The following is a 112,526-nucleotide window of genomic DNA, read 5'->3' as shown; positions in this document are numbered from 1 at the left end:
AGTTGTCTATAATATTCCTACAGAGATCATTTAATGTTTTTAATTAATTTTTTAAACTTACTTCTTCCTCTTCTTTTTTCTTCTTTTTCTTGAATATCATTAACATTTTGCATAATTTTTTTGAAATATCTCCTTATTCAGATTGCATCATCCTCCTCTCATCAATCCAATATCAGCAGCTCTGACGAGGATTGTCCACATCGAGAATTACGGCTACCGCCGAGCAGCTCCAGACATCATCCATACTCGAATCCAGGCAGGCTCACTGCTTTTTTAAGGCTAACTTCGAGTAAACAATAACCGAAATCACCTTCAGTATCTTAAGCGTCATGCTGCCGCTGTTCCTTTGTGGATAACTACTGCTATCATAGGCATATTGATTAGCACGGATCTTCTCTAATAGGCACTTACACTAATCAAGATGATGTCTTTGAGTGGTTCTGAAGTGTGGACTGTTGCCGCCGCCGGTCTGGCTATAGATCTGCGGATTTGCATAATTCTTGGGCTAGCTTTGGATCATCATTGGTTATGCAGGAGACCATTTCTCGTCCTTGTCCATCTCCACTAGGAAAACGTTCCTCAGAATCGAAATATTAGCGAAATCAACGGAATCATGTCTTGCTTTCATCACCTTGAGGCTTTTGCTTATTGAGGACCGCGCTAAGCGAAAATCCATGAGGTGACTGAGCGCTTACGAAATCGAGAAACTCAATTTTTATGTCAAAAATGATTCAAATCAGTCCAATTTATCAGGCCATATTATAGAGTTCGAAGCAAAAATGTACTTTATAAGCGCCTAGTTCTCCTTGCTTCTCCTATTTTTAGCTTCAACGTCCATCCTGATCTTTTTTTTTCCGGAACGACATTCTTATCCCAACCTCAGTTTAGTAAACTTTGAGGTTAGGTAACCACATTTCAGTAATATTTTAACTACTAATCTATCGATGCCAGTGGAAAGGGTTCCGTTTTTCTCTCTCATCAGCTTCGATCTGCTCATTCAACCTCTTGGAATTTTATTTGTTCACACACACGTAAAGATAGAAATTTATTTTAAAAAGATAACTAAAAGCATTTAGAACTAAACTGATGAAAAAAATTCCAGCCGCTCCAGTTTTGTCACTCCCATCGAGACCTTCACTTCGGCAAGGCAGTTATCGATATTTACATGTTGGTATCTTGAGATTTCGTCCATATCCTCTTTAGAATTCACTCATTTCCAGATACCATTAGTCACTTTTCGCTCTTCCTTAAAAAATCGCATGCTAGTGAAATAAATAATAGACCATTTCACCAAGTCGGTTATTGTTACTCTACTGGTGCGGTAGATTTTAGGATAGTAGAAATTCCTAGGATTACTCTTGCTTCCTTCAGTTCCAAGGTTTTCGAGAACTTCTAGTGTATTTATCTACAAATTTTACTTTTCAAAAGATTAGTAGTAAAAAGTCTTTTTGCCTTCTGAAATATTGTATATTACTAAATTTCATCCATACTTAGGGATTGCCCTACGATAGTATGATTTAACATTTCTCTTTCTCCAGAAGAAATGGAAACCTTACAAAAAGAGGAAAACGAAATTAAATGACAACCGTGGTCTTGCCACGATTCTGGTCGTTCTCCTTATACCATCGAACCTTTGTTGATCTCTTTTTTAAATTATATTTTCTACTCTTCATTTAAAAAAATCATGAGAAGTTGGGAAAATGTCGTGCATATCGTATCTATGACTTTCATTTCTGCAAAAAAAAAACATAATTTCTAAAGAAATATCTTTAAGCTCCAGAGACGTAAAACGTAGAAAACCTGAATTATATGAGATTGATCACTTTTGAACTCATAAACTCGACATTCTCGGGATTATTTGTTGCATTCTGCGCATCTCGTCTCATTGTTTTCTCCCCTGTCCACCTCCAGCTCGAACGCGTCCGCTCCCCTGCTCTAAGACGTGTGTCGTTTTGACAAACGATCGTGTATGCGATGTCGAGCTTAATTGCTCGATGCTTCGCTTCCATACATTATGGTCCCTTCGAAATAGCCCATCACAACCGACATACTGTGATTAATGAGCTAATCAACACAGATTTACATACACTTAATTGTCTCCACAATCGAAAAAAAAAACGGTTCTCGTCGTGTTACCTCATCTGTTACCTTCTCAAATGACTCGAATTTAGTGAATATGAGGTTTTTCTTTTCAAAGCGTAGATTTGATTGAATGAAAGTGAGAAATTTATGGTTCACAATTTACACAGCGATTTCCAACGAAAGAAGAAAAATGCGTACTTAAGCAAAGATTCAGAACGATTACATTACATTTTCGTTTTTAAATTTTATAAAAATTTCAATTTATTGACAATATATGTTTTATAAATGTGGTTAAATATAGAATAAGTCGTTTCGGAGTTGTTTTGCAATTTCGTGGATTTTCCATGCTATTCAAACCAAGGATATCTTTTTGAGATGTTTTTTTTTTCCGACAAAAACCTCTTAAAAGTTTTTCTTAAAGAAAATTTTTCCTTATAAAGAATCTACATCTTTTTAATCTTTTTGATAGTTTCTTTCAAATGTCGTCTAAATTCAGGAAATTTTCGATCTAATTATCTTACTTTGTTAACGTGTTTAGTTCACTTCATCATCTTGCTCCTTCAAAACTGATTTCTTCTAGCTGAATTTTTTGAAATTGACTGAATGGCCTTGATCGTACTGAACAAACCATTGTTTAGAGTATAGGAGTTGTAAAAAAATACATAAGAATAAAAATTTTTAATGCACGATAAATAAAAAAAAATAAAATAAAGATTGAATTTTTGAAAAGATAGTCGACTATCATAGGAAAACAAGTATTTTTGTCCGACAAAAAAATTAGGAGAGTATCGACAGGGAACATCTGCGAGTAGTTCACTGAGTACGAGGCAATGCAAGGCCAAATCTTTCGTTTTGCTCGAAATCTACAGTTGCTGAAAACATTGTTTTCAGCTTTCGCTCACATGCAGACGTAAATAACAGCGACATTTGAGTAGAAGCTAGGTGGGAATCTTGTTTGTGGTGTCCACTTTTGCGTTCTGAGCGCAAACAAGCAAGTTTTTTTTAAATTTAAATTCCAACAGTTTAACAAAAGAAGAACTCAAAATAAAAGAGAAGTTAATTTTGAGGATCAACGTATTTTTTTTAGTTTTTAGTTCCGATTGAGGACTTTTCTTGATTTTTTTTGAAGGACAGTAGCGACCATAACTCTCTTCCGTTAGCTTTTGCTTTCTCTGCTTAATTATTTCACATAACACATACATATGATAGCACGCTATCCACAAATATTTTCAAAACTAGGTTGTGCTCATAAAATCAGGAAAAAAGAACCATTGTTCGAAAATGTATCAAACTCTGAGCCCGGGACTACTTCCTTCCATACTTCCTTCTATAAACTAATACTATTACTTAATCTCTCATTTATGTATATAAGTTAAAGTTAATTGTAGCTGTTGGCTATTTGTACTAATTTCTTAAGCAAAATCTTTTTCTTTGTGATACCATCCTTGCTCACCTGTTTCCAATGTTTTTTTTCCCTTATAAAACGGTTCAATGTTTGGGATTGAAAGCAGTTCACAAAAATCTTCCCTTATCAACCAATTATAAATCGGCACTGGAAAAACTCGACATTGACCGGAATGCGCTCACAATCACGCTTTCCCATCGCTGAAGCAATTTTCGTGTCATAAAACTGATCTCACAAAACGTGTGATTGTGCGATTATGTTGTAAAGAGAGTGTTGAGAGTGGAAGTTTAGTTCTCTCGTCGTCGCCGGTCGGATTACGGTAACACGTCATCACTTCTAACCGAAGGTAAATCGTGCCGATGTCGCTGATCGTGCTGCGCGGTGCGCCTTTATTAAGCGCTGTAAACGGACGTGGTTGTAAAATCGTCGCGCACGCGAATCTAGCTGTCGCCGTGTACAGCAAACACGCTCTTTTGAGCGCGCGCGCGTGCGGATATCGCGGCACCGCGCGATGATTGTTCGCTGATGGTCGTGCGAGTACGGTAACAGAAGTTTTTTCGGTGATCCCAGCTGGGAACTGTCGCCCCTCTATTATTTGTGTGAAATAAGTATCATTCTCCAAGAAAAAAACGTCCAAATCTGATGAAACCTCTTGGTAAACCAAGGTATGGATCGTGAACGTTGAGGTAGGAAAACAAATGTCGCCGCTGGCAAAGAGCACCGCCTTTTAATGACACTGAGTGTCATTTTATTGCTCCTTTCTAACATATGCACTTGAGTATCGAATATTGAAGGTCCCTTCAGGAGATTGTAAAAATAAGATTACAAATAAGTGCATATGTTTACAAATATGTCTTAAAAATCAAGAAAAATAAGTGAATTAGAACAAATTAATCAAATCAAGTCGGTTAATCTATTCTATTATCCTTTTTACTCGAGAAAATGTCATCTACGCTGGAAAAAGAATTCTCAAGCATTAATTTTTACATGAAATCCCGTGTTATAAAATAGTGGACTTCAAACCCGGTGCTAAAAGCAAGAAAAATTGAAACCTCTCAGAATTTTTAAATTTTTTTCTTAAGCGTCTGAAAGCGATGATCATTTTAACATTGACCTTGTAGAGCTAATAATTTTTTTCTGCTAAATGTTCATTTTTCGTTCAGCGAATAAAACGTACGCAGGAAATATATATTTTTTATCTTTCATACTTTTCCTGAAAGGTTTTTTTTAAAGTAACAGCTTTTATGATCTGTCGCATATCGCATGCAGAAAAAAATATGCTTTCTCTTCAAACATTTTAATTTTTGTCTTACTTTTTACATAATCCAAAAACAGCAAGGAACATATGCAGATAAAGAAATTAAGTTAAAAACAGAATAACTTTTTTCTGCTGTTCTTTTCAGCACTGTGAAAAACATTTTTCAGAACTGTAAAGATATTGGCTCCTATTTTTTTCTTTATGGATGCTCTAATATTTCCTATTCGCTATACTTTTCATATCCCGAAAAATTCATATGACTAAAAATTGTCATATTTTCTTAGATATAAAAGACAAAGGTATTCTTGACTCTGGATATAGATTTTCCCGTGAATCTATAGAATTCCAAAAAATTTTGCTTTGTATTGCCAACTGTCCACGTACTGCTCATCCACGATTAGTTATTTGACCTATTCAGCTTGATGGGTGGACTTTTCTCCGGGAAAAGTCCAGTATACAGATTATATGGAACGTAAGTATAGGTAGCACAATGGTGAGAGGTTCCGCCGTTGCTTTGCACAGCCAAAAGTTCGGAACTGCCTCAAGCCAACCAATTCTTCAAAAAATCTGAAGGATCAAGAAAATAAGAGCGACTGATCTGATGGATCGATTGGCGCCTGAACAAGTCTCCGTAGAGGATGTATACGCGTCCCATAAACATCCACGATTCAGATCTTGATGTGGAACTCGTTGGTGGATCCCAAGCGGATTGATCAACACTGATCACTTTATTATTTATCCTTTTTATCTAGGATTATGCGAAATTTTACTATATAGCATAGTATAACAATTTTTTCTATATAACACAACATAACATATTATTTTCTATATAACATAAAATATACTTATAAAATATAAATATATAAAATATACATATAAAATATTTTTACTATTGATCATTCATAATAGCGCTTAAAATTCTTGACAAATTCATATTTTTATTATAAGCTTTTTTTTCCGTCACAATAGCCTACAGTAGCTCTATATTTTTTGCCATGGGACATCGGCCACTAATCGCTCAATAATGCGGCAGCAATTAAAATGTCATTTCGTGCACGTGCAATGCACGCTCTTGTGGATAATTTGTGCCTATTAATTAGTCACAAACTGGTAATAAGAAGAAGTAATTGAGACATATACTCAACACACCGTATACCCAACCCGTCGTAAATGTGCACAACACGCTGTGCCGCCGCTGCCGCCGCCGCTGCTGCTGCTGCTGTTGTAGTCACGATAAGCGCTCAGCTCAGCCAGCATCAGTGTTAATTGGGCGCCATTTTCACGATTAAATGTTTTTCCGTTTCGCCTCTCTATGATCGTCAACGAACACACACACACCCACCCACATGTTATGCGTGTTCCGAAATCGAAAATAGCCGATAAGAGCTGAGAGATGGTTTCTTGTAGCGTTTATGAGGTATCGAGCACATCACAGCCACTAATACGGTACGTGGTCATGGTCAACAAATTGCTGGATAGGGATTCAATTACTGATTGTATAAGCTAAGAAAAAACGACTGGTAATACGGTAATCATGAGCGAATTGCTGAAAAAAAAGCTTTATTGAGATTTTAAATCTTTTGGAATCGTTATCCATGTGCCTTAGGCCAGCCGATAGAGGCCGTAGAGCTCTTCGTCCATAGAGCCAGTGCAAAAAAAAAAATAAAATCTTGCTTGTCCTTGACTTTTCAACACGACTTTGAACTCTAAAAGAAAGGAGACTTTCTTGCCTTTTTGATCTAAAATAATTAATTCAATTAATAATAGCCATTATAACTACAAGAATATTCTTACAACAATTACTACAAGGAAAAAAAGAGGAGAATATAAGACGAAAACAATTACACTTACTACAAGAATTTATTATGAATAAATAAATGAAGGCGTGTTTTAATTCACTGCCCATACATTGAATATATTTATTTATTTATTTATTTATTTATTTATTTATTTATTTTATTTTATTTATTTAGATCCCCGTGATGACAGTCAAATTCGACGATATCGCACCGCTTTCTCCCGAGAACAAATTGGACGACTCGAACGTGAATTTGCAAAAGAGAACTACGTCTCACGAAAAACCAGAGGGGAACTGGCGGCGGAATTGAATCTTCCCGAAGGAACCATTAAAGTAGGTGACCATTCTTAGGTTGATTACTTCCTATTCGTACTAACTTATCAAATAAGTTTTTTTGATTCTTAAGAGTAAAAATGTAGAGAAAGAAAGGAAGAATTGAGAGAAAATATACTTCTAGTTAATCTGATAGGACGTAGGATTTTACAGAGGAATTTTCCGTTCACATTTATCTTCACTCAAATTACAATCCACAAGAAAGGACTGCGATTTTCGCAAAAATGTACCCCTTTTCCTTCTCACGAAGCTAAAAAGGGAAATTCTTCTTCTCTTCTTCTCTGTCAGCTCTGAAGAAGACGACGACGCCGAAACATTAGCCGGAATAAAAATCGATAACAATCTTTGTTCGTGCTCCAAAAAAAGTGCTGTCATGCTATGTTGATAGATTTTGAGAAACCTTGCTATACTCAAAAATATAGCCAATCAAAATTTACGTTTAAAATTGCTTTCAGAATGGATCACACTAGTTTTTGTTTCGAGTACTCGAAGCACTTTTTATTTTTCCTAAACATGCTCATCCCGTTTTCTTCGAGTTCTCTAACGCCTTCGTCCTCAAACTTTTTATTCACCTACCGTACCACATTATCTATAATCAGCTACCGTAATCGTCGGCGACGTTGCTGCGGCTGCAGCAGCACGACGTGTGATGGGTGTGTATGTGAGAGAGGGGTGTTGGGGGAAAACTCTTAAGGCGTAATTCATACATCCCCGGGGATCGAGGATTTGACTGCATAAAGCTATATGAAGAGATGTGTTATGCTCGCGGAGATGATTGATGGCATGAGAGGCGGCTTCTGAAGCCATCAGAGACACGAACAGCAGAAGCTACCCGTCATCAGTATTCTGCTGAACATATTTCGAACAAAAAAGAATACAGTACTTTCAAGTGGGATTTTTTTGCGAGGGGAAGAACGGAAATAAATCTCTTCTGCTGTTGTTTTTAGCCCCACAGCAAAAGAAAAAATTACCTTTTTTCAAAGAACAATAGTGATAGGCGGATAACAAATAGAAGCTTCTGTCTTTAGCGAAATATTGGTGATAATATTCTCAAGAAAAAAGAAACCTCTAAGGTTTTCCTCCCACTACTGACACATTTTCTTTAGGTTTGGTTTCAAAATCGACGAATGAAGGACAAACGACAAAAAGTAGGCGGAATCGCATGGCCGTTAATTCCACCACAACTCGCCTACCTTATGCATCCATTCAGTTACGATATGTGGGCGAAAACAGCGTTCACATATCCACCAAGGTAAAATTTAGCTCTTCTCTGAAAATCCATGAAAGGTTGAAATGAAATGATGTGAAAAATTGCCCATGTTCGACTATCTTTGAAGCTCGGCATGTTGGAACGTATGTAGTTTTTATTTGATTTTCTTGAGCTGTAGCCAAGATGATGTGAAAAATGTTTTCTTACATAATACAGTGATGCTCATGTTCACACCACAGAAATATATGTAATACTGTAAAAGTGTACCGTATATCAAGTAATAAGAGTTTTACAAGAAGATTTAGCTCTCCTACTCGTGTAATTAATGTTTTTACTTAGATAAATGTACAACGTGCATACTTGAACAGTTATATGTACAGTGAAAAAAAAACAAAAGCTGCTCAAGTACATTGATTCCGAATTAGAAATTGTTTCACAGAGTGGTTTTGATTTTTTCCAATTGAAAAAGTAACTAAGTCATTCACGTTAATAAGTCCCTCAAACCCTGTACTTATTTTAAGTTATAGAATTGATTTAGCTCAATTACTGACATTGTAGTACTTAAGAGTATTAGTAAGTGTTAGTTTATATTATTATCAATCGTTATTAGAGAATCTGACTTCATCGTTGTAGTTCCATCTTCAAATAATAATTTAACACCAATATACGGAGACAACGGAGGAAAAATCCAGTGATTTACGGTGCGGAAAAATATTTCTTTTTATTACTCCATTCACGCGGTTCACTGGAGTGAAAAAAAAAACGGAAAAGGGCGAGTAAAATAGAATTTGTAAACAAATGAAGTTTTTTGACTTTTTAATTTTGTAATTTTTAGTTAATATTTTGGATGTGTTCATTGTATTTTGAGTAATATTACCATTGCGATTATTGATATATAAGTCAATCGATCGCAAATCTTCCACCAGTTTTGGCTGAATTTTCTAAGTGGAAGTTAACTTTTTCTAAATAAAACTAAAAATAAAATTCGCTTAGATTTAACCAGCAGTTTAGATGTTATTTGCTTTCTGGAACATTATACCTTTTCAACAACATCTTCTCATATCGACATACAGTAGTTTACTATAGGTAACTACAGTACAGTAGTTCATACAGTAAGGAGCTAAATTTACTAAATTTATTTAAATTCGAATTAAACTTGCAAAGAAATGGACAGCACCCAACAAAAAAATCTCCTTTATTCCGTACAAGCAGAATGATAGGTGTTGCGTACAGTATATATGATTTTCTCAGAGTTATTTACCGATGAAAAACTTTCTAGGATAACTTACTGATGAAGAAAATATTTGTAGAATACAGCCTTATTTTGAAAGTGCAACTTTTTCCATTTTGGCTTATTGAAAGAAAAAATTCTGTAATAATTAACTTAGTGGTAATCCGAAAATTGCAAAACAATTAGTTTCTTACTTAACTCAGAAGATAACAAACAAATCATTCACCTGAACTTCCGATACCGTAACCATTCCCACCACATGTGGTGTGTTTGTGTGTGCTTATCGTCGGCTATCGTTGTCAGATTAGAGGTTTTATTAGAAAAATCACCGACGGTGTTAAATCATCAACGAATTTTGACAGATTTACAGCGTACATGCCGACTACGCTACTGGCACACACCACGATAACAACAGTACGCAACAATACGCGTTTGATCGGTGCCGCGTAGCTGAGGTCACGATCCTAAACGTTTGTGTGAAAACAAGATGAACACCCTTAGAGAACTTATGCAACACCTTAATCCTACATAAGCGATATTATAACTAGCGATAACGAGAAATTGTAATATTTAAGTTTATTACGTATTTATTGTTTATTTAGTAATAATTTATTGCGTCCACATACTCATCTTCTATTTAATTTATGATTTTTATTTTGTATATATGTGTGGACGTTGATGTAACGCAATGGTAGAGGGTTCCACTGCAACCGTACGGTCAAAGGTTTGAAATTTCCCTCGGCCAACCAAGTTTTTCATCCCTCCAAGCTCCGAGAAATGGATTCCTTATTTTTCTAAAAAAAAACTATGTTTTTCCTTTACTATTGCCTATCCAAGTTGATCAATTCACTTTTCTAACCAATGTTGAAGAGAGAAACCTTGAAAGATTTTAGTGTATCCCATTCAAGCGGCAGGATAATTTGAAAAAAAAAAGATTTTCTGAATTCGTATTTTTCTAACTGGTTCTAATATGTCTGAATTTATTTATAGAGAGGAAAACTGAGAGAAGAGAATAAAGAATTCACATTTAGGATCTTTACTCTTTCTTTTCTTTCCCAGTTAGAAAAAACTCTAGGTTCTTCCCTCTTATAGGAATTCTCAATTATAAAAAGAAAACCACAAATTTCTGCAAAACGTCTTCACAGCTGCATTGTTTAGCTTTTTTAAACAATTTATCTACAGCTTACAAAGGGGATTTTTATTTTAAAATCGCTAAAAAAATGGAATCATCCTGAAAACATGAATCTGGATCACAACAACGTGCGATAAAACTCTGGAGAAAGCCACAAATTAGCAATGAACACATCTAACGAAACACAGGAGAGCAAAAGTCCAAACAAAGACTTGTTTTGTTCTTTTTTTTTGTTTTCTTTCCTTCTTTCTCCTTTTGCTGCACACCTTTTTTCTTTCTTCTCTAGATTCTCAAATAATTTTGCTTTCATGTTGGAAATGTAGGAAATGTTGAAGGATCTCATTCCACAATTGTAATTAATTGATATTTTTTTCGACTGATAAAATTTTTTCTGCTTTCAGCCCGATGATGCCGCAACGAGTCCCTACAATCCCATTCCCGATCCCAAACGAAGCGTTGAAAACTTCTACGGAAGAGAAATGCGATGAGGTGAAGCCAATAACAATCGCCACCGCTCTCGAGCTGACCACTTCCGCCAACGCATCAACGGAAACAGCATAATACATGTACATATAGCGATAATTCTGCGACTATAAATTGTCATTTAAAAATCCTTCCAAGGAATTATTCAAGTGTGCAATTACAGAAACTTGTCTGACGCTTTCTTCATAGGAGAAAACCGCTTTCTGACCGTATTTAGTGGTGTTGGTATTGTTGTTTTCTCTTATTTTTCTTATCTCTTTGAAAAAAAAAGAACTTTTTCCGAACGTATTTTCTTCGTTCACTGAGGTTCACCTAGGGTATATAGTCTCATTTTCTTTCCAGTGAGAAATTGATGAGTAGTTATTGTGGATTTTCCCATTATTTCTGGAAAAATAATGTGCCATTAGCTCTTTTTCTTTGTTTTTCTCTTCTCGCCTAGTGTTGATGTCTATGCTTTTTTTCTCTGTTTTACTTCAAAATTGTTGCAAATTCTTAGCTTTTGTAACTTGCTTTGCTAAGAAACACTTTTCCAAATGAGTATACTTGTGAAATATTTTAAATTTAATTTTGCTACCATTTCCTAGTTAATATTATCTAGGTTTCTAAGATTATACATTTGAAATTTTCCTTCTTTGCTCTCCCATCCTTCACAATTCATGTGGAATTTTCATGATACATAAACATGGATTTTATTCACATATTTTATAACTTATTGAGTTAGCAGACACGAGTCCATAGTTCAACTTAAAAGAAAAGCAGTAAATAAAACTGCTAAAAAAAAGGTTTTTTCTTCGCAAAAGAAAAATCGTCGCCGCATCTCATATCGATCGCTGCAAACGACTGTGGGATAACCTCTACCATATTTTAAAAAGAGAATTTTGTGATTAATACGAATATTTTGTTACTATCGTACTACTATGAACCTCAAACCATCGTCTGCGATGTCGTTATCTTTTTAGTAGATATTGATCGATAGATCGCACGGCAGCAGCGAACACCTATCAATAAGAGATAAAAAAGATAAAGTTTCTGGCGCCCCCGCTTTCACTCCAATCCAGAATCGTTTGAGGTTCACGAACGTGTATCTGGCCTATACAATGACCTGCGGTGGCTAGCCGATGTGTCAAGTCAGTGCTTTTATCCTCCCAGACAAGTCTGGTACCAATTTATCGACCCCGAGGGATGAAAGGCATTGAAAGCACTAGCGCGGATTCGAACCTCCAATCGATCGTGCAGGAAGCGGAACCTCTTACCGACTCGGCTACACCCGCCCCAACAAAAATCTATCAAAAGTTGGTGGTCCATTTTTATTTTAAACTAACAGCTTAACTTTCACCCTAAAGCTGCCATTACAAAACCAGCCAGAAACATAGCCTTTGCCAATATTTATTTCGTCAGAATTTGACCACCCTCCCCTGAGAATGTCTCGATTTTTGAAACTGCCTTTTAAGTTTAAACTTGTAAGCACCCTAAGCCTCCAACTTCGGGAACTTCCTTGCACATTTCATCGATAGCCCGCTTATTCCTTGACGAAGACGTGCGCAATAACTTTAAACATACCGAAAGCGTGTAACGAGAATCTCATGGATTCTGTCATTCTCTGACTTCCCCCTTCCTCCCCTCCCTCCCCCCGCTACTGGTAAAAATCGGTTTTATCTGAACCGCATTGAAATTTTGTTGCATATCATGAATTTTTTTCAAATAAACTTTTCCTGTTACGTAAACGAAGATATGTTTACATAGGAAATTCACGTCTGCTGCCACTGAGAATCTCTCGGACAGTTCGTGAGAAAGATCACCCAACTATCAGCACTGCAATATAGCGCACGTGTTCAAACTTTTTACTTGTGGCTAAAAAACCTTCGCATTGGTAGTTGTATTCAACAAAATCCAATAATAAACCAAAAAATCATATTAAAGGTAACCCAATCCATCAGAGGAACTCAACCTTGTGAATTTTCATGGATTTGAATCAGTTAAATCGTTTTCTAATGTCGGAACGTGAAATAAGCTTAATTTTGTTGGAAAACTGACAATATGGTAACTCAGCGGACGAGTTTAGAGTTTCTTTACATCGCAAAATAATTTTTTTTTCACATGTATATGCTATATCTATTCTATTAACGTGTAAAAGTGGTGAAGGCAGGGCACCGTGAACTCGTCCACATTAATCGAAATCGAAAGAGAGAGGAAACCCATCTGAACCTTACCTTCAGAATTTTATGCAAAGATGCTGTTCCAACACCTTATTATTTTATTTCGATACATTCTGTATGGAAACCTATTCATGTGAACATTTTTTTATTTATTTTTATTTTATATTCTTATTTAACATTCTGTTCATTGAGATCCATCGAAAGCACTTGCTTTATCTGGAAAACAACAAATTTGCACCCATTGTAAGAAAATGTCTACTTAGTAGTTCTTTTCGTTCATTAACAAATTGTTACTCAGGTTACAAGGAAGCGAATGAGTGGCCAAGAATCGATTTTATACAGATGGCTAGGATTGTTGTCCGGGAAAATATTTCGAAATAACAACACAAAGTTTGGAAGTAAAATAGTATAATAAGGGTATAAATGTTAGTGAATGAATAAATAAACAAATAAATAATAAATAATAGTAAATAAATAGCGGAATCGTATGGTATCCCATAACAAGTACGAAGGGCAAAACAGCGCGAGTTGGTGGTCTATTTCTATTTTGAGCTGAAAACTTAAATTTTACCTTAAAGCCGCCCATTCTGAACTCAGCCAGAAGCGCACCTTCGCTATTATTTATTTCACCTCGGCTCGAACCTGGCATTTCCTGAAAGTGTCACGATTTCTTGATGAATCTGTAGTCAGCATTTATTCCGACCTATTTCAGCTTATCGCAATCCTTAAATTCCTCGGACTGCTTGTTCTTGAGGCTGTTGCCTCTGAAAAGTTATACTAGTTAGCTATGCCTGCTAGAACCTATCCGTTAAGAAATTATGGATTTGAAAGGTTTCTTGGGTAACAGACTTTGTTGCCCGACTTTTGAACTTTATGAAATCGTAGCTAATAGAACATTCTAAACGTTCTGGATAACGATCAATCCTTGAAAAAATTCCAATAGTCCCAAAAAATGCGCGGAGAGGAAGAGTGCATCGTCGAGCGTGATCAACGGGGTGACGATGATGTACCTTGACAACCTTTGAGAAAATTGATAAACGGGATAAGCTGCGATTCAGAAATATTCTTATTGCTAACAAAACAATTCCGCTACATCACGATCCGCTATCATCCCGGTCATACGACTATTAAGGTAATGTTAACAATTTCACAGTTCTCTGCTCGGATTCGCTCAGTCTACGCTCCTGTAGCAATCGAAAATTTTGCTGTGGTGTGAGGTGCTTGGAAGGGTTGCATTACAAATGCCTTCGACTTTCTGGACATTAAAAAAAACACACACATATAAAAAGGATTACATGGAAAAGTTAGCCGAAATAAAGTGTCATTAATAGTTCTACTGCGATTCCGATGCTCCAAATAAGACTAAAAATCAGCCGCGCTATATACTGAGTACTGAATTACCTACGGTGGATTCGTACCTGGAACTGTAACCTGTTCAAACTGTTATATCCCTTTTTTCTTTTCATATATTCACTGCATTTGTTTTTTATTTGTCTTCCTCACATCCCTTTCAGCACGTCAGTGAGCGTAATAAATAAATGAATAAATAATACAGTACTTATCTTCAACATGAAACGGCTTATTCCGGGCCTAAATACCTCACATCGGACTGCAGAAACGGATGATTTGTCAACCTATATGAAATGACGAAGTCATGAAGAACACTAACGTGTTGGTTTCTCCAGATTATCCACGAAAGAACCACCGTGGGCTTCGACGATGATCTACAGGACCATCTACAGACGCCTGACTACGACTTCTACTCGGCTCAAACCATAGCGCGATTGAACAATATCCGATCAAATTGAAAAATTGATCCGACGATTGAACTAAAACGGGACACGAAAGCTCCACGACAGCAATCCGTAGCCCTCTCGAGACAGCTCATTTCCGAACAGGCATGGACGAATAGGTGATGTGTTTTCTGGTTAGAAGACCTCCGATGAAACGGCTTACTCCGGGCCTGATTACCTCACAACGGAGTGCAGAAAAGAATGATCTCTCAACCTATAAAACATGACAAAGTCGTGAAGCACGCTAGCGTGTTGGTTTCTCCAGATTATCCGCGAAGGAACCACCGTAACTTTCGACGATGATCTACAGGACCATCTACAAACGCCTGATTACGACTTCTACTCGGCTCAAACCGTAGCGCGATTGGAGTATTCCCCGCCAAAATGGGACCCAAAGGCTCGGTGAAAGCAATCCGTAGTCGTCCTCGAGACAGCTCAGTCCCGAACACGAATAGCTGACATGGTTTGTGGTTAGAAGACCTCCGATGACATTTGTGTGGATAAAATCAGTGTATGATGTCGGATATGTCCTGTCATTTCGTATAAGGTGATAAATGGTGTAGTCGACGTTAGCGCTCTTTTATTATGCTTCATGAATAAATTTGCATTCGAACACGCTATAACAGCGCCTCACAATTCGCCTAATTGAACGTTTTACGAGTTCGATAATAGGGAAAGCGCTCCAAATAAACATGCGCGATGAAGTCGTTCACCTCTAACAACGGTCTATTGGTCGGATGAAAAAAAATTGGAGGATAGATCTAGTAGGGATTTTGCACGATTGTACGTGATTCAAAAAAAATCTCATTCAAATTATTGAAACAAGTAAGAATTTTTCGTTCTACAAAAATGAAGGATTTTTTCCGATAAGAGATCTGTGTTGGAGTAGTAATTTTTTTTCCTTTTTTTTATTATCACTAAACAAAGATAATTCTCATGGATTTTCAGAGAAATTTAGCTAATGTCAACATGTGGCTCAAAAAAAAAACATAGTTATTTATTTAGAACGAATCATTCTTTGAATTTTATGGAATAATGTAGCTTTGAAATAAATTCAAAGTGAGTGTCTGGATAAGGTTTGATCATAAATTTTCCACAAGAGCTTCTAGCGGTATCAAAAATATCCTTTCTTCCATCGGGTATATGTAACTTAGTGATAACCGATTCCACCGAATCTGCACGATCGATAGATCAAAAGTAGGCATAGGCAGATCAAGCCTTTCATCCCTACAAAATCGATAACTTAGAGTTTGACGTGTTCGCTAGGATAAAAACACTGGTTTGATATAACGTTCAACCCCAACAAATCCAGTTTTCCACGTACATAAATTAACCTTTAGGATTCTAAACTGAACTCGAATAATTTCCCGCATTAAATCCATTAGTATCAAAGATTTTTTATGCTTACCTTTCAGAAATAAATGATCCCTATTGTAAATAATGGTAAAAATTATAGCAGTGCTGTTAGGCTTATTTACATCATCGTTATGAAGTGTTGGTGAAGATTATGAACACTTTCACTTGTCACACTTTTCACATTCACTATACATTACTACTTACCTTACATAGTTTTTTTTTGTGTTTTGTTTTTCTTTTACCACAATTTCCAAAATAAGAGTGTCGTCTTGGACCAAAATCGTTTCATTTCAATTCAAAGTTAACGCCAATAAACCACAATCTAACACCGTTAAAAAGCTCACAATTCAAAACCTCAAAAACTCAAACCGAGCGTCGTTTCTGCCTCAGAAGACTGGACTGTAACCAAACGATCAACTTCACATTGTTTTGCTGAAAAAGTGCCGCTGAAAAAGCACCACAAAATGTAAAAAATACCGAGAAATTTATTGATTTTAGGCTCTTTTCACCAGTACATAAGTGATCAGTTCTGGATTTAGTTTTTGGCTATTACAGCGAAAATACAAAACAAAAACACCACCAAAAAATTTTTGAGATGAGTTGTCATCAACACGAGAAGTGTCAATCTAATCAACGACGCGACTCTTTACACCTATCAAATTCACGAATCGCATTCATTCAGATTGGAGGTTACTGGTGAAATTAAGTAGTAGTCAATAACACAACTCTAATCATTTGGTCGGTAACGAAACTCAATTTACAAATTTCACTTCAATTCGTCAATTCGATGGATGCAAAAACTTGTATCGTTGGATGAAATCGTACCCTTTTCGGTTTCGTGGCGGATTTTTCTTGTTTTCGCTCTGACAATTTCAAACTACGTCCTGAAAAGTAGTCAGCTGAGAAGAATCCCGCGAGTATCGGAAATTTTTTCGAAACTTTTTTTTTAGATGAGTAGTTTCAGGTATTTGTCTTTTCACACAGCTAGGATAAAGGACAAAGTGTGTGGAGTCAATCTGCTTGGGATGTGCCCCCACATTCACTTCAATTCAGAATCGTTTGAGGTTCACGAACCTGTAACTGGCCTGTACAATGACTTGCGGGGGCTAGCCGATGGTCAAGTCAGTTTATTTATCCTCCCAGACAAGTCTGGAACCAATCTATCAACCCCGGAGGGATGAAAGGCTTGGTGAGCACTAGGGCGGATTCGAACCTCCGATCGATCGTGCAGGAAGCGGAACCTCTTACCGACGGCGCTACACCCGTCCTGTACACAGCCACATTCAAAAAACAGATACGAAGTTAACAAAGTTTTTTTTAGATGAAAGAACAACTTTAGGAAGATGATAACACATTGTCAACGAATTCTCTAGAAATAATTGACTAAGAAAAAAATTTCACTGTTACAACAAATATTATTATTCGAACTCGTTCCAGAACCGGAGTTCCGAAGAAGTCCCCATGGATTCATGCGTTGTGATCGTTCCAATCCGTTACGATATCACTTTCATATCAATCTCAATGTTGCAAATCAATCTATGCGATCTCTTCGGCATCGGCGCAATTTTCGCGCTCGTTGGGATATTTCACATTTTCCATCGGATCCCCGATCATTTATTTCGTAGAGGGGTGAATTTACGGGAGCGCTGAATACGGTAGGATCGAATATTTCCATGAACTTCCGTTTGATAAATACCACTGCAGAATTCGATGGACACATCTTATATTTTTTTATTCTGGCGATCTTTGACCCGCCTCTATGTACTCTTTAAGGTGGTTGTATCCAGTTTCATCCACCAAAGATTGGGTGAGAAGTTGTGCTTAACCATTTCACAAATGAAGTAGTTTTCTCATCCATAAATTTGTTCGTACGTTGAAGTTAATCCACTCACAGTGGATACTAAAATCTTGTAGCTGTTGTAATTTTCAATTTGTTTCCTCCTATTACCTCCGCTCCCAACGATTCCTTCATAAATTCGTTTTCATTGACTTCCAAAGTTTGTAAGCAAGTATTCTCGACTGCCGTCTGGTCTAGATCGTGGTGCATAAGTTGTTTAAAGATAACGAAGGTAGCGAACCCTCTTGTTCAAGGTCTAGGTTATTTAGGTACTACCATACGTTCAAAGCGCGATTTTCTCCCCCCTGGGATAAATTGGTCATCCAAGCTGGGGGTACACAGATTGACTAACAAAAAACGTTTTGGATAAGAGAACGTTTTAGCTTCTGTAAGTGAATAAGGACCTGTTCAACGGCCACAAAAAGGACTACGCCATTTTCAGAAAAAAAACATAAAGAGTGGAATCTTTTCTTTTAACTCGATCAAAATATGGTGTCCTTTTTCTGGAGCACCATGGGCGTATATGAACAAATAAGCAAATCATGTTAATAAATATATAAAAGATAAATAAGAATAAATAATAAGGAAATCTTCCAAAAGATTGAGAAAAGTAGGATAATCGAGGATGAGGGGGAATTTTCAAAGATTTTTCAAAAGTTTCAATTATTTTACTTTCGAAAAATGAGGGATCGTGTATAGAACACCAATTTATTCAGGATAACCAAATAAATCCCTTCAATATCCCGTAAGTCTTCGTTTTTATTGTACAGGTATATACTTACTAATTGTTTTGAACAATAAACAAAACAAGAACGCCAGTAAACAGGTCTTTATCCTTAATTCGGACATTAGTGTCGGAAGTGTTTATTTGGTACATATTTTAACGTACTAACAGAACATAAAAGAAACAGAACAGAACAAAACGTATTGTGCCAGTTTTCCCTTATGTGAGAATCCTAGGAAGAGGAATCGAGGCAACAGCGACCAAGTGAAACTCGTTTCCTCAGCTACAATGAGATAAGCCGATGAAAAATGAGAGCCATTAGCTCTAATGGAACACGAGAACGTGGTTGCTGGGGGAAGGAAATCATTCATTTCATCATATCATCATCCACAGCTACATCCTATCATCCTATCAATGTCCGGCTATCGAGGTCATCCAACAACGAAGCCGAACAACGGCGGACGCGTAACCGCAGCAGCGTCATGCATTAATCAGTCGACGCTCATGTTTTTCCTACTTACCATAAGGATTAGATGACTTTCGACTGTCCAAGCAACCCGTCCACCATTCCTCAACTGGTTCTAACCTCGTCGTCGACCCGCTTTTTTCTTTTTTGATGGGATCGTCGGCTGCTTGCTTCTGTTACTGTTTATGACTCGTCTTCTTACCAGATTACAATTACATCAACATCCTCTTTCTGTCGTGTTTCCACGCTAATCGCTAAGTTTCTTAATGCGCTAACGCTAATTTGGAGAAGTTCAGCCGTGGATTACACTTTAAATCCACTCTTTTCACCTCTCACAAACTCACTACAACACTTTCTTTTTTCTCACCGATTGAATGAATAAATAGATTCAAGTCTCTGAGATCTACATAAATATCTACATTGTTGTCTCCTCCCTCCCTGAACAATTCCAGAAATTCACACTCTCATTCCTTCTGCGCTCATCCCTTCAGAACTTTGACCTATTTCATGTAGGTCATAAGGACCAAGAAAGGGCACAATTCCTACATGGAGTTTTGCTTTCTTGAGCAATCCTCGATTTCTCTCCTTCAGTCTCTTCCACTTCCACAAGATCCATCCAGAGATCCTGGTCGTTCAACTCCTAAAATGCAGCTAATCATATTCGATCAGTTCCATTTACGTACGTATGTTCCCCCTTCACCACACCGGTTCTCCGGCGTCAACCTTTATCGCTGAATGAACTTCATCATTGATTTATATCATACGGATATGTATATCTGTAGTCTCGTCTACGCTTCCAAAAACTACTTAACGAAATTCCAAAAATTCTCATAAATTCACAACAACACTTTTTCTTGTTCACCTATTGGACAAATAAGTAGATTCAAATCTTTATGATCTACATAAATATCCACATTGTCATCTTCCTATGTGCAGAATTCCAGAAACTTTCACTCTCATTTCTGCGCTATGTACTTAAAAACTTTGACCTACTTCAGGTGCAGGTCATTAAGGGGAAGAAAGCACGATTCTTACATGAAGTTTTGCTTCCACAATCACAAAGTTTCGATCCTTTTTGTTTTGGTTTTGTCTCCCTTAATGATTTCATTGGGGCGAGGTGAAAAGAAAAGAGAGGATTTCTTTATTCCGTTGATTTTATTATTTTTCTCTTCTACCTCTACCCGGAAAACAAAAGTTAAAGACATTTGAGATATGGTGATCCTTGTCCTTTCATATGTATTTTTACTGATTACTGTCAAAAACAAGCGACGTATTCATAGATCAACACCAATTTCTCTCGCTGCGATGCGTTCTGGATATTTGACATAGAAGTCGTATGAAGGTTGACGCCGAATAAGTGAAATTACATCCGTTCTAATTAACAGCCGATAATAACAGTTACAGTCTATCAGAAGTTCTATTCTCAACGTTCTTTTTTTTTGGAAAAAAATCAGAAGGTGTGATTAGGAAAGAACGAACATATTTTTTTGAAAAAAAAAGAAATTAGAAGCTGTTATTAGGAAAGAACAAAATTATATGTATCATTATTGTATTATCATTTTGTGGTAGCGATCATAAGTAATGTGAAAGGTAAACGAGACTATCTTTGGCGGATTCATTTCCTCTAGAATAAAAGAAATAGGGAAATTTGCTGTGTTCAGACCTTTTCACCTAGCAGCTGAGAGCTAGGACAGGATAGTTTACAATACCGTATCACAGTGGAACTTTTCCCACAACTTCCCAGGTATTTGAAACATCAGAAGCCCTCAAAAGTCACTAGTTCACTGAACATCCACGAAAAGCTCATCCGTCGAAATGATTTGCACAAAATGAGAACTTGCATCGGTGTTAAAGCAGCGAGAAATCTTTTCCTAAGCTGAGCGATGCTGTTTTAAGATGTGTTGTTGCAATGTTATTATGGTTGAGAGGGAAGGTGCAGAGACCAATGAATAAAATATGTATGTTAATTTTTTTTTCAAAAACCTCCAACGTATAAAATATATCCTCCCTCTGTTCTGCTTTCATTTTACTTCAGACAATCAAAATCACTACATTTTGTTACTGTTTTTTCTGATCTTATTTAAACTCGATTATTTCATTATTGAACAGGAAAAGTTGCTCCACAATGATCTCGCCTTTAGTCCAAATATAATAATAAAAAGATTTAGTTTAGTACTAAATACAAAACGATTTTTATTCGCAGTTAACCATGGATCTCTAATTTAATTTATAAGTTTTATTAATTTAATTTAAATAAAATCTAATTTCAAGTTCTAGATTTCAAACCCCACATACATAAGAACAACGGTAAGTAAGATGAGTAAAAGCACGATTTCATATATGAAAGCCGCAGTTATTCCCTTAGCTCTGAAAAAAAAAAACCCCAAGAAAGGGTTCCTTCTGTTTATTTCTTTTCAATAAATTGCAGTGGAATTATCGAATGCCAGCTCCTTTTAATCTTAGAAAATTTGAGGTTACCTTGTCTTTGTATGATCGTTGAATGACCTAGCTCCAGTGCTGACCTGTGACCCCACCATTCCGCTTTAAACATTTGTTGGTAATTTTTTGAGTGATCAATTAGAAAGTGAAGGTATTGTAGTCTATGGTAGTCATATTTCTCACTAGCGGAAATTTTTCAGTTCCCGCTAGAGGGTTTTATTTAAAGTTTTCGCTTGGGTTCGCTTATTAATTGCAGTCGTATGGCTGCAAACGGGTATTATGTATTTGGATTAAAAAATTAGAGTAAGGCGCTTGACGTCGGCTAATCCTCTAGGGATAGGAGATCCACCTAATCTCTGAAATTTAACTTCAATTCGTTATCGTTTTTTTATCAGATTTATGAGCGGTTATACATTCTGTGCAATAACCTCCGACTCCGAACTATCCGAACAGGAAAAACCTTGGTTGGCCTACGGCGGTTCCGAACCTTCCACGAGACAGTCGCAGTTGAACCTCTTATCACTGCGCTATGACCATTTAACTTTTTTTGCGATGTGAGATGACAGAAAATTCACTGATCGATGTATCCTATCAAGGTGCATTTACATAATAGCTGCAAGATATACCCGTAGATGGATAATTGATATCCAGTTGATTAGTATCCGGCTATGGCTTTGCGAATATCCGCATTTTTCAAAGATAATCATTTTGTCAATTACGACTCCAGGAAATATGACACAGTGAAGAAATTTAAAAAGATCTACGATCTGTTGTTTTCGATTATCATATAAGCCAATTAATCGTGCAGAACATAAGTACTTTGGAAACTGCTGGAAGTTTTTAAATTCATCAATTTCTGCAATGTCAGTCTCTCCTTCCGTGTGGAATGTCTATCTTCGGATCACGTTGAACGTACTTCTTTTCTGGAACCCTAACTTCAAGCAAAGAAGAACTGGGAGGTTGTCGGAATCTCGAGTACGACCTCCCGTACAGCTCTAGATTTTCGAATATCCAGGGGCCATACTGACGTGAATGTCTGTAACGTTACACAAATCTAGGGGGGTTTATTATCAAGCATTATTGAGTGCCAACTCATTAAAAAGCGTTAAAATTCCGAAGAATGTGGGTTGTTGTAGGGTTGAAGCGGAGATTTCCTAACCTTTTGAAACTTACAACTGCAAGTAGGAACGTCAAACGTGGTCCTGCAAGGATTTTTAACAGCTCTACTTTGAGCAAAATCTTTTCAATTCTTTCCTTTTGCATCGCTATGTTTTGAATAATTTTTTTTGGAAAAATCTAGAAAAAAAGTATCTATGTAGTTGTTCTGGAATATTTTCCTTAGAGGCAGCATATCACGAAATTGGCAATAAAATGGGATCTCTCCAAGAAAAGGTAGAGTTACGGTTGTAAATCATGAGTATCAGCGCCATCACGCTCAATTCTCCTTAATTGTCCTGAGAAAAGGAACAATCAACATGTGCTGCTGACGGCATCTCTCCCGCACGGTGGCAGGTGCGGCGCGTATGTATGTGCTCGCATACGTGGCACGTTACTAGGTGCCTCGTAGGAAAATTCGATGGACGAGAACGCTATTCAATGGCCGGAAGTTTTTCAAGGCGATTCGAAGGAATTGTATGTGACGGTGCTTATATTCGTGATCTACAGCTCTAACATTACAGTTTCGTGGAAAATTTTATGATTTTTTTCTTGACATTTTCTGATTTTTTTTTGGGGTGCTGCTTTTAAAGGAGTGACCAGTTCCCTTTCATAACGAATTCGTTCTACTTTTCCGCAAATTTGATCCAATTGACGTAGAATCAGGATCCTTCGGTAAAAAAATCACTACGGATAGTTGCCTGACGTGTTTCATGTGGTTGTTCCACAATCATTTCGATGAGAAATGACGGACAGAAAGGAAAATTGGAATCGCGAAAGAATTTTGCATTAGAATTGTGGCGATTTTTGCCTATTTTACGATTTTTGATAACTTTTCACCAGGGGTTTTTCGGTTTCCAGTTGTTGTCGTAACCTCTGAGCCAATATAATAGAACAGCCTACAGGGCTGAAAAATAAATAAATAAATAGATGAATAACTTTCAAGAACTTATCCAGAGTTGAGCTGCTCTCTTCAAATCGTGTACGCATTTTAAAACATTTTTTCCTCAGCGAAGTTAACTGACCTCACGCAAATCTCCGTGTTTCTTCATTTTTGCTCAAAATCCCTCATATTTCCTCCTTTCCCAAATATGCAGTTCGATGTTCTTTAATGTTCTTCTACTTATTTTTTTCATATCTATTTTTTTTCAGCGATCAACACCTTTTAATTGATTTGTGAACTGTACGGGATCCACAATGAGAAGGTCATGAGCTAGGCTCCACTTCTTGTCACGGTCACGTATGCAGTATCCAAGAAATGCAATGGTTCGCAGACATCATATTGTGGTATGTTTATTTTTTCGAGATTTTTGAGTTGTTTTCGCATTTTTCTGTAGAGATTTTTTTTTGCTGCGGATGTGGATTTTTTATTTCCTTAAATTCTCATAGTTATGCTTTTTTTAGAGCATTGTATGGTTTTTGTACCTACTGCTCGCCTCATCATCCCATCCTATAGATAACGGATTGGTCGACTCAGAGCTGATACACGGTGAGTGGGACGAAATTATGGAATTATATTAGGTTATCTCTTAAATAGTGATACCATCATCATAAAAAATAATAAATCATAATAATGGATCATAATAAGATTTCTTGCGGTACTAGGGGAGTGCCTTTCGTCAAGGTTACCATTTACTTTTTTCATTTTTTTCAAATTCACAAGTAAATTTTCGAAGATGGGCTCTAGAAATCTATTATGAGGATGAAAGGAGATTGCAGAAAATGAATAATAATATATCCACGACGAGAAAGAAAATCTCCTGTTTATTTTAATTTTAAAAAGTAAATAAATGGGTAAAAATTGCACTATTTATTTATTTATTTATTTGACCCAATATTCTGCGATAACTCACTGGTTACCTGACGGTCATATGTTTTTAGAGTGCATTACTAATAAATCTGTTGATCTCCTACTTATCCTCGATGGTTCTGGATCCATTGGTGACGATACTTTTCGCAATCAGGTTTGAGTCCTTCTTTTACGAATTGTTGGAAGTTTTCCGTTAAAGAATGGAAAAAATGACAATTCTATTGTCCATGAATTCTTTTCTAATGGAAAAATGCTGCGTTTCCATGATCCTATGTGTTACAGATTGCGTTCGCGATGCATCTTGCTCAACGACTAAACGTTTCGAATGAGGGTAGTCGTATGGCGATAATGCAATTTGCTGAAACTCCTCAGCTGGAGTTCACCCTCAATCAATACACTCATCCAACTCAGGTACAGTTGTTTTCTACGTATGAAGGTACTTAATACGGTGATCAGAATGTGAGACCGTGAGACTTTTCAATCTAAAACTCCCAGCTTTAGCCAAATCCATGATTTTTTCTCTTATTTTGGCACAACCTTCACTGACGTCTGTGTCAAATTTCATGACAGGACCGTCAGATGTTAATGAGCTACGATTGTTGACGTTTACCTTCAGAAGTTCATTTTCTGATTTTCAGCATGGGGAAAAAATTCGGCAAAGGAGCTGCATTAGTTTTTGTTTTAAAAAATAAATTAAAAGCGTACCCTGCGTGAAACAATACGCTGTAAGAGGCCACTTTTTTTGGGCAAACAACTCTTCGTTTTGTCATCGCCGTCATCGCGATAACGCGCAATCTCACAGGTCTTCGGTTGTTCGCGACTTTCTCGTCAAAAATTCCACTCACTCGTTCCAAAATCCCCCTATTCACCTGATTTGCCTCCGTCTGATATCTGTCTGCTCCCAGAACTCAAAAAAATCACTTCATAGTCATCATTCTCACTCAACTGAGGAAATAAAAGCGGCTTTGAAGAGGACGCTGAAGGTCATCCCGGACATCAAGTATAACAAATGTTTCGAAGATTGGAAGGAGCGTTGGTATAGATGTATTGCTACCGAAGGAAATCACTCTGAAGGAGATAAAACAAATTTTTGCAATGTACTGTTTTTGTTTCATTTGAAAAGTCTTACTAATTTTTGATCACAGTACATAGTATATACATCGATGGTGACTGCAATGTGCATTCCTCTTCCACCTGCTTTTTGCCGGTCCCAGACATGAAACTACTTCTCCGCTTCACCGCTAACAAAACTATGAAAACTGTTTCAAATTGTGTTCGTTCTAACAGAGAGGGAGCAAGAAGCTGCGAGACAGAGAGAAGTTACATGAGCGATCGCCTAAGCCAAAAAAAAAATGAATTTTTTAGCAGGCAGCGAAGACTGATTAGCAGTTTTTGCTGAATAGCAGTGAAATAAATATTTTGGCTTAGAACGAATTTAGTGAAGAGCTATGAACCCACTTTGTTAAATTACAGTACTTACAGACTGCCATCTCTGAGAACAGACTTTTACATCCTTAAAAATAGCAAACAGAAATCTTAGTTTTTTTTTCATTGTATCTTCATTACATCATTACAAATTATTGTAGATGCTATTTCAGCTTGAATGGGCAATTCAACGAATAAATTTCCTCTCTGGAGCGACAAACACTGGTTTAGCGCTAAAGTTAGCATTACAACGGGGATTCGAGGGTGCCCGAGGTGGAGACGTACCACGTGTTGCCGTAGTGGTTACCGATGGACAAAGTCAAGTAGGTTCTTTTCTTTGTAAGGAAGAAGAGTTATAGTTAGAAAATTGTTCTCATCAAATTTCGATAGATTTTTATTCTTCACAATAGTCGAATAACCATGGGTGCAGCTGCACAGTTGACAGGAAAAGGGAGGTTATATGGTTCTTTTCTTTTGTAAGCAATTTGAAAAGTTCTTGAAGATTTTTATTGCCCATAATAATCGAATAACCATAGGTGCAATTGAACAGTTGAGAGTAAAAAAGAGGTTGTACGCTTCTCTTCGACTAGGGACAGCATTAACCAAAATTTCGATTTTGAGTCCTTTACAAACAATCATAATTTCCACGGTGCAGTTTCTAGAATAAATGGAAAAACGCGGGATATTTACCTTGTGTCTATCCAGGAACCAGATGCGACAGAAACACCCGGAGGTTTCAGTTTACCCGACGATACAACTCTTTACGCCGATAAGAACTGTGAAATGAAAGCTCGTAATCGTGTTTTCATCGTTCAGGTTGCAGAGTTGCATCGCACAATGGCTGAGACTTCTACTTTCTGGATCTGCATGTGGCCTTTCTCTCTTCTTTTTTGCCATCATTTTTTCAAAACTGGATCTCTGAGCCCATATCCGGTGTCAGGGATCCAGTTTTGAAAAACCTTTCCCGAAAGATAAGTATGATGCAAACGAAACCATTGATGAAAAGTTTTTCGTATTGTGCTACACAATATTATTTAATTATTTTGCGGAGCCAAACTCGGAGCACTTCGTTGCGGGACCTAGCCGTTTTTTTTTTTGGAAGAAATATTTTCAATGTTTAATCGAGTAGTAATATAAATGTGGGATAAGTTTGTCCACGGACAAATTTTTATTGTACAGAAATTTATCCAAACAAGGTACATTTTTTTCTCCAAACCACGTTTATCCAATTGAAATTCGTTTTTGGATATGGGCTCTGGTCACTGCCTATTAATGGGAAGAACTGAACATCACAGAAAATTTCGTGGATCCTTTCCTTAATGTTTTCGTCCGAACAACTCCGGATGTTCATTGTGGTAAACCAGAAGTAGTTTTAACATCGAAAATGAATGTTTCCCGATTAACCTACATGATTAAATGGGTGAATCGTTTTTGGGAGAGTAAAAAAACTAGTAATGGCCTTGTCACTCTCATTATCCGTAGAATAAACTAACTTTTTGTAGAATTTCAGACACGGTTCTTGCATTGTAGGACCTACAAAAGAATTTTGAATTGTTGAATACGGAGTGGCCACTCTTAGAAGTTTTTTTCCGAAAATTTTTAGCATCGACAGACTGGAAATTATTTATCTGTTGTAGTTTTCTTTCTCAATGAGTTCCATTTGAGAAATATATTCTCATTTTCTTTCCGGAGAAAGAGGATTTTGAGCGTTTATTGAGAATTTCCCTGTTATTTCTGTATCACAGCAATCATAGATGTCAGCTATTTTTTCCAGGACGATGTTTCGGAACCAGCACAATTACTACGGGATGCTCACGTAATGCTATACGCTATTGGTGTTACAAATCTCGTTAATGTACATCAACTTCACCAGGTATCATATCATATCGAGTTTCATCAAGAATTCTTCATGGGACCATCCATATTTACTTGCTTTGTACTGAACTCATGGGCGAATTAAAAAAAGTTTTGGCTTTGTTCTTAAAGGCATCACCCCACGAATCTGAGGTGGTACGGATTTCAGGTGGAGTATTCCTATACGGGATCGTAGATTATGGAGAGCGGTGTGGTTCCGTCCATTTCTTTCTAATTTCCGTAAAAAACGGCCAGGAAGATACGTCTTCGGGCTTCCGGCGCACTATTTTCTACAAGGAGTTCGACTGGAGCGCGCCAGCCTTCTGCACGCGCCGCATCTCCCGGGCCGTTTTTTACGGCAATTAGGAAGAAATGGACGGAATCACCCTTCTCCCTACAATCTACTATGCCGTATACGAATACTCCACCTGAGATCCGTACCACCTCAGATTCGTGGGGTGATGCCTTTAAAAAAACCATTGGTTAAATTCATTTTTCCAATTAAGTGCTTCAATGGTTCACAAAAAAAATGGAGATTATATTAAGCGCCAGTAATATGATTAATATATCATTATAGTGAGTCAAAACAAATTTTCTTCTCTTTTACTGACAATAAAAATTTGTCCGGTGCTCCTCACGACGAGTAAACCAGGTCATTCTCGTCATTCTCCTCTTCCATTACACAAAAATGACATTTAGACAGAATGACATGAAGAATTCAATTTTTTTAGTACTATATAAAAATATAAAAAGCAAAGTATAAAATAATTGATCTATCCACTTGGAATGTGCATGCGTTCGACGTTTTGTGATATTGACGAGGCGATAACATTAGAAAATAAGAAAATAACCTTTATGTGGGTGGTGCAGTCGGTAAGAGGTTCCGCTGTGACTGCACAATCAATCGTTGGTTCGAAATCGCCCTCGTGCCAACTGAGCTTTTCCTCCCTCTGGGGTCGATTGGTACCGGGATTGTCTGAAACTATAAAAAAAAACACTAATTGATACATCGGCTCTCCCCCTCCCTTCACCCAAGTGACTTTATAGGCTAAACACACGTTTGTAAACCCCAACCGATTCTGAATTGAAGTGAACGCGTTGGCGCGTCCCAAGCGGAGTGATTTACTCCAGACACATTGTGGATTTCTACTTTGTCCGCTCTCTTACTAATTTGATCGTATTTCCGATCACCGGCAACCCTGTAAGAGTTTTCACGGTCGAATCGTTCGAACAACTTGACAAAGCGCTGGCGGATTCGCTCACATGGGATATGTGCAGGACAGAATTCCGTAAGTTTTATTTGTTCCAAAAACTCCTTTAATTGCGGAAAATGCACTTTTCTCCTTACCTATAACCTTATTTTATTGTTTTTGGTAACTGGAAGTTTTCAGGTCCCGGAACACCGGACATTATTTGCGGCCCGGATAAAATTGGTGTCCGAGCATCGACAAAGAAACCATTCGACGGCTACGTGTTCGTCATGGACCATTTCCATGAAGAAGAATGTCGAGCCGGACCGGAAAAGTTTCCGGATTCGAAAAGCATAGGAATTGCTGTACCCTTTAATGCGTGCAATGTGCTTAGATATCGATCGGTCAGCGGATTTTTTTCCTGCGCTCCATTCCAGAAATTTCCTCCTGAGATCTTCCTTTTTCAGCTGAATCCACGAGGGATATTTGTAGAAATGACCGTAGTGTTCATGTTTCATACATTGTAGGTTTTTCTCGTTTGATCTTCGCCCGTCAATCAATCGATAACCACGGTTCAATTGTAGATTCATGACAAAAGTTGATCAAATGGTTAAAATTCAATGTTTCTACATGGAAGCGGATAAAAGAGTGACTGTGCCGCTTTCAGTCAGGTACGCACGCGTCCGTAAACTCACTATTATAGTTTAGTACCTATGAAAAATCTGTGTTTTCTCTGTTACAGTATGATCACCACTCAATTCCGTGAAAAGATGTATCAAATGCCACAATGCTCCTATACATTACGAAAAGGTGGTCCTGATGGGGAGATTGTTCGTTATGCAACGTTAGGAGAAAGTGTGTACCACCGGTGGGTGCCCCTTACCTCATACTGTAATATTCACCAATTCATATACGGTAATAGTTATAGTTTCTGGATGGGAAGCAAAAAAATTGAAGAATTTAAGTAACGTGTTGAAAAAGGTGGATCAAAATATCCTGTGGATAAAATATATGAAAATAAAATAATATTATGAAAAGAATAATAAAATAAGATAATGAATAATAATAAAATAAATAATAATGGCTAAAACATAATAAATAATAAGAAACAATAATATAAATAAATAACAAAATAATAATATAAGTAAATAACAGTAAATACAGTAATAATAATAAATAATATGGAATATAAACTGAATAATAAGTTCAAAATGTCTCGAATCACAAAGAAAAAACGAAAAGAACACGAATTTTGGGTAGTTTTTTTGTGGGTATTTCCTTGTGAACAAATTCCGTGTTTACTGAATACCACTAAATTATAAAAAACAATCTTCTATTATTGTAAGTGTTTGTTGGTTGGTGGTCAACACACGTATTTCTTCGTTTTCCTTGCAAATTCCTTCTATTTCCATGGTTTATAGACTGAGAATTTTTTTAATAGTTCCAAATAATCTTCGAGTCCTTTCTTTTTGAAATCTCAGGATTGGGAAGTGTATTAATTTTTCCTGGTTATCGTAATGGGGTTTGGTGGAACTTTATTATTGGTCTAACGTTTGGAAAAAAATCGTCTTTATCAAAGGCTAAATTCACCGACTAGCGGAGGACCAACAATAAAGTTTTATGTAAACCTCATTTACATAACAAGAAAACATAAAAACACTTCTAAGTAATGCCAAATTAAGTCACTTGATGGGAATTGACTACCCAGATTAAATTTTGCAGTTGGGAATGCGTGGAAGTCGAGCAGAAGGACACATTCGGCATGCTGGTTCATTCATGTTACGTCGACAATGGGCATGGCGATCGAGTGGATATTCTTAGCGAAAAAGGGTGAGCTTCCTAAAATAACATTTATTCCATCGCGGAAAATCGCTGTATTTTTCTTAGTTCCACTAACTAGCCACAATTACTAGAATCTATACTCCGGGAAAAAACGACAACGGAACGGAAGGAAACCACCTAAGATACTAGAACTTCGTTGCGGAAAGTAAGCATGGGGTCTACAAGTTTTTCGCCTAAACATAACGCAGTCATATCAGGCGGAAGCGATTTGCGCAGCCGGTCCTGAGCAGAACCACATGGGTACTGAACATAGCCGTAGCCTCTTTTCCGTTCTCCAGGTTAAAAACTGAAATTCGATAGAATTCCATACGTGGCTTCGCCCGTGCAGGGAAGTGGGTCCGTCTGGCAGTTACAAGATCCTGCACGGACCAGTGAGGTCCCGCCTCGGCTGCTAGATCCACCGCGCAAAGCTTCAAGTCGTTCTGATCGGACTACGCCAGCAAAAGTACTTACCCTGAGATTCTGCATCACCTTTGCCAATAAGGGCTACCGTAAACCATTTTTCATTCCTATATTTTTCTCTAAACACTTTATAAAGACTCAAACTCAACGAAACAATTTATAGCTTTCGATTTACCGTTCGTGCAGAAGTACGTACGCAAAAACGTTCAAAATGGGTACACACTCTTTTCTCATTGATATCGTTCGCCACAGGTTTGAGTTTGCTCTGCCTCTTCCCTGTCTTGCTTCGCAAAACGCAAAAAAAGATTTTCTTGAAAACTTACGTGAGGACTTTTTTCATCCAGTACGGAAGTGGCTAATACGCTGCTATGTCCTCAAAGATTTGCCGGAAAGAAATCCTGAAATCCTGCATCTTGAAAAATTTCTCGCTACACAAATGAGTCAAGAAAGGCCACAAATAGGCGGAAAAAAAGTCGACCACGTCCATCATTAGAAGAATGAAATCTTCAGCAATTTGATGAGGAAGTTCCGAGATCGACGATTCCTGGCTGAATCTCGAAAACGATCGTAGGGATATGACCACCACAATTCTCTCTGAATCGTGTAAAAACTCTGCTAAGATCAGCGCTACTTCACAAATCACCTGCTAAGGCAGACATTTTTAGTTGTGGCCTGGATGCAGTTCTCTTATCCACACCGGATTATGACAGCTCACTTCGATTAGCAACAAAACCGTACCATGTCTTTAAATATGCTGATCGCCCTGTTCTACAATTTCAATGTCAGGTGAGATCATCTCAGCCAATCATCGCAGTGGTTCTCAGGAAAACGAGAACAATTTTAGGTAACGTTGTGCCTAAAATACGATGGTGGCTGTGATGGAATTACTCCACCGAAGAACTGTCCATCGTTACCGGGCGAAGATGGTCATCATCACCATCATCATGGAAGACGAAGAAAAGTGAGTCATTCGTGCAAGGGAATTTTAAAACTATTAGGTTTTTCTGATTATTTTTGATCATTTGGGTTTTTATTTTTTTTACGGCGCACATTTTTTTAGGCTAGAGAGGCCGATGGTATCGGCACTATTGATCTTTTCACGGATTCGTTAACGATTGTGGACCAGTTGCCTTCATGTCCTACCTCGGTAATATCTAATCCACTTTAGATGATAGCAAGTAAACACGCTATGTGGATCTTATGCTATACAGTACACTGGGTAAGCAGTCACTGCCAAGCCTGTTCAACCGGGCGAGAAAGGGCGTGCGTCGCGGTAGCGTCGCGTGCTCGCTCGATTGAACACGGCGGTGACTAAACGTCTTACTCAACTTTATATACAATACCTGTACATCTTCATACATTGTAGATTTTTCTCATTTGATCGTCAATCAATCGATAAGGACGGTTCAGGAATGTTCTGAAAAATGTCTGATAATAAGATCCAAATTTCTTTAAAGGCGAACAAAAGCAACGTAGTCGATAAAGGAAGGAAATAAAAAATCGTAAGAGAAATTGATAGAGCTGAATCCTTGGAACGCTCCCAAATATTAGGCCCGGTTCAGAATTTCGAAAAAACTAATGAAAACAAAAACGTTCAAAAAACCAATGGAAGTCTCGACGAACAATATTCTTTTCCCAGGTTTTTTGTTTGGTTGTTTAGTTTCAGTAGGTTTGTATAGTTTAATTTTTTTTCTATTTTTCAAACTCATATTCAATTGTCGGTGTCTTTCGAGGGTCAAGGTTCCTAGAAACAGCACATTGCTCCAATAAACTCACTTTACCTGACAAAATCGTTTATTGTTTTTTTTTTGTTTGCACCCATCTCATCATCACAATTTATTTATTAGTTATATTTCTATAATGTGTATATTTTCAGATACCTCCGATCAATTCTCTCATCATCCTTGCGTTCACAATCGGTAACATAATCATCTCAATTCTTACCATTCTAATTTGGATCTTTGTCCTCAAAAATCGTCAAAAATGATTCTGTATGGCTGATAACATACGTGTAAAAATTAATAATTACTTACTTACAGAAAATGATTATAGTTGTGATTCTAACATAACTGTATGTATTAAAATTCGCTTAGAAGCGTAATTAGAAATATGGAGCGTAGCTCATTAATCTCCATTACTGTAGTTTATTACATTACTGTAGCTCATGTGAATTCGGAAATATTCTTTCCAAAAATCACTATGTTTCCTTCACTTCTTTCACTGCCACTGGTACCATCATCGTTTTCTTCAGTATTTTTGTGCAATTTGTTGACGCTTTCTGCCTCATAATCGTTTGATTCGGTAAACAGTTCATCTTTTTTCTTTTTCCTGCTTTATATGAATATTCTAGAATTCATTCAACAGAATATAGTTTTTTTTATGAAAGAATAAATGTTTCTTCTCTTTGTAGGTTATAAATTCAAAAAATTCTATCCTACACTACCATCTCCATCGAAAATCAATGAAGAATAAATATTTGGTGCCCCGTAAATATCCCTTCTTTCCGGAGTGACTCTTTTAATGCGACCGGTATTAGCATAACTTTTGAAACAACTGAATTTTGGAAAATAAAGTAAAAGAGGGTGAATCTATGCGAAAAAGGGAGTAGGTCTAAACCCCAATCACTATTCTTTGGTTCGAATAAAAATAGAAATGACCATCCTCCCCGGCTACTGATGGGAGATCCTCATATGGACAGATCCTTCTATTCTATTCTTGTTGATGGATTTTCCGTTGTTTATTTGTATTCATCCTTGCCACATTCTTCTGGCACACCACTGAGCATAATAAATGAACAAATAAACAAATAAACAAATAAATATGAAACTTTATATTCTAGAAATTCATTTGTAGCCAATTTAAAGACATCATTCGTGGATTTATTTAGATGGAAAGGATCCGGTAGCTCTAATTTTTGTGACGGGAGCACATCTCTGATTTTTCCACAAAACCTTTTACATTCTCAGGATTCACCTACAGGAGTGGAATGCGTAAAAATTGGAACAATGTTGAAATCGTTGGAAGAAGCGATTTTTGTAAATTATTTGTGATAAAATCTATTTCACGAGCTTTTAATTCGTTACTAAGATGGGTGGAAAAAGCTGCCTATTCGAACAAACTGACGGAAGCCTCTGATTTCTGGACTTGTAGATGATGTTTGCTCATTTGTTTTTGCTCATATTTCGCGTTTTCGCCGTCATCCATAAAAAGTACATTACAATATCTATGAACTAGGGAAAGTGCACAACGCTGAGAATCTTCCAGATCGCTGTCTTTAACATATTGACGACAATACCACGGATATTTTGATGTATGCGAAAAAGCGTAGTCACGCACCTAATAATAAGTTATATCTACAAGAAAAAAAAGGATATAGAACTATTTAAAAAAGGAAAAGAGCTGGTGCGAAAATTCTACCATTGAGACAAGACAACACAAGTGGAATGCAAGAGGTCGAAAGTAAAAGGCCTAGGAGTCAAAAAATAAAAATCTCTTCCAATGTCTAACGAAAATTTTGGATAATCGCGCAGGATCTAATATGTAAAGTGAATTATGGGCTCATAAATAAACGAAACGATGTTAAACAAGTGTTCGAGGCAACTTTTCAAGGTTTCGAACTTCTGATAACAACTGAATCCTGACTTTTCCATGGTCCCCACGGACATCGATAATCCCCACCCACCAACCTTCGAACTCCTTTACCCAGCGGGAACATCTGTGATTCCAGCCGGCCTGGTCTCACACATCAACCCGCCTATGCTGCCCCGTGCGCCTCGCCTCATAAATTCCATCGGAAACGGCAATTTTTTCCCGGAAACGATTTTCTCCACAATAAAATCACAAAAATCAAAATAAAATTTATTCTTTTATCTGAAAACGAAACTATGGACGGAGAAACTCCTGTGGATTTAACTATAAAAATCGATTTTTATCAAAAAAAAACCACATCCTATGCTACATATACTACGATGAAGCTCTAAATAAATTCAACGTATGTTTTAAATAATAGTTACAAATTCACAATACAATACAATATACACTGGACATAAAGCTAGCGATAAAATAATCAGATCAATCAATACGAGAGCGAGAGATTGATCGACATATCGATATCGATATCGATATCGATTTCGACGGAAATGGAAGTGAAAGCAATGGACGCACTTTGCTTTTAGAAATAATAGTATTTTCACACGAGTTTACTCTACTGTGTGTGATTAATTTCTCATTGCATTTTAAAACTGAAACATGCTGGAAATAAAATTTTTCGAAAAAAAAATTCCCTCTATCGTTAACTAAAGAGATCAAAAAGATCAAAATTTCTCTATAACATCACATCGGATGAATGTCGTCGTCCGATGGGAACATATTCATGCTGCGATGGTCGCCTTCGATACGGCATCACCACTCGTCGAAATTTCTGGAAAAGCTGGGATTAGATTAGGCTCTGCGCTAATCTACAAGACTAGCTGGACAATCGCTGATCTAAGACGACAAAGAAAATTTGATAATTTTCTCCTTGAAAAATCAATAAATGCATATGAGATTCGTAGGTCCCAGTCGTAAATTCGTTGTTATATAAAAGTGTGAAAATCAACTCTTAGCTAATAAACATTTTTCCGGGACCGCCCAACCTTTCGAATGAATGGCAGGGTCAAAACGACATGAAGCACGATGCAGTTGCACAAACGGCTGCGCTCGAAGCGGTGCGGTGGAGCGTAGCAGTCAGAACCAAGAATGGACCATTGCTGTCACCTGACATCATTTCTCACGGTAGTTCGCGATGGTCCCACCACGATTCCGATTCCGTTAACTCCTTCGCGCCGTGATTCATGTCGTTTTGACCCTACTACATCATTCTTTAATTAGATCGGCGAACAGAAACTAACAGGACTTTTTTTTAGAAACCTTTGAAATTTTGAGATTGTTTACTTATTTACTCTTTGTTTGTTTACTTGTCTTTATTGCTCTAAACACTGCCATTAGGCAAACATCGATTTGTGTCAACCATACATACATGGAACCACTATCTACAAACCACTTTCTCTTCAGTTTTACAGGAATTTTCAACAAAGAATTTTCTCTTTGTAAACAAAACTGCAAATGAAGGGTCAGGTAGTTCTGTGAGATTTTGTAAAAGAAACAAAAATTTCCCTTTTTCAATTGTTTCCCTGAGCTTTTCAACCTTGAACGATAAATTTTATGGCTGTTCCTCCGCAACTACAAAATAAAACAATGAAATTCTCTTACCTCTCGTATGGTACTACCTTTGGCTGTGTAGAATTTGTAAAGACCAACAATAGGTATAGCAGATGCAGCGGATAAGGCAAAAAATATGCCAAGAATGTTAGCAAGCGGTGAAAATTTGTAATCTTGGTACGTTAACGGTTGGTAATGAATAAATGACGATAGGATCATCATCTAAATCCGCTCATAAACCAGCAGAAAAACTTTTTGTCCAACGTAAATCGAAAAAGATAAGAAAAATTTGTTACTAGTAAAAATACTGGCGCCAAAAACATCCAACATATCCTCCAATAGATTCCCGGCTCAAATCCAAGCATTTCTTTCAAATCGCGTACAAATTGACTGATTCCTGAAAAATTACGGTACGGAACCTTGTCTACAGTATGGCTACAGTTTTTTTCTATTCCTCACCGTATATATAGGCGACGACCATAGCTTCGCAAAATACTGCGATTAATATACTCCATGTTACACCATACACGATCAACCATTCCATAATAAGTATGCCGCCCTATGGAAATTTTTAGAAAAAAAAATAACATTCAGGCTAAAATAAATTAAATATAAGAACTTACATTCGTACATATAAAAAACCCGACGAGCATATAAAATGAAAAGAGGCACGCTATGAAGATTTCACGATTGCGTTTGATTGTAGGAAATTCGTCTGATAACGCTGTGATGATCGCCTCTGATCCACCAAACTGGAATTATTTCAATTATGAGAAAAAAATCGCGATATTATGGATTTTCCACTATTCTTCTCAGTGTTGTGCTCTTATCCGATTGGGGTTCAAAAATGGATATGACACTATAACTTTAAGAAGAAGGGATCGCAATACTTTCCTCAATTGTCCACAGTACATGCTAATTCAACGAAAAAAGAAGAGTTAAAAGCTGGGTTCGGATAATTTTCCAATATTCCAATTTCCACTGATGGGTTATAGACTTAGTTTTCAGGATTCGCTCGCGGACAGGGTAGGTGAACACCAGATAATTATCAAACTTAGGGATCCGCGCAAAGAAACTCAGCACCCAGTACGTCTTAGAGGTGTGCAAATCCAGAAATAAGAGGCATCAGCAGCACTGATTGTATCTGTTCACCCGACGATGCAACTCTTTACACCCATAACTGACGAGATCGAGCACTACATAATCTCGTACGAGTGGTGGAATTTTCTTTAAATGGTCACATTTCGTCACTTGCACAGATGTACAGAGTTGTCTCGTTGGATGAACTGATGCTTCTGATCCTCCAGATACTTTCAAATCCTGGATTTGTATTGTGTTGTTCCCAATTCATAAGTATTGCAACGAAAATGCGTATTTCCGCATTTTCGTTGCAATACTTATGAATTGGGTCCTATCCAGTGAAGAAAAATCTAATATCGGAAATTTCCCTGAACATTGCTATCACGAACATGCTTCAATGCCACTAGCATCCAGCAGGCGTAATTATTTCGCATTTTCTTTCCTTGTTGTCCTTTCTCTTACCAGGAAAACAACAAAACATTTAGGAGCAACAAAATGTGTAAATATTGGCAAAAAACAGTTTCTCAAGGTGTTCGTGGCGGAGTTATTTCGTGCTTCTCAAAGGAATGCCAGCTTCTCGTCCACCGCGTTCCACAAAAGCAGGACTATGCACATATACAATGCAATAGTAATACAGTATAACTCACAGAACTGTCGAGTCCCAACGTCATTAGCATGAGGAAGAATAGTACCGACCATCCTGGTGCCCATGGCATAGTAGCCAACGCTTCCGGATACACCACAAACACGAGACCTGGTCCTTCTTGAGCGACTGAATCGATTGGCTTACCGCTTTTGCAGGACATGTAGCCAAGGACCTCAAAATGAGGAGAATCTCTCATCATAAGTATTTTTCAAAGATACGTTCGCTATCTACGATGCATTTGAGGTCAGTGATACCGAAAAGATGACGAATCCTGAGAGGAAACTTGTTGCACAGTTGATTGCACTCGTGATGAGAGCATCACTGAAATTTCCTTATCAAAATACAATCAACAACTAATCTTTCCCTATAGCTATAGTAAATATCTACAGGTAAACGTTGTTGTTGAAATTGTTGTACGAAGAATAGGCCATAAGAACACCAAATCCAGGACCAAGAGAGAAGAAAACTTGTGTGGCAGCATCCTGCCAAACAGATGGTTTCTGCAACGAAGAAGTGATCAGAAATAGTATTCGGACGTATCGATTGATCAAACATATTAGTTTGAGTGATTGGCAGCAAACTTACTAGCGTTTAAAGGCATCACCCCACGAATCTGGCGTTGGAGTATTCCTATATTGGGTCGTGGATTATGAATACAGGGATGATTCCGTTCATCCCTCCCTGTAAACAGACAGCTTCGGAATACGGTTCCTTACGACGTCCTCTATTGCAACGCGCCACCCTTGCGTCCCACCCCCGCCTACAATTCGTCGAATTAAATGAAGGAGCCTATCGAGGCGTCCGAATAAATTTTCGACGAATCGCGGGCTGGGGCGGGACGCGAGGGTGGCGCATTGTAATAGAGGACGTCGTAGAGCATCGCATTCTGAAACCGTCTGTTATTAGTGAGGGAGGGAGGGATGAGCGGAACCATCCCTCTATGCATAATCTACGATCCTACATAGGTATAGTCCAACGAAAATCCATACCACACCAAATTCGTGGGGTGATGCCTTTAAAGTGGAATCGGCAGATCAAAACTATTAAATAGGCACTATAGAAAAAATACCACAACAAATATTTATAATAAATATACACACATAATACAACAATATTATATTTTCTATTAGTGAGGTTACAAACTCTTGAAGTAAAATTTTCATTAGCCTGAGTTTTTTTTCTTCAAGAAACTTTGTATACTCCATACCAAGATTATTGACCTGTTTTTCAGAGCAGCGATCCGAATAAAACGGGGTAGATAGTAATTTGGAGAATGAGAATGAATGTTATAAAAATACAGTGAATGTGTATTTGAAGTAAATAATAAATAAAATAAACTGAGAATAAATTAATCAGAATGGTTTTCTTTTTCGAATTGCTTAGAATTCTGAATGGCTTCTCTGACTTACAAAATGGAGGTCTTCGCTAGAATTGCTTACGTTGTAACGTGAAGTCTTTAAAGGAAAATTTGAAAATATAGCCAAACCTTGAGCATTTCTATTTTAGGCCTAAGATAGTAGTCAATTCCCATTTCCGATCCAGGCAAAGTTATACCACGAATGAATAGAACGCCAAGCACAACATACGGAAAAAGAGCTGTGAACCATACAACCTGTAATTACAACTTGTAGCAAATAACTCCTTTGATTAAAAAATGATAATAAATAACTTAATAAGTTTACTTAATAATGCTCATTTCCATTGCATACCAACAAAGAGAACCACCCACAAAAAAATATTAGTAAAGAAAATTTCTATAATTCTTCTCCACCCTTTTCAATGCGAATAGATCGTCATCCTAGCAATTTATTCAATTTTAAAGATATGACCCACTTACCTTTCCACTCATTCCAATCCCTTTCCAGAGCGAAAAATAGCAAATCAAGTAGACAACCGCCAAACAGATCTGTAGAAGGAAAATCGATGAGTATTACAAAGGATAAAAGTGCCAAACCTTTTCGAATGCCTTCATTTTTTGAACAAATTCTTATAGGAAGACTCTAAAAACCTTTCTCTCAGCTCTGAAACGGTCGAATTTCAAGTTATTGTATGATCAGTAAACCTCTAAATAACTAATCGTCTTTTTAATTGATTTCCTTGAGCTGTAGCCAAGATTGGTACTGATCGTCTTTATTAAACAATGGCTAACGTTTCGGCGTTATCGCCTTCGTCAGAGCCTGGAAAATTCAAAGCCATTAGTGATTTATCCCCTCAAGCGCCTCCTCACCCTACAGAATGCGTCCAAACGGTAGGCAAACTCAATTAAAAATTCATTCAATCGATTAAACACTACGTTTCAACATGCCGAGATTCAAAGACAGTCGAACATGGACAACTAATCGTCTATTATCGTTGCGTTCTTTATTGATAATGTGCAATGACCTCTCTACTACAAAACACATATTTATAGGTATATTTTGGGACATGCACATATTTGCTTTTGACGTAAAGCACTCGTGCCGTAGCCTAAATGAAGTGAAACCAACGTGATCCGAAAAACCAAAGAAATCAATCGAATAAGAAATTTTGAAGGCTCTGGCAAATCAATCCATTTAGGGTGTGCCGGCGTAATTCCTAATCGTTGAAGGTTTTGAACGCGGGTTGGCCTATACAATGACATGCGGAAGCAAGCCGATGATCAAGTCAGTGTTCTTCTCCTCGCAGCAAGCCTGGCAGCAACTTATCGACCCCGAAGGGATGAAAGGGTTGGTTGGCATTAGAGCGGTCTCAAATCCTCGACGACCGTTTCTCTGTCAATTCTTTTTTACAATTATATCGGTTCACGCTCAATCATTTCATATCAATAACAATTTGGCAGAGAATTACTTCTGTTGTGTAGTTAATTGACTAATTAACGTGATCACTTCATTGTTATTAGTACCTTCTATATATGCACAATCATATTCTCATGGAATTTAATTTGAACAATTTGTGAAGAAAGCGGTCGTGGAAGCCTTGGACAACCAAGGCGTCCCTACTCAGTATATAAAGGTACTTCGAGAGTTGTACAGTAACTTCACGACCGGAATTTCGCCATTCTACAAGAACATCATCATTGACGTGAAGAGGGGGGTCCGACAGGGTGATACAATCTCACCAAAAATATTCACAGCCACCGTCGAGAAAGTAAAGGGAAAGTTTGAATGGGACCACATGGGAGTGAAGTTTGATGGTCGGCAGCTACACCACTTGCGCTTTGCTGATGACATCGTACTGTTAACACCTAGCATCAGCCAAGCGGAACGAATGCTCACCGAATTCGACGAAACATGTGGATGCATCGGTCTTCAGCTGAATCTGCAAAAGACGATGTTCATGCGCAACGGATGGGTCTCGGATGCCCCAACTACGCTCAACGGAACGAACATGTCTGAATGCACCAGCTACGTTTATCTGGGTCGGGAATTGAACATGATGGACGATCTGATCCCCGAGCTGGGCAGGAGGAGACGAGCGGATCGGAAAGCGTACAAAAGCATCGAGGATGTAGTGAAGAAGACCAGGAACATCCGGCTCCGTGCGCACCTCTTCAACACCACCGTGCTTCCTGTTTCTTACTGTGCTTCGGAAACACGGGCATTTCGCAAGCAGGAAGAAAACGCGGTGAAGTAGGAGTACCCCGCTTCACGCAAATTAGGGATTCGGAGATCTCTCCTACGTCAACGATCGAAGATTAGAGACGCCGCGGCGTTTGTCAATGAAAGTAAAATAAGGTGCACCGGACACGTGATGCGCCTTAACGACAGCCGTTGGATCAGTACCGTGAGCGACTGGGTTCCTCGCGATATTAAGCGCACTACAAGAAGACAGCCGACCCGATGGTCAGATTTCTTCACGAAGTCCTTCAAAGAAAATTATGATGCTCTTCGTATCCCACTGGGCGCAAGGTGATCAAGGTGATTTGAAGCAAAATTCCCGTCCTTCTATGTAAGTAGGTCATCACTTACTGCTATATGCCAGTTCATATCACCCAAGTCATCGAGACCTCTAGCGACGTGGGATGTGGTGTCGCCGGGAGCATGTAGGCCAAGAAAACCTTTGCTGAAAAAGTAATCAATATTACTCCGTACAACAAAAAATTAAAGAATAGGAAAGCATATAACAAAAACGAAGCATTTCTACTCACTAGAAATATTCTTCTGCTGCAGAAATTCTTGATGATTCATCCTGAACTGGTGGCCGACAATGTGATGATCCATCACTCCAACTGAAAAAATGATTTTTTTCAGTTAAAGTTTTGGTTAAATTTAACTGAAAAATGATTTTTTCAGTTAATTTCAACCAATGAAGTAGGTTCCAATATATGGGGAAATGCGATAAAAGGTCCCCGTCATTTCAAATTCTACGGTTATTCATCTGCCTACCGGTAGGAAAAGATATCAAAAAAGTTAGCACGAGACCTAAAATATATATATAAGATATGTTAGAAAGCCAATGTCACCAATACCGGAACCATAAATATTGGCTATAATTTATTTTAACGCCTCAATTTCAAGAGCGCGATTTTTTAAAGTGGAAGCCCAGCAATTTCTCAGCGTTCAACTTTAATTAATCAAAACACATACTGACAGTTTGAGAAATTCCGTGATTTCTAAGAGAAAAAAAGCTCATACAGAATCGCAGTCACGTCTGAGGCTTTATTTTACAAACATAAACAGATTCCTCTAAAATCTTACTGTGGTTCATAGCATGCAGGGCTGTTATAGGAGTTATTGCAACTGGCCCACGGTAAATTAGTTGTAAACGACGCGTACAAATAGTGTAATCCCCATGCGATGACGACATTGTAGAAGAAATCCGTGTAGAAAGCGATCATAATCACACAGTAGCCAATTCCTTCAAATAAAAACAAAACCAATAAAATGGATAGTTTATGTATAAGATGGACGCAGAGATCTAGAACGTCATGTGTATGAAAAAAAAGGAAAAGTGAAGAAAAATTGAGGAGGTGGTAGAGGAAATAGTGCAAAAAGTCTTGTTTTTGGCTTCCATTTTCACAAGGATTATTCTGTTATTAAAAAAAGCCTTTTAAAATCATGTCGTCCACGATTTCTGTTCAAAACTGGCCACTCCAAGCGAAAACACACATTTCACTCTTTTAGTACGGTAAAAAAACCGTGTAAAATAACTCATGAAGAGTTAATTGGAATTATGCAAGGTTAACTATTTAAGCTGAACAATCCAGGGCCACCACTGGCCGCCACCAAATGTCTAATATTTATTTTAGATTTTAAAAAAATCACAACTCTTTTTGTGATTTTACTAATCTAAACTAAACAATTTTCGTTGTTTATTATTTATTTCCCTAACGAAATTGAAACGTACCTTTAAATAGTGGACAAATACGTCCCCATGTAGTTATTGCTCCTTTACGATAGTATTGTCCTAATGAGAGTTCCATATAGAAAAGTGGAATGCCCGCTAATAACACCATTAATGTGTATGGTATTAAAAATACACCTGAAATCGTCTGAAATAGATCATACGGGGGTGATTTACTTTTTTTCTCTGGAAATGCATTTTTAGGAAAAACTAATTTTATTCCACTTATTTTCCTGTTTTCGTCCATAACTTTTCATTTTATTCCAGAAATTCAATTCCAATGAGTAATAAATATTTTCTGTTATGGATTTTTGGATGGTGAAACATGGAGGAAGTAAAAATCCACTGGAAAAGAGATGGATGAGGACTATAGAAAATAAAGAAGAGTACGTAGATTAGAAACTTAGAAGAAACTTTTTTAATTTCAATTTTTAGAAGTGGAAAAAGTTTAGGATACACGACCACAACTTATTATTCAATCAAATTTTCATAAATTTCCAATTCTAATATTTTAATTTTAATTTTAATTTTTTTCTAAATTGTTTTATGTATAATAATCCGAATTATACAGTATAATTGTTTATGTGATGAGCGAATAAATGTACATAACTGCATTGCAGTCTAAATTACTGATAAATAATGTTTTAAATAATTATTTAACTGATGACGTGGCTAGAAAGAAGTTTGTTTTTACCCTCAAGAAAACACATTATTTAGAGGAAATTTGTAAATATCTTTATAGGGTTCATAACTCGGATAGATTCCATGAATACGGCCCAGTTAATATCCATTACGGCTCGGACTTTCTGTCTTAGATGAATAGATGGTGTTGTTTCAAACTATTCTAGATATTTTTTTTTTAAAAAAGAACGCATTGTTTTCAGAAAGTTTTTAAATATCTTCGTAGAGATCATAAGTTAAGTGGATTCCGTGATTACGACCCAGTTAGTTATTGTACAGCTCCTAACAGTAATAGACCTCATACCTCCACCGTTTTTGAAGCATAAATATGGAAATCGCCATATATTCGCCAGATCAACTGCGAAACCAATCACAGAGAGAAGGAAATCGACCTGAAATGATAAAGATAAACAGACTTTTCATCCAAAATTGCAGAAAACTTGGCAAAAAAAAGTTGTATGCGAAAGGGATTGAATCCACGTTGATCTATCGAGAATCCGTGTTGATCTAATCCATTGAGTTCACCTTTGTCGACCAAGTTTCTCTTTCATCCGCTTTTATAATTGGAACGTTCTCGACGACTGTATCTTTTGCCATTCCATTCGAACGTACATCATCATCCAAATCATCTGAAATTGGAAATTTAAGGAATATAGTTATTATATAAATTATTTCATACATAAATAATAAAATATGTGATCATAATCCTTCAGCTATTCATCCTGCTGCTCATCATATCATACATATTTTCTAGTGCTAAAACCGTACGCACATTCTATTGTCAATTTTTTTTTTGATTTAAGGGCGAATTTGCTTGCATGATTCTCGGTTCTTCACGTTTTTGCAGAGTATTTGACTTTTTTGAATTTTTCAAACTCAAATTATTGATTAATATTGTGTCACAGTTCTTCTCTTTAAGCAATAATTCCTTCAATTCCTCTCCTCCCAAATGTGTTGTTTATTGATAAACAGTTGAGGCTCTACTATGTGCGTAATTCCTTACAGGACCTTGTATGTTGACGCTGAACTAGGTAATTCGGTAACCTGGTAACAGCACCTCTTAGACATAAATGCATCTTATTATTATTATTATTATTATTATTATTATTATTATTATTATTATTATTATTATTATTATTATTATTATTATTATTATTATTATTTATTACTCAATAACATCCCATATTTTTGTTGTTCCATTCTCCACATATCGGAATTCCCTTTTTTGGCCAAAATCCTAGGTTTCTTTTTTGTTTATCTGTTTCCATTGCTCTCGGACAATATGCGTTGAATTCCCTTCACATTGAATAATTCAAACACCGTTACTGTTCTAGGTTGGCATGACGAACTCAATGCATTGAAATTTGCTGCCTTTCTTTTCATCATAGAGTTATTGTAAATTATACAAATTACCACCTTATTTATTGATTGATTCCGGACCAATTACAAAAAAGTTCAAACCTGCAATTTAACAGTTCAAATTTCTAAAGAGCCAGATTCAGAACGATGAAAAACGTTGAAAAATTATGCACCGACCCAACATAATGGTTTGGAAGTTGTACTCTTTAGATTTGACCTAATACTAGAGCGATTACACCGAGAAAAAAAAACCGTGACGTAGGTATACAAATAGCGGATGTCGCGCTGGAACAAGACATGTTTCACAAGCAACTTTAGGGCGTATTTTGTTAAGAAAAAAATCGATATCGCTATGAAGTACTACTTTTTCATTAGTAGAACTCTGAACAGAACTTCATGACAATACAACTATCTTATCCCTCAGTTTTTTTTTTCGTCTGAAAAAAATTCTGAAATTAAACTGTGTATTAGTTGGAACTACCTTTCTTTAAAAAAAATAAGATTGTGACAAAAAGGATCCTTTTAGTCGGAAAATCAATTCTACAACATAAACATAAAATAATTGTATTATCCTTATTTCCTTCACCAATAAACAGCTTTGTGCAAAAATCCTCTATTCCAATTCTGTTCAATTTCTATTGACCAAAATCCCCTTACACATTATGAGGATGTAGTCCAAATGAACGCAAGAGCACTATTCATCGCTCTGATTTTTTTTTTCGTTTCAAAGCCTTTTTATAACAAGCCCATCAACATAGGATTAGTGAACGTTGACCTCCAGTCATAGTCTTAACTAAAGAGGGTGATCGAAATTCAATTCCAGAAAATTATAAAACAAAATGCTATGTGTTAGCAATATCGAAGATATGTCTTTTTCCGCTATTCTTCGAGCTGTTATCTACCGGTACCGATCATATTCGTGAGGACGTGTGTAGCACAGCCGGCAAGAGATTCTGCCGTCTGCACGATCGATCGGAGGTTCGAGTCCGCCCCAGTGTTCATCAAGCCTTTCATCGACCTCCGGAGTCGATAAATTGGTACCAGACGTGTCTGGGAGGATAAAAACACTGGCTTGACACATCGGCTAGCTCGAGCAAGTCATTGTATAGGCCAGTTACACGTTCGTAAACCTCAAACGATTCTGAATTGAAGTGAACGTGGTGGCGCGGGTCCCGAGCGGATTGATTAACGCCAGCCACTTTGTCCTTTATCCTTTTGTCAAACACATTCGATAATTGATGTTTTATTGTGAATAGTAGAGAAAATTTTCAAGAATCTCCCTATCTACCCTTCTAAAGGGAAGGACACCACACCGCCCTCCCCTCCCCTCAAAAAAACTTATTCTTTTTTTTTTACTTGCTTGACCCGCAGCCAAGATCTTGGCTCCTTACCTATTGTTATTTATCCTACTATTCGTGTTTAGTATTCAAATGCTAAGAATTGATCATTCGATGTTCCAAATGCCTCTCTAAAAGTTCTGACTGGTATCCACACCGTGAAGGGAACAGTTTTTTAGCCATGTCCGACTATTCCTGAATCTTGGCATGTTGAATATATAGCACTTTATTGATTTTTCGGAGCTGTAGCCAAGATGTTAACTGTGGATTTTTTTTTTGAAGGGGGCGGTTGACCTTCTTATTTACATTCGGTCCCGAATACGTTCAACCGCCTGAGAGGGTCGCGTGTGCTGCAACGAACGCATGCTTCTGCGCTGTTTGACACACTCACACTCCCTCCTGGAGCTATTACCGTATTCATCGCTTCGGATTTGAATATTCCAAAAAAGGACTTTTATCAAAGAAATCACTTATTAATGATCGTTAACAGAGCCACCCAAAGCAAATTCAGCGGGAGAAGGCCGCAGGGTTTGCTACCTATACCGCGACTGTATGAAACTGTCGTTTTTCTGTACATAACAGTTCAATTAAAGTACCAGTATAGGAAACAGGTTCCCAAATGGCTCATAACTCGACAATTTTCCACTAGAAGAACACTTCATTCATCACATTTTGACTCAAATTACAATTTTATTGAAACCCACCATTGCTAATGATATTCAAAATTGCTGGAGTTAGCTATTCTATTTTTCTTCCTTACAGACACTTATTTTTGTGATCTATCACCTTCTGAGTGACATACTCTCGTCAAAACGTTTCTTTTCTTTTCTGCCAAGGAAACATCCTCTAGAATCAGGTATGAGCTTAGGCAGACATGATTCCGTAGCTATGTATGGAATCATGTCTCCCTAAGCTCATACCTGATTCTAGAGCATGTATTCTGAGAGATCATTTCTGGACAAACTAATGAGTCTTATTGTAGCCTGCGAACTATTGCCCTCTTAACCCTTTTGGACATTCGCCATGCAACCATACAAGATATATAACATGGATTTCTCACGGTCACATATCAACTGAAACGTTTGTGCCCTCAAAATATTTAAAACATCGGTAATTCTTTACGCATAGATTAAAAATGCAAAGTCACTCTTCTCAAGATTCTTTGACTGGCGCTTAGAAACAAATACATAATAAAATATAAAGAATAATAGAATATATATGAATATAGTAAGAAGAGAAGGAAAGTAATAAAATATAAATGTAGGAAAATGTTCCACTATATTACTAATATTTTTATACATACAACACAACCATACACAATACTCAATAAAAATCCCAAGGAACAAACCCAATAACTATTCAAACCCGTTTTGCCGTCTCACTATTCCCCAACAGATATGTCGTCTTCCCCAAACTTCCCATAAATCATTTCATACCTGCAAAAACCCAAACAGTTTGCCTCAACGCGCGTTATCGTTCTTGACACGTCCGAAAAAAAAAAAAAAGAAAAAAAAAAAAAAACACCCCCCCCCCCCACAAAAAAAAAAAAAAAAAAAAAAAAAAAAAAAAAAATGGTAAATAAAATAAAAAAACCCCCCCTTTTTTTTTTTTTTTTTTTTTTTTTTTTTTTTTTTTGTTTTTCTTCTTCGACCACCCCCTTTAGAAAAAACCCCCCCCCGGTTTTTTTTTCCCCCTTCCCCCTTTTTTTCCGGGTTAAATTTTTCAAATCCCCCCCCTTTTTTTTTTTTTTTGGGGGTGGGGGGTTAAAAAATTAAAGTTTTTTTTTTATAAAGTTTTAAAAAATTTTAAAAACCCCCCCTTTTAATGGGGAATTTTTTAAAACCCGGGGGGGGGGGGGGAGGAGGGGCCGGGAAAAAGCCAGTTTGCTCAACGCGCATTATTTCTTCGCGATGTTTAGTATGACGGTCTAGGATAATCCCCTCCTAAACCTTGTACGGATAATTTCTTGTGGAGAGAAATTGTGACAACGTGTCTCCACTAGTCAGGTATCCTTTCGTCGGTCCATAATGAACGGATGATCTTCGCTAGTTCACAAATCCACATATAGAAAAAGATTTCGGCACTTGAGCACTAATTCCGTCGTCTCCACCAGACTTTCCACTATTCAATTTTTGAACATAGAGCAGAACCTCCGACTCCGTCGATCCATGACGGTCGCTAGACATGCTCAAGCTCAAGAGGTGATGGCATTTGCCGGTTCTGCAAAGTGTTAAAGTGATCACTCCAAATTGGAAGCAATTCCGACAGCAACTTCATCAGCAGTGATGAGGAGTGAAGAGCGTCGTTACATTTTGCTGGTGTAATCTCTATGTGCACCATAAGCTTTCTTCGGGTTCATGTCCTGCCATGTCCTTTCAAACTTCTTTGCTCTTAATATCAATTCGTTTTTGCAGTCTTGCTGCTGACGACGTTTCTCCTGGTTGAAATCACCAGTACTGCGGTTGGCACATGTAGAATTATCTGTGGATTTTGTTTCCGCACAAACAAAAGCGAACTTCTTCCTCGACTCTAGAAACGAGAGTTTTTTCCCTTGTCTTCAACACAGTTTGTGAAGAAGTCTGCATGGTAAGGTTTCTTGGTCCGTACTCCAACATTAATAGACACAAGTTGGCGGAATCTCCTTTTGCACTTTTCATCTTTCAGGACTGCTGTGTCCATCCTCGGTCAAAGAAGAACTCTCTGGTTTCTTCTTTGGAACCGTATTCTGAAGCTGAGAAAAACTGACCAGAATCGAAAGCGAAGTTCCAAGCAGCTCTAGATTTCCAAATATCCAACTGAGGAATGTTCCTCTTCAAGGCGTAGTCGAGCTGTAGTTTGACAGCTCCAAAACGAGGAAAGTTTATGAGGTCCGTCTGCTCCTATAAGTCGACCAGAAGGTTATCGTTATCCAACTTTGAACTTACACTGAATAATACCAATTTCCTACTACATAACATCGTTGCCACAGTCCCATCTTCGCGTTTGCGTCGGTTTCGACAATTACCACTTGCTGCCTGGGTATTTCAGATATCAACGCGTTGGCTTTATAACAGAAAGCGTCCCTTTTGTTCTCTTCAGCGGTTCCCGTAGGTGCGTGGGCACTTACGATCCGGAGTTTACATTCTCTGCGATCCCGCAGTCGTACGAAAATGCATCTGGACGACGCTGAGCCAAATCCCTCCACAGGGTTGTTGTAGTCGTTCCTCACATTTATCGCGCAGCCATTTCTTTTCATCAGCATCGCCGCAGTAGATAGTGTAGTCCCTGACACCGATGGCGGGTCGATCTCTAATGCGCGTTTTCTGAAGCGCAGCAGACTCACACAGAGATATCCCAGAAGTTTAGACAGGGCGGCTTGCTGAAGTTCGTTCAGTTGAAGAATGAACCACAGTTCAGCGTTACGAAACGAATGATTGTTGCCAAAGATTCCATGCTCTTTCAGGCAGTTGACCTTTCACGGCTTCGGCGATGTGCTGGATGACAGCAACATTTTGCAATGTACGGGAATCTTTCGCAACATATCAGTGCGGGTTATATAGCTCGTACGATCACATCACGTACACTCGAATGCCTGATTGCGTTTAGTGAAAGCAGGCTCACCACGTGCAGGTAGCAATCAGACTTGTACACGCGGTCCCCTTAAATCCGATATTCCACCTAACTCTAGATGAGGCACGGTACGTTAATTCGTACTAAAGAAGCTAAGCATCTTTGAGAAAAAGTTTTTGACAATGGAATTGGTCACTTACAAATACTTAGTTATTTTGAGAAAATACAAATGTTTACAATAGCGGACACATAATTGATTAATGAAAAACTTTAATTGCTACCGTCTGAGATAATTTCGTGCATTCAGTAGAATGTAGGATCCAATACAGTAAATACAGGAACTTTGCACAATAGCGATGTAGTGGTGTGTCAAGCGTTGTGAATGATGGTTGGTATCATCTTTCGCTTCAAAGCACGTACACAGTTTGCTAGTTCCAAAAAAAAGCAACTCAACGACGGCATTCTATGTATGTTTGTTCTATAGGATGCTGACTCAGGAATGGGCAGCAAGAAGCATTTACAAAAGTGCGAAACGACGTCTGGAAACTATTCCTCCATGAGAAATGAACATGGAAAGTTTCAACACCAACATTATATTGTTATTATTATTATACATTACTTTATATTTATATGTCATTATTGTTTATTTTATTCATACTATTTAATATAGCATTGAGGGAAGTAAAATTCAAATAATTTAAAATGAAGAAAAAGACTATTAGATAAAAAAGCATCGAAAGGCATTTTTCTGTTGGTAAACATGATATTTTTAGACTCACCCAATTTTCATATTTTGACTTACGAGGACTTCTCCATTGCGCCTTTAGTATCCAAAAAGGGAACTTCCGAAAATTTTTAGAAAGTATACTTATGTGGACTTATTCGAGTATATTTGGATGTTATCGTTTCGGTCCGACTGTTGGTTCAACCCAAAAAAAAAACCAAAATACTAGTCATCAACTCTACAACTCCAAGCTACCAAGGTCGAACATGGAACATATATAAATGTGGACGCCTAAGCAATTGAAGCCAGTGCATGCGTATTCAGCAATTTTTCAAAGCTGTAAAATTCCGATTGTTTCATATGAAAGATGTTCTTATAGGAGACGTTTCTTCAGCTTATTGTTAAGGTAACAGTGAGAAAGATTTCCTTAAAAGCATCACCCCACGAATCTGGGGTGGTACGGATTTCAGGTGGAGTATTCTTATACGGGATAGTAGATTATGGAGCGCGGGGTGATTCCGTCCATTCCTCCCTAATTGCCGTAAAAAACGGCACGGAAGATGCGGCGCGTGCACAAGGCTGACGCGCTCCAATCGAATTCGTTGTAGAAGATAGCGCGCCGGATCCCTCGAAGCCATATCGTTCCGGCCGTTTTTTATGGAAGTTAGGAAGAGATAGACGGAAACACCCTTCTCTCAATAATCTACTATCCCGTATACGAATACTCCACCTGAAATTCGTACCACCTCAGATTCGAGGGGTGATGCCTTTAAATCAAATAAAAACCCCTTAATAGCATCGATAATCGCACCACATGAGCTACCGTTTGAAACGCAAACATAAAACCATCATTCACGCGTTGTTCACCAAAACGAACGAATATTTCGGTTTAAATCACATTCTGTGATTGAATTAGGCTGAGTCGAAAATAATCTATTGTAATTAATTACCATATGCTGTAATTACGCATCCCCTCTCCAAAAGAAAACGATAGTGACCCAGAATAACTGAATAGTAAAATCTTATACAAATTTACAACCTATAAGAAACAAATCTCCTTAGGATGCGTCAACGCGTTTTTATTACAATTCGTAATCGTTGCGGTTTTGGAATGCGTGCTGTTGGAACGTTTGGAACCCATACAGTGGCTTGCGCCGTCCAGCTGAAGATGTACTTAGTGTTTTCATCCTCCCAGACGAGTCTTGCACCATTGTATCGAAGCCGGAGAGATGAAGGGCTTGGTTAGCACTAGTGCGAATCCGAACCATTGACCGTGCGCCCACAGCAGAACTCTTACCGACTGCGTTTCACCCGCTATTTTTTTTTAGGTGGTGACGAATAATCTATTCCTATCACCAGTTGATGTGACGATTCATCTAACAATTCATTTTCCCTCTGCTGCATGTGTATAGAAACATATTTCCATCGTTACAACGACTACAATAAAAAAAAAAACGTAGCGGAGACACTTACACATTCTTCATGAAATTTTTTCACTGGATATCACAACATGTTGCCCTTTGAACATCGCCTAGCCATCAAAAGAAAAATCTATCAAACTCTTTTAAGTGAGTAAGAAGTTGCTTTTCCAAAATAAAAAGAAAGTATATAAGACTCTGTCACACGAATGAAAAAATGTAGCGCAGTCGGTAAGAGATCCGGCTGTGGCTGCACTACCGATCGATGGTTCAAAACCGCCATGGTGCCAACCAAGCTTTCCATCCTCTTGGTGTCGATAAATTGGTTCCAGATTTGTTAAGGAGGACAAAAACAATGATTTGACACATAAGCTATCTCTCATAGGTCACTGTTATACTGGCTAGATACGCGTTCCTAAACCTCAAACGATTCTGAATTGTGGTGAAACGCGTAGGCGGATCTCCACTGGGAATGATCAAAGCCGTACAGTTTATTCTCTTAGTTTACAGCTAAAAGATGATCTATAGCACCTTAGCTAAAATCAAACCAATTTCTGAAGGTATCGATTGTTATTTTTATTGTTTTCCTTAAGATTTTATATTCACAGTTTTGCATTTTTCTATTTCGATCGCAATACAAACTACTGTAACATGATGTAGAGTGATGAAGGTTTTTTTGGGAGGGTGGATAGGAAAAATGTGAAAATTCTACGGGAAAATTATACGAAGGATCATTATCATTCACATCTTCTTTCAGGTAACATTTTGATCTTCTTTCATTCGTAAAAAAGCATTAAATTTCACATCTGAGAGAAATCAGGTAAAAATAAAATTTTCAAAAAAAAAGTGGAATTCAGAAAGGATTGTGCCGTGAACCAATATTTTCTGACTAGATGATCATCTAGGACTTAGAGATGTAAAGTCAATATTTTAATGTGCAATCGGGATGCGCTTAACATAATTATTTGCAACTCTCCTAAAATCCCACAACTCTAAGGAAACACATACTCTGTTATTTTTATGTAATACATTTCAATAGTATAACTAATTATAAGTTATTCTGTACTCGTAATCCGCGCGCCAGATCCGCAAAGCAAATGACTTATATGTAGGTCAATTTTCTCCCGTCACACGATGGTGAAAAATTTGAGCTTATTTGAGCAATACTCCAGTAATAGTTAGCCTTGCGATTTTCCAGAAAAAAAAACAAGTTGCACTTTGTATCAATCAAAAGAACCTACTAAGAAAAAACACCGAATCTTAGAGGAAGAAGAAGAAGAAATCAAGAATGTTGGGTATCTGGAAAGGTCATTGCTAGTTCTCAGTGTCGAACCAATAAAAGTAACGGGGAAAGAAGTGATGGACATAAAATTGCCGTGTGAAGATTGAAATGAGAAGCTGAGAAAGAAAAAGATCATGGAGCTGTTGTGAGAATATAAAGTAGTAGGATACTGTAATAGCGCTTTAACAAACAAACTTTTGGTCCCTAATAATTTCTTCTTCGTTCCTTTTTTTTTTCGTTCCTCTTCTTGTTCTAGCATTTATATTATAATGCAGTTATTTAGTTTTTATTGCAATCGCGAGAAATTGCGAGTAAAAATGGCACTGTAACCTTACTGATCACAATTATGAGATTAAACGCGATTACGAATGAATTATGGACGAAAACAAATAGTTCTCAAGAGAAAAATTTTTCTTATCAGGGGTTCCAATGCTTTTCGTTTGCTGAACTAGCAATAGGATCTAAAACTCCTTCCTTACATGTTTCCAAGCAATTTCCCGGCTAAATAAGTACCTTTCAAGTGGCATGTTCATTCAATCTTTCCTGGTGAACTTCAAGAAAAAAAAAACCCAAAAATTTTGGAAATTATAAGCCACAAAATTTCTTGCTACATCTAAATACTCGCTGCAAATTTTATACAGTATAAATCCTATAAATATATGGATATATATATATATATATATATATACATGCCAAATATACTCGATGATAATCGAAAATTATTTTAAAATTATAGAAAATTCAAGGACAACAGAACAAGGATTATCAGTGATACTAACGCTGGGTAGAAAGAAATGATCTCCCAGTAAAAAAGGGGCTAGAAAAGCGAAATTTTGCAAAAATTTCATGTAATTGTCGCAACTAAACCAATTTAAAGCAACCATAACTTTGATTTCAATTTTTCTCTGCAAGATTTGCTTATCAGGTTTTGATCAATTGCAAATAAGTTGTATTCGAATAATATATATATATACAAGTAAATTTATTAGAATCATGTAGTGTATTTGAAAAAAAAAACGTCTCACCTGGTCCCGTCGGCATCTCTAGGATAATGTTCGTGGGGCAATGTATGAATATGCTTAGGCAAATCACCGGAAAACTATTATATGGAGACAGCGATACGCAGGCATTAGCCGGCTACTTCAGCAGTAGCAGAAGTATGTGGGGTTTATCAACACATACATAGCTACTTCCAAGAGGGAACGCGAAAACATTTCGCGTTGCACACACATGGCAGCAGTTTCTTCGGAAACTGCCTAAATTAACAAAGGATTTCCCACACTCAGAAAAACTCCTCAAGCCTTTGACATTTCGATTTCGATGAACGCATTTCCTTCGTCTTTATTTTCTTTTGAAAAAAAAATATTTTATTAAAGTGATTTTACTGTCTTAAAAACATTCAATACTTTATTTATCAAAATACTAATCCCATATCTTATCCTTATAGTAGTTTTGAATTGAACTTTTCGAACTTGAAATTTCTATTTTGTTTTCGATTGCAGAGCTTCGATAATTTGTGAAAATTTAGCTCCTGACAGAAAAAAAAACAAACAATTCTGTAAACTAGAAACATGTAAAAAATTCCAGAAATAAATAGATAAAAAGTTGAAAACAAGCAAACCTAAAAAAATTCAAAAAACGGAATAAAAAGTAAAAATGTCGGAAACTGTAGAAGACCCTAGTTTTTCTTTCATGATTTTATAAAAACGCCTTCCATAACCTGTTACTTTTTCGAAAATTTGATACATTTCTCGTAAGAGGACGAAAAAAAGTTTATTATTTGAAAGAGAAGTGAACTATCAGATAGGCCTGCTATGAGTAGTTTTAACAATTTAAAAAAAAAGTAAATATAAAGTAAATATAAAAAAGAAAGTAAAGTAAGTAGTAAAAGTAAAGTAAATACAAAAAGTAAATTTGGTATGCAGGAATTTTACATTTCTTCATACTAGCGATTCCGAAAAATCATGTCAGTTACGCAGAATTTGGCAACTGCCCATGTCTGGTTGATTGGCTACCTCATCAGATACTTATAGCATGATGCTCTCTGAGTATCCTAATCCTCAAATTATCGACTTCATTACATTTCATGTACATTTTCTTTACAGAACAATCTAGAACTATAGAGTCTTATAAAAAAAGAGGTCCGGCATACCTTTGCGAGTGAAGTCATGTGACAACAAATTAAATCCGAGAGGAAAAATCGTTCCTGATACGATCATCGGAGAGATCTTGTCATCTCAGCTCTGTGAAACGAAATTGTGAAACTATATGGCTACGACATTTCCATTCCCGAGTAGGTGTCGTCGTCCGTTTCCGGTAAGGGAGTTCATGCATCACCTAGTTGAATTTTTGCAGCTAAAGAGATCGTTTACGGGGGGAGGGGGAGGGGGAATTCAAGGATAATTTTGAAAAAAATTTTTCTTCATATTCGGTGAGAGGAAAGTCAAGTAACAGAGTCGATTCCGTCCTAGTGCTCACCAAGCCTTTCATCCCTCCGGGGTCGATAAATTGGTGCTGGATTTGTCTGGGAGAATAAAAATTCTGACTTGACACATCGGCTGGACCCCACAAATCATTGCGTAGGCCACTTACACGTTCTTAAAGTTACACGTTCCCCTCGAATCTGGGGTAGTGCGGGTTTCAGGTGGGTTATGTCTACACAGAACCGTAGATTAAAGATTGGGGATTCCATCCATTCCTTCCTAATTGCAATAAAAACGGCCCCGAAGATGCGGCTTCGAGCATTTCGGTGCGCTATTTTCTACAACGAGTTCGATTGGAGCGCGCCATCCTTGCGCACACACCGCATCTTTCGGTCCGTTTTTTTTTACGACAATCAGGAAAAAATGGACGGAATCAACCTTTTCCCCATAATCTACGATCCCACTCGAAACCTGCACCACCCAAGATTCGTGGAGTGATGCCTTTAAACCCCAAACGATTCCGAAGTAAAGTGAACGTGGTGTCATGAAGTAAAGCATCGTTGAAAGCGCTCCCATTGCTTTGGGAGCTGAACATTCTTGACTTGTCCTTGGCGACGTGCGGCTGTTGTTCTGTGCTGCTTCCAGTAAAAATAAACGCATACCCAGAAATATTTTCTATCGAAGAACCGATACGGACAGGAAATTTCAGGAAACAATAGCTTCGATATCACAATACTCAGATCCATGTTATAGTTCAAAAAATTTGAAACATAGGCGCTGGTACTCAAGCCGTTGACTCCTCAAAGACCATTTGACTCAAGTGAATTCCTCGACCAATAGAAAAACTATGAGCTAAATCGAGGGAACTGAGAAAATATAGCTTCAATAGCATGATCCGACAATTCATCCGTTGGATTGTTTTTTTTTCCTCCTTCGCTTTCTCTTCCTTCCCCTTCCCCCTTGTCTCTTTTTCTCTTCTTCTTTCTCAGAAGGAAACGAGGAATAAAACTTAGCAATAAGGGGAGAGATAGGTAGTTTGATTTGACGATCCGTGGCATTTAAAATCTAAAAAAAGAAGGATGAAAAAGTCAGAAGACCCTCTATTCCTCATCCCTAAGGTGCACTTTGAGCTCTTGACTTTTATACTTTCTACAAAATCCTTAATTCGCTATCCTAGACAGAAATGCAACAATTTATTGCATTTATAATTATTTTTTTCACAATGTTTCAAATTCCAAATTTTTAGGTAGATTCCAAAAGAGGGTACGAAGCAATTCTACACATCCAACGCATGCATCTCAAAAAAAGTGCCCAATTACCACATTCTGACCCAGCACTGACCCTGAATATGTCTTATGTAGCCGTACAATGATATATTTAAAGAATCTATTCAATTTTTATTCACAATTATTTCAAAATGGACCTTCCAAGGACAAAACTAGGAGAACCACATTAGCAATATAGACAAGCTATGTACATAGTAAACAATTCTATCACGAGGTATCGAAGCAAGTAGAAGTTTTTGAATCACATTCGAATGACCAGATACAACTAATTAGTGTACTGTAGAAGAAAAAACTCTGCAGAACATTCAAAATAGGGAATGAGTAAAGCTTTTTGTACTCACGGGAACTTTCCTTATGACATTCGTTATCAGAAACAAAGATATTCACATAGTACTGAATCGTCACTGACTGAATGTGAAAGCGGAAGGTGGTAGACGAGCCTTAAGCCGTTCGAATACAGGAACCGTTCTTGAGCGCATTTTCAACAGAATGTGCTCGTTAAGGACAAATGATGAAAATTCGAGATCAGGCCTGAAATCATGTCGGAAAACAGTGAGAAAAAACCATAGAGACAAAATTTTCTACCGAAATCTGTCCAAGATGAAACGAATCTCTTGCTACCTGCCTATGGATTAGTGATCTACAGCTTCACACACAAAGAATTCCGAGCTTATCTTACATAGTATTGCACCACATTTCCAGCATTAGCCGAGTTAAGGTGAACTATATAACTTGACAGCTTAAGTTCTTCGAAGGTCCTTCCCCAAGATCACTGATATTGATTGGACTGGTTAAAAATCGTTGAAACTCCAACATTTGGGAATGTACGGGCTCACTCTAAAGTAAGATTTCCCAAAAATCTTCCGCTAGAATTGAAATTTCAGAGTAGTAATAGAATTTAGAAGAGTAAAAAAATTTCTTTAAAAACCAACACCATGGAAAAACCGGATGCATGCCTTAGAATTACAGACGCAAAATAACTATTTCACGTTGACTATTTTTAAATACGGCATGTTGGCGAGAAATTATCTACAAAAGAAACCAGAACTGATGGCGCAAGGAAGCAGAATTAGCAATAGTAAATCTGCTCCACAAAATTCTGTTCTCTGCACATGATAATTAAGGGGAAATTGGTTTGAGTAAAGACTTAGTTCTCTATTGCAACTTCTCATGGGTTTTCTTCCTATCCTAAGTAAAACATAGACAGTATCGATCTGGAATGCAGTTTCTTCAACATTTCCGCTTACTTCGTCCGAGTGTTAACACTCACGAGGAAGCCGGACGCGCTGTGCGGTGTTTCGTGAAATCGCCGCCGATAATGGATGCGATTATGTATTTGGTCGGTGTTGGAATGTAAAACGGTTCAGAAAACAAAGTAGCGCAGAAAGAAAACATGTCACGCTCGGGGTGCAATAAAGCATAGTGCATATAATAATCCGATAAAAGACACTATAAAAAATGCATCTGAAAGATTATGGGATGAACGCAACTTTATTTATCCCACGACAAAAAAAAACTTTTATCCCCATAAATAAGTTACTATTGCATATGGCGATGAACGGCAGCTCAGTGAAATGCAATAATACCATCTCTCCCACATCTCAGAACAAGCGCTCTGCAACGGAAACGAGTTTCCTGCATGTTTAACCTTCTAGGACCTACGGAAAAGGGGACATTGTTCTGTCAAATTTAGCCTAATCGCTCAAACTTGAGTCATCGGTACATATATGGAAGAACGAGGATATTTCGTAACGTATGCAATCTCTCCATGTTGCAGCTCGGGTACAGCAAAACTAATAAAAAAAAATTCATGCAAGATTAGAATAAAATATAGCGTAGTGCTATAGAACGAGTATAATTACCATGAATTTGAACTTTTTGATGATTCGGCCAAATAACTAAGCTAATTCATCCAGCAAAAATAACAGTTCAAACATTCGTCAATGCTTCAGTAAAACAAGTCTCATGTTCAGGATGTGATTTCATCTCATTTCATAACAATGCATATCGTTCAAACATGAGCTCTCTTAAAAGAATCTCTGCACAAAAGTAACTTGGCGCAGATGTTGTAGAGGTAGAGGTAGAGTGGTAATTCGTGGTTCCTTATGTGTTTAGTGCGAGAACAAATACATGTTACACTTACGATCGACCGAGTAACTCTGTCACATCGTCCATCACCATCAAATAACATCGACCAGCACCTCTAGATAGCTTCTTCTCTTCGGTTAGCTGCGCTCGATCTTCTTCATCGCATGAGTACTAAAATAAACAATATATACACAATAGACAGTTTATATAGTAGAAGTGGATGTATGCCACATAATTTCGCTAGGTTACGGCTTCAACAAACATTTCTATTAAAAAAAATTAGCTTTTGGATGAGAAAGTGACGGCAATTCCTAGAAATCTCAGCCAGCACCATTGCCTTTGCATTCATTTGCCTAATCTTTCATGACTGAGTGGAATAAAATACTCCCCGAGGAGTATTTAGTTGTATTTATACAAAAGTAGTGATAAACTGGAGCCACTAGCTCCTTGAATGTAATAAATCATCCTGGAAGCAACATACCCGGAACATCCTCGGATATTTACTGAAAAACACAGTGACAGGTATGGAAAGCAGAGCAGCAACTTTTGCGGCAGGAATATAGCGTGTAGTGAGTAGGTGACGCTCCGGAGACCATTTCAGAACTTCGTGCATTGTAAAAGGTGAAAGATCCAGAGAAGAGAGTTCCTCGTCCTGAAACATAAAAATATAGCTTCAGAACAAAGCAGCGGACTTCTACTCAACCAGGAGATTGGGACCAAAGGCAAAAACATATTATTTTATGTTTTTGCAAACCCCTCTTTGAGTTTTTAGACTTCTCTCTTAAAGGGGAGTTTGAAAAAAAGAAAAAAAATCCTCACCTTCCTCGGACGGCCACGTCTCCTTTTGATTTCACTTGATTGACTCAGTATGCTCACGTCAGACTCATCCGATTCATATCCTCTCTTGAAAAAAAAGACGTGTGCAAACAATGAAACAAAAATTATGGAAACATGAAATAAAAAGAGGAATGCCAGGTGGAAATCAAGCAGTTGACAATTACATAAGTCTTAAGTTTTCTGTTGAGCCCTCATTATCCGAAAGTTAAGGTGTAGTCTTTAAAGTTTAAAGTTCCGTACACTATTTCCTGGTTTCTACAAGGAATTTGGAAAAATTCTCCAAAAACAACATTAACGGAAAAAAGCAAACAATTAAGCGCATTGGTTAATCAATCCTTCGGAGATGTGTCTACGTGATCGACTTCAATCCAGAATCGATTGAAGATTATCAACGCGTGTCCAGCTTATACAATGATTTGCGGAAACTAGTCAGTGTTTTTATCCTCCCGGCCAAGTCTGGTAATAATTTATCGGCCTCTAGAGGATGAAATGTTTGGTTGACACTGGGGCAGATTCTAACCACCCGTCGATCACGCAGTCGAGCCTCTTACCGACTTCGTTGCACTGGTCCCAGAGTGAGACACCTAGGCACGTCCCAAAGGTATTGATCAATGCCGCGCACTTCACTCATTAAAGGCAACATTACAGCGAGGAGAAAAGATATTCACTGAACCAGTTGTATCAGTTTGTTTCTTTGAATCAGTTTTGTTTCCTTGAATTAGAAAATAATCGTTGATAACATTATCGAAATCAATTCACATGATAAAAGCATGGTATGCGCCTTAAACTAAGTTTCAACATCTTCCTTAAGTTTCTTGGAAATCTAAATATTTCAAAAATAATCCACAATCCTTTGCTTTCAATAGTCGATTCATTTGTGTTTTTAATATAAAAATGTTTCATTTCGATTACTGTTTTTACTGTTCTTGCTCAACTCCATAGCAGGAGGGCTCAATTTTCAGAAATATTGTAAATGAATTTCAAAACACTTTTTTTTTTGAAGTTTCTGTACAATCATTCCAAGCACAAAACTACCTTGCTCCTTTCTGAATTCAAACGGTCTCGATTCATTGTGGAAGCTCGATCCCTAACAAAAGGTGCTTTAGCTGCGTCCAGAATGCTCGTATACAGATCATTGATGACATCTTGGTCAACTACCTAAAACAATGCTCGTAAGTAACCACCCTTGAAGTCACAAGAAACGAAGAATTGGAGCAACTTCCGAACTTCCCGCAAAAACGAACGCAAAGATACGACTACTAACATGTCCATTCTTCTTCAGATTTTCTATAGCAGGAGAGAAGGTGGTTCGAATGTGGCGATCCATAATCTGCTGGAGTTCTTTTGTGATTTCGTTTTGGAATATCTGAAAACAAATTCTTAACGATCACATACAATAGGACGAAAATACAAGGAAACAATGGAACCATAGATGCGATAGTCGGAGCCGGTGCTCTGATCCCCTTCACTTTTGAACAATTAGAGAAGGGCCTCCTTCACTTTTAAACGGTTAGCGAAATTACCCCTTTCACTTTTGGGCGGTTGGCGAAATTACACCCTTCACTTGAGCTGCACCCCATGAGGTAAACCCCCTTCACTTGAAGAGGGTCCGGCTTCTCCCTATCGCACCCACGAATGGAACCAAATTTCATGGTTTTCAATGCTAAACCATATCGACTGGCAAATGAAAATTACAGTATTTGAAACAATGGTTCATAGTTTTACCTTTACCTTTCATTATGAAAATCCTACTCCAACCTACCTATATCTAATCCTTGATCTACGAACTTTGCATTACTAACCATTTACGCAACAAAGCAATAAATTTACTGCGAACAAGAGTTATTAGCTCGCCAAACAAAGCGAAGCGATATTGAACACAACTTTTTCGTGATGCATGATGTATAAAACGCCACTCATCTCTAAATGAATGTGAAATGCATAACCCATATGTTAAAAAAAAACTTCAAAGTTGTTTTCAATGAATGAGACCAACCCTTCGCATCAAATCCAAAGATTTTCCTGCATCATCTGCCATGTCCGCTTTGTTTCGTCGTATCACTTGTCTAAGCGAATTCACCTGGAAAAAAATTTAGCGTAAGTGCACAATCATTCCTAACATTAAGTCTCTAAGAGCAGGTAGAATACGAAGGAAAATAATGGAATCAAATCCGAGATCTAATAAGTCATAAAAAAACTTCCAACGACTCCCAGGACCCAAATTTCTGTCTAATCAAAACGTAAGCTGAGAATGAACTTGGTGATGTTCGATGACGCTGTGCGAGCACGGTATGAAGACGCCTTTTTTCGTCTATTTGCATATCCCAGGGGAGACGACAGTGATTTCATCTGCTTCAATCAATACAATTACTCATAGTGAGAGGAAAACTTGAAAATGTATTGATTAAAATCATATGACTGAACTGTGAAGACACTATCACACGTTACCAATGCAAATAATTAGATTTACTATGCCAATCAGCCTTTTTCCGATGTTATGCCTTTTTCTGTGAGGTTTATTCTGTTGAAACAGCAGATCTTTCACATCTTTTTTTGCAGAGGTTATTTATTCTTGAGTGTTTTCAGCCTAGGGGGATAAAACATTTTGTGGAGACTTCCCAGTTTTTCTCCTTGCAAAAAAAAGAAAAGTATCCACTAGTCCGAAACGTAGTATGCATATATCAAGAGAGAATGTCTACTTATACCAATTCTAGAGCCGAGTGTCGCAGTTCTATCTTAGATCCACAGAATGTCTCAGCTTAAACTGCAACATTATAGAAGTACGGAAATAAGTCTCTGGAACGAAATGTCGAGAATCTCGGCTCAGAGGAGTGATTGTCACGTAAGGAAACTTAGTAAGCAACACTAACACTATAGAATGAAAGTTCCCTCTATATTGTACATCAATGAAGCGCCGTCTGCTTTAATTTCTTCTCAGAAACCCACAAATTCATTGTAGTCGAAGTAGAGCGATTATGGAATCAATAATCCAATTATCACCAACCCTGGCTGAACTTCCGTCCGTTTCAATTGATGACAGTATACCTTCAAGTACATGTACTCGCATATTCATTTTGTTACCATTCCCGTTACCAGTAAGTTTGTCGAACATGGTCTAAAAAATCAAATAGTTGAATATGAATAGGATCGATTGAAACGAAATTATACTAGGAAGGAAAATATACTAGGAACAAAACGTGACCTAACGTTTCAGCTTTAAACAATGGAGTAGAACAAGTAAATGAAAGTGTGGCGATGAAGATGGCAATAGGTGTAGGCGGCTCACGTGGAAATGTATGAGGAAAGTGTCTCACTTGTGCGAAAAAACTTCCACCACATATACATATTATAAATTCAAATGGATATTTGAATAGAGGGATTTATAAGTGGAGGCATAATCGATGAAAAGCGCACAAGTTAGTACGTTCAAAAGGATTGTATGGAAATTGTTTTTAAAGTGTATGGAACAGAATAAGCGGAAAAATAAAACCAAAAAGAGCACAAACAGGAAGAATGGAGGAGCGGGTAAGTTTTCTTGAGCTCAGTCAACCGTGGTAAATACCTAGGGATAATAGAGGATATTTAAAAATGTAATAACTAATAATTTCATCCTAGAGATTCTTAGAACGATGAAACAGGCAAAAATAGTTTGTCTGCCCATGCCTACGATCAACTAAAAAAAGAGACAACTTCAAATCATCAAGAAAAATCATCCGAGAGCATTTTAATTGAAACAAAAAGCTTCGATTCCAGTTCCTGCTTCGGCTAAGCTATGTTGACTATGGTTACTATGGTTGTTTACCAGACGCACAGCGAAAAAACAATTTCCTTGTTCAATGCCGCTTCTCCATGGCGCTAACAACAGAACAACAAGAATATTATAGTAACAAAACACCATATAATCTAGAAAAAGCCAATGCCGGAAGCTAGAACGAGGCTAGAACGGTATCCAACATATTGTGTGGAAGTCTCAATCTAATTCTAGTTCTCATTTTAACATTTTCTAACGGACATGCGCAAAAAGAGAAGCAAAAGCATATGCTTAGCACTTCACTTTGAAGAAGGAAAAAAAAACGTTCACGAATGTCGGGCAAATGGGAATTGCTTTTCCTTGTAATTAGAAAATGCAAAAAAAAACTACAAAGTTCCAGATTGAAAAAGAAAAAAAAACGTTCACAAATGTCGGGCAAGTGGACTTTTTGTCCTTGTAATTAGAAAATGCACAAAAAATTGGAAAACACCAGAACGAAGAAGAAAAGAAAGTACGCGAATGTCGGGTAAAAGGATTTTTTCGTTCTTATAAATAGAAAATGGCTCTACAATCGAAACTGGATAGCTAAAATTGTCTCCTAAATAAATTACGAACAAAAAACAATGTCCGACACATATCAAACGAAGTGTATCTACTTTGAAATCTCGTGCTCATGAGCTCCCTAGTCTGGGTGGGAGTTTTAAATTCCAAATCTCACATAAAAAAAACAAGATGCGAGCTTAATTCCCGTCTTGGTATCATTAAAATTGAAACAATCTTTGGCTTACCCTAAAACATCTGGTTTGCGAAACTCGACAGTAGATGAGCTAGCAGGACTGGAAATGACGCAAGTAATCAATGATTTTCGTTTCCCGTATGATTTCCCGCAGCAATAAATTCTGTTTAGTGATTTCAATAGAAACTAAAAATAAAAAAAAGAGATTATTTCATTGGATATAGCTATAGAAATTTCATTAGAAATGAAGATAGCATATTTCGCGTTCGTCTCGCTGTAATAGTGTAATGTTCAGGTATCATCCCAACAAAAAAAACACTCAATATACTATGACGAATATATATTCAAGAAGAGAGTAGTCTAATAATTTAATATGTAGTGAAACGCTGCAGAATTCCAAGCCGCCACATTAATTATTCATCTATCTCTTCAACAAAAAGTTACTTACTGGATAAAATGCTTGATTTTGTGAGCAAAAGTAGAAATTAGCAATAAAACATACATAATGGCTAATAGCATACAAGAAATGAATGGAATTGACGTCCGCCACCATCGTCACGGGTTCCGCATGCTCGGGGCCCCCGTCGATCGATAACAGACACACGCACACAAAACCCACGGACAAGCTGTTTTCGTACTCAGAAATAGCACGTTAAACTCTAATTCCCCCCTATACAAGGCTGCCAGGTCCTACCAGGAATATCTCCGGAGTTTTTCATATGAAAATGGGGGATTTCTTCGTGGATTTAAGCGTCATTTTTTTTTGGTTATACACCTGTTCTCATGTCCATGTTCTTCACGTTTTCCTGCTATAATTTATGGATTTTTTTGTAGGTTTCTAGATTTTTATAAGTTCCTAAGTTCTCTCTCTATTAACCTTCTAAGTTTTTTCGTGTATAAGAACACCTCTACATAAACCTGAGGATAAAATGGGCACTCAACACTGCTCTAATCGAACTACACTCGAACTGCATTTGGACCTCAAAAAATGTTCTTAGAGCACGGAGACTGTTCTTAAGTTACGAATGATCTTCTCATTTGAGAAGGCGATAGTTCATTAATCGACAGTTCCTCCCTGAAAGTGAACAGCGAGGTGAGTGGGCCGTAAAACTTACAGGTATCACTACACGAATCTGACGTAACATGGATTTCCTATGCTCGGAGACTATACTGGGTCGTAGAAGGCGGAACTGAGTAGGATCCCGCTCATATCTTCCTATTCGCCGTAAAAAACGGCTGGAAGATGCGGCTCCGTGCGCTTCGGGCGCTGTTTTCTACAACAAGTTGTGTTGGAGCGCGCCAGCCCTGGGCACGCGCCGCATCTCCCAGGCCATTTTTTACGGCAATTAGGAATAAATGGAAGGAATCACCCACTTCCCCACAATCCACGACGCCGTATAGGCATAACCCACCTGAAACCCGTACCACCTCGGATTCGTGGGGTGATGGCGCACTTTTTTCTATAAGGAGTTCGACTGGAGCGCGCCCGCCTTGTGCGGGCCGTATCTTCCGGACGTGGAGTGATGCCTTTAGGCATTAGTCTTTGAGGATCCATGACATGTAGGTTAGAACCATTAGGAGAAAAAAAGGAAGGGAGCTGGAACTGCTAACTCCTTCGTTCTACAACCCGTAATAAGTTGCATCGTTGGAGACACGGGTGCAACCAAGGGTGTTTCATACGCCTTTTCTAGATTAGTAGGAGGAGTTGAGTGTCATCACGCTCATATCCGTGCTAAATCCCTATCCATTCGCCTGGAGATCTAAATATCATCAGCTTCCTGACACACTCTCACTAAAGTTATGGAATCCACCATCAAAGAAATAGTTTCATTCATCGAAAGAATACAAGGTGAAGTGTTTGTCGCTTGTTAATCACTTCAGGAAGCCCCGGCATGTTCGACTTCAATTTGGAATCATTTGTGGTTTTTGAACGCGTAAGCGGCCTATACAATGTCTTAGAGGTCACTCAGTATTTTTTATCCTACCACAAATAAGTCCGATTTAATTTATCGTTTCCAGAGGGATGAAAGACTTGATTGCTTCAAGGCGGCTTCGAACTATTGGCCGCGAAGCAGCAGTGCGCTACACCCACCCTAATACTAAGTTTTGTTAGCGATATTTCAAGGAATTCTGCGAGTAAACAATGGTATGAAAACGTTAGGACCGCATAGACCTCAACAGGCAAAACTTCACGAAACAATGATTCCTGACGATCCTGATAACCTCGTAAAGAGTGGTATCTTTGTATACAGGCCACAATGCACCAAATGTAACGAAATTTTGGGCGGGTGTAGCCCAGTCGCTAGGCGGTTCCGCTGTGGTCGCATGATCGCAGGTTCGAATCCGTCCTTTTGCCAACCAAGCCACTCATCTCTTCGAGGTTGATAAATTGGCGCTCGCACTTGTCCGGGAGGATAAAAATACTGACTCGGCCCATCAGCCCCTCAAGTCATCGCACGAGCGTTCATAAACCTCGAACGAATTTTAAATTCAAGTCGAATGCATAGGCGTAGGAGTGCAACCGCCTACGCAACCGCAGCGGACACCGGCTCGTTTGACTCGATGCCTCGACTTTTCTCTGCGGATTCTTTGGGAACTACGATAGAAATGAACCCATTTCCGCCTCTTCCGTCACTTTCTGACTTCACGACTTTTCTAGGGGACAAATTTTATTGAGTAGCAGCGTAACTAACTCATTTATCCGTCGGAGTGCATCTATCCAATTGGATACTATGGCACACTGGATACCAGCTCGATTCTCCCACAATGTAGTCATTTCTCTCTACTTCTCATGATCTTTTTCGTGGCTACTTTCACCTTTTTTTGTTAATCCGTACTATTAGAACCCACAATGCACTACTAAAATACCAGATGTTGTTGAGGACATCGTAAAACGTGGTGTTGAGTGACAAGTGCAGCAAAAGAACCGTAAACACGCCACTACTGTACGCGCAGTCTGAACAAAAGGATTTGAAGCCTGGTGCTGCTGCGTAAGAGGTTGCGCTCGAGGTGGACAATCGCCGAATCCAAAGGAAGGAGCATAGGATGTTCCTTACACGCCACTTCGAGTGCAACCAAAGCATACCACGAATCTGAGGTGGTGCGGATTTCAGGTGGAGTATTCGTATACGAGATAGTAGATTATGGAAAGGGGTGTGGTTCGTCCATTTCTTCCTAATTGCCGTAAAAAACGGCCCGGAAGATGCGGCGCCGCACAGGGCTGGCGCGCTCCAGTCGAACTCCTTGTAGAAAATAGCGCGCCAGAACGCCTAAAGCCGTATCTTCCGCGCCGTTTTTTACGGCAATTAGGAAGAAATGAACGGAATCACCCCCCTCTCCATAGTCTCCCATCCCGTATACGAATACTCCAGCGGAAATCCGAACCACTCTAGATTTGTGGGGTGATGCCTTTAATAGGTCAAATCGTTAGAAGGAGCATAAACTGTTCAGCAACAGCTCATTACGCTGAACTACTAGATATTGTTGAATTCCTCGTGGAGAGACAATACAAGCAGGAGGTCGTGTCTTGCAGGATTCTACATCAGCGACTAATGAATAGACTCTGTGCGAGTATTTGCTGTGGGCCAGGATGCTGTGGTAATACTAAGTTGTATCAAGGAGCTACATACATCTGCCCCCCAAATAACGATTAACAGAGTCTGCTCAGTATGTTCTGAGAAGAGGAACCTAAAGAATGTAGCTAAGTTTTTTTTGTGAATTTTGGTAAATCTCCAACTACGTGCTGGTTACGTAGGCAATTCCGTCGTCGTCGAACGCCCACAATCCATCCAATGTCCAACTCAAATAGGCGCCACTAGCTACCCAACCTACACGTTCGCGAATGCGTTGCAAATTACCTTCGTTTCACGACCCGTAATAAGACGTATCGTAGGGGACACTGGTGCAACGAAGACTTTTTTCTAGGGTTTCCTCTAGATTTTGAGTAGGAATTGAAGGCAGCACACCACGGATCTGACGATTAGGGAATCCGTGGGAAAGCTAAAGATGGGGCTGTAGATTGCGGGATCTGGGCTGGTTCCGCTCATCCCTGCCTAATCCCCAACAAAAACAATCTCCAACTTTATCTCTAGCTTTTCCACGGATTCTCTCATCACGTGAGATTCGTGGTATGTTGCCTTTAAGGGTTATCACACCCCTATACCTATCTAATCGTATGATATCCTAATATCATCAGTTTCGTGCCCCTATTTCTAGTGCCCCTAAAGGATGCTCACTCGTACCGTTATATTTTTACTTACCCTTTCGGTTGCTTATATACGTGAATAACCAATCATTAAATGATAAAAGGATGAAGTCACTGCCGTATAAACCCACGTGAGAAGCGCCAACGTGTTTTACTGCAGTTTGCTGCGCGGGTTCACTTCGATTCGTAATCGCTGAGGTTTTGGAACGCGTGTTGGCCTATACAATAACTTGTGGGGGCCTGCCGATGATCAAGGCAGTGGTTTTATCCTCCAAGACAAGTCCGGTTCCAATTTATCGATCCCGGAGGGATGAACGCCTTGGTTTGCACTAGGTTAATAATAACCTTTTTCATAGGGGAGTCCAGTCAGACAGTTTGGTTAGTGATTTCTTAGAGGTGGATCATACGTCGAAACAACTTCCGCTACTTGAAGTTCTTCTCCTAGGACTTCACTTGTTTTATTGTTACTAGATGCGTTCATTGGCAATATCAACTCTTTATCTTAAGTGGAAGTGAAACGACGTCGGAGACGTAATGGAGAAGTTCCCTTTGGCATGTAATAATTTGGCTTCCACCTTTCGAGACATCAAAGATTGCTTTACAAAACGCAAATGCTCTGTGCGACTCATCATCGCATTCCTCGTTTTAACACAGGAGGTCTGACAAATTGCACGGCGACGTAATCTGATATGATACACAATGCCACAGGTGAAGATTCTCTTACGTATTGCTGTCTGAAGAGTGTGAAATATTAAAGAAAGAACGATGTTCTATTGCGTCATCGCATAAATGATGCGATTTTTTCTTTTGAATTAAAATCCGATGGGGGAATTTCGAAAGAGAGGCATTGGACGCCCAACAGAAAGAGAGAATTGTAGAAACTGAAGAAAAACATATGCATATTAGGATGGAAAGGTTTATCTTCTCCTAAATCAAGGAAAATAAGTGAATTATAGAATACAACGCAACATATTTATGGGTTCATCATTACTTGACAAAGCATATCGATGAAGGGGACACTGATTGGACGCTCCAGGATCGTCCTAAATTCAGATTTCTTGCCGATTTTTTTTTCGATAAGGACCTAATGCTGAACTTTGGCTGAGTTGTAATTTGAGCGATCAGGATTTAGATACTTCAAATTGATTCAAACTTTAAAGTGTCTTACTCGAAACAAAGACTTATTGTTAGCTGAGGTGTGAGCGAGGGTGTGGTAACGAAGTTAGAGCTTAGCGTTTGTCAGAGCTCCCATATTGGCAAGTAACCTTTTTTTTCTCCGTGAGTCACTTAAATAAATATAAGATGTAAGGTATACTATAAGGTATACCTAAATCATCTTAACTAATTATCATAGTCATCCGAGTATGATTAGTTAAAGGCATCACCCCACGGATCTCATGTGGTACGGATTTCAGGTGGAGTATTCGTACACGGGATAGTAGATTATGCAGGGGGCGGTGATTCCGTCCATTTCTTTCTAATTGCCGTAAAAAACGGCCTGGAAGATGCAGTGCGTGCACAAGGCTGGCGCGCTCCAATCGAACTCCTTGTGGAAAGTAGTGCGCCATAACGCGCGAAACCGTATCTTCCTTGCCGTTTTTTTACCGCAATTAGGAAGAAATGAACGGAATCACCCCTAATCAATCTTCTAACCTTTAAGTTTGCCTGATCCGCAATCTTACTCGGAACATCCACACTCAGCAGGACAACAACGAATAACATTTGCAAGTCGTCATTGAATGACATAAGATTTGAAAATTCATTATCACACTTAATTTTTGTCGAATTTCGCTTCCATTGATTATATTCAGTGAATTTTTCCACCTTCTCGACCTATTTTGTCGGTAATATAGTGGTTAAAATGGTTTAAGAAATGTTTTTCTGATAAAGAATCAAGGAATAAGTGTAGTAATTTAAATACTCTGAAAAATAAACGTTACCTAGAAAGTAGTGGTCTAGAAATTGGTGGAGAAAAACGTGGATTTTAAACAACAAATATTTGAGGAATGTTGAAAATCGAATTTCTTAGAGAAACAACTGTTGTTTGGAATTTTGCCGAGACTGAGTCAAATTTATGCACTGACATTCCAATCTGTTTTCAACTTAAGTTTGTGCTTAAAGGTTCTGTTTTTCACATATATCATCCAATTAAAAGTTACGGGAACAACGTAAGCCTTAAAATCCTAGAATCTAACGATGCGCTGCCAGCTCATACCAGAGATGAACTTAGAGTCACTTAAACTTAGAGTCGTGGAAGTGTATGACGGTCACTAGTGGATCAAATCCGGTGATAGTTGTGGCAAAGATATAACCAAGGCATTAACACCTTTAAGATGGAGATTTTTCGATATTTTTTTATTCCTGGATGTTCCACTAAAACAATAGCATCCGGATTAAAAGATTTATCAGAGAAATGTCGTCGGTTGACAGAAACATCTGTTCAACCGGACTGATTGATGTGGTTGTCGTAGTTACATACAACTGGCAGCCCAGGATACCAGGATACCACTGATCAAGGTATCTACCTGCTGCACTGCAATAAAAAATAGCTAACGTGCCTCCGTTTCCAGATAACTTAAGTGTTCTCCTTATAAGTTCTGTACCGTCTCATTTTTCTTATCCCTTGAAGGGATCACCCCACAAATCCGAGATGGTATGGATTTCCAATGGCTAAAGACTATACGGAGTCGTAGGTTGCAGAAAAGTGTGGGATCTCGGTCATTTCTTCCTAATTGCCGTAGAAAAAAACGCCCCGGAAGATGCGGCGCGTGCACAAGGCTGGCGCGCTCCAATCGAACTTCGAGATCCCCGGACGCTATTTTCTACAAAGAGTTCTATTGGAGCGCGCCAGCTATCTGCACGCGCCGCATATTCCGGGCCGTTTTTTTTAACGACAATTAGGAAGAAATGACCGAGATCCCACCCGCTTCTGCAATGTACGACCCCGTACAGTCTTTGGCCATCGGAAATCCATTCCACCCCGGATTCGTGGGGTGATGCCTTTAAGCAGAAGAAACATCCAGGGGAAAACGTAGATCACCAAAAAAAACAAATATATTTGATTTACAAATCAATAAAAATAAATGTACATACAGTCCATTTCAAGAAAAAGAAAATGATCTAGAAATGTTACAACAAAACAAACCGGTAATCCCTGATGTAGCGTGATAATGTATATACGAAAATACACATATATACATAGAAAAAAGAAACTCGTAATATTTTCAAATGGAAATCACTCAGAAATACACATCTTCAATCAATATGTTTCACTGAAACCCCTCTTCAGACCATCGTTGTATCGGCGGAGAAAAATCGATTCGGGTTGTTTTGAAACTTTGGTGAGCGACTGATGGATCTGTAAGTTTGAGAAATCCGCAACATCCAACGATCAAATCCTTCGACTAGGATAACTTCGAAAAGTTCAAAGGAATCACTGAAATTTCAAGTTTTGCTTTCTGAGCTGTTACAAATAATGTTTTTTCTCTAGCAAAAAAAGAAATTCGAAAAAAAGGAAAAGGATCAAGAAATTGAGATCTGAATACCATTTACGGACGGATGGCGTGAAGTCGTTCGTAGGTACGTAATTTAAGTGTCACCAGTGTTCTTCTCACTTGCTAATATTTCGCTTCTTTCACATTCACTTTTATACGGTAGTGATACGGTAATTAGAAACGAAAGAAATTGTCAAATTCATCCCTGAAAAAGAGAGAATATTTAGAATAATCTTTATCAGAGTCTAAAATTGCTTGAATTTTTCTTGCTTTCTCTCTTTCCTCTACCTAACCCCTAATATCCTTGATAATCATAAAAAAAGTTTTTTTTTTCATGCGGAACTCTACCGTTTTATCATAGAGTTTATTTGTATGCATTCGTAAGGGAGAATTGGAGAAAGAACTTAAAAAAAATTTAAAATAAATTACTATGCGAAGTTTTCCAAGACTCTTTTCCTGTCAAGTGGTCCTTAATCAAAGGGATTCTTGAGAATATGTCGGTAAGGCGCAGTGAGATTAACACTTCTCCAATTATGCGCTCTGTTTTCGATTTATTTCCGGCAGACAAAAAAAAAAGATTCCAAAATTTTCCTAAAATCCTGCATGAATGAGAATTAAACTGTGTTGCATTTTCAGCAGACACATTCCACATTTTGATATTTTTTAGGATGAGTTTTCTTCCATTTTCCTTCATTTTGCTTATTATTTGTAATAAATAGTTGTACATTATTCATAACCGCTCAAATGATTGCAAAGCATGGATTCAAATATGTAGGTTTGAACCTCCGAAGCTGTGATCCTCTTCTGAGTACGGTTTCCCGTAAGCTATCTACTCGCTCAACAGCTCGACGAACCGGCCGCGGTCGATCCTCGCTCCGTAAGTTGCCACAGCATCGAAACGCACATACGCAGCCTGAATACAAAAGCGAAAAAAATCAATAATAAAGTAATTAATAATCATTCCTTTATTTTTGACTTTAATTTAAATGATTCAAATGATCATTCTGGTAAATAATCATATACGAAGATAAATATGTAAATGAGATAATAATAATAATAATAAATACGAAGATCATATACGATAATAGGTATAAATATACGAAGATTGCAGCTTAGGATTTGCTCTCGAAAATACTGGCAGCATTTCCCTACGACCACTTGCGTCACGTTTACTGCAGTGAAACGTAGTGGCACCGGCGACGTGAGGCGTCACGAAGCCGTTCCCGGGAAATTTTTAACATTTTTAAAACATCTTCTTACGTATACTGCGTAGTATACTTAATTTAACGTCTTTTACTACAATCTGATGGCCACTAGCTAATCGATATCGTTAGCAGGGAATGAGAGGAGTAAAACGCAAGGGTTCAGCCCACAAAATTTAATAAAATGGATAAAATTGATGGCGAAAAATATAGAAGGCGAAAAATCTTGTGAGATCAGCTACATGAAAATTCTACGAAATAGTTTTAATATGTGGATTTCCACAATGGAAATTCCAAAGAATTCTTGTCCGAATACGTAAATATACATAAATATATAATAAATATATTTATGTATATTTACGTATTCGGATACATATAATATACATAAATAATATACATAAAGTACATACATAAAGTGTATAATATACATAAAGTAAATATTTGTTTATCCAAATTATAAAACTTACGAGAACAAATGGAGAATGGAATAAGGGAATAATATATATATATATATATATATATATATATATATATATGAAAAATTTAAATAAAAGAAAAAAGATAGGGGATATGGTAAAAGAAAATAGCGAATTCTAAGTACATGAGGCTGACAAATAACTCCGCACCACAATATGGGGCAGCTTTTATTTTCTTTCGTGATCGACGTCATCAAGTGACATAGCTAGCTGTGTAAAAAAGATGGAAGAGGATGAATATGAAGCAGGAGAGAAGGGTAGAATGACAGGGTAGATCGATGTCACCGTTTAAACCATTGAAAAACTCTCCGTACAAGAAACGAAGAATTTTTGAGAATCAAATCGATAACGATTGTGTCCTTTATACGAAGAAGTACAAAACTAAAATAAAACTCACATGTTATTAACATCGTTAGTAAAACTGCGAGACCGACGGCAACTACAAGTGATAAGGTCCCAGTGTCTACTTTACCGCTTTCCTCGCCGTTCAATTCTCGTAATAGTTCTCCTGAAATTTTCGCGATGAAATCCACGAAAATTCAGAGATAAAATAATTTTATAATTTAAATTATATGTCTATTTGAAGCTACTACTCAAGGGAATAGCAAACATCTGCTGATACGATACAAGCAGCAACATAACACGGAAGGTCATTGATAACGGACGGCTATGAATCCTTCCTCCTTTCGATTAAAGGCATCACCCCACGAATCTGAGGTGGTACGGATTTTAGGTGGAGTATTCGTATACGGGATCGTAGGTTCTGGAGTGGGGATGATTCCGTCCATTTCTTCCTGTATCAGTAGAAATGGACGACCCCAGAATGCTGTTTCTTATGACGGCTTATGTTACAATGCGCAACGTTTGCGCTCCGCCCAACCCCGCCCTGCCTGCGATTCGTCGAAAACCCATTCGGGCAAATCGCAGGCGAGGGTGGCGCAAAGGTGACGCGCTGCAATTGATGATGTCCGTTTCCACTGATACAGAGAGAAATAGACGGAATCACCCTCCTCTCCACAATCTACGATCCCGTATACGAATACTCCACTTGAAATCCGTACCACCTCAGATTCGTCGGGTGTTTCCTTTAACTGCTCTTCTTATTGTAGACATTAAGGACGAATCAGTCTATTAATCAGAATGAGAGAAGATGCATGCGTGACCAGTTCTGCAACCATTAAAGGAGCATTTTCGTAATTTACAGAAAACTATTCTTATTTTTCACATCTTCGCCTTCTTTCTCCAAATTGACTGTTGAAACGATAGGAACAGCATTTTTCGTAACCGAATTGAAAAGAATTGATTGGTTTTATCTCAAAAAAGGCGAACACCTGAAAAGGAATAATGTCTCCTGATGGCTAGTTCAATGGTTACAGTTCCGGGAATCTTTTCTTCCGGAAATATTGTTAAAGTAGTGTCAGAATCCATTACTAAACAATGTCCTGTGCCTTTTAGAAGGGATCCTAACACATACATTATTGGGTTCCAGGAGGTACGACGATGTATCGTGTTCTCTTTATATTACATAGTAGAACATTTCAGAATCCATAAAAGTAGTAAGTAACTAAGTTTAGAAAAGTAAAGTCCATAAAAGTAATGAGTACGGTAAGCTGCTCACCTATAACCTGTGACAAGGCAGCGTACCATTGGTCCGTTTGTGCGAGATCGTTCACCTAGAAAGTATATGTGGAAAGATGATGGGTCAATAAATAGACAAAAAATAAGAATAACAAGAAATTTTCGAGATAAAAATAATAGACGGGCACACGTTCTGCTTGTAAATTAGGATGAATTCCGGAAAACGCCTAATATTTCCTCTGGACATAGAACAAACCTTGTGTAGTATGTTCTTTCGTTCCTCGACTGTCACGTATTTTTCGGCTAATCGAGCTGGCCATATGATCATCTGGAAATATTTAATATTCTTATTGAAACATCATACATTTTATGGATAGGGTTAGCAGAAGATTTTTTTTTGAATTTTGTTTTATTCTGCATTGACTTTTCTTCTTTTATTCTGTTCAATTTTTATTTTTTTTCAATAGGTGAAACGATAAAGAATAGCGCCAAGTATAGGATTTTCTTAACCGTTTCGGCTCAAAGAAGTGAATGGGAAAAGAGAAGTTCTCGTGTTATTTCAAACAAAAAATTGACAGTTGCAAAAATTGACGAATTCAAATATTGACAACCGATAACAAATGAATGACGGGCACTGTTTTTGGGTTATCCTCACTTTTGAACTATATAAAATTGTAATCTGGAAGAAATTTGTACCTTTAAGAAAAGTTTCTTTCTATTTCTATTCTAGTATTGATTTCTTTCGTTACAGTATTTAAACTGAGCATCCTTCGATCTTTAATCCTACTTATTTAACATAAAGCGTATCCTTTACCTTATCCTCCTTTATCCTTTTGGTTTTTTTTCACAACTTAAAAACTAACTTTCTTGTAGTGCTCCCAGACGAACACAATCACTGAGTTCCCACAATCGCCAAGTGCCCATCGACCCTCGAGCGCTCGACAGAATGCTTCTGCTCTTTCCGTTAACTGTCTAAAAGTGAGGCATATCAAAGAGAAAACAGAAACAGTTTGGGTAGTAGATTACGGATTTTTTTTTTCAAAATTGACATAATCGAACTTTGCATTACTGCTGATGTAACATAAAATTTCGTGAAAGTTCTGATAAACATATGAAAATGAAGGGCTGACGGGTTCAATTAGCTAAAATTTGTCTCAGATTCACAGTCAGTTACTAACGCTTTCAAAAACCGTATAACTGACTAAAGATTCTGATAAAGGCAGTTAATATTATGTGATAGTTAATATGTGTCCTCGTACACCTCTACTTGTAACAACAAAAATTTGCAAAAAAAAAATCTCTCTAACCCCACTATTCTAAAGTTCAAGTCCTTTCGAAGATTTATTTCTGATCATTCTTCTTTTTTTTCGGTGTTATTTTTTAGCGGCTACGCTTTTTCATAGGAGAAAATCATGTTTTTTGTTCAACTCCCTTTTTTCTCCCTTGGATATCTCTGGAATTTCTTCTGATGCGATCACATCCCTACCGAAACACAACTGAAAAACTACAACTACAACTTATTGCAGGAAAGATTTTCTGCTTTGAAAGAGGAGGAAATAAAAGAAATGGAAGCAAGTCAGCAGAAGCTTTGTACTTGTGAAGGAATATATTATACTGGGAAGACGCCTTGATATCACTTTTGAAGGAAAATTTAAGGGCAAAGAAAAAGAAACTGAATCAAAAATTGAGTTACCCTGAACGAATAGTTTCTGAGCGCTCGAAAACGAATAATACTAAGAATAATAAAAAGAAAAAGAGCCTAACCATTTAACCATGATGAAAAAATTAACGTACGCTTCACTTGGTGAATGGATTTGCATTTGAAGGTTTTGTACAATCGCTACCGAAACGACAAATCCATGGAAACCTTCGGTTTCGGTGCCTGAAACATGGCGATCTTGGTGACATACGAATGGCTCATAGAAGAAGAACTGTACGGGTCGGTCGACCTACCTGGCATTCCCGTTGTACATTGAGATCGTCGTTGACAATGACATGGTGTTCCTACCGCAAGATCGTGAAGTTGTTTATTCAATGACATCGCTGAAAAAAAACTTTTAAGAGTTACAGCAAGTTAAATTAAGAGTTACAGTACTCAAATCATGGAGCAATCCATCCCTATAAAACGGCTAATAAATAAATAAATAAATATAAATAGAATAAATAAACGCCATAATTTGCCTATAAAACATTGAATCCCGCCTCTAATGGCTAGGACCACAACTGTTCGTGAGAGAGGGTTCCAAATATTCGGACGAGAAGTTTCTTCCCCAAATTGCACTCACTAATTTAAAAAATAGAAGTTGTAAAGTTTGAGCTTAACTGTGGTTATTTCTGTTTTTCTTTTTTTCCACTTATGTCCCGTTTTCTTTTGTTGTTTACAAATAAATAAATATGGCAAAAAAAATGAACCAGGATTATCGAAAATTTCTGAGGCTCTTTGAAGTTGCTACCATGTCGGAATAGCTGCCTAGAAAATCTTTCCAAATAACTGTGCCAATCCATATTTATTTGATTATTTATTTATTTATTTATTTATTTATATTTGTTTAAATCTTTCTAGGAGTGCGAAGTTCAATATGTAGGAACGAAACTCTGCACTGTTGAGTGGAAAATAATAGCTATTAGTCCGTTCTTTCTGATCCAGGAAGTATTCGAAGGAGATTCCCCTGGATTATCATTGCTCTTCGAACGCAACGAAAGTCAACAACTTTAAGTCGATGAACGAAAGCTTCGAAAAAAAATTTACATAATTGTGTTCTTACGGGGGTGGCGAAGAATTCCCAAAAATATACCACACATTGATGTTTTTCTTAGCAAAAATTCTTTTTTTTAATAACTATTACTTCACAAAAATGTTGTTTTTCCGCATTTTCCCTAGATTTATGCGCTTTTTCGTGACTTCCGCACATAAAGTACGCTCCACTCAGGAATTTGGTCGATCAAAAAACTTCTTGTTTATCTGACACAAAAAAGTACATTTGTAACAATTAGTGGATCATAGTGTACGGGGATTTGTGATGAGAATCACACGAATCACGTGCGCTTGTGAGATGCGGAAAAATATTATTACACCCCACCTTGAGTATTGTTCAATATCCGATCCGGGTCGCAAATATACATATGTTGTTTATTTCGTGGTAATACGGCTGCACACTGTCCTACGGTAGGTCCCCGTAAATCCGGATACTGCCCGGACGTCCATTGTGATTGAATACTGATTTGAATCAACGATAGAAATAGAGGCACGGTCGTACTGTACGATGACGTCATCGTCGTGGACGTATCGAAAGTGAGCCTGAAAATTCTTATTTTTTATTTTATTCTATTCTATTCTTCAATTTTTATAGTGATGGTCAACTTGACCACTTTACTAGGGTGAGAACAAACCCATAAGTGTTGTCCTCCTCCCTACTGTGACATTCGAAATTATTTATTATTTAATTAATTTAATGATTTAAAAAATCACAGCACCAAAGAAGAATTAGAGAAGTAATTGGAGAAAATTTCTTGAAAACTACAAATAGATCTATTTTAAACCCACACGCAGGGCTTGGGATATTTTTTTTTACTTTTCAAAATTTAAAAAGTCTGAAGTCACTCAGTTTAGGAGAAGAGATCAGTGCTGAAATCTTAGGTCTAGGTCATTGAAAATTGAAATGAGTGACGAATGTGCTCGGCCATATGTAGACTTTCAATTCTTCAAAAATTTTGAAATATTTTTTGATTTTTCTGGAACATCGTTTGAAAAAAAAGGAAGGACATCAATGAGAGGACTGTATTTTCTCACAATACTAGCATTTTCGCTTAAATCACAAGAATTTTCTCTCATTTGCATAAGTTAATAACTGGTGAATATACAAAAATTTATATTTCTTCTCCTAAATTCAAAAATATGGACGTGAGCTTAGTGACCTCATCTGAGCAGTTTTTGACCTAATGATTTCTTTGATGATGGAATCAAGACCCATAATAAATGCATTTCCTTCGTTTTTTAAATTAAAACTACTCAGAAATATATTTTAAAAAATAGTTCAACCTACTTCTTCTTGTCCGACTGACCTCCTGGATTATTCTGGATTTCTTGTTGCAGAATTTTAGAGGACAGATCAATGAAAAATATCTTGTTTGATGAATAACCTACTAAAAAGAACAGATATGAGTGAGATATGAGTAACCGTGTGTCAAATTTAAGGAGAAATCAACAGAGATCAATACGCAAAAAAATCGATTGATAGAATTGTCGAAACAATCAAGTACAACATTGTTAAGTTATGAAAGTTAGTAGATCAATTAGATCGAAAAATCTCCTAAAAAAACCCTATGAAAACTTGTGATATGTTCCATGATTCTTTTTCTGCGCGAAAAAAACACATGCTAATATCATCGTAATATCTATTATCCTCATTAAACGAGAAAAGAACGAGGAGGTAAATGAGGAGCAGAGAGGGGCAACAAGAGAAAAAGTTGAAAAACGAAGCCAAATAACACATCGAAAATCTGTCTTATGCGTAAAGAATGTGTGAAAGCAGTTGGCGTCTCTCAACGACTTGTCTAAAAAACAAATCATATCCGCTTTCAAGATGTCAAAACAAAAGATTAACGTCTTTCGAGAACGTACTGATGAGTAGATCATAAAGTAGATCATTATGTGATCGTAAAAAATTCCAGAAACTCCATCTCCAAACAGTCGTATAGGAGCGCTGGTCTTCCAAGTAAACAATATACGAACTTTTTTAAACAGTTCACCAAACGCTCTGCCACCTACGCACGAGTATACGGTGGTTTTCAAATAAAGCACAAGCAGGTTATAGCGTGAGATACGCAGCGCTGATAGATTTCTTTGAGATTGTATGGTAGTTAGTTTGAAATTGCCCCAAGCTAATCAAACATTCCCCCTCCGGAGTCGATAAATCCTAGCAAGATTTGTTTTAGAACATTTCAGATTATTATTATTATTGATTATTTATTATTAGCATTTATTGATTAGCCCCTCCCCTCCTCCTCCCCCACCAATGCAAGTCATTTTAATGGTCGCATAGTCCACGTAAACCTCAAACGATTCAGAACTGAAGCTGAAAATGTTAGCGGCATCCCAAGCGGACTAATCAATGAACTTATTTTTCGCTTTTACTTTCTGTCAACCATTTTGCCCCTGCCACAAAAGAAAGTTAAGGATAACGCAAGAAAACCGGAGATAGAACTATTCCAAGAATTAAAGACAGGAGAAAGTCACTGGCGTATCAATCCACTGGGATGCGCCAACGAGTTTTACCGGAATTCGTAATCGCTGAGGTTTTGGAACGCTTGCTAGCCTATAGAATGCCTTGCGGAGGCTAACCGATGTGTCAGGTCAGTGTTTTTATCCTCCCAGACAGGTGTGCTACCAATTTATCGACCCCGGAGGGATCAAAGGCTTGGTGAGCACTAGGGGAGAATCGAACTCTCGACAATGCGACTACATACTGCGGACCTCTTACAGACTGGGCTATACCCGCCCTTTTGTTTCCATCCACTAAGAATTAGTGGATGGAAACATAATTGAAATTTTTCGATTCGTTGCATGAAAGGAAACACCTAGAACACGTAAATATTGCTCCGTAAGTGTAATTTGATGGCGAATCCATATAATCATCCTATATGCTTCCAAAAAGCAACAGTAAAAGAATATTTTAGTTTTTGTATAAGCACTACAGTAGGAAAATGGCGTCCTCAAACCCTAGAGATAGGGAGTCATCGGCTGAGGTATTAAGGAGAATGCATAGAAGTTACTGAGAGGAGTTGTTGAGGATTTCTTTCTATTCTATTGGTGTAACAAAGATGAGTCAATCCTCAGAAATCAATCAAAGTTACAGCATGAGACTCATCGAAAAAAAAACGTCTGGCTTTTAAGTCTTAAAGGCATCACCCCACGAATCGGAGGTGGTGCAGATTTCAGATGGAGTATTCTTACAAAAGATAGTAAGTTATGGAGAGAACTGTGATTCCGTCCATTTCCTCCCAATTACCGTAAAAAAAACGAGTTCGATTGGAGCGCGCCAGCCTTGTGCACGCGCCGCATCTTCCGGGCCGTTTTTTTTACGCCAATTAGCAAGAAATGGACGGAATCACCCTCCTCTCCATAATCTACTATCCCACATACGAATACTCCACCTGAAATCCATACCACCTCAGATTCGTGGAGTGATGCCTTTAAGGATTACAACAAAGTGGTGGCTCAGTAGAATAATTTCCATAAAGAAAAAAATTCTAATAGGTAGTGGTGACGAGTCTACTCTCCTCACAAATCCAAATAACAATGGATTGGGAAAAAAGAATTCAAATATAAACGAGGGAAATTAACTTTGAAAAAAAAGGTAAAGCCTTTTTTATTTGAACAAGTAAGTACTGACATGCTTGGGTTAAAATATTTCGCATGCACTCTTTCGAATTACATTTTCAACGGAAATTTTTTTCGACTCTGTAGGAGGAGGCGAAAAGGAATGCAGGAATTTTGAAAACTTAATTACTTTCACTGAAGATGAAATATTCCAATACATCTTTCAAAGTACATTTCCCCCCACGGAAATTCCTTTGACATTAGGACGAACAGAGAAAATCCTTAAAATTTTAATAACATACATGCGTCACGCGAATGCCATCATCTAATCCATTATAGAGGGTTCTTTTTCCTTCGGTCGCCTCTAACCTATTAGTATGATCGTTTGATGACGTAACGCACATATTTTTCGACCTTATTCAAGTTCATTCAGGCGCGGCACATTCACATCCCAGCTCGTCGACGTCATCGTCCATGTACAGAGGAGCGCGAGCCGTTTAGGAATTCTTGGAGTTGTTTACGAATATAACCCTACGGCGATGCTATATTAAAAGGCATCACCCCACGAATCTGAGGTGGTACGGATTTCAGGTGGAGTATTCGTATACGGGATCGTAGATTAAGGAGAGAAGGATGATTCCGTCATTTTTTTCCTAATTGCCGTAGAAAACAGCCCGGAAGATATGGCTTCGGGCATTCTGGCGCATTTTTTTCTACAAGGAGTTCGACTGGAGCGCGCCAGCCTTTTGCGGCGCCGCATCTTCTGGGCCGTTTTTTTACAGCAATTAGGAAGAAATGGACGGAATTACCCTTCTCTTCATAATCTACTATCCCTTTTAAGAATACTCCACCTGAAATCTGCACCACCTCAGATTCGTGGGGTAATGCCTTCAATGCACAGCAGGAACAAATGATATAAAAAGGAGAGTGCTGACGTTAATCAACCTATCTAAAATGCGGTGAATACAAAGCAAATATTCTTCAAAAAAAAAAGAAAAATGGCGTCACCAGTGCCTCAACTAAGATGTAACCAAGAAACATCGGAAAAAAAATTTGAAGCACAGTCAAAGACAACATTCAGCGAAATTGAGTCATTTTGCAAACCCGTTCAAGAAAAGATAGGGTTAAAGGTGGAGGTCACGTCTATGACCATAATCATGCTCATTTCCCTCTAATCACCCTGAAAAATAGCGTGAAACTTCAATATCGATCAAATTTTCCTACGATGCACCTGGTAACGTGTCACGTATATGTGCGCAGGCACCACTCATTTACCGTCAGCAAGCACTAGGGACAATGTGAACGGCGCATTAACTGTTCATTGATTAGGTGGAATTGAGAGGTGATCGCGTTTGTGGTCTTGTGATCTTCACCGTTTGCCCGTGGGAAGAAAATCGTGGAAAAATCCAGATATCGTCAGTTTTATGGAATGCAACCTTCGAACAAACACCTCTCCTCAACTGTTATCGCAATGTGTTCGGTGTTACATACGAATTCCTAAGAGAACGAGCGAGAAATACAGAATCGCATAGGCAACACAAAGCAGCTGTTATACTTTTTTGTGAGATGACTTCGCTCAATCTATACGAACGGGAAATTTATGAGGAATTAAGTTGACTGTTGTAAAGTGGAATGAATCAATACACAGAAATACAGGAACGTTTCAAACCCTCCGTATTTCTACATTGGAAATGTTGGATCCGTATACAAAGTACAAAAAAAGAAATCTCTTAAGATTTGCTTCACTTTTTTGAAATCCTCCGATTGAAGTGCAGCTTTTCCCGGAATTTTTGTTAGAAGGAACTTCTTCTTTCACAAAAAATATACTCTAAATACGTAAATTTAATTTTAAAAAATATGAAAAACATAAAATAAAATAAAATAAAATATGAAAAATATGCGAATGGTAAACATAAAAATACGTTGAATATAGCTATTATTTTTAAATAAAATTTGGTATCCTAATAACCTCGTCCGTTCTGGATTGAGAGTTCTTGGCTTTCTTGGGTCATCGAAACCTTGGGCTTTCTCGGTTTGGGATAAGATTCCAAAGATCGAAAAAAGAAAAGAGAAAAGAAAGAAAGAGAAAAAGAAAAGAGTAAAGATGAGGATTCCTCACCTTTTGTAGCAGGAAAATGATCACCACATAATGTGCTATCAAGGACCAACGCAGTTGTACAAAACATAAGCAAAATCCCAGTGAGTTTTGTCTTTCTTGTTCTTTTTTTGTTTTATTCTTCACTTAGAAATATTTTCAAATGAATAAATAAATAAATAAAGCACATGTGTCGTTACCGCTGTTTTCGGGACATAAGACAGTGAACTAAGCCTGAAAACAGTGTTAACGGCACCAGTTCAAGTAAGTTTTTCGCAATTTCCGCGCTCCGGTGCTCCTAGATTTCCGCAAAGCATCGAAGTCCATTTAACAAGCGTTTTCCGCTCAATTTTTCATAGAAATCGTGCTATAGAGGATTCAATTAGGTTTTTTTTTCCTACGCTTTTCAAGTGACAAGCTTCAATCTGCTGAAGAAAGGGAAAAGGAAGCAGAAAAGCTTCTAGTAGTAGCGACTAGTTTCCAACGTGGCTTAGTCAGGAGATCATAATAGAAGAATGTAACAAAATTTAAAAGCAATAAAGGAAAATGTTGAATATTGAAGCGAAATGCTAACTTTGGTGGCTATACGTCATCTAAAACATCTATAAAATTCCACAAAATCTCTTTAAAATTAGCTTTAAGTCGTCCCCTTTCCTAAGCGTTCCCTTCGCAGCTTAGAGTATCTTAAGTATGCAGTACCTTATGGATTTTCCCAGAAAATGGAACCGAGCGAGCAACATTTCAAAGTAGATGGAGTTCTACTTTAGTCTGAACAGCTTGCATTCGTAAAGCAACATCAGAATGATCACAAATCACTGACACAATCAACAATGTTAAAATGTAGAAAGACAAGTTACGGGAAAAAAGAGAAATTCTATGAATTCCTAGGAGAAGACTGATTGGTTTTACAATTGTTGGAAAAGAAAAGTATATGCTGAATCAAAAAAAAAGATGCACATGTATTTCTAGTGTCAACCGCGGCGAACACTTCAGAATAGCTTAAGGAATTCGATCTAAATAAAAAATATATATTGGATAAAATCAATTATAGTCCTTTCTTATGTAGCTCGTTTTCACCCATATTATTCATATATTATTCAAAAATGCTGCTCAAAAATGCTGAATTGAACGATTATTGAGCGCAGGCCAAGCTATTAGGAAGATAATAATGTTTTCCTTCGCCGCAAATTAAAAAACATCAAAGCATGCCCATCAAAACCAGCATAACAAGGCGCCTCCGGCTTTGGCAGACATCGAGTAGCCCCGGGAAAAACATCAAAACTATTTTTTTTCTATAGCTTTTACTAAATAACTGCATCTTCAATCTAGTGTCGAATACGGAACACTGCTGGTTTTGAACATGACGTTTCAAGCAGACACTTGAAAGTGAGTAAAAATTGATAAAGTATAAGAACAAGAAAATAGTCGGCTTCAATTAGAAAAATTAATTTCACAGCATCCACCCACCAAAGCCAAAGATCCAATATTAATCAAATGTTGACAAGTGTAAAGAAGGCCTTGCTTTCCTTTCTCCTCCAAATACGCTAGTTCAAGATTTTTATTGAATTTGAAGTTTTTAAAGTTTAAATAAGTTTAAAAAAACTAATATATGATATTTAAGCCGAGAGTTAACAAGAAAAGAAGCAGACTCGAGGATTATCACGTAGGAGGCTCCTCGAAGATTTGGAAACATAGTCCTTAACCCTATTCTCTGTAAACACTTCACAATTTACGAGAATGTACTTTTCCATATGAATAGAATTTCAACAACAGAATCGAGAATTCAGCACAGAAACTCTATGGTCATCCAGATGAAAAGTTCGGCGCGACGGGCGAACTTCACGGGACCCGAAGTGCGTTCGAAGAACCACTATGTAGAACAATGGAGTCTTTGTGGAAGTAAAAAATAGGAAAAAAAAGCTTTCACATTCTTTCGCCGAGTCTCCAGTCCATTACTTAACTCTGAGACATTTTTTTTTAAGATTTCTGGCTTAAGGCTCAGAAAGCAATCCGTGTATCCCATATTAAATCATTTCATTATCACAGTTTCAGAGAAGTAATCTGCGTGAAATTCTCTGGTAATAAAAAAGACATTCGCAGGAAGTATGGATATGTTTCTTTTTTTTTTGTTTTTTTTTCTGGACCAAAGTTTAGTTTTGGATGTAACTGTTCTGCTATTGTTGTCTTTTTGATTTTTTGAAATCTCCTCTTCTAGGGTCAATGAAGGTTCGTCGTAATCAAGAAGCGATCGCTCGCTTGGCGGAATGGGGACTGAGTCAAACAGCAATTGCAGGTCGTCTCAAGACTCCACCTCGAACTGACCCACAGATAATGAGACAGGAATGAAAGGATCCGGAATGAAAGGATCGTGTTCGATATAAACGCAGAACCTGGTCGCCCAAGAACTAGCAACATTCTAAGGATGCGTGGAATCGTCTGAAAAAGTGGATGCAAAAGAAAGGTTAGCACCACCCGTAACGAAATGGCTCAAGAGTTGACGATTTCTTGAAAATCTGCTTAGACGACTGTCCGTAACAAGCTAGGACTCACAAGGTATCGATTCTTCAATGGAAAAGTTCTCAACGATCAAGCAAAAAAGAATCGAAGGAATAAAGGATATAGTATAAAGTGTCTGGCGTTTATCAATCCGCTTGGGATGCGCCACCACGTTCACTTCAATTCAGAATCGTTTGAGGTTCACGAACGTGTAACTGGCCTATAGAATGACTTGCGGTGGCTAGCCGATGTGTCAAGTCAGTGTTTTTATCCTCCCAGACAAGTCTGGTACCAATTTATCGAACCCGGATGGATGAAAGGCTCGGTGAGCACTAGGGCGGATTCGAACCTCCGATCGATCGTGCAGGAAGTGTAACCTCTAACCACTCTAACCACTACACCACACCCGTTCGTATCGGAAGGATAAATGCGAAAAAAAACCTCGATTTTTTCAATCTGGAATGTAGATGCCTGGGCGACCATCCACAAATGTCTATGAACCTTAGTCAGAGCACAACACCCAGAGCCATTAGTCTGGGTCAGAGCACATCCGATGCTGACTTATACATACTCAAAAAAATGAGGAAAACTTTCGCAAATGCTACTTTGGAGCTGCTAGTTAGGGATGACGATTGAATCCGCTGGTCTAGCATGACATATGCTCTGATTTTATGAGAAAACGCCAGTCATTATGTCGGACGCTTTTTTTACCGACGTCGACGGCGGACTGATAGTTCTCACTGCTTCTGATGTCTCAAATTCCTGGACTTGTTAATGAGTTGCACATTGTGGTGTTTGCGAACTACGTCCTATCTTCTACAGGTGAAGAAATCCTAACTCCAAAAATTTCCTAGCACATAGACTATAAAGATAATGAATGACGTATTAGATGGATTTTCTCCATATTTAAATAGGGTTCGTAAAGAAATTTGCAAGTAAGAGCTAAAACGCGATGCATTTCTTGCAAACCCAGAACTCAGAGGAGGCATCAGAAGTCTTAGTTCCACCGACGAAGCAACTCTTTACACCCATGAGCCTAACTTAATGAAACTGCTGGATAGAATAGAGTAGTGATGAAAGTACAGGATAAAGCAACGTAAATTTCTGGGAGTAATGGAATCTAGTTAACTAGATTTTATCTTGTCAATCACCTGGTTGTAAGGAGTTGCATCGTCGGGTGAACTGATACGGAAGGTTCACCTGAAGCCTCTATTTCATTGATTTCTGAGGAGTATTTTGGTTTATCCTTCTATTCGCAAAATTCGTCCTCAATTCCGACTACTATCAAAAGAATTCAACATAAAAATTTCTCCGCTGCCTTCATGGATCTTATAACGTGCTAGTAAGTACATTCTTTCTGGGACTCGGGTAAAGCCGCATTCTAACAGCAGCATCAGCCTACTTGCCTTGCTGTTGCCCTTTTCTCACGAAACATCTGACTGCTTTTTAAAACTGAATGAACCTCCAGAAAGGATCAGGGAGATTATTGGATGAGATTACTGAGATCAAGGAGATTATAGGATGGGTATTAAACGTTAAAAAATACCGAAATAATTGAATTTCTTCAATATTTCACATTTACGTATACTCAGGAATATGAACATAGGCTTAATTTTTCAATCTTAGTTGACAGAACGTAACAAGAAAAATTCTTCTTTTACAAAACCTCTTGAAGTGGTTAGTTAAATTGTTGTCTATCTTATTCTATTGAAATTATAGTGAAATTGGACTAGCAATGACACACTGATTTTAGTCAGAATAATTCTATTATTTCAGAATAATTCATTTTCAAACTTTAAAGGATTGAGGAAAGAAGGTTTTTTCACGTCTGAGTTCCTTCAACCGCAATAAAACGAATTTAGAGTTCGTATAATCTCCATCTTTGATACATTTTTCAGCTACCAAAGTAAAAGTCACAATTGTAACACAGCGCCACTTTCTGAACTGCTACAGTGTTAGCTGGAATCCAATGAAAATATCAGTTGAAAATAAGTACAAACAAATGTTCATTTCAAAATGTCATTCACTAATAAAGCAGTTTTTCTTTTATTTCGCCAGCATTACAAAAAAAAGATACACTTAGTAGTGATCTGCATTCGAAAGGGACTTCGTCCACGCGAGAATTTCGAAAGTAATTTTCTTGGACGTACTGTTTAATTGGATGTAATAAACGCTACAGGAAACGGATGTTCAGACGGAAGCTGACTACTTTATTCCAAACCAATCATCCTTGAGATCCTGCCAAAACGAAGTCAACAGATAAAAAATGATTACATTGTCTATCAAATTACTCCAACTTCTGACAAAGATTACTTGGAAGATTTTTTTGAACAAAAAATTAAAAAAAAAGAGTGCGAAAAATTAAAAGCTAGATTTCTGGAAATAAAAGAGTTGTACAAGCAAAAAATCCAGCACGCAAATAGAAGAAACATTGCATACGAACATTCGAAAATTCTCTTCTGAGAAGTAGGAATGAACCGCTCTGTCTCGATTCACTTGCAGACAGTGACAAATGTCGCTTGTTTTACCGCAGTAACATTTGCTGCGGGTTTTCCTGGATGTCTGAGGCTGTCATAGATTTTCACTTACTTCTGAACTGTACAGTGAATTCTTAAACAACATTTCAACAGGATTCGTGGATTTTATTCATTCTTTTCGGTCCTTTAAATCTTAAATAATTCGTTAATCGCTTCATATACGACAAATACTGCTAAAGAGCGGCAGAGTTCAAGCAGAAGAATCCGGGTTAAGAGTTGTTGAAGGGAAATCGATCGATCTCTAGAAAAAGGAAAGGAAAGGAAAGAATTTCAGTGGTGCTGCACGAACGTAGACATGATGGTGTTCTAAGACAGATTGTGACATGATTTCTGGATGAACCGATCAATGATGTGGGGGCTGTTAGGGCGGAGCATCGATGTAGGGCCGAGGAGGTGGATAACGGAGAACGGAGAGTACGAACCTGAACGAGCTGGCGCGCTTGGAAGCAGCTAACTGCTTCCAAGCGCCGACAAAACACGCGCGAATCACCAACAGCAGGTGATAAAACGGTAGACATGTGAGTGAATTCGCCTAGCTTGCGAATACCACAATTAATCCATGGATAATTTCTGCTTGAAACGTTGGACATTGAAACTGAGAGGTGTTTTTTTAAGAAAATGCAAAAGAAAAGAAACGCAAAAAATCTCTTTTCTTCGTTGCACGAAAAGTGTTTTCTTAAGTGGAAAATTTTCTGCGAAATTCTCTTTTTTTGGCAGTAAAGAGAGAACTAAAAACGGAATTGGCGTTATTAAAGTAAAATTTAAAAAAAAAGATATGGAGAATTTAATTGAGGTGAACGGCTGATTAGTAGTGCAATAAAAGAGAGCATAACCTATAAAATAATAGTTAATTCTACTCATCTGGCTCATCCCATAAATAATGCCGCGCTTTTAATTGCAAATTAAAGTCCTCAGGGGAATTTTTAAGGGAGCATTGAAAGTGTACATCAGAAATGGTGAAAAAGGATCGTATGCAGTACCGTAAAGTATATTTCGGGTCCTTGAGCGTTTCGTTTATCTTCTCATTTTGAAAAGCGCTGGAAGACCACCGGATTATTTACTGGATGCATAAGTATGTTGTGATTCCATGGGCTCTATGGGAAATATAATCTCTGTAATTCTAAGCTAAAATAAAACTAAAACAACTTTAAAATAAACGTTATTCTAAGCTATTCTACGGGAAAAATGATAGGAAGATAATTCCCTCATATCCTATGTCGCAAATCCTAGTTTCTTTATAAACTGTTTTTCCTGTTATCCATCCTACAAATCCTACAACCTTGTTTCCTCACAACACGATTTCAGCTAAAGTTTTCCTCTGAGACATTTGTAGTCCTCAAAACTCATCTGAAAGACGTGATTTGAACAGAAATGTCTTTTTCATCCTTCGATCGTATTTTCAACTCCTGTATAAACAGAACACATCTATTGAATAAAAGGATAATTATGATAGGAATAAATAATATGAAGGAAACAGAAGAGAGGATTTTCGCACGTTTTTGTGTTCAAAAACAGATATGATATGTTAAAGTGACAAACGAAAAGTATAAGGTGTTGATCCAAATTGTTCTGGGATACGCCAACGCGTTCGACCTCAATTCAGAATCGTTTGAGGTTTCTGAACGCTTCCTAAGAGATTCAATGAGCGACTCCTGATCCCACGCGGGTTTCCTTTGCTCAACTACGTCACAGATCACTTCTTTATTTCCTCAAACATGTGTAATTAAACTAATAGTAGCAGTAGCAAAAATATGTACATCTACAAGGCAAAAAGGATAGAAAAGGAACGGAATAGCGAAGAGCTTCGACCTTTTTATACAGAAGAATATGGGCGGGCCGAGCTCGATGGTTCGGAAGTCCCGATCAGCCCTCGGATAATGATTCTTGAGGTTTCATATCATCTAAGAACTAAATGAAAAATAGAGATTCGTCTTCATACACCAGCACAACAAAGGCAATAACTTGGGCCACCTGATCTGTCAACTCAGTGTTTTTATTCTCGTAGACAGGTCTGCACTAACTAACTTGATTTAACCCAATTATAATACCTAATTATCTACCCACCTAATTATTATTTAAACATTTGATTGAAGATTAAATTTAAGCTAAATTTATTGACTGTTAGGCGATGAAAGTTTTGGTAATCTCTGGGGCGATTTCAAGCGATCAATAGTGAGCGCTCACAGCGGAACCTCTTACCAACTGAGCTACACCCGTCCTCTCATTTAAGTATGTACTTCTAGGGAAATACCTTAATATATGTACAACAGAGAGAACAGTGAGAACCCAACTGGAACAGATATCCAAAAGACATTTCCTTCGAATTTCTGATCGTTTGTGGGGTTTCAATATTGAAAATTATTGTAGAACTGGAAATTATGTGATAAATTGAGAGAATCGTAACCGGCGTAGAGGCGGAGGCGGACGTTCTCCTTAACAAAACATCAAATTGTGATCCTCTAACAAGTGGATAGTGAAGAAAAGAAGTTTGTGAATGAATAATCGGTGCTTAGCGAGTATTTTCACATATTCGTGGAAAAAAACCAGGATCACAACAACGGGTCCAGGATTGCCATTGTATTCAAAACAGATCAAATGTTTCAGTCCGATGAAGTAAAAAAAAAACTCTTTTTGAACACAAATTCACTACAGAGGAAATCTTTCAAGTTTTTAAATAAAAGATTTAAGATGTTCAGTGTTGCTTCTAGAGCACTTCCACATTCAGTTCAGAATCGTTTGAGGTTTATGAGTGAATAACGTTGCGGGCGCTAAATGATCCATCAAATCAATGTTTTGATTCTTCTGGATGAATTTCGTACAACTTTATGATCGCCGAGGTGCTGAATGCTTTTTCTAGTCTTGGAAAATATCGAAATATTGTAAGATATATATATATATATATATATATAGTTGGAATTTTGGACAAATTCTTTTTCCACTTTTTTGGTATCTAATGACAAAAAAAAATGATTTATTGAGAAAAAATCTGCTGATTTACTGAAATATCACAATGGAGCTGGCGGTCACTAACAAGAAGCACGTCGACGAGTAACAAGTGTTCTTTTCAGCATTTTCATACTTTCACAAGGTGCAATACCGTCACTGCCATATGCTTCAAGCACGACGTCTCTAAGTAACAACATCGATACTGGATTACTAACTGAAATGTGCCAGATGTGATGAGAAACCACGTATTGAAAGGAGAACGTGTTCTCCCAAGCCAGTGGGAGAGGATTAAATTTTGCTGGAACCAATAAAATAGCCTCTTATAGTCAAGCACCTAATACGTTGTTGCATTACATTTTATTTTTCTAACGTTTTACATTTGTTTCGTATGGTATCAATAAACCTGGTATCAATAAAGATTAATAAATAAAATCAATAAAATATATTAATAAAGCCCTGTGCGATCCAGACTAGAACTACGGCGATCCAATGACTTTAGGCTAACGTCCAATGAAATTCTCAACGTTGATAGCGAAAAATCACAATATCCTCTACAAATCCAAAAAACAAATTAATCAAAAGCACAAGACTGCTCGTTTGCCCGACAAAGCTACTATTTACAGCCATGCAAGGTGAGAAAAATGAAATCTTTTGGCGTCACCATCATCACATTCAAGGGCTAAACAACTGCTTTGTTGCATAATTCTATCACCAACTCACCTTACTGGCATCTATTTCATAACTGGTACGGGTGTCAAGCGCTGCTTCGTCGGGTAAATTGATCACTCTGGTATTCGTGATACATCTGTCTTCCCAATTTCTATTATGTGTTCTGCGTTCCCACTGTGATTTTTGAGGAAATAGTTCACAAATCTCCTAATTACTATTTTACATAAGTCAGCAGTGGAAAGAACTTCTCGAAGCTACTATTTACATCCGTGCAAGGAGAAAATTTCTCTAAGAAAAACTGTTTTTTTTCGCTTTTTGTTGTTAGTTTATTGGGATGCCAACTAGGGTATCGCCTTCAGCGCATTCGATCCTCATTACTTATTTATCTATTTATTTATTGAAAACACCTGCAGGTGTGCCGTTTGATGCCAACGGACCAAGTGGAAGAGTTTTTCATTCTAAATAGCTAGCTCGCCCAGAGTCCTTGACACTAATTCTCGTTGAAATCCCTTTTATTGGCTCCGTTTAATTCGATAGCCGCTTTTTCCGGTGCACATCAATTAGCGTTTGCAACGTGGGAACTCACCAGAACTACACTTCCATTCGCACGGACGCAACGACTCAAAGATGGATGCGTGAGAATTCACTTCACACCACCTACTTCCTCTATAAAAAGATCCAGGCAGCTCATTTTCTAAGAAGTTACTGGCATCACTGCCATACATATTTTATGGAGTTTTCAAGGAAAAAAGTCTCTCAGCTTTACCAGAAGAACAAAATGAAGGAGACTCATTTCCAAAGTATTCCTTTAAGAGCGTCATGTGAAACAACAAAAAGGGCAAATATTGTTCTCGGACAAGGCTGGGGCCTGCTCCTTAAGATAAGGTTAGAAAAAAGGGCAGAGGACAAATTAGGAAGCGCAGACGAAATAAATTGTAACCTTCTAAAAATCGATGAAGAAGATCAAACAGAAAAGAGATTATGACGCTTTTCGTTTACCCAATTTTTTAACCCACCCCCATTCGGCTTCGCTCTAACCAATATATTAATCGGTCACATATCTTCGCTGAAAAATTTTGATCCGTCTCATCAACCCCGTAGAAATTAAGTGCAGGAAAAATGAAGGATAGTCTGAAGTAATCAGATAGAAAATTAAGAACAAACCCTAATGACTAAAAATCAGTAATTGAAAAAGATAAGAAAGATGTAATCTGAGATACTCAAACCGAACGTGGACAGATGATTTAGACAGATTACATAACATTTTAACAACATTTTAACATTTTAAATGTTAAAATGTTAAATTTTGAACATTTTAAATCTTCGTGGGTGACTATTTTTACATAGCGGTGTTTTAACGCTTAATTTCAAAAAACTTTCAGAGCAAATACAAACGAAAGCAGAAAAAAAGTTCAAAGAAAAATCCAAAATAGGACTTAACTATCATCAACGTCCCATACAAAACACCTAAACCCAACATCCAAGGAAAAAACCTAAGTCTGACAATTTGTTAAGCATATGGTGCAATTCAATTCTATTTTAGAAAACTTTGTGGAATTTAAATGTGAGATAAAGTAAATTTAAGTTGGCAATGCTGAGAATAATGTTATCCGTGAACCAATTCGAATATTTGTGCTTGAAAGAACGTCGAAAATTCATACTCGTGAAGCCTAACGATTTAATTCCTTAAAATATTCAAATGCATGGCACAGGCAGACTATTGACTGTACCATAATTCCTTAGAAAGCAAAAAAAAAGTTCTAAAAAGAGAAGCTTTATTCAAAATAATTTTTAAATAGTTTTACTTGGATGTTTGGAACCAAACAACAATATCGCTTGAGCACAACACTCCTTCTTCCTCCTTGGTGAGCAGGAGCTTCGTCTGTGTATTGAAACTTGGTGAAAGTCATAATTTTGCATTTCCGGATGAGTTATATTTAGATAGAGCTGTCTGAACTGAACCTATCCACTCAAAGAGGATCCGGACATCAAGGAAAAAACGATGCAAAGAATGCAACTCGACCGAAGTTGAAAGTAAAACGCGAGGCGAGAAAACAGACGGAAGGCAAGGATCAACGGCGTCTACTAATGCCATTGCTTTTGACTCCTCTTAATCCATTCATGCACACTCAAACATCTATCAGGATTAGTATAAATGACTACGTTACGCATACCACATACTGAAAAAGGACCTCAGTCTTGGGGAAAAGAGAAAGAAAAAAAGTGTGGCGAAAATTGGATGAATAATTACTGGCCAATGAATGGATGAATGAATGCGCCGAGGAGGACAACTAATCCACACATACACACACATAGAAGCAGAATTAGGCACAACAAAGCCATCGTGATGGGCCAAACCGTAGTGTGTTTAGATTAGGATATGAAGGAAAGACCAAGAATCACCAAGAAATGAAAGAAAAATGAAGGAATCAGTGGTATGAAATGTCAGAAGAATAATGTCAAACTTCTCTCTTTATTTTCCTCTATTTTATTTCATATTTAATCCACATCTTCAAATAGTGGTTTGTTAATAGAATTTATGTTCTCTTGTGTTCTCTCTTTCTGGAATCTTCACATTTCCGGTAATTTTATCTCCATATTTAATCAACATTTTCAAATACTGGTTTGTTAATAGAATTTATGTTCTTTTGTGCTTTGCCAATGACTTTTTGGTAGAAATTTGTTTATGATCTGAAATCTCGACAATTTCGTCTTTCATCAAACGACTGAAAATGTCTTGAGGTTCTTGATACCGTGTACATTTCCTCAAACTCCTCCCTCTCTTTGACATGCTTCGATATCGTACCAGCCACACTTTCTTTGAATTCCAAACCGAAAACAAACTGACCAGTCTCATCGTCAAAGCGTATCCGCAAATTTATATGAGATTCCCAGGACTTCCTATGTCAAGTATTGGGTCATGCCGCAAACAGTACGGTATTTTATGCTCCTCTACTTTCTTTTAAGGGTAATAAATCTTTTTTTTCTCTTCCCATATACATATTTTAATTTACTAAAATCCTTCTTCATTTTCTTTTGGTACATTTTCAGTGCCTTTCTTGCAAAGTTCTACCTCGGACTTTAATTAATATAACTCTGAAAAAGATTGCATTACTTTTCTGATGATCCACTACAACTGTAATCTTTCAATTACCATACGTAAGAAGTTAAGAATTCCAATGCAGCTGATATTTTGAAAATTTCTATGTGGTTTCCTGGAAAGATAGGATAGGGAAAGAAAGCGACTTTATTATGCAAGACAAAGAAGAGTTGTAGTCAAGTGATATGTTGAGACAACATTGAGGACATGGAGCTTCCAGATTTTTCTTCTCCAGTTTTTTTTTGTGTGTACTTTAACTGTGAAGAATCACGATATACAATAACGGGGTTATTCTGTCGTGTGTGTGTGTGTGTGTGTGTGTGTGTGTGTGTGTGTGTGTGTGTGTGGGCGTGTGTGTGTGTGCGTGTGTGTGTGTGTGTGTGTGTGTGTGTGTGTGTGTGTGTGTGTGTGTGTGTGTGTGTGTGTGTGTGTGTGTGTGTGTGTGTGTGTGTGTGTGTGTGTGTGTGTGTGTGTGTGTGTGTGTGTGTGTGTGTGTGTGTGTGTGTGTGTGTGTGTGTGTCTGTCGAATTGGTGCGCTGACGCCGGAAAGCTATAAAATTAATTTCGTATGGATGTCGCAAAAAGTAAATGAGACGTTGCAACAGTTTCATATCCATGGTCACTGCACATGTTCCGCTGCACCTTTATAATTGTTGGGGGAAATAAGAGGAAAACCCCGTACTTTGAGTAATGCTTTCAATCTGTGTCTGAATTACATTGGTATCGAAACAGTATTTGAAGCTGAAGTTTGAATAGAACTGAAAAGAAAACTATCAAATGAAAGAAAGCGTTATTAGAAAAACACAATTCTAATTTTACCGAAAATGTCATTTCTATTGATTTTCATTGATCAGAGTGAAGGAGAACGAAAAGAACACCACAGAAAGTTTGAAGTCCGGCTTTAGCCGGACGTTCAGACTGGTAAATGCAATAAAATTGAGTAAGTTCAAGATGTAGAGCAAAGGAAAACAGAGAAAAACCCAGAATTAAATGAAGAGAACCAGTATTGTTGAACAGCAAATGAAATTCACTAGACACATTCTCATTCATTCACTATCGTAATTGATAGACGTATTAGTGGTAGCTCACGGAAAAATTATAAATAAGAAAACGGTCAGCAGTAAAGAAACTGAAAGCGGGCAGAAACAACGAAAGCGGGGATGCGGCTGCATATTCACCTTTATTGACATTTTTCTTGGTCCTCCTCCTATTTTCAAAGCAGAATGCTAGAAATTAATGAAGGCGTTAATAGCAGCGTTCGCGAAATTTTTTGGTCTTGGGTCCACAATTTTATTAGTGATTATTCGGGACGTAGTTTGGGAGTATGTAGAAAGTTTTCTAAATATTACAACCAAAATAGATAGATATCAAGAGCTCAGAGATTTCGGTTTACCCGACGAGACAACTCTTTACACTCGCAGGAATTTAATGTTCACGTGCAAAACAAACGAGTGCTAAAATCACCCGTTGACATAGGAGTTTCACGAAAGTCTTCGTAAGAAATCCTTACCCAACTTTCATATTATCTCTCCTACGAGTGTAAAGAGTTGTCATCACCTGATGATTCTTTAATATCCTTTTATTGCTTTTTTTTTAGCAATGGTTCTTTGCTGGTTTTTCTTTCGAATGTAGAAGCACAAAACAGAATTAATTGATATTTTATTGGTGAGATCTTTAAAGAGGTCTATATTAATGTTATTACTTCAGTTATTAGAGTAACACACATAATGAAGGCTGTTCGTTCGTTTCATATCTGTTAGATGAGACAACAATGTGAAATATTGATACATATCGCTTCACAATTTCGGTAATAAAAAAGGTTATTAGAAGAAAGCTAGAAGCCAAGCGGATTTGTACGGAACCATTCAGCTGGGAAAGGATTTTCTTCTGTTGCCTGAAAAAAAATTAAAAATGAATCAGGAAAGAGAGAGTACTCCTCCGCTGTGAACTTGTCGCGCCAATTTGGTTAAGACGTTAGGTGCTGACTGCGTACTGTTGTCACAAAATGATATACATCCCGAACATACTCCAAGCATTATTGATTGCTTTTTTTTAGGATGTCCTGTGGCTGGAACTGGAACATTCAAACTGCAAGTGCCTTGAGTGTTGTCTTTCCTTAAATTCGAATGTAGAATGAAGATAAGTTGAAGGTAATTCGAAATGTTCAACAAAATACATGGACATTCTTACTTTATAGTTGTTGGTATAATTGATACAGTTTCAGTCTTACGTTTTTCCATTTTCTTCTTTGTTTCCCAGTCATACGGATCAGTGAACCTGCTATTGATTCAGTTTTTAGAGAAGTACTTTCAATGTTTCATTGGTCTAAGAGAACCAGCTACAATACTTAAAGAAATCTTCACTTCTGAAGAAGTACTGAACGGGCGACGGTAGGCGACGGTGCCGCACAGTCACTCACCGTCGGTTTTTCAATGTTCATGCAGAGTATTGTATATGACCCACTTGAATTTCCCAGCCTTCATAATTTCCATGAGATACCCATGCAGCCGTGCGTAATCGGGGTGACTGTAGTAATTTAAAGTGCTGTAAGAAGTGACTTCCGTGTGACGAACAAATGTGTGATATCTGTTAGTATTGCTATGTTACCCTCAGAAATTGATCATAGATAACAAGTCTTCTCAACAGTTTGTACTCCAATCCATGACAAAATATGCAAAAAAAACCTCTTTGAAAGGAACTTACTCAAGGTGACGGGCAAAATTCACGAGTTGGACGGGACTGTTTTTCAGCAATACTTCATGAAATGTGCGCTTCTTCATGTCGTTTATATCCTTTTTCTCCCTGGAATTAATGCGGCGGTGAGCCAATTCCGTTCAAAAGATATTTATGATGTGAGCAGTTCCCGTGCATCTAGCTTTCGAAACACCCGCACGTAAGTACGTCTGCAACAGTACGACAAGTGGCTGACTCCGAATCTGAGAGCAGAGTTAGGTGAGCATCTCACCGTGCAGATTTCTTGGGCCGATTCATCAAGCATAGACGTATAGTACACCAGCTAAGATTCTAAGTTGGAAAATGAACATGAAGAGCGTCATGCATGGCCTCCAAGATGGACTGGTGGGAAGTACTTGAAGAGAGAATTATATCCGCGCCATGCCATCTAGTTCCGGGTTTCGGCCGCGTGCCATCAGGCCATTACGATGACGATGTAGCTTTCCATACGTTGTGTTCCAACTCAAATTCCTTTTCCCATCCTTCGGCGCTTTACCTGCGGGTGTCATGCACGTAAGTATTACATTCAAACTTATTCACGAGTCAATAATACCACTGCATGCACACAAGACGAATATGGAAGTATATGTAATTAGCCAAGTTTAAACCTATCCTACTGCAGTAAATAGAAACAGACAGAGACTTGTGAAATCAGAGCCATTTGTATTGTATCGCCTTGAATGAGCAGAGCTTTGCGTCAGAAGGCAGGCTATGCGTCAGAAGGCAGCCTTCTGACGCAAAGTTGTGAGCGCGCGCATTTGGCTGCTGGGCGGTATTGAGAATGCTCATGGTCATCCTCATCATAAGGAGCGACACTCGACGCGCGACAATATAAGAAAGTCGAGGATGTAGTGAAGAAGACAGGAAGAACTGGCTCGTGTTCACTTCTTTAACCCCACCCTACTTCCTCCTTTGTCCCTTGTTCATGCAGTTCAGGAATCCGGTATTTCGCAAGCGGCAGGACGGTGTGATCCGCCTCAATGAACGCTCAACCGAGAGAAGTGATGCTCATGCTTCAGATGTGAGAGAAATGAAGCTAGAAGTTCTGTTCTACATCATCGACCGAAGATTAGAGACGCCATGCATTTGCGAGGCAGAACACGTGATGCGTTGCAATGACGATTGTTGAACAAGGGCTGTGAGCGGGTTCCGAAGCACACATGATAATGAAAGCACTGCAGGAAGATCTCCAACATTCACACTTGTTCGTAAGGTCCTTTGAAGACAGCGTATCACAAAATTGGCGTACGAAAACCTAGGAGAAAAAGTAGAAAATGTGGATTACAGAAGGTCCGCTCATCAACTGCAACGACCCACACATGTGCACGCGCCTTGCCCATGAGCGAGCTGTCGAAGATTATCTATGTCTGTTCACCACTCTATCCAACTAAAAATAATGAATCGGCTGTTGAAGAGATCGGAGCGTGTACAAGTGGGCGCGTTCTAAAGTAACGTTTCCTCCAATTTTTTAGCACGACTAGAAGGGGTCACGCTCGTTCCCGTAATCTACTACCCGAACTCTATGTTTTTCTGATGGTTTCCTTACTACGTCACTTTCGTGACACGCTGCCATTAAAGGAGAATTTGATGCTTTTCGTGTCCCTCTCGAAAAGAGAAATAGATGAGCGACTCTCACATGCGAATGGAACAAATGGGGAAATTATTGGCACCGGCTCGAAGAGCAATGGAGTCAAGGTGATCAATAAACGTGTTAACTTTGACCAGGACGAGACCGCGAGATTCTGATAGACTTTTGTGGGCAGTCCGGTCAAAAATTCACAGTATTTAGTTTTTTCCCAACGTAACTGCAGTGGACTTTCGAGGCGAGGTCCTTGTTTAAAGACATCACCCCACGAATCTGAGCTGGTACGGACTCCAGGTGGAGTATTGTTATACTGGATTGTAGATTAAAGTGAGGAGGGTGATTCCGTCCATTTCTCTCTGTACCAGTGGAAACGGACGACACCGGAATGCTTTCTTATGGCGGCTTATGCTGCAATGCGCAACGTTTGCGCTCGTAGAAAACCCCTTTGGACGAATCGCAGGCGGGGGCGGCGCAAGGGTAGCGCGCTACAATTGAGGATGTCGTAAGGAACAGCGTTCCGGGGTTGTCCGTTTCCACTGATGCAGAGAGAAGTGGGCGGAATCACCCACCTCTCCATAATCTACGATACCGTTTACGAATACTCCACCTGAAATCCGTTTCACCTCAGATTCGTGAGGTGATGCCTTCAACTCCGAGCGCCTCCAACCAGTAGCCATCGCATATAGATCGCACCATCGCGGTCGAAAACTGTCTTGCGTCATATGTAATCACTCTTGTGATATTGCACCGTGAATGCAGCAGCCCACGACATTGGCAATGTTGGAAGTTATGCTCATAAGAGGTTTGTGGTGTAGATAAGTAGTACAAACCTGACCACGCTAATTTCCCCCTAATCGTTATGGAAAACGGCATGGGAAACGGCTTTGCCGAGCGTTTGTTCCAACGAGATACGTTGGAACGCGCCGAGTCTACGAGGGTAAAACCAGTAAATAGACTGCTGAGGGAACCAACGTCTTCACAAACGTGGCGCGTTCTGACGTACCTTGTAAGAACGAGAGCTCGGCAAGGGCGTTTCCCACGCCGCTTTTCAGAAAGGATTTTCAGAAATTTCAGATGAGGGGGAATCGAGCGTGGTTACCCTCATACTCGTAATCTTCACCACAAACCCTATATTCCCATGAGAAACTAGAACATCGCCAAGTTTGTGATTCGCTTCCTTTTAAATCGAAACTACTGTAGGTCACCAATAATAATAAAATTATGCAACTCAACCTTAAATTGGCCCACGGTAAGGTTCCTCTCATTTCCGCCAACATATAGAGAACACTCCATAAGTCGTCGACTCTACCTTGTTCACCTTTGTCATGTGTGTTGATAGAACAGTATCGAGTAGTACCTCTGCAACAATCTCATGCAAAGAAAGTTGTCAATGATCTGAGCATACAATGTGTCACTGCAGAATCACTGAATGTTTGAATGAATAATCGTAATCTTAAGGTTTCTATAAGGAATTTTGTAAATTCGTATGTTGTCAGAGCCTTCTCTCCTTTATGGTGGTTCGCAATGGAGCAGCTATTTATCCCAGAAAAAGCTCTCTACTTTCGTGGTCATGTGGTTTGGAATTTTTGGAGTTCCACCACTCTTATTCTCACTTTTCCCCTCTTTTCTCATGGAATTTCAATTGAGAGGGCAACCCTCTCGAATTGTCTCACCTTTTCTTTGCCCTTCCGTTGTTACCTGCCGTCTCTCCTGTGTCCATGCTTCTCCGCTAAGCGAATACTGAGCAGGGAAACTCTGACGTTAAGCATGATTTCTGCGATCGAACTGAACTCGCATGCATTGTCAGTTGATATTCTTTTGCAGCAATGTGTGTTAGCGGCCTAGGTTTTCACGACTCGCCAGTTTCCTGAGATTGATAAGGTCTACTCAATTTCATATATTCTGCTGTTGTCGGTATATCTCGGATGTTGTAGCATTTCTGCTTGGCTCTCACTGTAGAAAGAGTTAGAGGGAAGTGGACGGTAAAAAAATTAGAAGTGTTGCTTTGCACAGATGAACTTGTATATCCATAATAGCCAATATTCTTGGGCAAGTTTTATTGTTGTTGTAGTCGATATGCCTTTATTATGTTCAACTTATGTAGTTTTAAGGAGATCGGTTGAATATATCTTTTAGATTGTCCTGCTTAGATCGAACAAAAGTAAAAATCCTCTTACCGGAACAATGCTTTGGGTCGAGGCCTCCTCATCTGAAGTTTTTTATCGCCACCAATCACGACAAATTCCCGTGCCAGACCAAAGTCCAGTATATGAAAAAATCGATACTCAGGCGTGTTCTCTCGTCCAACAGCCACATTTGCCGGCTTCAGGTCTCGATGAACGAATCCTATCTTTAAAAATGACGAAAATGGTAGGTTTCAATGTCTCCTCGGAAAATGATACGCACCTATATCCGAGTGACCATACAACAAACCTCTTTTATAAGTGATGGCATGAACGAATGCTCTCACTTGTGAAACACCGTGCAAATGTTATCCGCGACGGCATGATATGCTGTACAAATGCCGTGCCGTCAAGACAACCTCATTAATGGCGCAGCTTTGTGAGAGGTGGCGCTCGCGGTGGGTCCCTCGCTAATTCCAGCCGAACTGCAGAGCTGAGTGATTGTCCCACCGCGCTATGTTGAGCGCAACCGCTTACGCAGTTGCACCACAAATCGTTTCTATCCAACCGTATGATCAGTTTGGTTAGAGAGCACCATTTTATTCGACTCTGTTCAAGCTTGGGACGAAAATGAGTGGAATAAAGGAACTTACATCATGCAACTGTTTCACTCCGAACAAAATGTTGATACCCACACGAGTTTGCGTTGAAATGCTTGATATTCTACCAGCTTTCCTAGATGAAACGTAGATAGCGCAGACCTATCCATTGATCTTAATTGTTCAATAAATAAGACGAATTAGTGTAATAGAACTAGTGTTTTATGTTTATTAAGGCTTGATGGAGCGTTTCACGAAAATCCAAGGAAGCGGAGATGCTTGGAATTGGTCAATATCTGATGGCTAAGAAAATTGTTATATACCCCTCTGCTATGTGGTTCATTGATCGCTTTGATTCAGAATTGAAGTCGAACATGTTGCTCCATCCCAAACGGAGTGATCAACGCCCAGAAGCAGTTGGATGTGTCTGTCCAGTCTTCTGGTCATAGTTCAAAATGGAGAACGATCCAGAGGTACCCATATGATGCAGCGCCGCATATTCAGGAGGCTAGTGAGCATCGATAATTGCACCGCGCCACTCCCGACAGTGGCAAAATCGCTACAGTAACCTGGTCGTCTCTCTTGTCCGACATCTCTCCGACGCCGCGCCCACACCGCCTTCCCCTCGCTCGTCTTCTGCTCATACGATGCATTCTTTTTGCCGCTTCCGCGGCATCTTAGAATAAGTTTTCTTTTAAAACGAACAAGAAAGGAAACTTTATGGTGATGAAAGTTGCTTGGAACTTAAGAATAGGGTTGTTTAAGAAACTTAAATCAGTGAAATACTGTAATAAAAATTTGAGTGAAACCGTTTATTATCCTGATCTGAATTGTTAGATGGAAGCCACTGGTAAATTTCTAGAAATATAAGAGATGTACAAAAAATATTCTACTGATAGGAGTCGTACCATATTTCTTTACTTTTATCGCTTTCTAGGCATTTCTTATTCCGCATTTAGCTAAGTAACAGTGACATCCAATGCCCAATAGGTAGGAATGATGATAACGATGAAAGGGAAGGAGCAGAAAAGAGTATAAAGAATATATACAAAGTTACAAAGACTGATCAGTGTCCATTTCAGTTCCACTCAATTCAAATCGTTTAAGTCTCGTGAAGATGTAAAGGGAAATCACCGGGTATAGCTGCAAATTTTAGACATAAAGTCGCTGCGCGTACAGTTGTTACGGTTGAAAGTTGAACATTAACTCGTTGGAAGACATTGTTACGAGCACATATTCGCTGCGAGTTTACATAGAACAGACACGGCATGAAATGTGTGAAATTACTGGATGTGTGAAATTATATGCATATTAGCGTTTTTTTCTGCAGCATCTTCTTGTTAGATCGTCCGGCTAACACGAATTAACGGAATTAGACTTTCCGTGGTGTTCGCTTCGCTCGACTTCACTGATGAGTGAAAATTAATAGTAGTGGCATTTTCTATGAAATTAGATTTGTGTTTTCTAACAACATTTTCTTCTTTTTTTAATCAGTTTAGAATTCCACAAACTTTAACTTCAAACTCTCCTTCGTTACCATTACAATTTGAACAATTTGAAAGCACTACTCAAAGTATGACTTTGCTCCTGTTTTCACCCTAACAGCTATCAGAGAGTGATGTTCTAACATAAAAATGACGTCAACTACATCTCGGAGTCACACAATGTAAACTGTTGGCTACTATATAAGCAGCCGTTTGCATGCATATTTCCACTTTCTGAAAAAAGCATGTTACCAACCTGAGTCAAGTGTACAGGGAAATAGACACTGGGAGGCCGTGGAACCAGTCTCACCCCATCTTACAGCTATTTGGCGCCGGCGCATCAATTCGACCCCGTAGGACCCGTCTCCTTCCCTCTTTCGAATTTCGTTTCGTGACATGCACAAGCACACACACACCTCTTAGCACTCAGTGTATCACTTTTCGATTTCCCTCTGATGACATATTTTTTAATTGAATATAGATGGATTTACTTCTCCCCCTTAATTTTCGATTAGATGGGGCCAGTTTACCATATTCACAAGTCGGAGCTTGCTGCGTCAGTTCGCTTTTCACTACTCCCTTCCAATTCCGCAGTTTCAATCGACACGACCAGGGCGCGGCGTTGGTTCGATACAATGCGTGGTCTAAGTGGTCCAGACGGGCAGAAGACACATCCGCCCTTAGTACTTTCCCTCGGTTTCAACACGACAAATAGTTTCACATTCGCATCTTACGAAAACTCACACCAACCAACTTTCTTAGTGGTCTCCACAAGAATTGATCATGAGTAAAAAAAAATAAAGTCTGACGTAGGAGAGGACTTCGAATCCCGTCCCTCACTTGCGTGAAACGGGATACTCCTAGCATCACTCTCTCAGTTGCTCGTTCAATGACGCTAACCGCCTTTCCTTCCTGCTTGCGAAATGCCCAGGTTTCTGAAGCATTGTTCAAAGCAGGAAGTACTGTGGTGTTGAAAAGGTGAGCCGAGTGTTTCTGGTCTTCTTCATTATATCCTCGATGCTCCCCAGGTCGATCGTCTCCTCCTGCCGAGCTCGGGAGTCAGGTCTTTCATCATGTTCAATTCCCGACCCAGAAAAACGTAGCTAGCGCATTCGAATATGTTCATTCCGTTGAGCCTGAATGGGGCATTCGAGACCCATCCGTTGCGCATGAACATCGTCTTTTGCAGATCCAGCAGAAGACAGATGCATCCACATGTTTCGTCGGTCAGCATTCGTTCCGCTTGGCTGATGCTAGGTGTTATCAGTACGATGTCATCAGCAAAGCGAAAATGGTCTAGCTGCCGACCATCAACCTTCACTCCCATGTCCTCCCATTCCAACTTTCGCATTGCGTTCTCGAGGGTGGCTGTGAATATTTTGGTTGTTACTGTACAACTCTCGAAGTACCTTTAGTACTGAGTAGGGACGCCTTGGTTGTCCAAGACTTCCATGAGCGCTTCCGTCTCAACTGTGTCGAAGGCCTTCTCCAAGTCGATGAAGGTGGGACAGAGTGGCATCTTGTACTCTCGTGATACCTCGATGAGTTTCAAAACATGGGGTAGGGTGAATGTAGTCAATCGGGCTGAATCCTTTTCGAAACCCTGCTTGCTCGCATGGCTGTCCTTCATCCAAAACTTTTTCAATCCTATTAAGGATCTCTGTTGTAAAGAGCTTATAGATGACGGACAGTAAGCAGCTTGGGCGATAGTTGCTGATGTCATGTGGATCTCCTTTTTATACAACAACACGGTCTTGCTGGTCTTCCACTGTTTAACCTTGCATTCCGACAGGTAACTTGTAAAGAGCCTCGCCAGAGGGTTGATGAGTACTGGCGGAAGATTCTTCTTCTGTTCTGGTCTTATTCTATCGGGACCGGGTGCCGTACAATTTCTCACCGGATAGCATGTCGTATTTCGGACGGGAGAACCTCTGGAATGACATGTTCGTCTCCTTCTGATGGTGAGGAGACAAGTGGGCATAGCTGTCGAAGAGATCAGAGTAGAAGTCGTAGATGATTTTCTCCATCCCCCTTCTCGATGCAGTTGTTGTCCCCTTCGGGTTCCGGAGAGCAGCCATCCTCGTCTTGCGATTGGCGAAGTCTCGATGGAAATAGCGGGTGCTTTTCCCGGCCTCTGCAGCTTCACCCAGCACTTCTGCTCTTCTCTCTTTAAGGTCTTCCTTTATCGCCTCTCTGCAAAACCTTGCTAGCGCTGACGTGAGTTCTTGGTTCCCTGCGGCTCGTGCTGCTCCACGCTGGCGTATCAGCTCAAGAGTTTCAAGAGACAAGCGTTTATTGATTGTTTTAAAACTCAGCCTTCTTCGCGAAGGTGTTCAACGAGCCGGTCATATTCCTCGTCCATGTTGTCCATTGCGGAATCTTCCCAAAAGCCGGCTATCGTAGCCAAGAGATCCCAGTTAATGATAGTTCTGGGATTTCTCTCTCTGAACTTGTCGGCTCTCTCTTGTGAAGGAAAATCTCCCTCAGAGGAGGCGATGGTCCGATCCCGTATAGAACTTTGGCACAACAGCACCGTCTGTCAGGCAGAACATTTTATTGACGATGATGTGGTCTATTTCATTACGGTACCACCCACCGGGCGACTCCCACGTCCAGCGTAGAGAAGAGGGCTCCTGGAATTGCGAGTTCCCATGGATGCCTGGTCATCCCATTGTAGGCCGTGGGTCCCGATGTGAAATTCCTCAGGCGTTCTTCTTAGGCCAACTTTGGCGTTGAAATCGCCAATTATGACCTTATAGAAGGCATGATCTTCTCGGTAGAACTTCTCCAGGTCCATATAGAAAACTTCGACTTCTTCTTCTTGGTAGCTTGATGATGGTGCGCAAGCGACAAAGATAGTCAAAGCTGGTGTTGGACCAAATTTTCTCATCCGCAGACGTCCGAATCGGGTCGTAAGTTGTTCGAAAGAGTTGATGTTCTTTGCCATACCCCTGTTGACGAGGACGCCAACTCCACCAATACCTCTACTGTCGCATGTTCCTAAGAACTGTTCTTCTCCAGTTTCATATACGGCATTGAGAGGGTGACGTTGTCTCGAATCGGTCTGTCCGATGATCACTCCTTACTTGATCCTTTTCGCTTGCATCATCAGATCTTCGATGGCCGCTTTCGATGCAAGCTTACGTGCGTTATAGGTATAGATCGTCATCCTAGTCCTTTTCCGTTTCGGTAGGCTATATGACTCCTGCAACCCCGTGCTTCCTGGCGCTACCGTACCAAGCTTTCCTTCGGAATCAGGAGTCCCTTTTCTATTACTGTGACATACAAAAAAATTTTAAACCCATAGACAGGTTACAAGCTTCTAGTCCCTTGAGTTTTTGGAGAACTTTTCCCGGAGTGGACATGTGGAGCTTATTTGTTGGAAGCGACTCCAAACCGCTTCCCTTGCTCCTCCCAGTCACTTGATTGCAGGCTTTTGGCCGGACCGACGTGCGGGATACACGGATGTCATGAGTCAGTCCTGGCTCATGACAGAAGCAAGGAGTCCATCTGCTGAATGCACCCGCGTCTCTGGGAAAGCACAAAGTCGCTTTTGTTCCGCGATTAGCCCCCTATCCACCACTCGGGGACGCGCCACGTAGCCTCGCGACTAGTAGCCGATGTATCAACTCGGTGTTTTTATCCTCCCAGACAAGTCTGGTACCAGTTTATCGACTCCGGAGTGATCAAAGGTTTGGTTGGTTTCAAACACCCACGGCGGACTTGTTACGGACTGCGCTACACCCACGCCGAACAGAGCGGGTAAGAGAATTGTTTGTACTTTTCGTGAAAGTGATAAGGTCCAATTTCCACAACAGCATTTAGTGGTCACTGCTAAGTATATATAAAGGATAAAACCACTGGCGTATCAATCCACTTGGACACTCCACACTCGCCAACGCGTTTTACTGGAATTCGTAATCGATGAGGTTTTGGAACGCGTGTTCGCCTACACAATGACTTGCGGGGGCCAGCTGATGGTCAAGTCAGTGTTTTTTGTTAATATAATGGACTAGAAAAGGGGTAGTAAGGGTATCTATATGGTGTCATTCAGTCGCGCATGATTTCTATACCCTGATATTAGATTTGGTGGTCCTGTTTAAAATAGCGCATTCGTTTACAAAAAAAAAAAAACTCAGTTCCTGGATAGTAAGTTGCATTCATGTATTTCTGGAATTTTTGTCCACTGTTCACATTATTTACAGTTCATAGCAACAAAAACCAAATAGATTCATACTTTTGTAATGCGTTAAGACTGTCACCAAGTAATGTCATCACCATATAGCAATAAAGTTCTTTTTTTCCTGAATGTATCAATTCCGGCACGTGAGGTCGTCCTGCTAATCGTCGTAGAATCTGAAGTTTCACCACTATTTGTCTTTTAGAAATACAAATTTAGATTATATCTTTCCTAGTAGAGGATACCTGCACTTCTAATTTCAATACAGTCCCCCCGGCTACAAAATTTGACTCGGCTTTTAGTGCGGCCTATAACAATGTGTGTTTCCATTTGGGATGCTCAATACAATGAGACTTCTGGATGGTTACAAAAAAGGCAGAAATATCAGAAAAGCCGGCCATTCTGAGAAATTTAGCATGTAACATACGAATTTATCTTTATTGTTGACGTCTTGTACTTTGTACACAGCACCGCAACCTCCTTCGCCAAGTTTCCTTAAAATCTTCCATTTCTTCCCTACAACTTTTCCTTTCGGTAACTGTACAGGCCCGGTGTCTTGAAACAGTAAGTTCAGATCCAGATATTTCAGTCTACCTGATATTACTGCTCTGAACTTCACCTGACATAGGCCACCAAGTAGAAAGTAAGACACATAAAAATGAAGCACATCCTGTTTATGATTAGTGTTCTTGTTTGTTTCTGATCCTAAACAATAGTCTCATTCCTAGTTGTACTTTGGATTGAGCAAGGCGACTTATGCGATATCTGTCATGCTGGCGGAGGAAAGCAGTGATGTTAGTGATGAAATATTCCATGAAAGTTCTCTCAATCGTTTCAGGTCACAATATTAGCAGTTTCTCTTTCGTTAGCTATTAGTTTTGCGGTATTGGCTTGTTCAAAAAGCTCTTCAAGAGGTACGTATATTCCATTTGTTTATGAGCGGTGTTTCGTTCGCTTTGAGTTTTACGTGAAATAGTATGTAATATATGTGTAACATATAAGATGCTGGGGGTTGCTAAGCTAACTTTCGTGGTCTTTCTTCAACAAGAATTTGAATGCAACGAATCAACTTGTCGCAGCTAAACAGCCGGATGAGCTCAAAAATCAGTGCGAGTCGCGCGCGACAAAAAGCGCTCCCTTTGCGTCATTTGCTGCAGAGATTTCGCATCTACCGTTTCGCTGTCCTTCATCATTGGTGCAAAGAGATGCGGCGGAACTGTGAAAAGCCTCTAATGAGACGTATTGGCAAATTGACGATTCGCGACAGATGCGGTTACTTAGCTTGAGGTGGATGAGTTGTGCAGTAATCCCCAGTGAGTCTGATACTGTTGAGTGATCCTACTTCGACATTCTTGTTCTCGGTTTAGTTTCAATCCATGTCACCAGCTGTCCTGCATCGTTTTAATGGGACGAAATAAAATCATCTTATGCCAATAAATCCTTGGGATGCGCGAGATGAACCCCTTTATCGCGTGTTCATCTTCTCTTTGATGTTTATGAACGCATGTTTGACCCATACAATGACGTACCAGGGATAGCCCTTATATCACACCTGTGTTTTAATCCGTCCTTTAATAGGGACTTCTAGTATCTTCGAAATGATAATTTCTTTTAAATTTTCTTCTAAGAAATACTGATTATATGTTCTTTAGTGAAAATGCGTTTTTCAGCGATAGGAGGCACACGGAGTACTAAGAAAGAAGAAAGAAGTGCCACCCAGGTGATTATTACTGATTTTTAGCATTAAAAATGGGCGGAAAAACTGTATGAGATGTAAACTGTATGGATTGAGCTCAAAAGCTGGTGCAGTGAATTCCGTAATAGGTTTGAATGCGAGTGTATAATAGAATCTATTACCGAATTCACTACACTCGAGTTGGTATCTCCGCCCTTGAGATAATAGAGAGCTGTAGAGGTACACTATTGCCATAAACCTTGTCCACATATGGTTCGCCCGCCTCGGAAGGGGAGCCACGGTCTTCGAAGACAAGGCCGGTTGGAGCACCCTCCGCACACTGTAGAAGACTCCGCCATTCTCAACGTCAAAAAGGATCCGCAAGTTAGCACCCGCAATCTTGCGTCGTGGTCTCGGGTGTGACCAATCAACAGTCCAAGACCCCTCGAGACTCTCAACCGCAGAAAAGCGCTCACTCGATGGATAACCCATACCTTGACGGGTACGCGGTACACCCTCGTATCCATTTTACAGTCTTTCCTTTACGCATCGGAAGGAAATTCTGGAAGAACCGGTTATCGGACATGAGAGGTGGGTATTCTATGATTCCAGCTCACATCGCGCCGTGTGGTCCCCTCGAGAAGACAAACAAAATCCACCATGCACCCCAAGAAGGCCCTCTGTTGCCTGTAAAATTAGAGGGAAAGCTGTGCTACGAGCTGCTCCTGTAAGGGGCACGGTCAACACTGTCATTTACCCACTCAACTCCAGAAACTTTCGGAAGCTGTTTGAGAGAAGCAGCCAAGACGAGTTTCGGTGTATCTCTTTCACGACAACTCGAGAACCCATATAGCTAACAAGTCCTATCAAAAAATTGATGAGACGCAGCACCCAATCCCTTGGTATAGCCCCCTCCCCCGATTATCACCTTTGCCGCCCCCTTATGGCTTTTTTTTGGATAAGAATATTCTCATCAGGTTCGATGACATCGTACATTAGTTGGACATCTCCCGACTTCTTCGAGTCCCAGCGTGGCTAGTTTTGGGAAAGGGCGTTCACTGACCTGATTACTAGGTCCAGGTGGAGCAGTCACCAACAATGGCGATTGCATAATTGATTGTTTCCATTGTTTGCTGGGTAAAAAATGAAGAAAAAAGACTACAAAACTGACAAGATTTCCTTATCGACCTAATACAGTTTATTTTGTTTCAGTTCCATAGAAGCTCTGTATCCGCAGCACAACTTTAGCAAAGTCCTTAGGTCATCGATTACATTAGATCGATTAGATCTACCTTCAGGAACCCACTGATAATCCGAGGAGCGATGAAGCAAGAAGAAACCCTGCTAAGAACGAACCATTACCGGATGCGTTGCGGCCATCCAAGGAATCCAATGAAAAAAGGCCCAAACATCAAAAATCGAGCCCCATGAAAAGTGAACCAAAAGGAAGTTCAAAGGGAGAATCTGAAGACCGTCCTAAACAAAGCTCCAAAGAAACTGGTGAGACTCCTCGTAAAAAGTCGATGGTCGAGAAATTAACAAAAGAAGACGTTGAAGTAAGTCACATTGTTTTTTGCGCTCATGAACCTTCCACTGTATGATATCCAAAACTTCAAGGATGGCACGTATGAAGACGTGAACATAGTGCGCAAATAGTCATCAGAAGACCAGAATCAGTTAAATGTACCCATGACAAGGATCTGATTACAATACTTCATATCGACTAACAATTTGTTTAATTCGCCGCATTAAACTGTTCTGGACAAAATACGTCCTCATTGAAATACGTCAATATCGACAATAATGTTTGCATTTTTACTCGAGCTTGCTTGGGCTTCCGTTCACTTTGGGTGTGTTGGATTTCGGACAGAATAAAGATTAGTTCAGAGGAACGTACATTCGAAAAGCATAGTTCAGTTGGTCACAAATAAT

General features: G+C 38.5%; 10 protein-coding genes across 19 annotated transcripts; 4 read left to right on the top strand and 6 right to left on the bottom strand.

Annotated features, from left to right (window-relative positions):
- Positions 1 to 3,846: 3,846 nt before the first annotated feature.
- On the top strand, positions 3,847 to 11,010 carry RB195_008933 (uncharacterized protein; the record flags this gene model as incomplete). Of its 2 annotated transcripts, none has more annotated exons than XM_064195689.1 (4): positions 3,847 to 3,868; positions 6,719 to 6,876; positions 7,983 to 8,128; positions 10,851 to 11,010. In XM_064195689.1, 4 exons carry the CDS (start codon positions 3,847 to 3,849, stop codon positions 11,008 to 11,010), a joined length of 486 nt encoding a protein of 161 aa, XP_064046834.1. The 2 variants fall into 2 exon arrangements, with proteins under 2 accessions (XP_064046834.1, XP_064046835.1); XM_064195690.1 differs by lacking the exon at positions 3,847 to 3,868 and adding an exon at positions 5,916 to 6,006.
- A 13,090-nt stretch (positions 11,011 to 24,100) lies between these two features.
- RB195_008932 (uncharacterized protein) lies at positions 24,101 to 33,368 on the top strand (the record flags this gene model as incomplete). 2 transcript variants are annotated; one of them, XM_064195688.1, is made up of 15 exons in its annotated part: positions 24,101 to 24,145; positions 24,263 to 24,347; positions 24,740 to 24,822; positions 24,951 to 25,079; positions 26,267 to 26,416; positions 26,799 to 26,962; positions 29,079 to 29,236; positions 29,339 to 29,541; positions 29,605 to 29,660; positions 29,722 to 29,808; positions 29,880 to 30,005; positions 30,860 to 30,967; positions 32,047 to 32,167; positions 32,226 to 32,342; positions 32,442 to 32,549. In XM_064195688.1, 15 exons carry the CDS (start codon positions 24,101 to 24,103, stop codon positions 32,547 to 32,549), a joined length of 1,740 nt encoding a protein of 579 aa, XP_064046833.1. The 2 variants fall into 2 exon arrangements, with proteins under 2 accessions (XP_064046833.1, XP_064046832.1); XM_064195687.1 differs by lacking the exons at positions 26,799 to 26,962; positions 29,079 to 29,236 and adding an exon at positions 33,258 to 33,368 and having other exon boundaries at positions 26,267 to 26,420; positions 32,442 to 32,528.
- A 2,337-nt stretch (positions 33,369 to 35,705) lies between these two features.
- On the bottom strand, positions 35,706 to 50,246 carry RB195_008930 (uncharacterized protein; the record flags this gene model as incomplete). Of its 3 annotated transcripts, XM_064195685.1 has the most annotated exons (17): positions 35,706 to 35,801; positions 36,632 to 36,802; positions 36,877 to 36,977; positions 37,040 to 37,139; positions 37,204 to 37,332; positions 38,308 to 38,478; positions 39,793 to 39,918; positions 40,144 to 40,212; positions 42,254 to 42,347; positions 42,433 to 42,513; positions 42,983 to 43,142; positions 43,632 to 43,766; positions 44,614 to 44,701; positions 44,835 to 44,938; positions 49,343 to 49,534; positions 49,752 to 49,884; positions 49,953 to 50,246. In XM_064195685.1, 17 exons carry the CDS (start codon positions 50,244 to 50,246, stop codon positions 35,706 to 35,708), a joined length of 2,244 nt encoding a protein of 747 aa, XP_064046828.1. The 3 variants fall into 3 exon arrangements, with proteins under 3 accessions (XP_064046828.1, XP_064046831.1, XP_064046829.1); XM_064195684.1 differs by lacking the exons at positions 42,254 to 42,347; positions 42,433 to 42,513; positions 42,983 to 43,142; ... (4 more) ...; positions 49,752 to 49,884; positions 49,953 to 50,246 and adding exons at positions 37,766 to 37,900; positions 38,561 to 38,627; positions 38,694 to 38,806; positions 40,261 to 40,278; XM_064195683.1 differs by lacking the exons at positions 35,706 to 35,801; positions 36,632 to 36,802; positions 36,877 to 36,977; ... (7 more) ...; positions 49,752 to 49,884; positions 49,953 to 50,246 and adding an exon at positions 47,808 to 47,907 and having other exon boundaries at positions 42,230 to 42,347.
- On the top strand, positions 40,447 to 41,918 carry RB195_008931 (uncharacterized protein; the record flags this gene model as incomplete). The annotated part of the gene is made up of 2 exons (XM_064195686.1): positions 40,447 to 40,554; positions 41,244 to 41,918. 2 exons carry the CDS (start codon positions 40,447 to 40,449, stop codon positions 41,916 to 41,918), a joined length of 783 nt encoding a protein of 260 aa, XP_064046830.1.
- Positions 50,247 to 58,088: 7,842 nt separating the features above from the next.
- Positions 58,089 to 92,643, bottom strand: RB195_008929 (uncharacterized protein; the record flags this gene model as incomplete). 5 transcript variants are annotated; one of them, XM_064195680.1, is made up of 20 exons in its annotated part: positions 58,089 to 58,218; positions 59,831 to 59,946; positions 60,257 to 60,427; positions 60,595 to 60,678; positions 61,648 to 61,770; positions 61,877 to 61,978; positions 62,609 to 62,692; positions 63,617 to 63,727; positions 65,152 to 65,190; positions 72,595 to 72,661; positions 73,581 to 73,710; positions 74,873 to 74,983; positions 76,094 to 76,148; positions 76,310 to 76,381; positions 76,917 to 77,025; positions 77,848 to 77,935; positions 78,007 to 78,096; positions 79,134 to 79,351; positions 80,097 to 80,196; positions 84,492 to 84,558. In XM_064195680.1, the coding sequence occupies 20 exons, from the start codon at positions 84,556 to 84,558 to the stop codon at positions 58,089 to 58,091; spliced, it is 2,067 nt and encodes a 688-aa protein (XP_064046824.1). The 5 variants fall into 5 exon arrangements, with proteins under 5 accessions (XP_064046824.1, XP_064046826.1, XP_064046827.1 ...); XM_064195678.1 differs by lacking the exons at positions 58,089 to 58,218; positions 59,831 to 59,946; positions 60,257 to 60,427; ... (6 more) ...; positions 72,595 to 72,661; positions 84,492 to 84,558 and adding exons at positions 72,972 to 73,002; positions 92,532 to 92,643; XM_064195681.1 differs by lacking the exons at positions 58,089 to 58,218; positions 59,831 to 59,946; positions 60,257 to 60,427; ... (5 more) ...; positions 65,152 to 65,190; positions 72,595 to 72,661 and adding an exon at positions 72,972 to 73,002.
- Positions 92,644 to 98,049: 5,406 nt separating this feature from the next.
- On the bottom strand, positions 98,050 to 103,631 carry RB195_008928 (uncharacterized protein; the record flags this gene model as incomplete). 2 transcript variants are annotated; one of them, XM_064195677.1, is made up of 9 exons in its annotated part: positions 98,050 to 98,109; positions 98,243 to 98,330; positions 98,406 to 98,495; positions 98,679 to 98,759; positions 98,919 to 99,017; positions 101,767 to 101,892; positions 102,711 to 102,883; positions 103,310 to 103,391; positions 103,579 to 103,631. In XM_064195677.1, the coding sequence occupies 9 exons, from the start codon at positions 103,629 to 103,631 to the stop codon at positions 98,050 to 98,052; spliced, it is 852 nt and encodes a 283-aa protein (XP_064046821.1). The 2 variants fall into 2 exon arrangements, with proteins under 2 accessions (XP_064046821.1, XP_064046822.1); XM_064195676.1 differs by having other exon boundaries at positions 98,406 to 98,492.
- A 2,114-nt stretch (positions 103,632 to 105,745) lies between these two features.
- Positions 105,746 to 106,090, bottom strand: RB195_008927 (uncharacterized protein; the record flags this gene model as incomplete). The annotated part of the gene is made up of 1 exon (XM_064195675.1): positions 105,746 to 106,090. One exon carries the CDS (start codon positions 106,088 to 106,090, stop codon positions 105,746 to 105,748), a length of 345 nt encoding a protein of 114 aa, XP_064046820.1.
- A 60-nt stretch (positions 106,091 to 106,150) lies between these two features.
- Positions 106,151 to 106,720, bottom strand: RB195_008926 (uncharacterized protein; the record flags this gene model as incomplete). Its single annotated transcript, XM_064195674.1, has 1 exon — positions 106,151 to 106,720. The coding sequence occupies one exon, from the start codon at positions 106,718 to 106,720 to the stop codon at positions 106,151 to 106,153; it is 570 nt and encodes a 189-aa protein (XP_064046819.1).
- Positions 106,721 to 107,050: 330 nt separating this feature from the next.
- On the bottom strand, positions 107,051 to 109,545 carry RB195_008925 (uncharacterized protein; the record flags this gene model as incomplete). Its single annotated transcript, XM_064195673.1, has 7 exons — positions 107,051 to 107,275; positions 107,336 to 107,820; positions 107,884 to 108,014; positions 108,977 to 109,095; positions 109,165 to 109,227; positions 109,347 to 109,474; positions 109,539 to 109,545. The coding sequence occupies 7 exons, from the start codon at positions 109,543 to 109,545 to the stop codon at positions 107,051 to 107,053; spliced, it is 1,158 nt and encodes a 385-aa protein (XP_064046818.1).
- Positions 109,546 to 109,689: 144 nt separating this feature from the next.
- Positions 109,690 to 112,250, top strand: RB195_008924 (uncharacterized protein; the record flags this gene model as incomplete). Its single annotated transcript, XM_064195672.1, has 5 exons — positions 109,690 to 109,713; positions 109,758 to 109,833; positions 110,590 to 110,639; positions 111,893 to 112,150; positions 112,212 to 112,250. The coding sequence occupies 5 exons, from the start codon at positions 109,690 to 109,692 to the stop codon at positions 112,248 to 112,250; spliced, it is 447 nt and encodes a 148-aa protein (XP_064046817.1).
- Between the last annotated feature and the right edge of the window lie 276 nt (positions 112,251 to 112,526).

Source organism: Necator americanus, chromosome III, assembly GCF_031761385.1.
Source record: "Necator americanus strain Aroian chromosome III, whole genome shotgun sequence".
In the NCBI taxonomy this organism is placed as follows: domain Eukaryota; kingdom Metazoa; phylum Nematoda; class Chromadorea; order Rhabditida; family Ancylostomatidae; genus Necator; species Necator americanus.
Note: the sequence above shows the minus strand (reverse complement) of the source record. Positions and strands in the feature narration are given on the sequence as shown.